A 144,179-nucleotide genomic window follows, 5' to 3' on the forward strand; every position below is an offset into this window, starting at 1 on the left:
GTCAACAGCCACTGCAGGCCCTGGGGCAAGGTGAGGGGCTCAGCTCTGCATCCCCGGAAGGGGTGGGGCCAAGGGCAGAAGGGGGTGGGGCCAAGGGCAGAATGGGGTGCGGCCAAGGGCAGTCAGCTCTTGGCACCACCTGGATTGTGCCATTCCCTTCCCACATCCCCCAGCTCAGAGCCACATGGAGTGGAGAAGCAGCTGCTATGGCACTTCAAAGGGGCCTGGACCTCCAGCTGCTGCCACTGCCAAGATGGCAGTACCAGTGGCCAGAGTTCTGGGTCCCTTTGAAACACCAGGCCCCTGTGCCACAGCCCCTATCATTGACGAGCCCACTCAGCAGGCAAACACGTCCCACTATCAAGAGGTACCAGCACATCCTGATATCGAGGATGGTACAAAACATTCCCCAAGGATAACAGGAACACACTGACCCTTCTAAGAGATTAGGTCAGAAAATGACAGCACATAATGAATCTTAGGGGTTGTGATGGATGAAAGGCTGGATATGAGTCATCAGCGTGACCTTGCAGCCAAAAAGGCCAATGGCATATTAAGGTCAAAACAGATGTAAGGAATGTGCCAGCAGGAACTCAACGCTGCTGAAGGCTGGGAGGAATGTGTCTCCCAGAGATCATTTGCATGAGAATGCAAAGGTGTGCATATGCGATACCTTGCAAACAAAGACTGATGGGTAGCAAGGAAGCAATGAGGTTTTGTCTATTGTAAACACATTGTTGTAAAATCACAATTTATGCTAACACTCAGTGTAAGAATTGTGAAATCTCACCCATGTGCCAAGTCATTGTAGGGGACAGGGCAGTTGATATAACTGCATGAGACATGGATTACACAGGGCTCTCTGGTTTAAAGCATTGTAAAGCAGATAGGAAGGGGTATACGTTGAATCATCTACCTGAGTACCTTAGCCCTGCCTATGCCTTGACCATATAGCTATAAACCTGGTTTGACTAGCCCTCTTCACCTGTTAAAAGATAGAGCTGGATACTAGTGTTTTATGAGACTCTACTTAGGTAGATACCAAGAGCTGAAGTCACAGGGTGGCAGCTGAGGCCACATAGAGCTGAAATCACAGGTTTTTGCCTCAGGCCAGACTCACAGTGGCAGACAGACAGTGTGACCGGCAGGCGGCATGACAGGCGGGTGGCCAGTAAGAGGAGCAGCGGACGGATGGACAGACAGTGTGACCGGCAGTTGGCTGGTAGGAGCAAGCAGAATGCCGGATGGGTGCAAAGGTGGCATTGTCTCAGGTTCCATGAAGGAATGCATCAGCGTGAGGTGTCAGGGCCCACACGGACTGGACCAAGTTGTAAGTAGGGCATTTGAATTGGGGGGTGCGGAGAAAGTTGGGTGTGTGGATTGGCTGTTTACAGTATTGGACTGGTGATCCTGAGAGGCCAAGGACATTGGTCAATGCATCTGAGCTGGGACAGTTACTGGAGGATTGGTTATGAACTCTGGGTGTGATAATTTTCCCACGCTTATGCTAATTGACTTTTCTGCCTCTTTTGTTAAAAGTTCTTTTCTACACTCAGACTCTGTGCTTGCGACTGGGGAAGCATCGCCTCTCCGAAGCGCCCAGGGGTGTGTGATGTTCCCAGGCTACTGGGTGGGGGCTTGAGCCGGTTCTGTGTGAGATGGATGAAAAGGAACCCCTAGATGTGGAACCCGGCCCTGGTTGCTGCCAACTCCTTCCGGCAGAAGGGTTACACAAACAAGGAATCATGCAGCACTTTAAAGACTAACAGAATAAAATATTAGGTAATGAGCTTTCGCGGGACAGACCCACTTCTTCAGATCGTAGCCTTTCCAGAACAGACTCAATATATAAAGCACAGAGGTCCAAAATTGTTATCAAGGTTGACAAATCAGAAAAACTGTTAAGAAAAAGAGAAGAATTACGATGCTTTATATATTGAGTCTCTTCTAGTAAGGCTATGATCTGAAGAAGCGGGTCTGACCCACAAAAACTCATCACCTAATAAATTATTCTGTTCGCCTTTAAAGTGCTACATGACTGCTTTTTTGTTTTGATAGACTACAGACTAACACGACTATGTCTCTGTCACTATTCAGCATATTAGGGTGCATTAGGAGCGTTTTGAGCAGATCTAGAGAAGTGGTTGTTCCCCTCTGTTTGGCACTGGTGAAGCCATATCTGGAGTATTGTGCCCAGCTTTGGGCCCCACAGTACAGAAAGGACGTGGATGTGCTGGAGCAGGTTCAGCAGAGGGCAATGAAAATGATTAAGGGGCTGGAGTACATGACCTATGAAGAGCAACTGAGGGATATGGGCTTGTTTAGTTTACAGAAGAGAAGACTGAGGGGCGATTTAATAGCAGCCTTCAACTTCCTGAGGGGGAGCTCTAAAGAGGATGGAGAGAAACTGCTCTCAGTAATGTCAGATGGCAGAACAAGCAGCAATGGTCTGAAGTTACAGGAGAGGTAGGTTGGATATTAGGAAAAACTGCTACACCAGGAGGGTGGTGAAGCACTGGAATGCGTCGCCTAGAGAGGTGGTGGAATCTCCATCCCTAGAGGTTTTTAAGTCCTGGCTTGACAAGGTCCTGGCTGGGATGACTTAGCTGGGCTTGATCCTGCTTGAAGCAGGGGGCTGGACTTGATTACCTCCTGAGGTCCCTTCCAGCTCTGTGATTCTATGAAGCAGTTTTAATCAAAACCACATACAAGGCTCCACATCAGGAGCAGCACCTGCAATAACCATGTCAGATACAGGACTCACGTTTTTGTATCAGTGTGTAAAAATTAATCTCAGAGGAAGTGTCCCAATTTTTCCAGCCTAGGGAGGAAGGGAAAGTCCTGCCATTGACTGAGCTAGTCCATTGTTACAGACATACACATATTAGCCACCCAGTAGAACCTGTAGAAAACAAGTCATAATTCATCAACAATAAATCTGAATGGATGTCATTGTTCCTTAAAGGTTCTTGTGGTCATTGGCTGGTATGCTTAAGGTCTGCCATGCCAGCTGTCTGCACAGGGCTGGGACAGCACAGAGAGAACACCCACACACAGCCAGACATCTGTCAACCTCTAGCCACAGAGCCCATTTACTAATCTTACCGCACCTAAATCAGTTACATGCACTCCTCCAGAACTGTTTCATGCCCATAGCTCATACATACTTCCTGAGCCTTCCCCTTTAAGATGGAAGACGAGTTTGCACCAATGCTCTGCTGGTTCCTGCACTGTTGTTTGCTCCCAGCCGGCTGGAAGCCAATTCTGGCTGAGAAAACGTGAATTAAGCTGAAAGTCACTCCATTGAAGGCTTTGCTTGCACCACCAGACCTGGCCATAAGCCCAGGCACCTCCTTAAAAGGCCCAAAAGCCACAGCTGGAGTGGGTAGTTGGCCAGGAAAGCACCTCATTGTATTACCATATCCCCAAATCATCTTGTGTCCACCAAACAACTTCAGAGGGAGAATCAAAGAGCAGAGCATTGGATGCTTCTCCTACCTCAGACTGATCCCTAGCTCTGAGGGAAAGAGGCTTTTAACATTTCTTATAAGACCAACCACCCTGCAACTGGATTTAAACTGCACGTAAATAAATTGCAATGTCTCCAGGGGTACATTGAGGCAAGATCCTTATGATCTGAATCTCATGGACGCAGACACCTAGGAGCACCAGTGAGAGGCAGAGCAGAACAAACAGGCGATTGCTGCCAGGGCGTCTGGGACTGCCTAGCAAGGTAGGAAGACCAAGCACATAGGGGTGGAAGACAAGAGTCCACCAGGAGGTGTGGGAGGGCATCTGTCCCAGAAGAGATCTGGAAGGAAGACACTCTGCAGGGGGTCACCAGCATTTTGCTGGAACTGGCTCTGTTTAGCTGTGTTTGCTGACAAATCTGGACTGACCACACAGAGCTGTCAGACTGGATGGCTGATCAACAGAGGCATTTCAAATATTGCTGGTCCCTTCCTGCAAGGGAAACCACCATAACCTGGGAATGAGATACTGCAACGTACCTCGGGTTGGGCGAGCGGACTCCATTGCTTGTTGTTATTAAGCATCTCATCCGTGCAGGACATTCTGCAGACCTCACCCTCTTTTTCCAGAGGGATCACCGGCATAGAGAAGGAATCCCATTTTCCTGGTTCACAGCTGCTTTGGGGTGGGAGCTGTTTCCGGCCCAGTCAGCAGCCAGTCAGATTCTCTAAGCATAAGCCTCAGGTTTGCCTGCACAATCACGTGTTCGAGCAAAGCCTGATCACTATCATCTGTGCGTGCCAGTGATGGAATCTACACTCATATGCAACTGTTCCCTCTGCCTAGAGTTGGAGGATCTGGGCAGGGAAATAGGGCAAGAGTGGGACCTCCCTCTGGCTGCTGTCCCACCTGCACTAGCCATGGTGTAGCTTAGACTGGGGAAAGTCCACAGCAAGCCTCAGAACAGGGGACTGGAAAGGTGTCGTAAATCCCCTCCCTCTCCAGAGAGGCACAGGACTACATAGAACCCCAGATGTCCGGCCACACAGCTGCTACGGGGCTTGGCTGTGTTGCATCTTGGCAATCAGCCAGTCCTTTTCACCTTCAAGCCTATCCTGATATTCCTCAAACATCTCTCTCCTGCTTCCTTCGGCGACACAGAAGGGTTGATCTAGATAAAGGAGCAGTCTGACCTTACTTGACTCATCGTGTCTCCTCCACACAGAGCAGCTGTAGTTAAGATCCCTGTCATAGCAGCCGTTTCCAGCTTGGGAATAAGGATTTTTGCAGACATGTAATAGGGGTGCAGAACAAAACAGCCATCTCACAGTACGCCAGAGCTGGGGAAATAAGGAAATAAGTAAAAAACAGAAGCCAAAGACAACTCACAAATTCCAGGGCGAGCCAACCCCAACCAACCAGCTCAGCAACAAAGCTCCTTCTTTCCTGATCGCTTCCACAAATGAGCTTTGCTAATTCACTGTGTTACTTTGTCAGTGCTGCACGTGAAATAGTCACTAACACCACAGTCCCCAAGCCTTGGCCACAGGTGGCCACTTCTGCCTCCGCCTTGATTGCCTTTCACCTACATGCAGCTCACCCAAGCAACTTTTCAACCTGGGTCCACCTTTGCTCCAGTCTCAGCTGCCTTCTGGCCTGTGCCCACATTCCCAAGCTCATGTTCTACTCACAACCATGCATGCTGCAGGCCTGATGGCCTTCCCCGTTAGGCCATGTCTCCCAGCCTTGACTTCCCTCCTGGGGCCTTTGCTATCTATGATCACATGTTCCCAGCCATGGCTGCCTAGCCTCCTACAGCCGCATGCACGGCAGTCTCGTGCTGCCATGACCAAAGCGCATCTGAATCTGGTTCCAAAGTCAGCTGCAGGTGAGGTTCTCTTCAGCATTCAGGAGGAGGAGAGTTGATTTTGCATAGGCTGACAGCTCCCTGGGCTGCCCGTTGGTCTCCTGTACTGCATCCCATTTGCTTTCCCAGTCAATCAGATGCCAGGACAATACCACAGCACTATGCAGCTTCCACAATGCAGTGAGCCACAGATGTCTGTGACCCTTGTAACAGCTGGTTACCAACTGAGAAAACAGACACTCATTTATCACTTCTCTCATACTGTTAAATGGGCAGAGCCCTGCCTTAAAGGAGAACTGTGCCGAACAATCAGACAAGGCCCTTACGATGAAAACTCTAACCTGCCTCTTCTCTTTTGCCTGCTTGACATTCAAACTGCGCACCCAGTGAAAATGAAGAGAGTCATGCAAAAAGCATCCGAGCCTTTGTCAATGTGCGTGCGGTGGTGTTTGTTGTGCTGTTGTAACGCTGGTGAAGGCGGCTCTGCACGTTTAGGCTGTGCATCATGTTTTGTTGCCATTTCCATACATTTTTGCTAAACACGGAACACAGTTAAGGAGCGGGGGAGGATTTTCGGAAAGGACAAGGAGATTTGGGCCAAGAACGCACAAATGAGTCTATTATTACATCTCTAATTGGACTGCTCTTGGGCATCTCCCTGTTGTCAAGGGAGGCGGTTCAAGTGTGCAGTTTGTTAATTAAGCAGAACAGCTAATTTTAGCCCTGACAAACTTTAGCTCCAGTAATGTAACATTTACAGTGAACTAATCGGACAGAAGTCATTCTCAGTGAAGGTTTCCGTCCTCAAATTAAGTAACAGCAATAATTATGATTAGTTACCATCAGTGGGAACAAAAATATTACACCATGATAAAAACAAAGCAATCATCCGTAAGTATCAGCTCCAGCTGTGACAACGTATTTTCTGCATTTCAATGAGGTGCTTGGGGAGAATGTGTAACCTCACTACAGTAGAGAAATAAACATCATTGCGCATTACATTTAGAATACAACATGCCTGTTTTGCCAGGGTGTATAAAGCACTGCCCGGTGGCAAATGGTGGCGGATAGCAGCGATGTAGCACAAACGCTTCCTTTTTGCTCCCCTCTTTTGCCTCTGCCCCCCAAAAGTCATTGGCTATCACAGCAGGTCTGCTGTCAGATTCAGAATTCATCTTCAGAGCTGTCAGCTAAGAGCATTACACGATCTTGCATGCTGTTGAACTCCCTCTGCTAAAGAAAAGAAACATTACACAGGTTCAATCACGGGGTAAAAACTCGGAATTCCTTCATCACCCGCCCACTCTAATTAATCTAAGCCAAAGCAGCATTTCTCAATCTTTTTTTTTTTTTACAAAGTACCCCTTTTAAAAAAATGAACAGTACCTACAGTTTTCAGACACTATTTTTTGTACCATTGCAACACATTTCTTCTACTGTATCAGAGCAAATTGTACTGCAGTGTAGAATTACTAGTAGATTTAGCGTTCTGGAACTTCTGAAAACATTTTCTGAATAATTGCCTGAATATTACAGAGAAGTGGTTCTCAGCCCTTCCAGATAAGGAGTCTGATGGGAGCAAGCAAGACCACAGTTTCACCTCACTTTTAAAAACTACTTGCTTCCAAAAAGCAGACCTTAAAATACAAAAGTGTTGCAACACATTATTACTGACAAATTGCTTTACCTTCTCATATTTACCATAAAATTGTAAAATAAATGAATCAGAATACAAATATTGCATTTAAATCTGGGTGTGTAAAACACAGAGCTGTGCAAACAAGTTATTGTATGAAATCTGTTTCTACCGACTTCGATAAGGCTTTTTATGTAAGCCTGTTGTAAAACTAGGCAAATAGCTAGATGAGTTAATGTACTGCCTGGAAGATCTCTAAGTACCCCAAGGCAGGGGTAGAGGTACCCCTGGTTGAGAACCACTAATCTAAAGCATTGGTCTGTTTCAACCTAAGCACAAAGGGCCTCCACAATTAACTTGTATTCACTGTCTGAACCAGAAATGGGAAGAGGCGAGTGGTCAAGAGAGCAGATCTGGGTTTTCTTTGCAGGTGCAGTACCTTTCTTTTGTGTCTTTTGGAGCCATTTCTCCTTCGGCGATTCATGATCTTAATGCTGTAAAGCGCTCCCAGAATAAACAGGGCTCCAGCTATCCCGACCCCCACAGGAACCAGCATCCCAGACATATATCCTGCCTACAAGAAACGGAGACAAGCACGGCAATACAAAAGAGACAAGCAGTTCACGGTTGTTCTTTTTCCAATATGGCTGCAATGTATTTTTGGGTTTATTTTACAGTATGTTCCGAAACACCCCTGAAAAAAGTGGGAAGGGCTCACAGGTCTTTATAACACCACCTACCTCTTGTCTCTTGGTTCTCCTCAGTAGCTCTCCAAGCGCTTTCTAGGGGAGGAATCAAGATCCCTTTTAAAATGTATGGAAACACAGTGATCTAAATGGGCAAATCTGAAGGACAGACAATTTATCAGTGTCAGGGTTTGCACAGGAACAAAGGAGCTGCCAGACTGGTTCAGAGCCGAGATCCATTTACTCCAGTGTCCTGGCTCCAAAAGAAACCAGAGCCAGCAGCTTCAGAGGAAGGTGTAAGAATGCTGCAGTCGGCAGATGCGGGATCAGTTTTAGTGAAAACAAGACAATTGGCTTTCTAGCCTAAGGTCACTCCTACACTTTGGGGAAGATTATCTCAGTCAGGGTCGATCTTCTGGGGTTTGATTTCACGCATCTGGTAGAGAAGCGCAAAATCAATCTGTCTGGGGTCTGCAGTCAACCCCGTACGCCTCAATATTGCGAGGAGTAAAGGAGGTCAACAGGAGAAACCCTCCCATCAACCTCCCTCAGTGAGGACAGAAAGGAAAGTCGATTGCAGATATGTCTACTCTAACTAGGCAATTGCCGTAGCTAGAATTACGTATCTGCAATCGACTGTAAGGTCGAGTGTAGACCAAGCGTAAGGAGAGACTCTTTGGACAATACCCAGCTGATTGAGGCGTTAGCACTGCGTTCGGCTTGGTGGGACCTGAAGATTGTGGCAGACTACATGAGTTTCCAACAATACCTGCACCTCATGTGTTTTAAATCCCTATGTGAGTCCAAGCTCTAAACGGTCAAGTTCCTTTAAAAATTCTGGGCTAAAGTCACCACCGGTGTATATGGCTCCGCCTCCACTGACATCACTAGCGTTACCTGAGTAACATGGTGTGAATTTGCCTCTTTGACTTTTTAAGGCTGGCGGGGCCTTAGGGCTAGAATGACTCTTCCCTCTCTCACGGGCTCTAACCAGCTATGCTCCGACGACTGAACAGGGACAGTTGTTGCAATTAAACACGTGGGATCAACAACAGTCACTGCAGTTCCATACACGTAAGAAAGGAAATAAACAAGGCACAGGATTGCAAATGCTGTGACGTGTTGCGACTGTTACCATCAGCCAGAGAGATGGTGTGGGGGACAGAAACCCCATGTTGTATGCCTGTAACTAAGTGGGTGTCTGGATGGGAATTTCCACAGTCCTATGACACGGTGCCCACCATGGCCCTGAAATGAGAATGTCCCAAAGCAATGTGTGCCTCAGTCAGAGCGCAGAATTAAGGAGCCTGGGCTCAACCAAGCTCCGGGCAAGGACAAATTATCCACAAGCTTTGGTTCCTCATTTGAGCCCATGGTTGTTCCTTTGTGCACCCTGGTGCGTGGTTAATTGCTCACTACTGCATGCATAAAATGCCTTCTTTGAAAGCGTAGTGCCCCTCAGCCAGGGTAACTTCACCTTCCACCCAAAAGGCCTCTGCCCCACTCATGCCAGGGTGGGACCACGCCTGTATGTGTGTGTAACCCACACACCTGCTGCATGTCCCACTTACTCACAGTCCCATGTAGTGGCACCTAGACCCCTTATACAGAGAGAGACCAAGGCTCCTCTACAGCCTTAGCTGAGAGCCAGCAGCCTTTTAGCTCAGCCTGTAGAGGCTCCTGCACTGAGCTCCAGAGGTCCCACCTTCACGTCTGCCTGTTGGTTGTTACACATGCACAGGCACGTTTGAGTGTGGGTGAGGAGCATCTTCTGTTCTAGTTTCAGACTGGCCAATGTGAACAGATGTGCTGTGGACGCAACAGAAGGGCGATGGGACCTAGGTTTAAACTGACCCAGTGGCCTAAGACTTCCAAGCCCAGAGGAAAGTTATTCCAGCCCAGCAGCTGAAACAGTGGCTGGAGAGGGGCTATGCTGCAGCCTGAGACTGGGGAAAGAGGGTAAATCCTCAGTTCCATCCCATTCCCACCTAAGACCTGGCACAAAACCAAGTTACTCTGCCTTTGTGTGGGGAGGGGGGAATTTCCTGCCGCATAATTAAAGTGGACAGTACTGTGCAAGTAATGGAATGCTGCTATGGCAGCTGAGATGCAACATGTCACCCAGCCAAGAAGCAAACACCTGCTGTGAAAAACGCAGCTTGGATAACCTAATTTAAATTCACTATTGATTATAAGCAAATTTACATTGCCTGGGAGTTTATAATGCAGGAAATGGCCAACAACTAAACCAAAAAAATATGAATCTTTTGGGAATAACTGCTAGATTAAAAACAAGTGTTTTAAAATTGCTCACTGTGTTATATTTTACTGTCTTAAATGAAAATTAGTTTATGTTTTTAGTGGTCCTGTGGTTTGGGTGCATGGAAAATTTTACATGCCTTGCACACACAGCTTAGGTTGTGAGGTGCACCAATGCTAGTGTAAGTATTCAAAACGGTTTTGACACAACTAGATGGATTCACGTGCAGTTCAGAGGCCTGCTGAAAATATAGGCCCTTCAGTCCTGGTCCTCATACATTTGCAATCACATACATTCAGCTGAGAGAGTCTTAAGCAAAAAGAACCTTGCACATGCTTCTGAACCATGATTGGTTTTGTGCCACAAACCACCAAGTGGAAAAAGCTATTCTGCAAGCATTAACTATGTATTTTAACCTGGAGAAGGAAAATCCAATACTTCCCCCCAAGAAAGAAGTTGTTGGTGAGAGTTGATTTATACATTGCCCACATCATAAAACCGTCTTTATATTATGTTTTACCAGGGCTGTTACAGGAATGTAGCCATGTTGGTCCCCAGATATTAAGCGACAAAATGAATGAAAGATGCTGCCTCACCTACCTTGTCTGCTACAGGAATAGCTTTTTCTCATACAGGTTGCACCTCTTAAAACCAGCATTCCCTTGTCCGGCAACATCCTTTGTCCAGCAGGGGGGCAGTGAGGCTGGGCTGGGGACAGCTTCCCCTGGCAGCTCCCCATGGGGGACTGGGGCCACAGTGCCAGCTACCTCTGGCAGCCCTGTGCAGGGCACCGGGGCCACAGCACCAGCTTCCTCCAGCAGTCCTGTGCGGGGAACTGGGGCCAGAGTGCTGGCTTCCCCCTGGCAGCCCCACACAGGGCTGGAGTGCTTGGGCTGGGGACAGGGGGCTGGCTGTGTTGGCCCACTGTGGTCGGACAGCCTCAGCAGGAAGGTCTGCAGGGGGAAAGGGGGCAGGTACCAGGGCATTAACCTTCCCTGGTCCAGCAAAATCCCTTGTTCGGGACCACTGATGTCCTGAGGGTGCCAGACCAGGGAGGTACAACCTGTCGTAACACCTTTACCCTTACATCCCACATCCCGAGGAGCGTGTTTGCTGGTTCTTGGCACTCCCGGTTGCTTGTTTAATGACACATTACCGCATACTGCACACACAACCTTTAAGAACAGCCCCCCTGCCAAAGAAAAGACAGCTGCCTGCCTTCACATTACTGCACAAGGAGGCCAGGAAGAATAACAGCTAAATGACAACCTTTCAGTGAGTTAAAGTGCCTCAACTCCGCGACCTCAGTAATACAGGATGGGCATTTCTATTCCCAGAACACTGCTGTGAGTGCAGACACTGAGGAGAACTTAAAACGCTTGTTTTTAGCATTGGCCCGGGTGCAGCTTCTACCCCAGAAATGAGCGTTTATTCTGTGTCAGAATTCGAGGGCCAGCCACTGCTCTAGCAAATCTGAGCTCCTAACCAGAGCTCCCTCATGCAGTTGTGACTCAGCTCTGTATCCAAACGTCTCAATCCTGGCCCCGTGCCATCCTTGCTGTTATACACAGTGAGAAAGCCCAGTGGAGGGCAACAAAAATGACTGGGGGGAGTGGAGGGGGGTTGGCACACATGACTCATGAGGAGACTGAGGGGTTTGGGATTGTTTAGTCTGCAGAAGACAAAAGTGTGTGTGTGTGGGGTGGGAGGGTTGATAGCAGCCTTCAACTACCTCTCCAAAGAAGGTGGAGAGAGGCTGTTCTCAGTGGGGACAGATGATAGAGTGAGGAGCAATGGTCTCGAGCTGATGTGGAGAATAGTCTAGGTTAGATGTTACATAAAAAAACAAACACTATTTCCCCAGGAGGGTGGTGAAGCTCTGCAGTGGATTACAGAGAGAGGCGACGGAATCGCCATCTGCAGAGGTCTTTCAGTCCTGGCTTGACAAACCCTGGCTGGGATGATTTAGCTAGGATTGGTCCTGCTTTTAGCAGGGGTTAGACTCAATGACCTCCTGAGGCCTCTTCCCGACCCTATGATTCTATGAAATCCCTCTTCGGGGCAGCTGAGTAGCCACTCCTTTGCCCCCAGCCCTGGAGGAGGCATCTGACTGCTCCCATGAAGGGGATGTTCTGCACATGGGCCTGCCTGACTCCACAGGGCTTTGAAGGATCAACAATGTAGGACCTTAAAGAGGCCACATACTCATCACCCTGCATGCTGGCTGCAAGTGGGATGGAGCTAGCTGAGGCAAAGGAATCCCTCAGGGCATGTGGAAGAGGGGAAGGCACCCCCATGAACTCTAATCACCCCAAAACCTAAGAGCAAGGGGGAGAGGAACGTCAGATTAGTGGCCCCTTATCTACCTGACCCCTGTGGCATTCCACAGCCTGTAAATGCCTCCCAAAGTGGTTCCACACAACCGTGGCATGCTCCCTTCAGCACAGGGCCTGAGCTGTCAGCTGTCTGCTGGGCAGGTGGAAAATGGGGAGAGGAGGCAATAAGGGGTTCACGTGGCCAGAATTTTGCCCCATCTCAGGATGAATGCAATCCTGAGCAGAGAAGAGCAAATATTAAGCCTAAATCTTATGAGAGGTCTCAACAGCAAAAAGGATAAAGGCAGGTAGGTGGTCTTATTTTTGGGTGGGGTTTTTTAGTTTTTTACTTGGAACAAACTGCAACTAAATAATATAACGTAGCAGAAAAAAAACTGTCACCGTGCAATTCCCATGTTCCGAGAGGTCTGTGAAAATAAGGCAAATCCCACCATAATATGGATGCCAATGGATGTATTTATTTTACGCACTGGAAAGACTATGGCAGTAAAACCAGGCTGGGGGCACAGTAATGAAATAGGGCAACCGGCTCAGTCGAGATCATAAAGAACAGAGCAATCCCAATCTGAAATTGCAAAGCAAGCCGGCCTCTGCAGCGGGGAATGGAAAAAGCTGGAGAGGGTGGGAGCTGCTGGGAGGAGAAAAATGAAAGCTGTACCCTGGGTGTGCAGAAAAAATGGTGCCAAGTCAGTGCAGTGTCCGGGGGTAGCTGTGGCATTGGCACGGACGTGCCACAGCCATTTGGGATGCTCGGTCTCTGTTTTCATCACGAAGAGGATTTGCTCCCTCCTCCCTTTCAGGCTCTGGGTATGCACTGGCTGAGTCCTAGGCTGAGATGCTTTGCTACAAAGCTGACACTGGACCCTGCTACCTGGTGCCAGCAGCCAGGCTCCTCAACATAGAGGGTTGGAAACTCACCTTAATCCCTGCACACACTCACTCTAGGAAAACAGCTCTCCCAACCTCTTCTGTCCCATTACATTGATGGGCTGGGGCTCTGACAGAGGGAGCTGGTGGGACTGGAGGATGAGTGTAAGTTTCCCCTTCTGCTCATTGGTCTAGGACCTGTGAGCATTCAGTCTGGTCTTGCCAAGGAGGTTTTAAGCCCTAATGAGTCATAACGTGTGTTTTAAAGAAGAGGGACCACTTGATTTACTCTTCTTTAGCTTCAGTTTCCTTGTCAACAAGGAAATAACATTTCAGTAGCTTCACAGCATTAAGGGACTTCTCCCTGGGCGGCATCTGAGAAGTTGTCTGAGTCCCACCCTGTACTCCTGGAGTCCATCAACAGCTGTCCAGGGAAGATAAAAGGTTCCATTGGCATTTTAGTTGCCCCTACAACCTCCTCTTGGCTTTGCCAGGTAATTGCAACTCCTCTTGAATGTGGAGACAGCAGCAGCTGCATGGTTCGCTCTCTCTCTTTCTCAGGGTGTGCCTGTATTGCCATTAGATCTCCAGCTGGCCTGTGCTAGCTGACTCAGGCCACAGAGCGGTTTCACTGCTGTGTAGATGTCCTGGAGACTGTGCTTTAGGGCCCTGGCTGCAGTCTAGGCCCACAAGTCCACACTGCAATGAAACAGCCACACAGCCACAGCAGGGGCCAGCCACGGGTGACCAACTGCAGCGTGGACAAGTAGAGACACATCCTCAGACTGTGCTAAGAGAGGGATTCACAGCTGTGGTCAGGCCTGAAAGGAGAGGAAGGGAGGGCAGCAACCAAGAGGATAAGGGTTTAGAACAGGCACCTGAGCAGTCCCAAGGGGGCGGAGGGGGAGCGCTGCACTGGGACAGATGAACACACAGCACTAATGTTGTGCCCTAGAACCATCATGCCACCCTGGTCTGTGCGTGAGAATGTATATGCTTCATGGAGGTACTTCCTCTCAGTCTCAGGTACAGCAACCAGAGCCCAAGGCACAGCACTCTCCCTGCCTGAGGGCAGTGTCACTGTCAGAACAGAGGGTCTGCAGTCCCCCCATCCCCAGCAGCCTGCCAGGGAGACAAAAAGGAGGGGTAGAAATCTCAGCCTTCCCAGCAGCCAAGAATGGAAAGAAAAATGTTCCCTTCCTCCGTCCCTCCCACAGTCTCTTACCACCCAGGTGCTGGAAGAAGGGGGAGAAGCTCTCCATTCACATCTCAGAGATTCACTCTTCTGCACGCAAGGGGCAGGGGAGTACATTACTTTGATCCCCAGGAGCAACTTAGAGCAGCGTCAGGTCTGTTCTACTCCACGTGGGCCTCAGGGGAGCGTTCCTGCAGCCAGGGATCACGAGAGCAGAAGAAGATGCTCCAATCATACTCCCTTTCTTCAGGCCATGCCTTTGGCAGCCCCCATGAACTGGGGCTGGGAAAGACGCTATGGTAGCTAGTGATGTCCCATACCAAGGAATTTCCCAGCTGATCAGTTACTTTCCACCTAGTTTGCAAGCATAATTACTTTGTTGTATGTGCATGTGTGAAAGAGAGAGAGAGAGAGAGAGAGCATCATCGTCTGCCAATGAAGCGCTAGATCAGGTTCTGCTCTCAGTTATACCTGGTGGTTTCAGTGAGTGTATTCCAGATTTACACTAGCGTAAAGAGCAGCAGAATCTGGTTGTTGTGCTTTCATGACAGAACATCCGTTATGACTAAAAACCATGACATCACAATACCGCATTGAATTGTTAGTCTACAGCTTTGTGCTTCTTTGTTCTACGCTGTTCAATGACAATGTCCCTTTGTTGGGTTCTATAATATGATGATAAAAATTCACTCAATCTTATTTCAACTTTCTATAGAAGTCTGCTTTCCTTTTCCATTGTTAGGATGAGGGAAAACCCTAAGCCCTTTCTTAATTTTTTTTTTTTTTTTTACAATCACAGAATCATAGAATGCTATGACAGGAAGGGACCTTGAGAGGTCATCAAGTCCAGCCTCATGCCCTCATAAGTACTGTCTAGACCATCCCTGAGAGACATTTATCTAACCTGTTCTTAAATATCTCCAGAGATGGAGGTTCCACAACCTCCTTAGGCAGCTTATTGCAGTGTTTCACCACCCTGACAGTCAGGAACTTTTTCCTAAGGTCCAGCCTAAACTTCCCTTGCTGCAGTTTAAGACCATTGCTTCTTGTTCTATCCTCAGAGGCCAAGAAGAACAAGTTTCTCTCTCTTCCTTATGACACTCTTTTAGATACCTGAAAACCCCTTAATGTCCCCCCTTAATCTTCTTTTCTCCAAACTAAACAAGCCCAATTCTTTCAGCCTTTCTTCTTACATCATGTTCTCTAGACCTTTGATCATTCTTGTTGCTCTTTTCTGGACCCTTTCCAATTTCTCCGCATCTTTCTTGAACTGCGGTGCCCAGAACTGGACACAATACTCCAACTGAGGCCTAACCAGTGCAGAGTAGAGCGGAAGAAGGACTTCTCATGTCTGGTTCACAACACACCAGTTAATGCATCCCAGAATCATGTTTGCTATTTGTGCAACAGCATCACATCATATTTAATTTTTGGTCCACTATAACCCCTAAATCCCTTTCTGCCATACTCCTTCCTAGACAGTCGCTTCCCATTCTGTATGTGTGAAACTGACTGTTCCTTCCTAAGGGGAGCACTTTGCATTTGTCTTTATTGAACTTCACCCTGTTTACTTCAGAACATTTCTCCAATTTGTCCAGATCATTTTGAATTATGACCCTATCCTCCAAAGCAGTTGCAACCCCTCCTAGCTTGGTATCATCTGCAAACTTAATAGGCATACTTTCCATGCCAATTATCTAAATCATTGATGAAGATATTGAACAGAACTGGTCCCAATACAGACCCCTGCAGAACCCCACTTGTTATACTTTTCCAGCAGGATTGAGAACCATTAAGAACTACTCTCTGAGTACGGTTATCCAGCCAGTTTTGTACTCACCCTATAGTAGCCCTGTCTAAGTTGTTTTGCCTAGTTTATTGATAAGAATATCATGTGAGACTGTATCAAATGCCTTAGTAAAATCTAGGTATACCACATCCACTGCTTCTCTCTTATTCACAAGGCTCGTTATCCTATCAAAGAAACCTATCAGATTGGTTTGATGTGATTTGTTCTTTGCAAATCCATGCTGGCTGTTCCCTATCAGCTTGCCACCTTCCAAGTGTTTGCAGATGATTTCCTTAATTACTTGTTCCATTACCTTTCCTGGCACAGAATTCAACTGACTGGTCTGTAGTTTCCTGCGTTGTTCTTATTTCCCTTTTTATAGATGGGCACTATATTTGCCCTTTTCCAGTCTTCTGGAATCTCTCCTGTCTCCCATGATTTTCCAAAGATGATAGCTAATGGCTCAGATACCTTCTCCATCAGGTTCTTGAGTATTCTAGGATGCATTTCATCAAGACCTGGCGACTTGCAGACATCTAACTTTTCTAAGTGATTTTTAACTTGTTCTTTTTATTTTATCTTCTAAACCTACCCCTTTCCCACTAGCATTCACTATGTTAGGCATTTCTTCTTCAGACTTTTCAGTGAAGATCGAAACAAAGAAGTCATTAAGCATCTCTGCTATTTCCAAGTTTCCTGTTATTGTTTCTCCCTCCTCACTGAACAATGGGCCTACCCTATCCTTGGTCTTCCTCTTGCTTTTAATGTATTTATAAAAAGTCTTCTTGTTTCCCTTTACATCCGTGGCTAATTTGAGCTCATTTTGTGCCTTTGTCTTTCCAATCTTGCCCCTGCATTCCTGTGTTGTTTGCCGATATTCATCCTTTGTAATTTGTCCTAGTTTCCATTTTTTATATGATTCCTTTTTTATTTTGAGATCATGCAAGATCTCCTGGTTAAGCCAAGGCGGTCTTTTGCCATAATGACCACAACTTCCAAAAGCAAGAAGTAACCACTGTGGTCACCTAATTTTGTCTGACCTCCCACACAACAGAAGCCATAAAACTTTCCCAAAATAACTGCACCAGCCTAGACTTCTTTTTTGCTGAAAGTCCTAATTAAGAACATAAGAACGGCCATTACTGGGTCAGACCAAAGGTCCATTTGGGTCAGACCAAAGGTCCGTCTAGTCCAGCATCCCAGCTGTCGATAGTGGCCAATGCCAGGTGCCCCAGAGCGGGTGGACAGAAGACAGTGATTAAGCAACTTGTCTTGAGCTTGACTTGACTTGTCTCCTGCCATCCATCTCCAACCTCTGACAAACAGAGGCCAGGGACACCATTCCTACCCCCTGGCCTTTTATGGACCTAATCTCCATGAATTTATCTAGCTCTTCTTTGAACTCTCTTATAGTCCTAGCCTTCACAGCCGCCTCTGGCAAGGAGTTCCACAGGTTGACTGTGCGCTGTGTCAAAAAGAACTTTCTTATATTAGTTTTAAATCTGCTGCTCATTAATTTCATTTGGTGTCCTCTAGTTCTTATATTGTGGGAACAAGTAAATAACTTTTATTTATTCACCCTCTCCACATCACTCATGATTTTATATACCACTATCATATGCCCCCTCACTCTCTTCTTTTCTAAACGGAAAAGTCCCAGTCTCTTTAACTTCTCCTCATATGGGACCCATGCCAAACCATTTTAGTCACCCTTTTCTGAACCTTTTCTAATGCCGAAATATCTTTTTTGAGATGAGGAGACCACATCTGTATGCAGCATTCAAGATGTGGGCGTACCATAGTTTTATAAAGGGGCAGTAAAATACTCTTTGTCTTATTTTCTATCACTTTTTAATAATTCCTAACACACTGTTTGCTTTTTTGACCACCACTGCACACTGAGTGGATGTTTTCAGAGAACTATCCACGCTAACTCCAAGATCTCTTTCCTGATTAGTTGTAGCTAAATTAGCCCCCAGCATATTGAATGTATACTTGGGGATACTTTTTCCAATGTGTATTACTTTACACTTAACCACATTAAACTTCATTTGCCATTTTGTTGCTCAGTCACTCAGTTTGGTGAGATCTTTTTTTTAAGTTCTTTACAGCTTGCTTTTGTCTTGACTATTGTGAAAAGTTTAGTATCACCCACAAACTTTACCACCTTGCTACTTACCCCTTTCTCTAGATCATTTGTGAATAAGTTGACTAGGATTGGTCCTAGGACTGACCATTGGGGAACACCACTTGTTCCCTTTGAATTGTCTTTAAAATAAATCAGGGAAATAAAGAGCTTCCTACCTTATCTTTTAGCTTTTCCATCCAGCTTCTCACTAAAAGAGGAAAGGGAAAAAAAACCAATTAGTGCTGCAATTCATATATCTAATTAATATAACAGATATAACAGTCTTGTTTGCAAACAGACACAATAAACTTGACAGATGGATAGCACATTCTTTGGGTTTTATGTTTTCCCAGTTATTAAACAGACACAATGCAGCAAATCACCCAGAAAACAAACGTTAAAAATTTCCGGTTGGCAGGAGATGAATCGGGACTGTTCTGCCCAATCCAGGCCTTGCTAGACTCAAGAACGAAAAAGAAAAGACGAGGGTTCTAAGTTTGGTTCCCTCTCCTCCCAGAACGCCTAGCGTTTGGAATGGGAGAAAACCGAGTGATGAGCAGTCGCTTGTAGATTCTCCCAGCAGTGTGGCTGGCTGCATCTGTTGAGCTCTCTCAAGCAGAAGGACTCTTTTCTGTCAAAGGTTAAGACTGAAAACTCCTCTTCTCCTTGGGTTGACAGATAGCTCTTATGCAGAGGGCTACATTCTGCTTGTTCGCAGGGGAAGTGCTAGGAGGGGACAGCATTTCAAGCCTCTTCTTATTCCAGCTGTGGGTGATCAAGGCAGGATGGTGACCTAGAACCCCTGAACACCATGCTCCAGGTCCACCTCCCTGAAGGGCCATATGCTGTGCCTTTCACCAGCATGCTTCATGAGCACTACTCAGCATGAGCCCTCAAACACCCCTGAGGCAGTCTGGCAGATGCCTCAGAGAAATCCACTCAGCCCCTTCAACTCCGCACACATCCATAAAAGGCAAAGGGACCGATTTGCCCCTTAGGCTGGAAAGGCTGCACATCAGGAGGTGTGCGCCTTGCCCTGCACCATTTGGTAAAGTGCTGGGTATGTCTGCAGAGCTACACAAATCTTTATTAAAAGTATTAATAAATAACAAAGTCGCTCCAAACCAGAGCCATGCCAGAGCCAGGGTTCTGGCCACCAAGGGCAAACAAAAGGGGCCCTGTCTTCTGGTCATGTTTGAAAAGCACATGTTGCAAACAGTTTCTGAAAGGTCTGTTATTCCTGCTGTCCACTAGTTTTATCCTTTAACACGCTCTCATCAGCTAGGCTCTATTCAAGGTCCCCGTTACAACAAAAGCAAATGCCCTCCAGTTTTTCAAAGGGACATTATTAAGGGCCCAAAAGCAAGCTATCCCGCTGTGTAGGAAAGATAGAAAATATGGAAAAAGACTGACTTGGCTTAACCAGGAGATCTTGCACGAGCTCAAAATAAAAAAGGAATTGTATAAAAAATGGAAACAGGGAAAAATTACAAAGGATGAATATAGGCAAACAACACAAGAATGCGGGAGAAAAATTAGAAAGGCTAAGGCACAAAATGAGCTCAAACTAGCTGCAGGCATAAAGGGAAACAAGAAGGCTTTTTATAAATATATTAGAAACAAGAGGAAGACCAGGGACAGGGTAGGGCCACTGCTCCGTGAGGAGGGAGAAACAGTAACAGGGAACTTGGAAATCGCAGAGATGCTCAATGACTTCTTTGTTTCGGTCTTCACTGAGAAGTCCGATGAAAGAGTGCCCAGCGTAGTGAATGCTAGTGGGAAAGGGGTAGGGTTAGAAGTTGAAATAAAAAAAGAACAAGTTAAAATCACTTAGGAAAATTAGATGTCTGCAAGTCACCAGGGCCTGATGAAATGCACCCTAGAATACTCAAGGAGCTGATAAAGGAGGTATCTGAGCCATTAGGTATCATCTTTAGAAAATCATGGGAGACAGGAGAGATTCCAGAAGACTGGAAACGGGCAAATATAGTGCCCATCTATAAAAAGGGAAATAAGAATAACCCAGGAAACTACAGGCCAGTCAGCTTAACTTCAGTGCCAGGAAAGATAATGGAGCAAGTAATTAAAGAAATCATCTGCAAGCACTTGGAAGGTGGTAAGGTGATAGGAAACAGCCAGCATGGGTTTGTAAAGAATAAATCTTGTCAAACTAATCTGATAGCTTTCTTTGATAGGATAACGAGCCTTGTGGATAGGGGAGAAGCGGTAGATGTGGTATATCTAGACTTCAGTAAAGCATTTGATACGGTCTTGCACGATATTCTTATAAAAAAACTAGGCAAATACAATTTAGATGAGGCTACTATAAGGTGGGTGCATAACTGGCTGGATAACCGTACCCAGAGAGTAGTTCTTAATGGTTCTCAATCCTGCTGGAAAAGTATAACAAGTGGGGTTCCACAGGGGTCTGTGTTAGGACCGGTTCTGGTCAATGATTTAGATATTGGCATAGAAAGTACGCTTATTAAGTTTGCACATGATATCAAGTTGGGAGGGGTTGCAACTACTTTGGAGGATAAGGTCATAATTCAAAATGATCTGGATAAATTGGTGAAATGGTCTGAGGTAAACAGGATGAAGTTTAATAAGGACAAATGCAAAGTGCTCCACTTAGGAAGGAACAATCAGTTTCACACATACAGAATGGGGAGAGACTGTCTACGAATGAATACGGCAGAAAGGGATCTACGGATTATAGTGGACCACAAGCTAAATATGAGTCAACAGTGTGATGCTGTTGCAAAAAAGGCGAACATGATTCTGGGATGCATTAACAGGTGTGTTGTGAACAAGACACGAGAAGTCATTCTTCTGCTCTACTCTGTGCTGGTTAGGCCTCAGCTGGAGTATTGTATCCAGTTCTGGGCACCGCAGTTCAAAAAAGATGTGGAGAAACTACAGAGGGTCCAGAAAAGAGCAACAAGAATGATTAAAGGTCTAGGGAATGTGACCTATGAAAAAAGGTTGAAAGAACTGGGCTTGTTTAATTTGGAAAAGAGAAGACTGAGGGGAGACATGATAGCGGTTTTCAGGTATCTAAAAGGGACTCATAAGGAGGAAGGAGAAAACTTGTGCTTCGTGGCCTCTGAGGATAAAACAAGAGGCAACGGGCTTAAACTGCAGCAAGGGAGGTTTAGGTTGGACATTAGGAAAAAGTTCCTAACTGTCAGGGCAGTCAAACAGAGGAATAAATTGCCAAGGGAGGTTGTGGAATCTCCATCGCTGGTGATATTTAAGAACAGGTTAGATAGACGTCTATCAGGGATGGTTTAGATAGTACTTGGTCCTGCCATTGGGGCAGGGGGATGGACTCGATGGCCTCTCGAGGTCCCTTCCAGTCCTAGCGTTCTATGATTCTATGATTCTATGAAAGGGTCTTCTGAGAAACTCATCGGTACTGCACAGTTGCCCTAGAAGGAATGTGTGAAAAGCACGAGAATTGCTGCTGATCCATCCCCTGGCTGCTACATTGGCCCTGTGATGGACTTAATTCACAACAACACGGAGGAGTCTTTGCAGATTTCTACTGCACTGATACTGTGCTCCCAGCAGAGGTTGCCATGCCCTCTTGTGACAAGAAACCTGCAAAGCAGATCAGGGTGCAGATGTTAGTGAGGTGAGTTAGTCAGAGAGCTACTGATTTCAGATTCTAATGCAATCGCAGCCCCAGGAAGGCTGAGTCCACCAAAGACCCACCTATCTCACTAAAGGGACTTATGCCTGAAATTATTTTCTGAGTCAGCTGGTCATGTTTGCAAATGCAAATGCACTAATAATTCCTTATTCTTACACACAATTACAGGAAGGTCATGCAGGGTTACTGGGACTATCAGAGGCACAGAGCTCATAAAAAGTGACCCAAAGGGATGGTGCTTTGCCTGGTCTCCTTCCCCCTCCCAAATATTTTCTGCTATTATACCTGTTGGTTCAATTCGATGGATCATAGGAATCATATGAGAATGAGTTGGGGACAAGCTACTCATGTAGTCAGCTCCATATATCTACCACTGCTCAAAGCCCAGATGTGGTGGTGAAAACGCCTGCGGTCACTCAACAAGCTACACTAGCCAGTTGGCTGTTGCTCCCACTGAAGGTGCTGAGCTAGCAGCTGTGACCAAGTTATAGAAGAAAGACCATGTGCTCATAGGAAGACTCAAGACTTTGCAGACAGGTTTTGTCCATTGCAGACATCGGTTTTGTCTACGCTAAACAGCTCAGCTTTTAGACCCCTGGTTGTGTCTCTACAGCCATGTCGCTGAAAGTCAGGCAGTGAAAGTCAGACTCTTTTGCCAATAAAATACTTCCACCTCCAGCGAGGGGCACTAGCTTTGTTGGCAGAAAAGTTCTCCTGCTGACAGAGCTGTTCACACCAGCACACATTGTCAGCAAAACTTTTGCCTTCCAGGGGGTGTCATCTGGAAGTTTTGTCATTCATGGATGCACAGCCATACTGTCCATTAGTTTTATCCTTCAACACACTCGCATCAGCTAGGATCTACTCAAGGTCCCCGATACAACAACAGCAAATCCCCTTCTATAAAGGGACTTCTGAGAAACTCATCGGTACTGCACAGTTGCTCTAGAAGGAATGTGTGAAAAGCACAAGAAGTGCTGCTGATCCATCCCCTGGCTGCTGCATTGGCCCTGTGAGACATAGCCTTATACTGGTGTGCAGCCAAGGGATATCCAAGGAGCTCTCCAGGGTGCTGCACCAAAACCAGTCTGTTTTTGGACTTAAACAAGCAGTCCCCATGCAGGCTCATTTCAGCTGGATTAGAGACTTTTATTACCCTTCCCCTTTGGGAAGGAATACATGCAGCCTCACTTGGAGCATTACACTAGTCGGGGCTTCGCTAGGTCAGTCAGGGAAGTTCCTGGAACTTGGTGTGTCCTCCTAAGTGATTTATTGTTTTAGTTACAAACACATTGCAGGTTTATGCTGTCACCACCTACAAGAGTTTGTTTCCTAGAGTTAAGATAACTCAGCCATACCAAAGAATTAAACCCTGCTCAGCGCCAGGCACTATGGAGTTAAACATCAAGCTAATTTCAAAGAACTGAACACAACCAGCAGTGGGTGCACCATTTATTAATTCTACTGGCAATGCCATATTCATCCACAGGGCACGGAAGACAAAATGCTTGGGCTTTGGGACATCTGCCATAATTTTAAATGAATATCTCTCATAGGTAAGAGGCACTGGATAGTGAAAAAAACAGTGTTTTCATCCAAGTACAATTAGAATGTTTTGAAGAGCCTTCAAGGGTCCACTTTTTCACTGAGGAAGAGATTGGACATGTTCATAATTTTGGATGTCTGGGTGTTCTTTCAGGTACCGCTTCCCCAAGCTACATTAGACTCCAAAAGTCATCTGGCACATTCTGTTGATAGACAAATACCTGATTTATAAAAGATACCTCTTTACAGGGCATCACTCCAAAGATTTCATTTGCAGCGTTAAGTCTGCCTATTGTCATATTTAAAGAGCACCAGTGAAGGAATGTGTTTACAAGACACCCCAAAGAGACATAAAGCATCAGAATGTTATGTATTATAGACCATGCATGAACAAAGAAAACAGGAGTATGAAAGAGAGATTAACAATGGACAAAACATGAATTCACAAGTGACCTTTTAAATAACATGCAGGTACAGGTTGAACCTCTCTTGTCTGGCACCATCTGGACCTGACCAGTGCCAGACAAGAAAATCTGCCAGATGAGGGGAAGTCAATATTTTCTAGCACATTACCAACACTTCCACTGCTTACTGGGCTCTTAGAAGACATTTAGAGGTAAATTGCAGCTAAATAGCAGCACAGAACACTGCGAACTGGGACTGGTGGCTGTAAACAAACTTTGTGGGATGAAGGCCACATCCATGATAAACGGTCATCCAGCTAACTAAAATCATGCCAGATTACGGATGTTGCTCGAAAAGAGAGTTCTGGATTAGAGAGGTTCAACCTGCAGTAGATAAAGAAATATTAAGAACATAATGTTTGATAACTTTGCAGCTGCAGCCTTGTTTACCAACAATTACTAGCATATGAATTCATGCTTTGTCTATTGTTAACTTCTGATTTGTTTCATTGTTTGTGTCAAGGCCTATGCAGATGGGGCAGGAGTGAATGACCATTAAGTCTATCAGTTAAAAACAGGGATAAACAAACTGGGTGGGAAGAAATAAGACCCAGCACAGACTTTGTTGTGATTATTAAATTAAACTAAGCCATTTTTAAAGGTTTGTCTCAATCTCAATAGTGTCCCTTTAATAATCAATATCTTATGTTAACATAGCACTTTCTGTACCAAAACAACTGTACAGCGTGTACAAAAATGTAGCCATGTAAGAAATGTGGAAATCTTCAGCAAAGAGGTTAATCTGGAGGAGGCAGATATCATATCCAAATAAACTGTTCTACTTTATGCCAGTGGGAGAGAGCAGGTGCAGATATTCCCTGTGACTCAGGAAGGTGTAATTTATACCTCCTTCCTCCCAAAAACACACACACACACACACACAGATGCCTCTGTCCCCACACTTTTTGTGGGTCTCAAAACCAGTATTTAAGGAGTACTTGCTTTGAATTGGATTCCCTTTAGAATATTATGTTAAGCAAGGGAAACATAGAAGAAAAAAGTCATGGCTACACACTCCCTGCACTGTATCACTACACTACAGGGTAACTTTCACTTATACTGAAAAGAAAATTCTTTGTTGCATCATATTTCATGGAGTGGAAAACGAAAGGTAAAGCAGGTGGTATCTGACAGACACAATCGCACGGGCAAGTTTTATTTAGAAAACAAATACATGAAAAAAAGCTGGCAAATTTTCAAATGAATTCTGCTAAAAGAGTTGCACAAAGTAATAAGAACTGATCTTAATTTGATAAGCTGTTTTACTAAACCTATTTTTATGCTAAATGCAGTTATTGACTAATGAACTCAAACTAGTATTGGAATAGGTCCAAAATAAAATTCAATGCACATTTTGAACCGATTTAGCTGGAAGGAGTAGGCATATATAAATACAGCTCATTACAGCTTTAATTACACTAACTTGCCTTAATGCAAATTAGGCACAAAATCCATTTGTTACCTGTTTTTCATAATAACTACATTGCAGTAAGAATCTCATGAATAGAATGACCTACTTTCTTGTAAAAGAACAACAGTTGAACATCTCTCAAGCAGCAATTAACGTAAGAGCATTTGTAGCAGTTCTTAGAGAGGAGTCTAATACTTCCATCAGGCAGCGGATTGTACAACATTCTAATCCCCACTTTCAAAGACTATTAAAGTTTTATTCTCTCACTCTTCAAAAAAAAAATACAAACATGTCTGCTGAGATACACGTAGGTTGAGATAGGCCCCAGCTCAGCAACGTACAGAAATAGGTGCTCAAGTACCTTGCTGAACTAGATAAATTCCTGGAGGTAGGTCCATCAATGACTATTAGCCAGGATGCGTGGGAATGGTATCCCTAGTCTCTGTGTCTCAGAGGCTGGAAATGGATGACAGGAGAGGGATCACTTGAGGATTACCTGTTCTGTTCATTCCATCTGGGACATCTGGCATTTGCCTCTGCCAGAAGACAGGATACTGTGCTAGGTGGGCCTTTGGTCTGACCAAATATGGCCATTCTTATGACCAGCGCTTGGGCTCTGTGCTGCCCATCCCACGTGGTAGGTCATAGAGAGCTCTCATATGGGTGGCACCTCCTGTTGCTATCCTAGGGATTAGCTCTGGGTAGGTGTTGCACCGTCCCTTGGCAGTGTTGTCGCCTGTCCTTGCTCACCCTGTGGCTGCTCTCACTCCCAGAGCTGCAGTGTCCTGTTTGTGGCTTGGTCCTCTGGCCAGGTCACAAATGTCCTCCCCCTCTGGGGAATCAAAGTCCTTCCAGACCAGCTCTCTAGCTGGTGTCTTTTATACTCTGTGCCACTTCCCACTGGCTGGTGTAAAGGCAGGGCCTGGGTTCTCCAACTAGGTTCCTGCCCCCGGACCTCCTAACAAGCTGCCAAGGTCTGTACAGTTCTATCCCTTTCTGCTGTTTCCCTGGACTTCTTCCCACTTATCTGAAACTCCGCTCTTTCTGGGTTTGCCCAAGCTCCCTCCTCTAGGGGAGTGACAGTAGATTACTTCGTTCCAGCCTCTTCCTGCCCACATCTCCGGGGCTTTATACCCCTCCTGGCCCCACCCAACTAAGCCCATTTCCAATCAGGGGCCTGCTCCCTATCTCCATCTTCAGGTGTGGCCTGGGCAGTTAATTGACCCATTTAACTACTTTAGCCCTGCCAGGCCTTGTACTGAATGAGCACTCCAACACAGGGTCTCCCAACACGGGCTTCAGTATCTGTGTCTACACGTGCACGCTACTTCGAAGTAGCGGCACTAACTTCGAAATAGCGCCCGTCGCAGCTACACACGTCGGGCGCTATTTCGAAGTTAACTTCGACGTTAGGCGGCGAGACGTCGAAGTCGCTAACCTCATGAGGGGATCGGAATAGCGCCCTACTTCGACGTTCAACGTCGAAGTAGGGACCGTGTAGACGACCCACGTCCCGCAACGTTGAAATTGCCGGGTCCTCCATGGCGGCCATCAGCTGGGGGGTTGAGAGATGCTCTGTCTCCAGCCCCTGCGGGGCTCTATGGTCACCGTGGGCAGCAGCCCTTAGCTCAGGGCTTCTGGCTGCTGCTGCTGCAGCTGGGGATCCATGCTGCATGCACAGGGTCTGCAACCAGTTGTCGGCTCTGTGGATCTTGTGTTGTTTAGTGCAACTGTGTCTGGGAGGGGCCCTTTAAGGGAGCGGCTTGCTGTAGAGTCCGCCCTGTGACCTTGTCTGCAGCTGTGCCTGGCACCCTTATTTCAATGTGTGCTACTTTGGCGTGTAGATGTACCCTCGCTGCGCCTATTTCGATGTGGTGCCGCGCAACGTCGAAGTTGAACATCGACGTTGCCAGCCCTGGAGGACGTGTAGACGTTATTCATCGAAATAGCCTATTTCGATGTTGGCTTCACGTATAGATGTAGCCAGTGTGAGCTAGTACATCCATGCTGCAATTCCACCACCCTTCCAGCCTGAGTCAGCTGACATGGGCCAGCCGCAGGTGTTTTATTGCAACATAATATGCCCCAAGAGGTCAGCCCCACATCCCTAGTGTTGAAAGAAAGCAAAGAAAGCTTAGAGCCATCTCTCCCCTCATCTCACAAGGTATGTTCAATGCATAAAGGTCAAACTCCAGCATCTGGACCATGTATTCCCAAGAATAACTGCTTTGGGTTGGTGTTTTCATTATTTTTTAAAATGTTATTTATTAGCTCTTCTAATTTCAAAGTTATGCATAAATGATAACGCACCCCTGCAATAAGCTCCTATGATCTGATGCAGTAGAGCAGACTTCCGATGCTGGATAGCCATCAACTGCATGCAGAGTTTTTGAATCGAACAGCATGTGAACATACAGCCATGCCCTAGGACAGTTTATTTGCTATTATATTAATAATACTTATGTTATTCTTGTCTTTTCACCAACTGGAACTTTCAGAGTGATTTCCTGCCTCATTACCTTGTAGATTACAGCGAAATACAAAGTATTGATTTTATCATGATCCCATAGACAAATCCAATTGTAGTTCTTCAGGGGGAAATGACAGAACTGTTAGATAATTAAAAAGCATGTTCTGTCCAATTACTTTGAGTATACAATTATAGAAAGTAAGACTGATAATTGGATAAGCTGTTCTTACCATTGGCACCATTTGTTTAGCTACCATCGATTACATATGCAAATATGACCTCTATTATACAGAATTATTGATAGAAATAAATATTAGTATTCTGTTCTGATCTTAAAAGAAGAACATCAAAAAATATGAAAATGAAATCTACCATCAGACCACTAGAGACTGCCAATTAGATCTGTTCAAGATCAGCACATAATGTTGGACAATTTACTAAACTAGCTTTGTCTTATTGATCACAGTAACACATGGAGTGAATTTACAAATTTCTGCATGGAACAATTCTTTGTGTTTGGATTACTCAGACTGGGAATACTCAAACTAAACATGCAAGTAAGGGATCCTTAGAAGCTCATGTAGTTGGCCTAACCCAGTGGAGAGTCTGAATCACTGACTTCGGTGGGAAAAAAGAGTTAGGCTGGCACTGAGATCTTCTGAAAAATCCCAGGTATAGTATATAATTTTCACAGCAATTTATATAAAGCATTTTTATGTAACTGTCATTTAATTTATATCTGTATCGTATGTGTAATGATCATAAATACCCAAGAAAGCATGGATTTCGACCTGCATGTATGATTGGGCAAATCAACAAAGCTACATTGACAGGAGCCCCCTCCTCTCAGAAGGGACATGGTAACGAGGGAATTTGGAATATTCTAATGAGGCTCTCCCATGAATATGCACCACCTCATTCGCATAATAACAGCCACATGCGATTCGAAAGTGCCACTTATGAAACTCATGCCACCCATGTAGATGGTGGCCTTTTGAAAGGACCCCGGGGACTTCAAAAGCCCCTTCTTCCTAAAATCAAATAAGAAGATGGGGCTTTCACAGGCTGGAGGGTCCTTTCGAAAGGACCCCATCTACACAGGCAGCAGATGGCTGGCATTATGCTAATGAGGCACTACATATTCATAGCAGTGCCTCATTAGCATCTGCCGAAGTATCTCATTAGCATTCCCCTTTCAAAAGGCAGGGGCGAGCGTAGACATAGCGTTCATAAGGAATAGAGCTTATTTCAAAATAGGTGCTGTTAAGAGAGGGAGAAGAGCCTGTTTAGAAATAAGCCACAGTAGCCGTGTCTACACGTGCATGCTACTTCGAAGTAGCGGCACTAACTTCGAAATAGCGCCCGTCACAGCTACCCGTGTTGGGCGCTATTTCGATGTTAACATCGACGTTAAGCGGCGAGACGTCGAAGCCGCTAACCCCATGAGGGGATAGGAATAGCGCCCTACTTCGACATTCAACGTCGAAGTAGGGACCGTGTAGTCGTTGCGCATCCCGCATCATCGAAATTGCGGGGTCCTCCATGGCGGCCATCAGCTGAGGGGTTGAGAGACGCTCTGTCTCCAGCCCCTGCGGGGCTCTATGGTCACCGTGTGCAGCAGCCCTTAGCCCAGGGCTTCTGGCTGCTGCTGCCGCAGCTGGGGATCCATGCTGCATGCACAGGGTCTGCAACCAGTTGTCGGCTCTGTGGATCTTGTGTTGTTTAGTGCAACTGTGTCTGGGAGGGGCCCTTTAAGGGAGCGGCTTGCTGTAGAGTCCGCCCTGTGACCCTGTCTGCAGCTGTGCCTGGCACCCTTATTTCTATGTGTGCTACTGTGGCGTGTAGATGTTCCCTCGCAGTGCCTATTTCGATGTGGTGCTGCGCAACGTCGATGTTGAACGTCGACGTTGCCAGCCCTGGAGGACGTGTAGACGTTATTCATCGAAATAGCCTATTTCGATGTAGCATTCACGTGTAGACATAGCCAGTGTCTCCAATGGCTGCTTTTCAAAATAAGATCCATGTATTTTTAGACAATGTAGTTCAAAATAGCTAAGTGCTGTTTCAAAATGCATTTTTGTGAGTAGCAGAATTATTTCAAAATAAGCTATTTCAGAATAGCTCTTCCAGAATAGTTTAGTTTGAAATAAGGCTGCTGCATAGACACACGCCTAGTCACTCTGTGATTTGGCTTCCTTCCCATATAATGGGGATGATAACACCGCCCTCATGGGTGGCAGTTGAAGGCCGAGCTGGGGATGGCAATCCCCAGCCCCACCTCTTCTGCACAATCCTCTCAGCAGCCGTCTCCCCCACTACATGGAGCCAAGCCCAGCCCGATCCTTCCTAGCCACCTGGAGGGCCAGAGTGCCACACAGTGGCCATAGCCTTCCCCAGGTGTCCAGAGACTCAGACTGCTGTGCTGTGGCCCCAGCATTCCCTGGCATCTGGGAAGTGTAGGCAGTTTTGGGAAGGCAATGCCTTCCCTTGCCTTACAGTACTCACCGCCCAAATTCACAGGACTGCTGCAAAGCTAAATACATTATAAATCGTGAAGTGCTCAGATTGATGGAGATAGGACGAGATAAGTACTGCAGATTGAAAGGCTTGTTCTGCTGAGTCTCATAAAAATGTAACAACCTTTGGGAAAGATCAGAGGCTTGGATAAATCCACTGAACCAGCCTTATCTCTGATAAAGCCTTCTCTGGTCTAACATCAAGGATATTTTAGTCACCTCCCTTTACAGACAGGTGAGATTGGATGTGATTTGCAACCCAGGAGAGAAAAGGAGTTTTGGAAGCTACCTCTGAGCTCGCTTTTGAAAAGCGTCTCTGGGCAACCTACTCCCACATAAATTATTCAATGATTCCAGTAGTGAAAGCTCTGCACAAATACATAGGTGACAACACTGTAGATTAGACTGTCTGCAAATGTGGTCAGGAGTTTAAACATCACTTTTCCTCCTAAGCCAGGGTGCATACTGCAGCAGAGACCTTACATGATTCAGTGATGCTAATGATCCAAGACTACTGACGTGATCCAGCTTAAACAGGCAGGGTCAGCTTTAAATTGTGCTGTGTGCCTGAAGAGATGCAGTTAATTCTATACCAGGGAACTGAGGCAGTCCTGTCCATTCTTTCATTCTAGAACAGATGTTCTAAAGATAATGGACCAGGTTCAGAAGTGTGGTGTTTGGTGACAGACGTTAGCTCCCCTTGCAAGCTCCCGTGGATGTAAGTACACTGGCTTGACTCCTGTGTTTATGCAGGTTGTAACCTGCAAATCAAGGAGTCAAAGGAAGGTGTAAGTTCCCGTTCCATGCTGTGCGAGTGTCACAAATAGACATCAGGGGAGCCGGTGTCAGTATGGCTTAGAGCAGAGGTGTGCAAAGTGGGAAGAGTGTGGGAGAGTGTGAAATTCTGTAAGCACAATCGGCTGCTGGGTCTTAGTCTCATCCATCCCATTAAAAATGTTGAAATGTTCCTGTTTTTGCGTCTGTGTATTCACATTTCGATACTGATTAATAAAGTTCTTACATTCTACAGACATTTTCTCACACGTGCCAAAAGGGTTTTTTGAACATAACTGAAATTCCATTGGTTTGGATTACACTAGACATGTGGGGGGCAGATCCTGCTAGTTACAGGGACCAAGAGTTGGGCTCCACATTAAAAGTTTGCTGACCCCTGGCTTAGAGTGCCTAATGGCCTGATCCATAGGACACTGAAGTTAATGAAAATTTTTCTATTAATCCAAATAGACTGTTTGGATCAGAGCCCAAGTTAGGGTACAGAGATTTAACTGAGGCAAACGCTTTTGTACTAGATAAAAAGGATGCCCCATTTACAAATCATTTCTCATCAATTCACCTCTGCCTTTCACTGGCACTACGATAGTGACTTCTGAGGTACTGCTCCTGGTTCACCGTGAAGTAAGTGAAAAGAGCCTCAGGCTCACAGGGGATTATACTTGACTGAAAATTCTTGCTTCCGAAGCACTACCAAACAACTTATATGGGATGTTGGGGAAGGGAGAACTGAGTCCCAGGCCTTGGGGAAAAAAAGCACTTGGAGTGCTTTGCATCAAGCAACAAATAATGACTTGCTATTTAGTCTTCCTAATCCCTTCAAACTCTGGATCACATCTGCAATCTCTGTGGGGCCCCCAGAATTTGGGGAAGGGGAATATAGAGCAGTTTTCCATTTTTTTTAAGTACATGCATTTAAACTGGACACATGGGCCGTTTCTACACAGGCCACTTCCTCCAGAAGTGGCATGCTAATACTCGGAGTGAAAGATGCTAATGTGGCGTGGATGCAAATTCCCCATGCCTCATTAGCATAATGTCACGTGATTTGGAGTCTGGAAGACCATTCTTCTGGACTCCAAAACGCTGTGTAGAAGTGCAGCCCTGGAGGGGGTGGAGCTTCCGGAAGGAAGTCCTTCTGGAGGCCCCTTCTTCCTGAAAATTTTTGGGAAGAAGGGGCCTCCGGAAGGAGGACTTCCTTCCGGAAGCCCCTCTGGGGCCGCACTTCTACACAGCATTTTGGAGTCTGGAAGAATGGTCTTCCGAACTCCAAATCACATGACGTTATCCTAATGAGGCACAGGGAATTTGCATCCGCACCTCGTTAGCATCTTTCGCTCCCTGTATTAGCATGCCACTTCCGAAGGAAGTGGTCTGTGTAGAAACGGCTATGGAGTGTCTATAAATATCCACTGTAAGAATGAAAGCAGGTAAATATTGTTCCCACACACACAGCGGCCGAATGCACGCCTGTATTCACATTTGACACACTACTGTAATAACCTTTGCACAAAATGTGCCTTGTGAGGAGGTATCATTTGAAAGTAGCTCAGTGGTCAAAAATGTGATGGTATGTGTGTAGCAATATTATATATAAAGTTATGAATGCCACTAAACGATGTTGGTAGTGCATGTTAAACCCCATTGGCCCTATTAGGCAAGACTGTCAGCCAGCATTTTAATGGAGTGGGCCATTCTGTTAATGACTTAAAAGTTTGCGTCTTACTGAAGAGGAATTTTCACAACAGTCTGGAAAGAGGCTGCTGCACTCTCTTTTATATTCATATTAACACGTGGTTTGAACTGGGATGGGAATTTTCTGGGTCATTATAGGGGCTTTTTTGCATACTTGGCTTAATCTAATTCTTGACTCCCTCCCCTCCCCTTCTGCCTCTCTACTCTCTGATTTGCTCACCTTGATCATTTTTTTCTTATTTGTCAACCTTGATTATTATTTTTCTGTGCCTTAAATATTGAGTCTGTTCTGGTCTGGCTATGGTCTGAAGAAGTGGATCTGTCCCATGAAAGCTCACCTAATATATTATTTTGTTAGTCTTTTAAAGTGCTACTTGACTGCTTTTTTGTTTTGATAGTATATAGACTTGCACAGCTTTCTCTCTGTTACAAAAAATAACAGACGTTGAGAGCAGCCCCTGACCTGGAATTTGGTCAGCCACGTTGCTAGAAGCGTGCAGGAAGAACCAAACCTGCTGTGGAGTGCTGGGTCACTGGTGTTCTCATGGCTCTGCAGGAGCATGGTGGGGCGGAGCTGACTACCCTGAGCCCTGCCCTTACCATCCTTGGCCCCACCCTTCTGGGATGCAGAGCCGGGTCCCCCTCTCACTTTGCCCTGGGGCGGCAGCTGTCAGGGCCACTGGCAAGAGCCACACTGGAAAGTCTAAATTTCAGCCCCAGAATCCATGTGATTTGCAGTCCACTTGACCCCCGCAGCTACAGAGAAGTAAGAGTGAGGAGGGAAACAGTCCCAAACCAAGGGCAGAAATTCAGGGCAGTTTTTATGTTGCTCAAATCCAGGAGCCCAGTCAAGCTGGCTGGATTTTGTTTTTGTCCTTAGGGCCCCAACCCTAGTTATAAGCCCCAGTGAGACAACCCAACTCCCACTGCCTTAACAGCCTGACTCCTTCCCTTCCTGTTTAAAATGAGTTCAAGTTTTCATTGCTCAGATATAAACTATAAATGAGCACAGTCTTTCTTCTGCCCTTTCTAGCAGCCTTCTAAGTTCTGATTTTCATCTCAATGATCCCCCTTCTGTAAGGTGTGGTGTGTCTTCTACTCTATTTGTTCAGCAAATCCTTTATCAGCTGTATGCTCTCTTATGCTGCGTCTACACCAGCAAGCTCTTTTGGAAAATCCAGCTCTTTTTCGAAAGAACATGTGGAACGTCTACACCCAAAATGTGCTCGAGATTAAATTGAAAGAATGCAGCTCTTCTTCCAGGAGCCCTCTTCCACTCCTGGTTCAGGAAGAGCACCTTCTTTCAAACGCGTCTTTCGAAAAAAATCACGTGTAGATGCTCCATGGGCCCTTTTTTAGAAAAAGCGGTCGTCATGGTGCCGGATTTTTTGATCCCTGGCCCATTCTTTTGAATGAGCGGGGGCTGTGCGGCCCCTCTCTATCGAAACAGCAGATTGATCTTTCAATCCACTTTTTTTGTGTGTGGACGAACAGATCTTCTGGAAGAACTTCTTTCGAAAGATCACTGTAGTGTAAACGTGGCTTTAGGGTTTGTCTATGCAGCAGCCTTATTCTGGAATGGCTATTCTGAAATAGCTGATTTTGAAATAACACAGCACTACACAAAAATACATTTCTAAATAACACTTAGCTATTTCTAAATACATCATCTACCTGCACAGAGCCTATTTTGGAATAAAGCCACTGGACGCAATATGCCTTATTTCAAAATAGGCACTATTTCTCGTGAAATGAGGCATACCAACTTTGAAATAAAACAGCTGTTATTTCAAATTTATTTTGAAATAGTGACTGAGTCATGTAGACGCTAGGTTAGTTACTTCAAAATAACAGCTGTTATTTCGAAATAACTTTGCTGTGTAGACCTACCCTTACTTTGTAAGAAATTGCATGATAAAAAAACAAAAAGGCTTCCTGTAATCCAGCAAAAGACCCTGAGGAGAAATTCTTAGCTGGTGCATAGATGCATAACTTAGTTCATACTGACGGATCTGAAAATGTGGCCCTCAGTCTTAAAGGCCCACATCCTCCATAGTGCTGAGTACTTAAATCAGTGTGGGAGTTAGGCTCCTAAAAACCTTAGCGGACCTGTACCTATCTCTCTGAATGGGTAGCAATCTACATAAGCTCTGGAAAACAGGTACTTTATATTAGTCAATTTCTATCACCCATTGAGGAAAATGACCATCTGAAAAGCCTCATTCTACCAGAAAAGATGAGAACAGCAATATATGGGCTTGAGGGTTTGGGGTTAAGCTGGGGTAAAGTAAGGCTCAGGGAAGGGCCTGAAGAACCCTCCCAAGGAAAATAAAAATAACCTACACCCATTAATTATAATTTTCTCCCCTGAATCCTCATACATGGCCCTGAATCATTTTCTCACCATTCCCGATGCTTTACAATGCCAAATGAACTCAGATTCCCTGGCCTACTTTCCTAAGCCCGCCCCTGTGTGATCCTAGATCTGAGCAGCAGAGCAATGGATACAATTCAGCCCCTCCGGTATAAACTCCATCCACAGCGATCTGTCAAGTCACTTTGCCAAAGGCTCTTCCCAGCTTCCCTTGCTGTTCCTTTCAGAATTCTGGATACTGATTCCTCTGGGCTGCCTGAGTTGCCAACTTTTAATACGAGTAATCACCGTAATTGCCTAATTATCCACTCCAACACAAGGATAAAAAGACTAATATTTCTGCTCACTTACTTTCCTCTTCTCCCCTCCCCATCTAAAAAATGCATTTTACATCCTAGGATGTTACCTTCTGGTGAAGAGTATTAAATAATTGATTCAGGCACTCACAGCAATAGGAGTCTCCTCCGTCATTCGCATGCCCCTGATGCTTGAGATAAACCAAGCAGACTGTCCCTGTGCTATCGTTTTTAATTTTTTACAAAAAACAGTCAAGTAGCACTTTAAAGACTCGCAAAATAGTTTATTAGGTGAGCTTTCGTGGGACAGACCCACTTCTTCAGACCATAGCCAGACCAGAACAGACTCAATATTTAAGACACAGAGAACCAAAAACAGTAAGCAAGGAGGACAAATCAGAAAAAGATAATCAAGGTGAGCAAATCAGAGAGTGGAGGGGTGGGGGGGAAGATCAAGAATTAGAAGTATGCATACTTGACTAAATCTAACTCTTGATCTTCCCCCCCACCCCTCCCCTCTCTGATTTGCTCACCTTGATTATCTTTTTCTGATTTGTCCTCCTTGTTTACTGTTTTTGGTTCTCTGTGTCTTAAATATTGAGTCTGTTCTGGTCTGGCTATGGTCTGAAGAAGTGGGTCTGTCCCACGAAAGCTCACCTAATAAACTATTTTGCGAGTCTTTAAAGTGCTAGTTGACTGTTTTTTGTTTTGATAGTGTATAGACTAGCACGGCTTACTCTCTGTTAATTTTTTACGTTTGCCATCTCCCAATAGCTATGTCTTACAGTAGCACGACAGACAAGTTATATCCCTGGTCTGGTTATATCCCATGGTATAAACATGGCCACAATTTCAGAAAAACCCAGATCTGAACTTCTTCCCTCAAGCTTTTCATTGACAATTAAACATGAATGCAGCCATCAAACTTCAGTAACATTCAGCCATAATCTCAAAAGCTAGTTTTGAAAGTCTAGCATCAAAACTTCAGGTATATACCCCCGAATACGTAATAGCAGATAGTGTCCAAAACCAAAAGTTCTGAAAGACTCCGTACAGCTATGATGCCTGGACAGGCTACTACCCCAGCATTCAGCAACCCCTGGCATGGGCGCCATGAGTAGCACGCCAGCTGACTTTCATCGTCATGTGTAGCAGGAGCTCAGCCCCACACCTCCTGCCCCATGCAGCTGGGAGCTTGCACAAAGCCAGGCCACCTGTGGATTAACAAAAGACCAGCTAATGCTACCAACCACCACCTACCTGGAAAAACTACAGCTTAAAGCTGTTGTACATAGGACTCTTAGTGGTTTTAAAAAGTATAGCTAGCACTCGGACCATACATAGAGGTCAAAAGGTCAAATTTCAGCACTCTACCTCGGAAAGGTTGCTGACCCCTATACTGCCCCTTTTCCAGACATTCCAGTACTCAGGTAACTAAATTGCCTGTAAAAGGTTAAACCCAGAAAAAGTGAGTCCTGAAAAATCTCTAGAAGTGTTGGAAAATAAGCTATTCCGGACTAGCTTATTTCAGAATAAGGCTGCTGTGTAGACACACCCTTAGGTTATGCTTACTCTTGTGGAAGTATAACATTGTATAAGTATAACGTTGTATAAGGGGACATGCTGGATACATTGTATATGAGAGGGCATGCCAAAACATGTTACAAAGTATCTGAGGAAGCACAGGTAGGGACAGTTAGCTTTTGAATGGAGAAGCAATTAAGATGGAGCCAGCACGTCTAAGAAGCAGGCATCAGAATGGAAGGTGTGAAGGGCAATTAGTTAAGTTAACTGGAAGCTGTTAAAGGAGATTGTTAAGGGTGGCAGGTAATTGAAGATATGTAACTGGTCTCAGGGATCTCGAAGGGTGGTGACTAAAATCTTTTTCTTCTTTTGTCTGTAACTTCTCTGTAACTTGTTCTCCAAAAAACTGTATAAATTAAGAGACACAAGCCCCACTCGGGGGGGCTCACTTCTAAATGTATTAGCAGAGCGGCTTTGCTAATAAAACAGAGTGGTCTGATAAATTGTGAGTCTGAGTCAAACTTTGACACACTGCAGAGCTATTCAGGATAATTGTGTCTAGGAAACACTCCTGGTATTTTGAAATATTTTTGAAACACCTGGTGCGCTATTTCAACATCCCTTTACCCCTCATTGCAAGAGGGGTAAGAGATGCCTCAAAATAACCCTGTATTTTGAAATGTGGTGCGGGGTAGAGAGCAGCAAAATTGACTTGAAATAGGGTATGCAATTTGCACAGTACAAATTGTGTGTCTTACTTCAAGTAAGGGGCACCATGTAGACGTAGCCTTAGAGACTGACAAAATGTGTTAGTCTCTAAGGTGCCACAGGACTGCTTGTTGTTTTTGAAGTTACACACTTACACAGCTACCCCTCTGAGACACACAACTGTGTAATTTACAAGAGTGGTTTCTTCCACCCCAACCTTCCACTCGTATATACAGAGCCATGCACAAATCTCAAAGTGTTATTTGCTCCCATCAAAACAGGAACATTTAAAGGGTGAAAACTGAAAAAAAGAGGAAAAGATTACTTTAAACTAATCCAGAGACACAAACGCATCTATACTATGACATTATCAATATCACCTCTGAGGCAAATGATTTGTTTTTATGAGACTGCAGAGGACAATTTTACAAAAAGGGTCCTCTTCATCTGCTCAATTCTGACAAGTTAATGGCAAGATGCTGTGTCAAATCAATTTCCTTCAAAAAATGAAAATGTACTTAATCACACAAATAAAAAACAGAGAAAATGCTATTTGGCTAGGAGGCAGCATGTTTTAAAACATGCACTCTGATTTTTTTTTTATTTTATAATTATGTTTATTTCCCCCATACCGAATTAAACTGGAACTGAATGGTTTGATGAACAGACAAATGTCAAGTTTATGGTTATCATTTAAATTTTCAGGCAAATGTCTGCACTGTGAGTGTCCAATTAACCAAACTAATATTTACAGACATCTGATCAATGCTACAAGATGAACCTCTCCAATCCGGAACTCTCTCATACAGCAACATATGTAATTCGGCATGATTTTAGTTTGCCAGACAACCACTTATCATGGGTGTGGCTAGTCTCCTATGGTCCATAAAGTTTGTTTACATCCACCAGTCCTGGCTCTCAGTGTTCTGTGCTGTTATTTAGATGTAATTGACCCCTAAATGTCTTCTAAGAGCCCAGTAAGCAGTGGAAGTGTTGGTGATGTGCTAGACAATATTGACCTCCTATCAGCAGGCTAATTCTCTTGTCCAGCACTGGTCAGGTCCCTTGGGTGCAGGACGGAAGAGATTCAACCTGTATATTGAGCAGTCTGAACAAGTCATTGTCTGTGTGAAACTTCACGTATGTACTGATTTTGCTAGCTTGCTTGTTATGTTGCTGGTTGTAAAACAGAAACATACGTGGATGAGCGGATGTACCCTAGAGGAATCCTGCAATTCTGAGAACCATTGATATCAAGGGTTTGAATCCAGGTGAATTTCAGGGCATCCAAAACCAGCGCTCATCCAAACCTGATACCACACAACAAGATCAGGTATTCACTATGGCTATGTTTTTCAAAGAATCCTAGGAATTTGGACTGAAATTCAAGGGGGGCTAGAGGTCTATTAGAGATTTTTTTTTTTTGCTATCTATCCACCTGCAAAGTCACCCTTGGTAACATGAGTCCTACATAACCAGGTGAAGGAAGAAGAGAGGTTTTTTTAAATGCCCTAAAATACAGAAGCTCTGCAACCCATAAACATGCCATCAACAGGGTCAACAGCCACAGTGGGCATGAGGGCAAGGTGGTGGTGAGGCCCCAGCGCCATGGCCCCAGAAGGGGTCGGGCCAAGGGCAGAAGGGGTGGGGTCTATGGCAGTTAGACCATGGCGCTGCCCCACCCACAACTGTGGGGAGTGGCAGAGCAACACTGCAAAGGGGCTTGGAGATCTTGTCGCTGCTGTTGCCAAAGTAGCAGCGGCAGTGGCTGGAGATCCAGGCCCCTTTGAAATGCTGGGCCCCAGGGCAACTGCTGCCTTTGCAGCTCCCCACACCCCCTCCGTGGGTGGTCCTGCACGTCACACCAGTCTTCGAACTTCCAGAGCTAAAAGCGAGCAGCTTGTGTCCCACCAGGAAACTGTGACGATCTCCAGTCCCGTGGCAGCAAGCTCCTGTTTCTAGCCCTGCCGGATTGTGACATGTTGGATTTGAAATGGCACATTAACTCAGCAGTGAATTCTGGCCATTCTCCATTGCACGTCACTGGGACTGGGAGGAGAGGGGTATGAAAAAGGAGAGGGAATTTCACATTTTGGGGAACGAAAACATTCCTGTGGTGTGGGCTTGAGGATTTTTCGAATGGTGCTAGCTGCAGCTGCTCAGGGGTTTGGAATTTTAGTGTGAGTTCCCTGAAAGACGGATTAGTGAACAGAATGATAGTCAAAAAGTAGGTGATATGTTCAGTTTATCGCATGGCTCTTCCATTTGTTACTTGTCTATTACGTAGGCCTGCCAGGAGGGGGAAGCAAAGAGGGCAGCTGCCCCAGGGCCTGGCAATTCAAAACAGCTTGATGCTCCTGGCCATCGCCGCCACTGCTGCAGGAGTGGTGGCACCTGGAGCCCCAGGACTGATAAATCACCGCCAGAGCCACAGGTGGCTCCCAGGGCTGGCTGGGGGCTGGAGGGTCAGTGCAGCATGATCTGGGCAGTACTGAGGCTTGGCTGCCTCCCTGCTGCCCCTTCCACCCAAGGCCCTGTCTCTTCCAGTCTCATGGGGCTGACACCCCCTTCCCCTCACACACACACACACACACAACTTCCCCAACGGCACAGCAAGTCAGTCAGCTCCCTTGCCATTACAACTGTATTATACACACAACCCTGTGTTGTAAGAACATTCAAGTCACACAGCAAGCCTCACTCATAAAAAGCTCCCTTGCGTACATGTATTACGAGGCTCTTTAGGGTGTACACTATAAAGCCAGCTGGGATCACGGTGGGTTCATCTGATCTCCTGTATAACAGAGCACAGGCCTTTCCCCAACTAATTCCTGTCAAAACTAGAGCAGATCATCCAGAAAAATATCCAGTCCTGATTGCTAATTTGCCACAAAGGGAGAATCTGCCACAGCTGGTGGGGAATTATTCCAGTGGCGAACGCCACGCCATTAAAAGAGTGCATCTGATTGCTAGCTGCAACTTCCGGGTATTAGACTGTTACACCGGTGCGCACTACACTGAAGAGCCCACCATCATGGGAATTTCTGTTCCTCTGGCCGTGCAAGCAAGCCATCCTTTCACCTTCTCCGTCAGACTCCAGAAACTCAAGCTACTGAGCTTCACTCCATCAGGCCTGCCGACGGGGGGGTGCAAAGGGGGCGGCTGCTTGGGGGCCCCTTTGAAGTGCTGCAGCAGTGCTCCGGTGCCGCCCCACGTGGCTCTGATGGGAGGGCCCAGTGCTGTGATACGAGCAGCGCTAAGGGCTAGCTGGCCTAAGCCGCACCCCTTCCACCCACGGCCCCGTCCCTTCCAGGATGCGGAGCCAGGTCCCCCTCCCGCTTCGCCCAGGGGCCCTGAGTGGGTGTTGGGTGCGCTGCACCGTATGGAAGATGAATAAGGAAAAGGTTGTTTGCTTGTTCCCATAACACAAGAACTAGGGCCCATTATAGGAAATGGATAAGTAGCAGGTTTAAAACAAACGGGAAGTATATTTTCATGCAACTCACAGTCACTCCCTGTGGAACTCCCTGCCATAGGATGTTGTGAAGACCAGGACTTTAACAGTGTTCAAAAAGAGCTAGATACAGTCACAGAGGCTAGGTCCATCGATAGCTATTAGCCAGGATGAGCAGGAATGGTGTCCCTAACCTCTGTTGTCAGAAGCAAAGAGTGGGCCAAAGGGGAGGGACTGCCTGATGATTACCCCGTCCGTACAATTACTTCTGGGGCACCTGGTATTGGCCATTGTTGGAAGACAGGGTACTGGGCTAGAGGGGCCTTTAGTCCAAAGCAGTGTGACTTATGTTCTTATAAGAATTTTTCCAGTCCTTGTGTAATGCCAACTGACCTGGGCTGCTGGCCCCCTGGATAGAACCTGTGAGCGTAGAGGCTAAAGCCCTGCACTCTACCACATGAGCTAAAGGCCAGCTGGTTCTCAGCTGAGGCTGTAGAGCAGAGACTTCACTCATCCCAGATGAGGTCTCAGTGCCTCTAGGTACTACACTTGGATCATCCTTGTGGTCCTTCTGAATGCTTTAGGACACGGGTAGGCAATAATTTTTCATGTGCAGGGGGCACTCCAAGGTTCTGGTGAGTGGCCAAGGGCTGCACTTTTCTAAAGAGAGGTTGTGGAGTGGGGGACGGAGGTTGGGTGCACTCAGAAGCTCAGGATATGGGGCTGGGGTGCGAGAGAGGATGTGGGGTGGGAGATGGTGTTTGGATGAAGGAGGGGATGGGCTTGGGAAGCAGGTACTGGGAGGGTGTTTGGGTACAGGAGAGGATTCAGGCCTAGGGGAAGGGTGTAGGAGGGGGTGCAGGATCTGGAAGGGAATTGTAACCTGGAAGAGGGGGGTGCAGAGGATTTGGGTGGTGACATGGGGTAGGGAGGGGCTGGCATATCAGAAGCAGGCACTGGCCAGGAGGCACTTATCTAGGTGGCTCCTGGCCAGCAGCCCTGCAGGACCCTGAGGGCAGGCTCCCTGCCTGCTGCAGCCCCAGATGGCTGGAAACTGCTGCCTGCAGCTTTGCTCTGAATGCTGGGGTGAGGAGGAGGCTTTGCACACTGCTCCTACCCTTCTCCCCTCACCCCAAAAAAATCACTCAGCTCCTATTGGGCAGAAACCAGCCAAGGGGCACTGAAAGGGGGCAGGGGCAGCATGCGAAACCTCCCCCTGGCCTCCAGAGCAGAGCTACGTGGAGCAGGAAGCCACGCAAGGTGGCGGGGCTGTTTTGACGCACCTGGCTGCTTTGTGCTTGAGGGTCCCAGTGGGCCCATGTGCGAGCCGGATTAGGGGGCTTGGCAGGCCAGATCTAACCCACAGACTGTATTTTGCCCACCCCTGCTTTCGGGCTCACCACCTTTGTCCTTGAATCATTGTAGAATTACAGGATCCCATGTTTCCCTCTGCACACAGGTCTCCTGCATAGGTCACTAGAGATTCTCACTGATGGGGCTTTGCAAGATTTTTTTTTTTTTTTTTAATATGACCAAATGCATTTTCCCTTCCCCTTGTTCTCGGAAACAGATGAACTTTTTTTGTCTGCAACTTTCCCAAAAAAGATTCTGCCTGAAACCAACAGCAAGCATGGAAAATTTCAGCCTTGAAGGTTAAAGTCTGGCAAAGTTATAAGCAATTGTAAACAGGAATTTGTCATGTACTTACAATGGGAAGTGACAGGCAACTCAGCAGTAGTCAGCTCCACTTACACTAATGCACGTGCTCTTGCGTGTGTTGCATTATATCTGTGCTTCCTAAACTCTGTTCCGCAGAACACTGGTGTTCTGTGAACAACTCGCAGGGGCGCCCTGAGCGTTTGGAAAAATAATTCAAAGTTTTACAGTAAGACTATATTTTCTCTTACTAACACCAGATACAGGGTTACCTCATTGCTAAGATACCTAATTAAACTACTTTATTTGATTATTACTGTATATGTTGATATTGGGGAGGTCTGGGGGTGTTTTTGGTCTGACACATTTTTTTGAAGAAAATTTTCATGGGTGTTCTGCATAAACAATATTATTGTTTGGTGTTCCAGGGTCTCAAAAAATTTAAGAAACACTGCATTATAGGACAGCAACGGTCAACCTCTGCTAGTAAGTGGGCCGCATTAGCAGCCCTCCCTTCATCTCAGTGGGCTGCAAGGCTGTCATAGCTGAGATGTTCTCCCAGGACAGGGTAGTTTTGCTCAGTGGGCTTGCACACCTAGAAATCGTGGAGTGTGCCAAGTGAACTGCAGCAATGCTTGGGCTGCATGCAAAGGGAGCATATGGCAACCAGCACACACCTCACTTGACCTGTCCTTGCTTCACAGGCAGGTCGCTTTAGGAATGCAGGTAGGAAAAAAATGCTATATGGATGGAAACCAGCAGAATCTGGGAATGATAAGCAAAAAGTCTCATGGGCCATGTACAGAACTCTGATGGGCCACAGGTAGCCCACCACTACTGCAGGAGGAGGTATTAATTGAAGTCTGAGACAGTTAGTTAGTAGTAGTAGGCATCCTTCAGTCTGCATAGACTATGGATCGCGCCCTTTATAGTTTCAATTGAGGACTTCATTTACAGTGTTTACTGTGACTATGAAGACCCACACGAGTGTGACAGTCCTTGCTGCATCTCTTGCAGATGTGGTGGGTGTCTGGCAAGTCCTTAGTGTGCTTTCTGTGCGCTCGCTTCTCCTCTGCTAGCTGTCTGATCCTCATCTCGCCCTTCTGAAGGCCCTTGTGTAACCCCTGCCTCCATCTGCTGCGGTCGTCTGCTAGTTCTTCCCAGTTGTCCAGCTCGATGTCTACCTCTCGAGGTTTCTCTTGCAGACATCTTTGTAGTGCAACTGGGGGCGTCTGGGAGGTCTTTTGCCAGAGGCTAGCTCACCATACAGGATGTCTTTTGGAATCCTTCCATCATTCATCCTGTGGACGTGGCCAAGCCAGAGGACCCGACACTGCCTGAGGAGGGTGTGCATGGTTGGGATTCCAGCTTGCTCGAGGACAGCGGTGTTGGTCACTCTGTCCTTCCATGATATTCCAAGGATGCGCCTGAGGCAGCGCAAGTGAAAGGCGTTTAGCCTCTTTTCCTGGTGGACATACAGGGTCCAAGTCTCGCTGCCATAAAGGAGGGTGCTGAGGATGCAGGCTCTGTAGACTTGCATTTTGGTGTGAGTCTGAGACAAGCTTATTGTTTAACACGCTGTTTTTCTAAGTGCTCTTACCTAGGCCCTGAACTGCAGCTTGTATACCCTGATCTACACCAGGTAAGGACTTGACCCCTGCTCAGTTCTTTGATGGAAGAGACCAGATCTTCTTTTGTGTTTGTGTCATGCCTGCGTCCTTATGGGAGCTGCTGGAAACAAATTAAATTAATAATTATCACAATAAGGAGGGCACTTAGCAACTAACTGCAGTATTTAGACATGCCACGTAGCCTGTCGCTGTCATGCAGGGAACCTTTATGCTGAGAATACACTCAAATCTATCAGCATTATCACAGAAGACCTTTGTGCTGCTATAATCCAACCTGCCGTCCTTCCCGAAGCCAAACTCCAACTCATATTACTACAAATTTTGTCTAAGTAAAGGCTGTAGGATTGGCCCTTTTGTAGAAAAGAAGAGCATGACACTGACGACAGTTTGTGAAGCATATTTAAATGCCCGTTTTTCCCAACGAGCTTGTTTTCTGCTCCATAACCCAGCACGGCTCTCTTCAGCTGGGGAAGGCCAACACAGTTTTGCAAATTAAAACAGACGTCACATAGCTGCTTTGGGGGAGAAGAAAATGACAGCAGCAGCAGCTGGAGCGTACCTGATGCATCTTCCCTCCGCTCTGACAGCATCTTGTTTCAGCTGCAGGTTAACCACAAAGTAATGACTCCTCTTATTTGACTAAATGAATATGTGCAAAATCTCCAGCTGAGACCACAGAGAGGAGAGGCAATTTCTCCATGTACATGTTCTGATGTTTCTGTACAGTTCTGCTACGCTCATTTCAACATTGTCTACACGCGAACTGCATAAGCTTCCAGCAGTTTCTGAAAGTCAATACCCTGATGTGTTCTCAAGGATCTGCAGCCAAACTATGAAATTCCTTCCTATAATTTAGTTTACATTGTAATAAATTAGGCTCTGAAAATGTCCTCAGGGTTCTTCCTTCCATAAGGAGGAACTGCTTTTGTCAAAATTACTTTTTTCTGGGGACACTCTATAAAACATATTTGCCTCCAACAAGCCATGTTGAAGTAAAAAAGGCGCACTTAATGATGGGTCGTAACTGAGATGCTTTCCGTGCAGATATTTTAATGTAATTTTCTATTCAAGATTCAGCTTCTGCTGTCTTTAATTTAGTTGGGAAGATCAAGCAGTAGTTGAGAAATGCCATAAAGATCAAGAAAAATATCTGAATTCTTGAAGATAATGATGAAGGAGGCTGATTTTTAAAGGAAAGGAAAGGGAGGGAGAGAGACTGACCTGTTTTCAGTAAACACTTCTAGTAATTAAACCCCCATACCCTGAACATCAATTAGGAAATGTAGTTTGATTATCCAGAGACTCATTTCCATGCACACAATAATGAGCATCAGCAAACAGATCATGGTCCAGAATTAGCAGCACATGAAAATGTATTTGTTTACATTTACTAACCAAACAAGGGCCTGCATTCCTTGGGCACCTAAACTACACAGTGGTTTCACTGCAGAGAAGCGGAGGAATGGTCTTATGATTAAAGTAAGGGGCTGGGACTTAGGAGATACAAGGTCAATTCCTAGCTCTGCCACAGGCTAAGTGAATTGCGTATAGACATATTCTCTCTGCACTTTATTTCCCCATCTATAACATGGGCATGACAAATAGACCAAGAATAGGAGAAGCTAGATGCTTTTAATGGGTAAGGTACTGTCCCTTCCTCTGCATTTTCACTGCACTTAGCACAATGGTTGGCGCATCTCGGGCCACTGTAATTCAAATATTAAGTCCTGATAATTAGTCTGAAAAGTTGGGGTAGGAGTTAACACTGAAACAGTGCCTCTGTTATTTATGAAAATGAACCTTATTCTCCTCTTGGCTGTACATAGGTAGTTTCCATCATCACACAGAGGAGATATAAACTTCATCTATTTTCAGATATACAAAGTGTGCAGATAAGCCTGTGCCTTATGCCTGAAGTTAAAAGGTCAATATAAGACAGCAGAAAGAGAAGTGGCTGCTATACAGTTCATTGATCTAACCAAGAGCTACTCAGAAATTCAGCAACAGTCATATCATACTATCCAACAAAGAAATGGACTGGGGAACAGTCTTGCACACACAGAAGCAATAATTAAACATCAACACAACTGGGCCCAATGCAGACGTCTTATAAGCGGATGAAACGCCACTGCATTAATCACGTTGCATCGGGGATGTCAAATCCCGTTTAATTAGTTAACTGGTCAAACATTAAGTTCAAACTGTTAACTGATTAACGTGGGGAGGGCGGCTGGGGGCTGCCCCAGCTGGGCTGGAAAGTCCCAGCCACCGTGTTCCAGGCCTTCAGTGGATAAGGTGGGGGCCTGCTCCGACCCCTACTGGTTATCCGTAACCAGTACGGCTCATCCATGTAGGGTGAGGGTTACCGGTTAACCCTTAACATCCCTACATTGCATCCACTTCCACAGGGGCCACGGGGCACTTGACAGGGGCCAAGGATCAGACTTGATGTTCTGAGCTGGGGAGTTCCAGCAATCTCCACTGATATCTGCCATAAACCAAATGTGGCCAAGGGCTCTGTATAGCCAGAGTGGCAGTCCAGCTTGGGCAGAGAAGGGAAAGACACTTGATTCCCCCATTCGGCCTGCACTAGCCTGAATTCCATGTGCTCCAGCCCTTAATCATTTTCGTTGTCCTCAGCTGAACCCTCTCTAATGTGTACACATCGTTTCTACACTAGCGGGCCTTGAACTGGACGCAATACTCCAGATGTGACTTCACCAGTGCTGAGTAGAGGGGAATAATAACTTCTCTAAATCTGCTGGCAATGCTTCTTCTAATGCACCCCAATATGCCATTAGCCTGTTCGGCTACAAGGGCACACTGCTGACTCTTATCCAGCCTGTCATCCACTATAGTCCCCAGGTCCTTTTCTGCAGCACTGCTACTTCGCCAGTCAGTCCCCAGCCTATAGCGATGCTTGAGAGTCTTCCATCCCAAGTGCAGGACTCTGCATTTCTCCTTGTTGAGTCTCAAATTTCCTTTGGCCCAATCCTCCGATTTGTCTAGGTCACTCTGGAACCTATCCTTACCTTCCAATATATCTGCCTCTCCCCCTAGCTTAGTGTCGTCTGCAAATTCGCTGAGGGCGTAATCCATCCCCTCATCCAGGTCATTAACAAAGATGTTGAACAGTACTGACCCTAGAACCAGTCCTTGGGGCATGCCATTTGAAACAGACCACCAACCAGACATCGAGCCATTGACCACTACCCACTGGGCTCGTCCGTCAAGCCAGCTTTAAATCCATCTTACAGTCTGTGTATCCAAACCTTACTTCCTTGACTTATGGGCAAGAACGTTGTGGGAGACTATCAAAAGCTTTGCTAAACTCAAGGTCCTTGCCCATGTCCACAGAGCCAGTTACCTCATCATAGAAGCTACTCAGATTGGTCAGGCACAACTTGCCCTTGGTAAATCCATGTTGGCTACTTTTGATCATGTTCCCCTCTTCCAAATGCTCCAAAATGGGTTCCTTGAGGATTGCCACCAAGCTTTTCCCCAGGGATTGACGTAAGGCTGACCAATCTATAGTTCCCTGGACTGTCCTTTCCTTTTTTAAAGACAGGCGCTATATTTGCCTTTTTCCAGTCATCCAGGATCTCTCCTGATCTCCATGAGTTTTCAGAGATAATGGCCAAAAGTTTGCCAATGACATCTGCCGATTCCCTCAATCACTTTGGATGCATTAAATCCAGACCCACGAATTTGTGTAGCACTAGCTTCTCTAAGTAGCTCTTAACCTGTTCTTTCCCCACCGAGGGTTACCCACCTCCTTCCCATACTGCATTGCCTAGTGACATAGGTTGGGGACTGACCTTGTCCATGAAGACTGAGGCAAAAAAAGTGTGGAGTACTTCAGCTTTGCCTGCATCATCTGTCACTAGGCTACCCACCTCATCCAGTAACGCCCCCACCCTCTCTGATCGCCCTCCTATTGTTAACACGCCTGTAGAGGTGTCAGGGCTGGGCTGTGTAAGACACCAGCACTGGTAGGGATGGCCCTGCCCAGGTCTGTATATTTCTCCGCTTACAGGTGAACACACAGGTGCGCAGATTAATGGTCCCTTCAGCAGAGCTGTTTTACCCAGGGATGGGAGAAAGGACACTAGAGCCGCAGTGTCAAATATTCTCGCCACTCGGCGCCTGCGGTGAACTGGACACCGCAGTGTGGCAAAATGCAGGTCGAGCGCCTTCCGCCCGCTCCGCGCACACTCCCCACCACTTGGAGGCACAGGCATGTAGTGGGTAGTGGCTGTGGCTCCTCCTGTGACTGTTGCCCTGGTGCAGCTCCTGCGGCCTCAGAAGGTGAGGCCTGGCTCACGTGGGCCCAGCCCTGATGCAGCCTGGCAGGAGCTCTGGTGAGCAGGGGGCAGTTTGCGCGGGGGGAGGTACCCGATTCTGGGGAAAGGGGAAGGCGTTCGTTTTGAGGGGGGTGGGGGCGCGGGCTGTGGTGATCCTTGAATTTCTATTGGACACCACTGCACTAGAGGCGGCACCGGGCTGATTTCATTCACTAGGGAAGGGACGAGGGCTTCACCCAGTGTCTGGCAAAGTCAAGGGAAAGGCCCCCACTGACATCAAGAGAAATCAAAACACATTCCATAGACAGGGCTACTCCGGGGAGCCCCAAGACAGCAAGTGTGAAGTGAGCAGCAGAAATAGCTCACTCAGTGGCCTCCAGGGCCTTACTCTTGAAAAGAACAAGACACAGACTTTGGTTGTGGAACATTTGGAACTAGTCTTCACATATATTTATCAGGTAAGGCTGCTACTGCCATCAGGAGATAGATACACATAATAACCTGTGTCACTCAGGGGACTACACCCCCACAAACTGGCAAGGCCAGGCTCCTAACTGCACCCACAAAAAGGCACTCACAACATCATATGATAGCCAAGGGGACTGCCTGCAACATGACTGGGATCTCCAGGACAGGTACAGCCTGAAGAGAGTCCATGCCTGGAAGTGAAGCATCAGCCCAAGGTAGCATATATGATGTCTTCCATGTACTGCGGTGCATTTAGAATTAACACTATTCCGAGCCTAAATTTATAGCGCGTTGAAAAGGTGGGTGGGGGAGGAATCTCCAGATACATCAAATTAAGTCACATAATGTCAGGTTAAATCAAATGCCCACTAACAGGATCTGATATGTCAAAGTGCACTATTACAACCCTGACTAAAATGCGCCACTCTTCAAAAAGCATCTTCCGTTAGTTCTGAAGCTGTCTGCTTGCCCACAGGTGCTGTTTGGTGTTTGACAGCCTGCTTTTTTCTTGTGATGGATATTCATCCAGCAATAGACCAAAGCAGCAACTGCAGAGTTTCTATATATAGCTTTCTGTGTACTCTTACCTGAGTACCTCATAGAATTAGGGAACTAAAAACTGCTAGAAAGATAAAAAATGCCCATTTTGCAGATGGGGAAACTAAGGCACGGGGAAACTAAGGCCATGTCTACACTACTGAGCTTACAGCAGCACAGCTATATTGACACAGCTGCACCACTGCAACATTGCTTGCGTAGCCTCTCTCCACCAGTGGGAGACGGCTCTCCCATCAACATAATAAAAGTACCTCAACACGCAGTGGTAGTGGTGTTGGTAGGAGCAGTTTTCTATCACTTATGAGACTGAAACTTATGTCACTCGGTAGTGTTTTTTTCACACCTTGAGGAACATAGGCTTTGCTGAGTGGCCTAAGTGACTTGCTAAAGGACATACAGGTATTCTGTGGCAGAGCAGAGAATGGGGACCTTAAATGCCTTAGCTATAAGTCCATCCTAGCCTCTGTACAAAGGAAATTGCTACAGAGCAGCAGTGACATAGCTAGTTAGGGCAGGGAGGGAAACAATTATCCTGCATCTAGGGGCCGGGCTGCCATGGTAAGGTGAAATATAAGCACTCAATCACAGGAAAAATCAGACCCCTTTGTAGAACAGCCTTGACATCTCCCCATCCCTGAGCAGAGCTGTCAAACTGTCTCAGATGAGGTGTGATGAAGGGCCTGTTCCCCAGGGAGTGCACTAAGGCTGCAGAAGTCATTCCCTTCCTGAATGGAGCCATCATCCCAGAGGTGACAGACTTGTGCTTCCTCATCCAAGTCGATGGAACAGTCTCTGCTTTTTGCCTACAGCCTCTGGCAGCGAAGCTGCACTGGAAGAAAGTCAGCAGTCCAAAGCCCTGGTTCTGTGACATTTTGTAGCGGACTGCCTCTGAGCTACAACTTGTCATTGCCGCGGGATGCTACACCCGTCATGTCAGGTCCTTCAAATGAACTCAGACGCACGCCAGTTGGAAGTCAGCAGCCTCTGTCCTTTGATTTGCTGGTCCAACCCTTTCCAAGGCATGCAAGGGAAACTGCAGCTCCCCGACATACATGCTGTGGCCTTGATGGGCAGACACGGCAAACCTCAGCATGACAAGGGACATTATATTCCCATTCTGGCCACCGGGCAACATAAAACAACGGTTATGGGAAAGCAAAGAGGGTCGGCCGAGTTGTCCTTCAACACCCACGAAAGCCCAACCCAACAATGGAAGCTTGAGTCATTACTGTAACGTTGTCTACCTGTAGAGGTGTCGGCCAGGGGAGGGCACCCCCTCTGTGGTGGTGTGGGTGGCAAAACCTCTCCAAAGTCTAGGTGCTGCCTGGTTCTGGGCAGACAACAGTCTCTATGGGGCCTGATCCCCATTAACAGGGCTGCAGGTGGGCAGTAGATGCACCCAGGCCCTGAGGCAGGGTCGGCCACGGCCCAGACAGACAGCCTAGGTATAAGCCCCAGCCCTACGTCAGGGCGGGGCAGCAATTAGTCACCTCAGCCCCTACGGCAGGGCAGAGCACACACAGCCACCGTAGGGGCCCTGGCCCTGGGGTGGGGCAGGGCAGGGCCGGGCCACCCTTAAGGCTCAGTACCTTGTTAGCAGGGCTGAGCAGTTATACAAGCCCTGACGGTGGGACAGGGCAGCAATTAATAGGCTCAGTGCCTTAAGTCTGGGCTGAGCAACCACAGCTTATATTAACAGTATAGCTGCGTCTACACGTGCACGCTACTTCGAAGTAGCGGCACCAACTTCAACGTTAGGCGGCGAGACGTCGAAGTCGCTAACCTCATGAGGAGATAGGAATAGTGCCCTACTTCGACGTTCAACGTCGAAGTAGGGACTGTGTAGACGATCCGCGTCCCGCAACGTCGAAATTGCTGGGTCCTCCATGGCGGCCATCAGCTGGGGGGTTGAGAGATGCTCTCTCTCCAGCCCCTGCGGGGCTCTATGGTCACCGTGGGCAGCAGCCCTTAGCCCAGGGCTTCTGGCTGCTTCTGCGGCAGCTGGGGATCTATGCTGCAGGCACAGGGTCTGCAACCAGTTGTCAGCTCTGTGGATCTTGTGTTGTTTAGTGCAACTGTGTCTGGGAGGGGCCCTTTAAGGGAGCGGCTTGCTGTTGAGTCCGCTCTCTGACCCTGTCTGCAGCTGTGCCTGGCATCCCTATTTCGATGTGTGCTACTTTGACGTGTAGACGTTCCCTCGCAGCGCCTATTTCGATGTGGTGCCGCGCAACGTCGAAGTTGAACATCGATGTTGCTGGCCCTGGAGGACGTGTAGACGTTATTCATCGAAATACACTATTTCGATGTCGCAACATCGAAATAAGCTATTTTGATATTGGCTGCACGTGTAGACGTAGCCTATATGAGCCCTGGCCCTGGGGCAGGGCAGCAGTTGAGGAAGTTCAGCCCCTTTCAGCAGAGCTGAGCAATCCAGACGGTGTGCTGATGGTATCCCTGAAGTGGGGTAAAGCAGCGAGCACACTGAGGCGGTGTGGGTTGGGAGAGGCGAGGAACTACCTCTCCAGGCTGAAAAACATCGACGTGGGCTCTTGGCGGAGCATGGTCCGGGCTGCTTCCCACCTCCACCGGTGCTGGGCCCCACTCCGGGTTGTCTGGGAGGTTAGGCAGCTCCGTGGCCTCCAGGTAGGTAGCCACCAGCAGGTCAGGAAGCTCGGGCATATTCCCATCATTAGGGTAGTGGACGAGTGGCAGGTCTGTGAGCTCAGACCGACCCAGGGCCCCTGGGTAACTGGCAGCCGGCAGGTTCGCCGGCTCCAGCAGGTCGGGTGCCTTTGGTAGTGGGCAGCCGGTCGGTTTGCAGGGTCGGGCGGGTCAGGTCCTTCCTAGCAGCGAGTCTGCAGCAGGGCAGAGGGCCCATATAGATCTGGGACCACTGGGTAGCAGGCACACGGAAGATTCGACCACATCTCTGGGGTCTGGTCAGGGCAGCTGGTGCGCCCATCTGGCCAGTCAGCCAGGTTCAGGCCCCAGGGCCCTCTGCTCAGCCTAGAGGCTGCCCTTGCAATGAGCCCTCGGCCCCAGCCACTTCCTGTGTCAATCTGGGGCGGGGCGGGGCACAGGTGATCTAGGCCCTCCCGCAAAGGCCTCCGGGCCCCACCCCAACCACCTCACTACACTATTGCTTTGTAGATATTTGTCACTGTGTTCCAACACATTGTGTCCTGGCTTGGCAACAAATAGCCTGAGCCAGAGCCCAATGAAGTCAATGGAAAGACAGGGCAACCTTTAGGCCCCACAGCACTAGATGACTTTAAGTACAAGCAAGTTCTTGTTAACTTGCTTAGGCACTCCCAGTTCAAAACCCCTATCTCCCAAACAGCTGGACAAGAAGAAGGGACCACAAGTCTGATGCCTTGGGGGACTTACAAATTATAAAGCTGATCCACTAGCAACCAATCCCCACAACATAAAGCAGGATGAGGTTTCAAGTCAGCCAAATATTGTGACAAAAGTCTTCATGTTCACTTAAACCTCAAAATGACACCAGTTTTCTGGGGATGGGTGTTCACCACAAAGAAATGCTGTTGGGAATCTTTTAGGAATCCAAGCAAAAGACCCATGAGCCAGAGCTGTGATGTCAAATTACTCCATGCACTGAACACTTTCCAGGGGTGGGAGCATCTATTCTGCATATTAATCTATGCCACCTTGTCCATTTCTCCGTCCAGCAGGGTGGAGAAGTGAAGAGTGGTTTTCTAAACTGGCCCTCAGGGCACAAACTGACTTTGCTCTGGGGTAAGCCAGAGTACAATTTCACTGAGGTCTTCAGAAACCACGAGAGCTCAGCACTTTCTGAAAACCAAGCCACAGTTGTCTGATGCCAGACACCCAAAAGTAAGTCAACTTTTTCAAACCTGTGTCTCTATTTCTCCACCTGAAAATGGTGAAACACTTACCTATCTCACAGGGCCATCGCGAGGATGCAGTTTCAAATTATCCTAAGGAAATTAAGCTACCAGTTCCCAGTGAGATTCCCAATTCCCTGATACATGTTTAATGGAGCATCAGTCTAAATTAAGGTTCACACAGCACCTTACGTAAAACAGATTCCAAGTCTGGACCCCAAATTGTTTATCCCAGAGAGCAGAAAATAGTGGTGAATTTACCTCCAGCTACGCAAACAATTAATCTCTCTTGTCCGAGTCTAGGTCATGCAAAGGGCTACAGATCTCAACACACCTTCATTCCAGGAAGGTACCACTTGGGTCCATTATATACTGTTGAAAGCCTTTTTATAATATAAAACAAAAAGCAACAGATTCCATCACACATTACCTACAGGATATTTAACCCCATCAACTCTTCATGCCCATCATTCGCTTGGTCATCACGGAAAATCAGCACTAGACCAGAAAAGTCCAATGTCAGCTGAGGTGCTGAAAATGGCATTGTCTGAAATCTTCAGAGGTGTGTGCTGCTAGAAACAGGGAAATAATCGGGGAAAGGAAAGACTGATTTGTTTACCATTTCTTCTTGAAGCCCTAATGGGAGACTTATTCTTTCAGAAAATTACAAGACATAATTACAAGGACATTTTTTTGAAATGGAGATGGAAAAGAGATGAAAAGGTGAGTAATTTATCACCCTAGAGCTCATCCGTTCAATAAGAATTACAAAGCTCCTAATCTGAATCACAGACCTCATAAAAAACAAATTAAGGACTGAGTAATTTGTTATTTCCAGATCTGAAGAAGTGGGTCTACCCCATGAAAGCTCATCACCTAATAAATTATTTTGTTAGTCTTTAAAGTGCTTTTTCAATTTATTTATTAGTCTACATTTGTGACAAGGAGATGAGGGATACCTTTCCAGACTTCTCGATGTTCCCAACCAAGTGTTCACTTTGGTCCTAAATCTCTTTTCTGGACCCAAAAACTCTAATAATATTGATCCCTTGGCTCTTGCCTCTGAGATGAAACCTCTAGCAACTCAGCATGTGGATCACACAGATTGAAGAGCTTCACTGAAGGATGACAGTGAACTAATGAAACTTTATCTCTTTGACCGCAAAGAAAACAACGAATTATCTATTTAAATTGCGCCTTCCCAGTTGGGAAAGCAAATCACAGTCCTACATAGCTTCAGCACCCCAGAACAGACCAAGCTGGAGAGCAGACACTGCAGGGTTTGAGACGTTAACCAGTAGCATAGCATCACCATAATTCTTTGGCATTGCCCTCTAGGGATGTAGCTGCAGCAAAAGAGAAAGGGAGTCGACTGGTTTAACCAATGCAATGCAGTAATCACACAACATCTGCTGCTTGCAATTCTTGGCCATGATAAACTTTGCTGCATATATATGAAAGCTCGGAACTGTACCATTGGTGCAGAAAGACAGCTGAAGGGGGTAGGAAACAGTAACGGGGCACACTGCTTTGTATTAAAGGAAGAATGGGACAGTTTCTGTCCCATGTGCTTGCACAGGAATTGGAGGCATGGAGTATATGGGCCTTTCCTGCCAATGCAGGAGTGAGTCCTACAATACATTGAAAAAAACGACACACATACACATCAGACAGGAGCAAAATCCTGACCGTACAGCACCTTTTCTGAAAGCAAAATGCATCATCTTCCTGAATGACACAGAAATCCAGCCCAGAACCAAGGCAACATGCTTCTATGCAGAGGATGCAGCTCAGTTCTTTTCTGTTCCAGGTCAGGAATCCCAGAGAGATCATTGGCTACCCTCACTGGTTGTTTGTTTTGCATTAGCACCCTCTTGTGCAGGTGTGATGGTGGCTCTGCTCCTGGCCCCGGTGCAGTATGTTCGGGAGGACCAGGTTGGTGGGAGTAGGCAGGCACTGCTGTTGTCGGCTGCAGAAGGGTTCCAAAGGGGCAGATCCAGAGCCTGTCCAAATCAATGGCAGACTTTCCACGCACTGGCAGCGCTTTAGGCAGGCGCCTCCCTTGTCCACGGTGGGGAAGGAAGAGGAGAAGTCAGTGGCTTCTCAAAGACCAGCAGCTAGAGACAGCCCTCCAATGCCAGGCTGGCCCACATTTAAACACAGAAGCTGAAAGCAGCAGCCACAGAAGTTGCCTCAGATACTGCAGCATTGGTGTGGGGGCCCAGCCTTGTGCACCCTTCCCCTACATTCAGCAGCCCTAGGGGTCATGTGGGACCACATCTCCATTCTGAGAGTCTGGGGAAGACAAAAGGACATAGGAATGGCCATCCTAAGTCAGGGCAAAAGTCCATCCAGCCCAGTGTCCTGTCTTCCAACAAAGGCCAATGCCTGATGCCCCGGGGGAGAGAACAGAACAGGTAATCGAGTGATCCCTCTTCTGTCATCCATTGCCAGCCTCTGACAAATGGAGGTGAGGGACACCGTTCCTACCCAGCCTGGCTAATAGCTACTGATGGACCTAACCTCCACGAATTTATCTAGTTCTTTCTTGAACGCTGTTCAAGTCCTGGTCTTCACAGCTTCCTCTGGCAGGGCGTTCCACAGACCGACTCTGCCCGGCATGAAGGGAAACATCCTTTTGTCAGTTTTAAACCTGCTACCCATTGATTTCATTGGGTGACCCCCGGTTCTTATGTTATGGGGCCAAAGAGTCCGTCCTTGGCGGACTCTGCAGCAGAGACTGATGGACACCCGGAAGGTCATTTGCTGTTGTGACTCTGAGTAGATCTCTGTATAGTCTGAGCACAGCAAGGCCCCCTTTTCAGCTGGTCTCTGCGTGCTGCTGCAAAAGTTCATCATAACATCGCTCTGCTCACCTCCAGGCTAGGCTGGCTGCGGGGAGGCTCCCTTCTGTAGTCTAGTCCATGCAGAGTTCACAGGCAGGTAAGGCTGTGCTCTGACGGCAAAGCCAGATTAAAAGGGCCTAACAAAAGATTAGCCACACAGGTCAGAGAGGGCCAGGCCCATTAAATCCGGCCACAAATGAGAGATGAGCATCAGGAATAATGCTTTTGGGCCTGAGTCACTTGTACCCTACAGGACGTGCAGCCACAAACATCAGGGCAAATCAAGCCCTCAATGTTACCACATCAGAACAGCTGCAGTTTGCACTGGCACGTGGTGATGCCAGATGACAATTGATCAGGCCCCTTCTGTGTGGGGACGTCACTTCTGTGGACTAATTAATTTTGATTGTTTCAATGCATGCGGCGGTGACAGACAACGAAAAGGGAGGGCACTGTATATAGCTCTCTACATATTGAACCTCACGTCACTTTAGAAACCACAGAAAAGTACAGCACACTCTTCTGCAACACCTTTCTGTGGATCATTTAACTGTTAATTAAAAAAACCCCACAGCATTCCATGAAGGAGAGACTTACTGTTTTCCTCATTTTTCCTATAGTGAACCTGACACACACAGAGAGGTTAAGTGACTATCCCAAGGGCACAAAACCAGACAATCGCAGAGCTGGGCATAAACCCAGCTCTCCTGTCTCCCAGTCTAGGAGTTTGCTTGCCAAGTCATGAATCATTTGCAAAATGGGAGCAATTTTACCTTTGCTTCAGTTTGTTGCCCTGAATTCTATTTTCACACCCTTGCTGTGTCTACACTTGCATTCCTCTTTTGAAAGAGGCATGCAAATGAGGAGATTGAAAATGCAAATGAGGTGCTGATTTACATATCTGACATCTCATTTGCATTTTCTTATTTCTAAAGAGCTTCTTTTGAAAGAAGAAAAGCAGTGGAGATACGGCTCCTTCAAAAGTAAACCCCATCTTCAAAAGAACCCTTCTTCCCATTTCTTTTTAGGAAGACCGATTCTTTCGAAGATGGGGTTTATTTTTGAAAGAGTTGCATCTGCACTGCTTTTCTTATTTTGAAAGAAGAATATGCAAATGAGGTGCTGGATATGTAAATCTGTGCCTCATTTGCATTTTCAATTTCCCTCATTTGATGCCTCTTTCAAAAGAGGAATGCTAGCGTACATGTAGCCATGGAGTCAAGCAAGCATATAAATTCCAGTGAAGAGGGAGCTGAGGAAGACAGAGAAGGTATGATCTCCATGATCTACTACAGCATGAAGTATTTAAGCAGGCTGAAACTAATACTTGGGTCCACTTCAGCTCTTACAAAAACATAGGTACCCATAACCTCTTTGTTTTGAATGGAAAGTCCAGTCAGTCATCCCAGTCTGGCAAGAAAAACCCTTCCTTCCAGTTAGAGTTCTAGTACCGGCTTAACACACAGGGGCTGTGTCTACACCAGCATTGCACTTTCAAAAAAAGCATGCAAATGAAGAAATCAAAAATGCAAATGAAGTGCAGGTTTACATATCTGATACCTCATTTGCATATCCTTTAAAAAGAAGAAAAGCAGTGGAGACATGGCTCTTTCAAAAGTAAACCCCGTCTTCGAAAGAACCCTTCTTCCCCCCAAAAATACCCGAATAAATTTCTTAGTCTTTAAAGTCCCCCAGGACTCCTCATTTCTTGCTTTATCTGAAACTAACTACTACCTCTCTGAAACTCCTTTTCACTGAAACACCCTGGCCTAATCTGAAATCAGGAAAGTTAGAGGTGCCAGTGATAACAGCTTGGGCAGGATTTCTGTTCATTGCACAAGTGACACTGATTCCTGTCCTGTTGCGCAACCACCATAGTTACTGTCAGACCTTGTTAGCCAGCCAGACTGGCATGGGGAGAATCCCAGGGGGTGGAGGGAATTAGAAGTGGGGAGGGATTAAAAATGAGAACCTGCAGGTTTCTTAAATTTCACATGCAGTCTGTGCAAGCTCCCAGCTCCTGCTTAGCACATGCCTTTGAAAATGCTTGGGATGTTCATCTTCCCAAGGCCTTACCTCCGCAAGGAAAGGAACGCTCCAATTGTACAGAGCATGCACTTTTTGCAGGTCATATGTAATCTCCCTACCACAGCAGGATAAGCTGCACCCACCCAGCACGCAGGGAAGCAAATGTACAGTTGTGTTTTGTAACACAGGTAGTTCTCAGAACAAATATCTCTTCCACTTGCCAAACGGTGTGGGCACACTCAGTTGCAAGGAAAAGTGGGGCGTCACTCTTACTGAACTGCCTCGTTTTCAGGCCTGTAGACAGGGGTCGGCGGGGAAGGGGGCAGTTGCCCCTGAGCCTGATGATTCAAAGGGACCCAATGCTCTGGCGGCCACAGCTGCTACTTTGGATCCAGGCCCCTTTGCAATGCTGTAGCAACGCTGCTCCACTGCTGGACGTGAATCTGAGGGAGTGGGTGGTGGGCCCAGTGCCGCTGCCTGGGTGATGCTGAGGGCTGACTGCCCTAACACCTGCCCCTTCCAGTCTTGGCTCCACCGGGCCACACTCGCACCTTGCCTCAAGCCCCACAACAGCTGTCAGGTCCACCAAAAAGGAAGAAAGCCCAGGCCCCACTTCCAGGACCTGCCAACAGCAGTTGGGGATTCCATTCTCTTCACAGGTTTCTAGGAGCAGCTGACCTATAGCACGACTTACTGCATCTAGACCTATCCAAGTCCCATTAAACTGATGGACGCCCACCACCACCTTCCATGTTCCCAGCTAGCGGAGTGCTTGCGAGGCAATTCAGGGCAGATTCAAATGCCACCCAACTGATTAGCAGAGCACCTGCAACCAGCAGCTTGTGTTTCTACTGGTGATGCACACCCCCACATGCCTGGGTGCACATAAAAATTATTCCATACCTAGATGGAAAAAATTAGAGGGAACCTTAGTTGTGACTGTTGGAGAGGTAGCAAGGCATATTGTAATAGCGCACTGGGAGTGAAGACCTGGTCTGTACTCTTGGCTCTGTCCTTGGCCTGCTGAGTGACCTGGCACAAGTCACTTCACTGCTCTGTGCCTCAGTTTCCCCACCAGTGAAACAGGATTAATGATACTTACCTCCTTTATAAAACATTTCGAGATCCAGGGAGGAAAGGCTCTGCCTAAGAGGTGGGTATTCGTTCTAGTCCTTCACAGAGCTGTGCGATAGTGCTAATTAGTCAGCTTTTATATTTATAGACAGCCAGCACTTTACAAACAGCAGAAGATGCTAATGCGTTGTTTTCCATAACTGCAGTAATTAGAACTAAAACTGTTCATTAGCATTCAAATGACAAATAATGAACCAGAATTAAGCGTATACAATTAAACAACATCAACTCATCATTCTTTGCAGGACTCCATACTTCACGCTAGTTACTGTGAACTGGGGCTCATTACTTAATACTTAGCACCTCCATTCTTTTTCAGCCTGGCAGAAATACGAATGGGTCTCATGACATTCCTGCAAGATAGGTCAGGGGTGTGCAAAGTGGGGGGTATTTCATAAGGGGGTGCAGCACAATTGGCTGCTGGGTCTCAGGCTCATGCATCTAATTAGAAATGCTGAAATATGTTACTGTGTTTATATCTGTGTATTCATACTTACATGCCGATTAGTAAAGATTTTACGTTCTACGCACTTATTTTCTCACACTTGCCAAAAGTGGTTTTTTTTTAATATGAACATAAGCGAAATTTCCATCGGTTTGCATTACATTAGACAAGTTGTGGGGCTTGCTAACTTCAAGGATGAAAAGTGGGCCCTCAAATAAAAAGTTTGCTCATCCCTGAGACAGGTAATCCGTGTCATCCCCATGTTATAGATCAGGAAATAGACAAAAAGGGGCTGGTTGAGTTCTTCATGGGAGAACAGTGGTAGTCAAGGTGAGAGCCAGGTTTAGAAAGTCGAAAGTGGGATTTTCAAAAGTTTTCAGCCCAGGCCTAACTCTGCTCCTTCTAAATCTATGGATGCTGATGTCAAGGGAATCAGCATTAGGTCCATGCTTAGTGGGTTTGTGAGTTTCTCCCAGCCAAACTGTCCCAAGATTAAAACAAAAAAAAACCCGTCAACTAGCACTTTAAAGACTAACAAAATAATTTATTAGTTGATAAGCTTTCGTGAGACAGACCCACTTCTTCAGATCAGTGGCTCCCTCCCACAAAAGCTCATCACCTAACAAATTATTTTGTTAATCTCTGAAGCGCTACTGGACAGCTTTTTTGTTTTGATAGAATACAGACTAACACGGCTATCTCTCTGCCACTGTCCCAAGGTTAGTCTTCCCTCCCATGCGCCTTACTTACTGAATAAAGCTCTTTTGTAAGAGCACAGCTATCTCACCATACACATTCCAACCCAGTATTTATTTCTTTGTGGTTATGGTCTAGACAACTAATGACAAGCAAAATCAAATGAGCCCACTGAGACTCTACTAAATAGAAAAGGAAGCAACGTGGACCACTGAAAACTTTCTTCCAAGCGTCATGTGTGCATTTGTCCTTCTGTTGAGCAGAAGTGAAGATGCCCCGATACACTCAGTATGTGCTCTGGTATGATTGAATGGGGGGGTTGGTCCATTTTTAGCTTGTATTTGGTGGAAGTGTTTTGCCTCTCACGCTCGCTGTGGCACCACAACTGCCCAGCTGGCACAGCTTCAAGGCAGATGTCAGAGTGCAGAGGGGGCTGAGACTTTGGTCTGTTTGACTAAAACACAGGGCCAAATCCAGCCTGGGGGTAGGCAGTTGTGACTCTCGTTGGTGGAGCTACGCACTGGAGGGACATGTACCCCTGTGCCAAGCTAGTATATGGCCCAGGCTGGACTTGGGAATCTCCTACACAAGGAAGAATTTCACCCTCACTGCCCTACAACACATACCAGGGACAGAGAGGGTGAACTCGGGTCGAAATGTTGACCAGAACTCAGACTTCCTGTGCCTTTGTGACGAGCCCCTATAATGTCACATTTGTAGAGCGCCCTTGTCAGCGGCCGTTCAGGAACGCCACCTGTAGCAACCACACCTGCAAGACCCTGGGAACAGACACACAGGTTCTAAAACTCACCGAAGCTGAGCACAGCAAACCCACGTCATTCATTCTCTGCACCCACGCTGCATGGGCCACTCACTTACTGGCATTCCAGGGTTTAATTGATACCGGGACTATATCCGTCATCTACTTTTTAGTTTTATTTCCCCAAAGGCACAGAATGTGCTGCTCCCAGGCAGTGAGACAACAGGATTAATGTCTGTGTGATTTCAGTCCAATGGCTGTTGCAGATGCCCTAGAGCAGTACCAACATCCCAGGCCAGATTGCACCAGTGCATACATTAATGAGATTCCCTCTGCACCAAAAGGTAGCAATGGAAGAATGATACTCCAGGAAGTGCTGAGAGGGAAAATCATTCAGCTAGGGATCCAACATGCTAGCAATGCAGCTTCTACCAAGAGCATTCTCCCGGAGAACGCAGCTAACAGGATTGCGTCTGGTTGATTAATGATAAAACAACAGAGGTTATGATCCTGATCTACTTGATTTATAGCTTTAAATACCCTATGTTATTAGGACAGCCATTTTAAAAAGCAACTACATCTGTTCCCAAACCTGCCGTCTTCCTCCCTTCCCCATTATTACATTTAAGCAAGCAAATTCTGCAAAGGGAAACTGAACAGGAGTGAAGCATTTACCATGTACACACATTTGAAAGATGCAATCAAATAATTTCTTCTGTCTCCAAGTGCCCTGAGGAAACTCCAAAGGAAATAAGCCATCCAGCCCTGCCATTTAACTCTATATATACCAGCGGCACAGCTGTTCAAGATGCAGGAGGAAACATTTGCACTATCATCCATAACAGTAAGTCCATCTGATAAAGTGGGTTTTACCCACAAAAGCTCTTGACCTAATAAACTTGTTAGCCTCTAAAGTGCCACAGGATTGCTGGCTATTTGTGAAGTTACAGACTAAGAAGGCTGCAACTCTGCTTGGAAGAACTGGTGGGGCAGAAAGGGGAGTTTTTTAAATCTAAATACAAACTAAATGCTCTTACAAAGAACTTAGACTAGTGGGGCATTACAGTGATTTGAACTGATCAAGGGCCACTTTCAGATTGGGATGGTGATTAAATGCTATTCTGATACAGTGTCTTAGACTAGAAGCGTATCTAAATAGGTTTGTGACATCACAAATGTCTGTGCAAAACAGTAACACTAACACCGAGAGACATGTCCAAAATACATGAACAAGCTCTGCTTTACTGTTGGACCTGTCTTCGGATCACCATCTTTACTGCAGTGATCAGGAAAGACAGCACCTGCATCCCCAGGCAGTGAGTGCTTAGCAATCTTAGAGCACTAAGTTGTGCTCTTGTGTGGCTGTTATGTTGGATTTGATCAGGAGCCTGGTAGACATTTCAGCCCTGCCTGTGTACTGGAATTATCCATTGCAGTGTCCCAAAAAACTAAATCTTTGCGTTTCTGTAAGTATTACACTATTGTTTGTTCAGGGCTGACCATGTGTTCAGTACACCTCCAAAAGTATGCGAGCCACTGCCCACTGAAGGTATAGGACAACTCCCACTGATTGCAGTGAACAGTGGCTGCAAGTAACATGAAAACAAACCCTGCCATGAAGAGCTTTCAGTACAGACAAGATTCACTGACAAGCTCAGAGCAAGGACTAACTGGCAGGAATTTTTAGCTGTATATTATTAACCATCACTACTGGCTCACGTCTTACAGATCTCTCCGAATCCACAAGTCTTTAGTGGGGATTTGAATGCACAGAGGCGAATTGGAAAGAGGCACCACAACTTGTAAACTTTGTAGGTTTCAGCACCCAATGAAGACTGGTTTGAGAAGCTGAACACAATGAAGAAGTGAAGTTCTTTCAGGATTTCCCATTTTGAAAAGTTAGTGGTAACCGATGGGTTGAGAACTGGCTGGGGTGCGTGACAAAGTCAGTCTTGCTCCTGGGCTTCTGGCCTCTATTCGGTTCACTGGACCCACTGAAAGGCCCAGTTGCCCTCGTTGGGGTGAGGGGTGGTCTGGGTGGAACTTGGCCCCCGCCCGCTCGTGCCGGGTTCGGGCCCAGGGACCTTATGCTGCTGCTACTGGGGAAGGCTGACGCCCTGAGCCCTCGGCACAGCAGCTCTTCTCCCTGGGCCACTTCCCCAGCTGATTCCCCCGGTACCTTCTCCAGGCTGTGCAGTAGCAAGTCCTCCCTCTTCATCCGTTCCCACTGGGTGGCCAGTTCTTCCCAGCCTGAGGTTGAGGCTGGGGTTAACAGGGCGAGGAAGCCCACGCACTGGCTGCTGAAGCACCTCTCAAACCTGCTCTCTTCCACCACTCTGGTCTCCTCACCTCTCCCCTTGCCTCTCACACTCTCTTCCTGCCCTTCCCCCTGCGAAGGCTTTTTAGAGGCCTCTTATTATGCCAGTCATGGAGTCAGCTGGCCCCGGTTAGGCTGAGCCATCTCCCACCCAGCTGCCTGTGACTGCTCCCCAGGCTCTTCTGCTTGTTTGGGCTCCCTCTGAAGGGGCCCTCTGCCTTGGCCCTGTTACAGGTGTAAAACGAAATAATCCCTCTGGTGCAGAAAGGAGCTGGGCCAGCAGCAGAACCAAGCACTGGGAAGGTTCAGCTTACCACCAAAACCCATAAGCAAGACAATCACCAGCGCAAACCTCCTCTCCACCCGCCACTACCACGGAGCCTCCGATTCTGAGAGTCGGCTCACCCCTCTACAGAGCCCGGACTGGATTTCTAAATTGCCCAGTCCTAGGGTGAATCGCCCAGTCCCAGCACATCGGTGCTCCTCACCAGCATTGGGCTGCAGACAAGATGGGAGTGAATCTGACCTCCCATCTGCAAGGCCTACAGCAGGGTTGGGAATACCCAGTCTACTGTCCAGATCTGGCCTATGGTTTGCCGGCATCTGGCCCCCGAGGCTCAGGGCTCCCTTACCCAGCATCTGGCCCGCTGCAGGATGAGAGGTGCGTAGCCGAGAGCCTCATGAGCTGGAGTCAGGCAAGCTGGAGACGATTCTGGCCCACATGCTCTGCCTGGCGGGAGCAGGAAGTGGCTCTGGGCACCACCACGGTGCCTCCTCCCACTCCCACAGCTGGGGGGGACATCAGTGCAGTGCCGCATGGAGAGGCTTTTCCCCCACCACCCCGAGTGGTCATAATTCTAGTCAACCAGAGCAGTGGGCAGTGCCTGGCAGTGGTGAAGGAAAAGCTTCTCAAGGGTGCGCTGCTCCTCACTGCCCTTCCCCCAGCTGGTGACAGCGGCACATGGGGGTAAGTACCTCCCCATCGTCCAGATCCCACCACCACCTTCACCCTGCTCCTGCACCCCAGCTCTTCCAGACCTCCCTCCCACACCCTGCTGTGGCACCCTCCCACCCACTCAGTCTGCCCACCCTCAGCCTCTTCCTGTACCCTCTCTCCCACCCAGTTCCCAAACACCCAGCCCACTCCTACACTCTCCTTCCCTCCCAGACCCCACACCTCCTCCCCATTTTGGTCCCACCCTGGGCCCCCAGAAGAGTCAACCTGGCCTGAGGGAAGCCCCGTCTTCACCCAGGCGGCTGTAACGTGAGGTGTCTCAGTCAGGGGCCACATCAACAAGGGCTGTGAGGTTTTATATTTTGTTTGTTTTTTTGCTTCTTAATTTTATGTGGTTCCCATCCCACAACTGACTTCTCTGTGTCAGTGGCCACTAACCTAAAAAGGTTCCCACCCTTGGCCTGTAGGATGTGAGGTTCCCATCAAGAGGAGAGGTAACAAAGGTCAAGACAGACAGCAGCAGCGAGTGCTAGGAAATATTTAAACCCCAGATGCAGTCTTTCATAACGCTCCAAGCGCAGGCAAATCTGAAAGCTCTGCACAAAGAAAGCAGGCAGGAGGCCTGCACAGGGACACTTCTGCCAGACTGCAAGCAGGGCAGGCGGACTCTCTTCCTGCAAGATTTTGTGAGCGCTCTTAACAATCAGCAAATGAGCTCTAATCTCAAGCAGAAAACTGCTTTCCAGTTGCAGATTCCAATTAAAAAAATGAATTTGGGAGTCACACATTTCCATCTCCTGGTTCAAGAGAATCACATGCTCTGATTCAGGAAAGCCCTTAGCGATGAACTTAAATTTAGGGATATGCTTAAGCCATAGTGACTTCATCTGGGATGCAGAACATCCCTAAAATTTAGCACTTCCTTAAATGTTGTCCTGAGAAGAGCAGCTTTCCTCACTAGGATGCTGAAAGACGGTGTCTAGTAGGTTAAGTCTGTAGAACAGCCATATGCAGACTACCCAGAACAGAATTGCCTGTTGACAAAAACCCGTATGCCTGACAAAGTTTCATTTTCACTTTACGACAGCAATGGTGTCTCTGTAGTGGGCATTCCTTGGGGCAAACACCTCAATTTTTCACAGCATGGACCACATCTAGATAAACATACTGTCTCATTGAACGCCTCCTGCTCCCTAATATCCTCATGGTTTCCACAGCGGTTGCTTATGTGGAACAGTCACATTTAGAAAAGTGTATTTTGCTTTCTTCATGTGATGTAGCAGCTGATAGGTAGAAAGCCAACACCTTGTTAATGCTCCACGGACCTAGCTGGTCACACGTACTCATACATCGCGGTTTGGGAACAGGTGCATGAGAAATTAAAAACCAGCTGGTGTCAACAGCGGCCAACTGTGCCTTTAATAGTTGTCACCCCCAATACCTCCTATTTGGTCATCAATCCATAGGAATGATCTGCACTCCCAACATTCTCATTTCATGGTGAAGCTATGGGACCTTACATAATGTACAGCACCCTAATAGCTGTATAAGCTATTAGATCTGTAAGGCTGCATGTATCATGGCCTGACCAGCTTTTAGGCAGGCTGAAGGGTTCAATAACAGCGCTGTCTGATTATTCTACAACAATCATGGTAACTGAGGCATAGGGGTAGCATATTTCCAGTCTGTGGTCGCATCCATGGTTCAAACAGAACAATGGCTTGGTAGAATGAAAGCTCACCAATATGTCTCTGCCAAATCACTTATTCAGTGACACATAGAGGACTAGACCCAGTCGTACTCAGTGGCATTGTGCTTCAGCGTCCCAGTTCAAAGTTAACCTTAGCCCAAACCCTAGTGGATTCAGTCCCATGAGGACCCTCTTGTGGTACAGAGCAACTCAAGCCACAGCAGAGTGGCATGGCCAAAGCATCCTTATGCTCCAGCAGTTCCGGGAGGCTCTCTCAGGTCTTTTAACCAGCATACAATACTACCATCGGCTTTCATGAATTGATGCTGGCGACCCAGCTAATATCATGATGGCCTTGGGATCAGGGGTACAAATATAACTCCCTAGCTGGTGTGCGTTATGCATGCCTCGCCATGCCTGACCCTCAGAGAGTGAACTGGGTTTAGCTACGGAGTCTACGTTTTTAGCTCCAGGGCTATCAGCACTGGCTTTTAGCTGTGGGGGCTCCAGTTCAGTCCCCTGGGCGTCAGCCAAGATCACGCAGCCGGAGATCACAGATCTGTGTTGCAAGCCCCACAATACCTCTTAGAATACAGTTCCAACAGCATGGCATGTCCTATTTATTTTAAATATTAAACCCTTTTCTTTAAGCTGCATTTCAGGGCGTGGATTTCTGCTGGCCTTTGGCATTCTACTATTTCTTTCCCACATATGGCAGTATGGGGTTGTGTAATCTGTCCCTTATGCCTTCTAAACACAGGAGCAACTGTTAGGAACCATCCTTCTATAGGGCCTGCCATGCACAAATACACTTTCCCTGCATTTACATAGTGTCCTGTGCTCGCCCGTCTGCTTGACATGGGAACAGTGCATTCTTGGTCCTACATGCCCACTCGCTGGATAGGCATAAGTCTTTCATAAAGCCAAAAGTTGCAGAGTACTTGGAAAGTTGAGTGCAGAGTCTGAAAGAGATTGTCAAATTATGTCACTAATCAGTTACGTGATAAATTTTGCCCATTCATGGACAGATTCTGGTTAGAGGTCACCATTAATGGATTTACTGTTCAGAACGATTAGTTGAATAGTTCATGCCCTCCCACTTACTGCTTGGAGGTTGTTAGGCAAACTGGTCAAAGACTGTCTGAGGATTGCTACTGATCCTCTTAGTCACATTTCCAAAAAGTGCCTAAGTCACGTAGGAGCCAAAGTCTCATTGAAAAGTCCATTCCATAAATGGTAAAAAAGAAAATTTCTCATATGAGTTTTCAGACAATAATCCAGGCAATCACAAATAAAGCAGCCACTTCCATCTAAAAGTCAGAGAACAGTGAATAATAATAAGGCCCTTTGGCTAAGAGCAGAGCAAATGTCAGACATGCAGTAGTGAAAATATTTGCCTATTACTTTTTAAAGAATCTCACCAGCTGCAAAATTTGCAGATGAAGACTTCAGCAGGACCAGGTAGGCCATAAAGGCTCAATTCACAAATAATAACTGCGAAAACGAAACTGCCAATCTTCAACACAAATGTGACGAGTGTGCTCTTGGATGGATGTGAGACCTGGCGGACTAAAAAGTCTTCAAATCACAAGCTACAGACATTCATAAACAGATGCCTAAGGTATGTCCTTCGCATCAAATAGCAAGACTTGGTCATAAATGAGGAGCTTGGAACAGAGCAGGAGTAGAACCACTTGACATTCAAATTCAGAGAAGAAAGTGGGGATGACTAGGCCACGCTCTCAGAAAACCACCACCCAGCACAGTCCGTCATACTCTCAAATGGAACCTGCAAGGTAAATGCTAAAGAGGGAGCTCTCAGACAAGGCGGAGAAAATCTACTGAGATGGAAGGGACAACAACTGGAATACTTCTGGACTCAGCTAGAAGTTTTGTTCTGAGAGACAGACTGAAGTGGAGGAGATTTGGAGATGACCTATGCTCCACTTGGAGTACAAAGGAGTACTTGTGCAAAGTACAAGTAAGTCAAAAATCAGTGTCCAAGAAGGCACATCCACACACTGAGCCATCTCTCTGCCACGGGCAATTCCACAGTAGCAAAAACAGCACTGAGTCCTGTAAGAGGCCTAGAGGCTGCTGGTGTGAAGGGGCTGATATGTGGATTCTGTGTCCTTTGACCAAGCTTTGTGGGACTGGGGGCATGAACGTGTGCCGAAAGAAGAGATGTTGGCAGCAACAGCACAAGACAGCCCCATGTCAGAACTCAATGCCCAGGGCTCTGCCCAACATTAAGAATGCACGGAAAGCTCAGGAACACTACGGGGCTCCAAACAACTATTTATGAACTCTTCTCTCATGGCAGTCACTCGATAACAAGTCAGATGTCTTCCTGGCTCACCATCCTGGAGCCGCAGGTCTTATCACAGAAGTGGGGGGCGGGGGCAGGTTAGCCGTTGGAGAGGCATGAGGCAGCTTTTGCTTCTCTTTTCTCCTTCTCCACCTCTCCTCCTCTGCTCTGCGGCCAGGGGGGACATCTCAAATTGCGCCACCCCCTCTCAGGTTACCATTCTCCACTGGGGATGGTCCTGGGCAAGGTTCTCCCAAGTGTTGACAGCAATGCAGCACTTTTTCACATATGTCTTCAGCTTGTCCTTAAATTGCTTCCTCTGGCCCCCAGTGCTCCTCCATCCTTCCTTCAACTTGGAAAACAGAATCTGTTTTGGGAGGTGCTGATCAGATATCCGGACCACACGACCAATCCAACGAAGTTGTTAGTAAATGATAACGGCTTCAATGCTGGTCATGTTTGACTCTTCCAGGATGCTAGTGTTCGGGCATCTATCCTCCCAAACCATATTTAGGATTCCCTTGAGGCAGTGTTGATGACTTTGTTCAAATGCCTTCAAAGGACTCTTGTATGTTGTCCAGGTTTCACATGTGTACAGTAGTGTTGGAACCACTGAAGGGTACACAAGGAGATTTCTCTTGGCACAGACATCCTGGTTCTTGAAGACCCTTTAACCCAGGCAGGCAAAAGAAGAGCTTGCACAGCTCAGACGATTCTGAATTTACACATCAATGTCAACTTGAGCGGAAAGATGACTTCCATGGTATGGGAAATTCTCCACATTTTCCAGCAGTTCTTCATTGACTTCAATAGAGGGTATATAAGATTGTCCCACTGTCCAGTGTTGGTGGAGCACGTGGGTCTTTTTGATGTTCAGTGTGATGCCAAGATCCTCGTACACTTTTGGTGAAGGCACTTAAGATGGTCTGAAAGGCTACAGGAGAAAAAGAAGCAACCGTGTTGTCATCCATGTACTGGAGCTCCATGACCGAGGTTGTGGAGGTCTTGCTTTTAGCCTGCCATCTCCTAAGATTGCAAAGCTTCCCATTCATGCTATAGACCATCTTCATGCCATCTGGGAGTTTGCCATCAATGAAGTGAAGGGTCATGGTGATGAAGATATAGAACAGCACTGGGGCAATGATGCAACCTTGGTAGGCTCTGGTTTTGACCTCAAAAGGGTCGCTTTGGGATCCATTCTTGCTCAGCATGGCGATTATAAGCAAACATACAGGCCAAGGTCCATTGCAACACTGCTGATCTGACAGACTTTGGATGACTTTCTGCAAGACAAGGGCTCCCACCTGTTTAAAGGGCTAGTACATAATTCCCATGTGCTTCAGCTTCCTCCTGCCGTTGTTATTTAAAAGCTGTCAAGACTTTTACAAACAGCTTGTGTACTTTAGTTCTGTCAATGCCGAACTCAGACCCAGGCTGGCTACCACACGGTTGCTGCTAGCAAGTTTCTTTCTAGCAAAGCTCACCTAACTAGGTGTGCTCTCCTGTGGAGAAGAAAGGGGTTAAGCTATTCACCATGGGAGAGGAAGCACTGGCTTGTGACTTGTAAGAACTGACTTTAGTTCCTGGCTCGGCTGCCACTTATTTCCTGGCTGACCTTGGACAAGTCATTTAATCCCTGTGACACAATTCCCCATCTGTACCATCAGGATAACAATGCTTCCTGTGTGGGCTATGTCTATTTACACTCTTCAGGGCAGAGACTCTCAGAATTTACAACACAATCTCAGATGGACGTCTCGGTACAGTAATATACATAGTTAATAACACAACCCTGAAATCCTAGGTCAGTGGGCTCTTAATTCACAAATAAATAACAATTGCTGTCCAAACCTGAGTTTCCCTTCAAACTCACCTCCTTTCTGCAGCCTGACTCTATTGGCAACACCAAAAACAAACACCGCAACTACAGGCAGCGGGTATCGTAGGCAGGGGAAGGCAAGGCCTTCCCAGAATGCCTTACGTGGCGCTGACCATGTTCCACCACAAGTCTCCAGGCTCCTTCCCCCAGCCTGCTCCTGCAGTGGTAGAGCCTAGGGCAGGCAGGCTAGGGGCTGTGCTGCACCACCAGTCCTCCCAGCACTGGGACTGGTGGCTCAGCTGGGGAAGTGGGGCCAGGGGAAGCTGCAGCTGTGCTCGTGGCCGGCTCCCTGGAGCTTTGGAGCACGCTATGCCAGGCTGGGAGCCAGTGGCCCTTTTGTGTGGGGGGGTGCTGGGCAGAGGCTAGTGGCCACAGGATGGGTGGAATGTTGGGCAGGAGGGGCGGAGCTGAGAGTGCTTCCTCCTCAAGCCATGGGGGTCACCCACCACTCAGGAGCAAAACATCGAATTCGACCTCCCAGAGCTCAACCGTTCCCAGTGATTTCCTCCACAAAGTCTGGCCCACAGAGACACACCTGTCACCTTTCTATTCTGGCTTGGACTAATGAGATTTGCCGGCTGGCATGAGTGAGCAATAATCATTGCCCCAGCTATTCAAGCTGGGGTTTTGCTCCTGAGCTTAGGGTGCCTCAAAAGAAGAGCTCTGCAGCACTGCATAGGGCCCACCAGCAGGTGACAGCCCAGTTTAATGTACCTGTCTGGCTAGCAGAGAGCTCAGAGCTTAAAATTTTACAAAAAAAGGTACATTTTCCAATGCATCTTACTCTGGGATCTGTCCCTACAGCCCTGGCACAGTGTGGAAAACGTGTCTCTTACAAGTTTTACAGCATTAACTTCATGCATTGTGGTAGCCTGACAAGAAATAAACAATAGGTAAACTGCTCTAAACTGACTAGCCAGACAGGTAGCTATTCAGATTCAACCAAATGAGCAAAAGAAATTATTCCAAGGGTTAACCGTCCGGGGAAGGGGGAAAGGAGGAAGAATAATTAGAAAGAGCGGGATAATGCAATCACATCTGTCACTTCTGCATCACTTCAGGGAGACCGCCGCTCGCTTCTGGGGTCACCCAGGGAGGGGAAGAAGGATGGGAGCTGCTAATTGCATGGATGAAAATTGGGGCCCAACATAAAAAGTTTGCTCACCCTTGGTGTAGACTCTGTAAAAAAAGGCACAAAAACACTTCCTTGGCTCACAGGTGTGCTGAGGATAATACAAAAAAGATTGTAACGTGCTTTGAGATCTGACGAAAGGCGCCGTATAAAAGATAGGTGTTATCGTCAGTGGCAAAAGTACACGGCCTACATATACCTGCATACATAGTCAAGCAATAAGTGCCCTCAGGATAACTCTAATTGCTATTTTAATTAGATACTCTGCTAGATTCTCATAAACAGATTCAAAATCATAGAATCATAGAATACTAGGACTGGAAGGGACCTTGAGAGATCATCGAGTTCAGCCCCCTGCCCTCATGGCAGGACCAAGTACTGTCTAGATCCTCCCTGATGGACATTTATCTAACCTGTTTTTAAATATCTCCAGAGATGGAGATTCCACAACCTCCCTAGGCAATTTATTCCAGTGTTTCACCACCCTCACAGTTAAGAACTTTTTCCTAATGTCCAACCTAAACCTCCCTTGCTGCAGTTTAACCCCATTGCTTCTTGTTCTAGCCTCAGATGCCAAGGACAGGTTTTCTCCCTCCTTCCTATGACACCCTTTTAGATACTTGAAAACTGCTATCCTGTCCCTCCCCAATCTTTTTTCCAAACTAAACGAGGCCAATTTTTTCAGCCTTTCTTCATGGGTCATGTTCTCTAGACCTTTGATCATTCTTGTTGCTCTTTTCTGGACCCTTTCCAATTTCTCCACATCTTTCTTGAAAATGCAGTGCCCAGAACTGGACACAATACTCCAACTGAGGCCCAACCAGCATGGAGTAGAGTGGAAGATGTACATACTGCTTTTTTTCTTTACCTTTAAAGCTCACTGGTCCTTATGCTGTTACTGGTGTTTGTTTTCAGAGCCCACAGATTAGGGACTGATCATCACCAAAGACGTGACTTTCTAATTCTTATTGGTGCACGATACATTTACAAGTGTCTTGCCAAAGGCGAGTCAGATTTGCGAATCCAAGTCCCATTGCCTATGCTTAAAACCTTCTCTAGCAGTTCCAGGTGACAGCAGCGACACCTACTGTCGAGAACAAAAAGAGATCATCTGCAGTTTGCCAGTAACTGAAGACAGTTTGCAAGTCGTTTGAGGCTCCACATGTTACTACACTTTGTGCCAATCCAGAGTTAAATTCTTAGAGGCTGTGAACTGATGCATCTCCAAAAAGAGCCAGGTCTGTTCACTCCTGCTGATGATCTGGTCTCAGAACTTCAGTTTTCTCCCTCTTTGCCCACTTTCCTACCTCACCCCAACACAAAGGGCTCTTATTTGATCATGTAAGACCCAGCCAACCCATCTGAGTCTTTCATATCCCTCCACCCATCCCTCAATACCTGGTGTCAGAAGCCCTGGTGGGGATGGGCAGGCCCAGTGGTCAGGCACTGAATCAGAGAGTCCAGAATGGTGTCAGAACAACACCAGAACAAGGGCAAAGCTAGAGCAGGACTCGGACCAGGCCTGGAGCAGAACAGCACACATACAGTCTGTTATCACTACCCGGAGGAGACAATCCTAAGCCACCAAACAACACAGCACAGTACTAAGCTGCCATTTCCCCTGGGAGACTTATATACCTCCCCGTGAGCCACTGGGCGCGCTCCTGGCTTCTTGATTGGCCGGCAGCTAGCACAGGAATGACTCATCACTGCGGGTGGCCTAACCAAACTCTTCCGGGGTGGGATGAGCCCTTATGTGGCAACTGAAGAGAGACTACAACTGCGTATATCCAATTGACAAAGGGGAGGGAGGAAGACAAGGACTGCACCAAGCATGCGGCTCCATTGATTTGCCTGGCTTAACCCTCGTATTCATTACCAGCTCCCAGGCATCTATGAGCTGCCTGGAAAAGGGGCTCCTCTTTGAACTGATCCTTATTTCTTCACAGTCTAGCAGGGAATAAGCCAGACCTATCTGGAAACAAATCTGCCATGCAGTGAGCCAGACTCATTTTTAAACAGCAGGATGTTTGCCGGCTGGCGAGTTGACATCAGCAGGCCGCCTAGCTTTGCCCCACAGTCAGTAACAAACACCTGCTCCACTGCCCTGCTTATGCAAGATATTACATGTGGAAGCCATCCACATGACCTCTGGCCTGATCTTCAGGCATTTTGTGCTTCCACCTGGGTCTACTGCAGAAGATGCTGTTACCCGGGAGGGCTGGTGAGCATAGGGATTCAGATCCTGTGATTTCAAAAGATCTCAGCACTGCAGGGATAGCTAGGAACAGAATGTGGAATTACAGCAGCTTTTGGGAAGGCCATAGACCCTCCTACCTTTACACTGTATCACTGGGCCTTGCTAACCTGTGTCCTTGTGTGATTTGAAACTGCTCTCGGTCCATAAGATCTGAGCCAGAACCTGTTCCACACATAGTACTGAACACCAATGGTGGTGGCATCTCCCTTTTGTCCCATTGAACTGGCAAAGGAATTCACTGCTGCTTCTAAAACTCAAGGCTGAAATGGCAGGGGCAGGAGAATAAAGCAAAAGGTTCTGCTGGTCAGTCCCTGATAACTTGATTGTCAGTGTTAGTGACTGACCTTAGCACAGGATCAAGAGTGACAAAGATCTTTTTGACTGCTGCTCTTAATGGGAAGCACGAAGGCCTAGCCCGATGTGGCTTTTTGTATGAGGAAATATTTCTAAGGGCAGCTGTACCCTAGGGGAGAAAGTCAGCCTAAGATACGCAACTCCTGCTACGAGAACAGCACAGCTGGAGCTGATGTACCTTAAGTTCACTTTCTCCAGCATCCCCAGAGTGGGAGGTTGACAGGAGAAACTCTCCCATTGACTCCCCTTACTCTTTGTGACTGAAAGAGGTACTCAGGTTGGCAGGGATGTATTGATACTACAGCAGATTACCAAAGCTGTGCCCAAAGAAATTTGGAGAACAGGCTGAGGCTGTTCTTGAAGCTCCCTGTTTTGCCCTCTGCCACAGAGCTCGCCAAACAGCTGGTGACTTTACGTACTGTGCAAGCTGCAACAATCAGACCCAGGAGACTGACCTACAGCATAGCTCTTCTACATTGGTGGCTTTCCCAACTGGGGATACCTGGTCTGATCATGCAATCCAAGGCCAGAGGTAAGCCTGGCATAGACTGAAGACAGCTTCATGTGGCCTTGCTTTGAAACCTTCACCAGTAGTGCCATGAACACATTGCCTCCAAGGCTGAGCCATGGACCTAGAATAGACATTGCTCATAAAATCCCAGGAAACTGGCACTGAAAAAATGCAGCAACAGATGACTGCTGAAGTAGCAAATGCCTCGCGTTGCTGCACCTTGCTTCCAGGGGCAGGAGCCCCAATTTTCCCCAGAAGTCCCGTTTGTAGGGCTAGTGTGTCAGTCAGCAAACTGATAGGCTTTGCGGGCAAAAAAGAGCTAGAACTGGTATAGTGAGTGGGTTCTCCATTAAATGGGACGTTATTTGATCTGGCACACAGGGCCACATTCTGATCCGGTTACACAGGGGTCAATCTGGCGTACAGAATGTCCTCGACTTACTGGTGTCTGACAAAGGATGAAAGACACTTATGAGTTTGCTAAATTGGCATCCAGATTTGACTCACAACCTTGCATTTGACTTTACGATGCTCGGTCCTGCGGTGGAGTGGGTTGTGGTTCCCAATTATGACATTTTGACTTATGACACCATGTTCAAGAACTAGTTGCGTTGTAAGTCCAAGGACTGACTGTACTTGCACCGACTACAGTGCAGGGTGTAGAGAATGAGGTTAAGTACACAGCCCAGGGGGTTTCTGAGCAAAAAAATGCAAAACAAGGCACACTTGCTCTTAAAGAAAGAAGAGTTGCTCTTACCCAGGCCCTGGTTTTGCTGTTCCCATTCAATAGTATCTGGAACTTGGTAAGATACCCCAGCCAGCTGTGCTGCAGAATCTCCTAGGCCAGCTAAGGGCTCCTGGGAAGTTTCTCCAGGGAGAGTGAAACCTGGCAAGTCAGTGTCACCCTCCAAGCTTTCCTCCATTGAATCTGTATCTCTGTCTTCCTCCTCTTCCTCTTCTTCATCCTCCTCTTCCTCTTCCTCCTCCTCCTCCTCGCCCTCTGGACAAACAGAAACCAAGACAAAAGCAAACACTGAGAAAGATCCTGCAACATTGAAGATTTATACATTTATACATTTAAACGTTGATTTGTTATCAGACTCGACTAACTGTGTTTTCTACCGAAGGGGTTTCATGGCATTCATTCAAAAAGACAGATTAATTACTTGAACCAGGTTGTATCAGTTTTAGAGGGTGCGTGACACCAAGAATGGGTTAATTTGCAAAAGCTATTGGCTTTGTGGAGTTGCTAAGTAACAGTGTTCTGTTTTCAGGTTTTTCTCAACCAGCTAGATTTGCTCTAAGGGCATCTGGTGTCAGTGGTGGAGTTATTAAATATAAATATATATTAATATATAAATGTGCATTGCCATTCAGTATCCAGTCTAGGTGTGTATTTGTGCGTGTCCATGTGCCAAATAAACATTTGCCTGTCCTGACAATTTTCAATTAAAATGAGAAATATTTTCCCACTTTCCAATCTTTACAACGGCAACAATTTGCTTCTGTTTCTTATCATTAATATTTCCACAGCACCCAAATAAATACTTATTTCCCAGCACAGTTAGATGCAGTCATGGCTCAAAAGAGCTTACATTCTGAAGCCTTGATCTTGCAATCAGATCTGCTAAGGCAGACGCATGGGCCCATGAGATGCCCCATTGGTTTGTGCTGGCCCGTCTGTTTGTTAATATATGAAGATCAGAGCAGGGATGGGATGGGACAAGGACGAACAAGGGTTAGAGCAGTGTCACATGGTTACTCAGCTGAGGTAAGTGTGCTTTTAGGTGGCTCCTGTAATTAGGTGGTTTTACTGCCATGGTGTCCTTATGGGTCTTTGGTTCCAATGATGAGGACAGCCAGGAGGCTGCTAGCATGTGTGTTCAAGGACATGGGCCCAATGACCACAGCAAGAGAGCCCCCAAAGACCACAGGCCAGATAAGGATCGAAGGTGCCCGGCCAGGTTTACTGTAAAGCAAACTACAGTGACAGTTGTCAGCAGACTCTACTGAACCACTGCATATATGTACCCACCAAAATGGAATGACACAATCAGTGGGAAATTTCCACTGCCCCTTAGGTCATACCAATACTGTCCCCCCCAGACACAACTTTATATACAGATACAAACAAATCACCCCTCACTGCTGAAGTACCAGGTTGCCACCCTCTGATGTTGTCAGGTCACCACCCATCACCCTGTACCTTGGAGTTTGATTACATCATCTCTATCCCTCATGCTGTCATTTTAAACCCTTCCCTGAATCTGGGTCTGTATCTGAGAGGAGTGGGTACCACGGTCTCTTTTAATGAGCTGGTGGTACCTTGTGATTTCAACTTATACCAATTATTGTTCTGCACCTGGGCCAAGTCCCAGTTAGCGCTTTTCACTCTCAGCCCTGTTTGTGCCAAGTTCTGTCAGCAGGAGCCTGCCTCTTGCTCACAGCTTAGCCTTGCGTTAGGTCAGCCATGTTTTTGCCATTGTTAGCTCGGCCTCAGGCCTCAGACCAGACGTGTGCTGCACGCACTTAGGCCTTCATCTTACTACAGCTCCGTTTTAAAAAAGAGCCACTGTTGCAAAAATAATGGGCCACATCCTCAGCTGGTGTAAACTGGCATAGCCCTCTCAGCTACATTGATTTACTCCAGCTGAAAATTTAACCCACTGTGTCTTCAGAAGATCTTTGAAAGCATCCGGAAGATTTAAGACGGTGTGTGACCCTCTTTCACCTGAGCATTGGTGGCTAGAGCACTGGACATCTGAAGAGGCACCAAGCTGATCAGTAAGGACCAGAAATAGCTCTGCCAGCCGGCCCACGCAGACGTAATATCATTTGGTGAAAGATCTGTTAGAAAGTGTTCTATAGAGGTAATCAAAGTGGAAGTCACTGTTGCTGCACACCTGGAGAAATGCTGTCAGCCTTGCTGATAGGGGAGGGCAAAAGGAGCACTTGCCCCCGGCCGAAGTAGCACCAGGCCCCTTTGAAACATGGTGGAGCACTGTGCCACTGCTCCACATGCAGCTCTGAGGGAGCGGCGGGGGTGGGCTCACTGCCGTAAGCCCCGCGCTTTCTGCCCTGGACCCCACCTCTTCCAGGGTGGGAAGCCAAGCGCACTTTCCACCTTGCCCCCTGGCCTGTGGTGGCTGTTCTCCGCTGCGAGAAATGCTGCCATAAAGGAAGGCAGCAGCTTTGGATTTCTAAGCTTTAATGATGATCACAGAAGGGTGGGGGGAACCAGCAGAAACTTGACTGTTAGCAGAACTCTCTCCCCGCAGCTCTGAGGAAGCACGGGGAGAGCTGGGCAGCAGGTAAAAGAGTTACAGGTTGTGGGGAGGTCAAATCTCAAAGAGATTTGAGGCCAGGATTTTCCTCACTGGCTACCGATTTTTGGAAGCTCGACCTGAGACACCTGTCAAAGGGCCAGTAACTCAGCACGCTGAAAATCACACCTTGGCAGAGCATCTGAAGTGGCTGGCATCACTAATCGTTTCTGAAAATCTTGGCCTTCGGGCTGTTACAGAGAAGGATGTGGCCACTCAGCTGTGACGACCACATCGTGATCTTGCCACAAAGATCAAGGGGATACAACCCTTCTGGTAAACCACCCCGACTGGACAAATGGCCTTTGAACACTGCATCCTCTTTCTCCATCCTTCACCAAAAGTTCCTGGTCTGAAAAAGGCCTTTAAAATCTCCCTGCCCTGTAGCCAGCTGTCCTCTCTTCCTTAGTGAACCTGATCAGCACCCGTGAGAACGGTGAAGAGTGCCATCTGCCAGCCACCACCAGGAAATGCTGCCTCCAAACCAGCACGTTTCACAAATGCTGGGACAGAAGAAGGCACAAGGAAGTAAGAGGAGATGGACAGAGAGACAGGCAATAAACACAGCAGACCTGCACCCAGGGGCAAAGGTCACGCAGCCTGACCCCAGTATAGGCCAGTGAGTGAACCTCACCATAGGCCTTCTGCACAGCATGATGCGTCTCTGCACTCGTGTACCTCATTGGGCACCCCAGGGCTCCGGCAGCAAAAGAAAAGAAACAGAAGAGATTTCCAGTGCTTAGGATGGAAACCACAATGACCAACAGGCTAACGTGTGCCAGATCTGCCCATACACCAGTGGTTCATGAGAAATTTCGCAGTGCACTGACATATGGAAAACCAGTGAATTTTGGCCTCAGATCGTTTTCAGATTCTGCTTGCAGCATGGAAGAATTACTCTGAAGGGAAGGATAAGCCAGTGGTTAGGACACTAGCTTAGCCCTGCATAGATGGAGAGTCAATTCACTGCTCTGCTACAGATGTTCTGTGTGACCCTGGGCTAGTCACTCAGCCTCTGTGGAGCTCAGTTCCTCATCTGTAACATGAGATATTCGCCCTGCCTCACTTGGGTGTTGTGAGGATAAATACTGACTATCTGATGCCCAGATGCTACCGTAACAGAAACCATAAGAGAGATGTCCAACAGTGGGACTATATTTTTGCTTATATCTACTCTGGGCTGCTATGTTTTCATTCCATGTATACACATATTTACAGAATTGGTGCTCTGATTTTACACTCCCTGGGTCAAATAATGCCTCTTAATTCATTGGTTTGTTATTTGCATTGTAGGAGCTCTTTGCAGCTCTGATCAAGGATTCCCACCCCATTTTGCTGGGCACTGTACACACTCATAATGCAAAGATGGTCTCTGCCCCAAGGGGCTTACAGTTGCATTATGCCTTTCCAGTCTCCATTGAAATAAACAGAAGAAATGCATATGAACAGGAGGGCAGAATATGGCCTTGTGTGCATTTATATAACCCTGGGAAAATAAAATCTCTGCCCTTCTCAGATGTCAAAGGAAACTTTGTCTCTCAGGAGGCAGCTGGCTCAGTGAGGAACAGCAGGATTTGATCTATAAAATAGGTTATTTTTAGAAGGGTTTAAAACAGGTAGCAAAAAACCCTTAAGGAACTTAATTGGCTATTGCGAATTGCAGGTTGGAGTGGTGTACAGGACTGCTGAGAGCAGGAGGATGTGATACATCACTGCTCATGTCCCCATGGACTTTTATTCTCGTAAGCTCCTGACAGCTCTTAGAACTTTTACAAAATTTGAGATTAAAATCAGTGATGGAAGAATGTCTGGGCACGGAGAGGTCTAGATCAACCTCAAAACACTTTTCTGAGCACTAGGACCTCCTGTTTCATTACCAACCGTCAGAAAATCTAACTTGACACAGGTAGGTCTATTAGCAAAGTTGGAGTAAATTTACCAGGGACTTTTCTGATTTCTAGTGGTAAGCGGCCTTCATGTTGAGGTTAACAACACAGCAAGGATAATTTTATGGCACGACACTGCACAAAACTATGCACCAGGGTGTAGCACAGCAAAAAAGCAAGAGCCCCTCTCCTTTCCTTTCCAAAGAATTTTCTGTGGCACATGTGAAGGATGCATCTCTGCATTCAACAGTTAGCTACACACAGATAAAAGATCTCAGTTGTGTTTGTGCTGGACAGCCAAAGGAACACAAAGGGAGGTCCCGGAGGGAACTGACAGTTTTGTTCTGTGGAACAGCTAATGCTGCCATCAGGAAGTAGGTGGGACCACTTATTCCATCACTCACAAGAATGGCTGTGGCCAGTTCCCCAGATTGGCTTAATGTTCATACATGTTTCTTATCCACTTCCCTTTTGATTCCTATGGATTTTAGGTCATTGCAAAAGTCAGGCAGATTCCAAACAGAAGCAAACCTGAATTGTTATTAATTAGCTGTGGCACTACCCAGAAGGCCTAGTCAAGGACTGAGGACTCATTGTGCTAGGCATTGAGTCAGATTTCCCACCTCCCTGCTGTCACCACCCTGACAGAGACAAAAATGAGATGGAAGGAACTGACAAAAGGTTCCTCGATGAACCTTCTATATCCAACCCTTGGACCGCCTTCAACCTTGCTGTAACTGTGATAACATCAATGGAGTTACACCAGGGTGAATTTGCCCCTTCCTGGGAGAAGAATTCACTCTGCACAACTTGGCCATCACCATTTGCTAGCGTTCTCATTAGCCAGAAGATTTAAGAAACAGCCATTAGTCTGATTTATAGCAAAGGAGAAACGTCTTGTTCTACCCCAAGCAGTAAGGGCCTTTTATTAGCAGAAGAGACAATATTTCGCCTAAATCATGAATTAAAATTAATGTAAAGAAAGACTGGTACATGTCATCATTATGCCTATGATCTCTCCAGTGGGTGTCTTCATATTATGCCCATCACCATGGTATCAGAACACCTAAACCAGGGGTGAGCAATAATTTTTGCAGAGGGGCCCTTCAACAAATTTTGATACCGGTTGTAGCGTGGCTCTGGGCCCCCCAAAAGGGATGGAGCCTCAGGCAGAGGAGAGGAGCTGCGGGCTACAGAGAGACAAAGAGAATATGTGAGTGAAAGAAAAACACTTTGTCAGTGGGAGTCAGACTTTGTAACACAGATCGAGTGTGTGCTCCAGTGCATATGTGACAGTGATATGGGTGGTGTACAGAAAGTGTGACAGGCACACGGAGCGTCTGTGCTGGCTGCTGCAGGGTAACTTTCTATACGAAACAACCCTCTGTCCCTTTAAGGAAAATCTGTCCTGCTTTATGGTCTCCCCACTCTCCTGCTCTGCACTCCTGAGTCACCACCCACGCTTCAGACTGGAGCAGCTCTGCTGTGCCTCCCTCCCCCTGATCCTGGCTCTGCAGAGATGGAGTACAGGGGCAGGGGAACACGCTGACTCCAGTACTGTCCTCTCCCCGCCACCCCCGCTGCATAGCTGGCAGGAGAATCCTAGGAGCAGCTTGGCTGCAGATGGAACAAGGTCGGGGAAGGGCAGAACAAGACATGCTGCTGGCTGTAAGTATGCACGCTCTGCTAATCAGCGGGGCAGGCTGGAGAGAAATGCTTCATGAGCCAGATTTGGCCCCTGGGCATGATTTTGCACACCCATGATCTAAACGAATATGATGTATGTACAAGTACTCTCTGATTAATCAGTATCCTCATACTTCTGCCAAGTGCATCGCGGTTTTATTTTCACTTATTGGATGTACTGACAAAGTATCCCACTGGGCAGTAGTTCTCCATATTTCAGATCTCTTTTCAGGGTGGTCATGTCAGTTTGAAGGCTGCTTAGCAGAATGTGCAGTGTAGGATAGTACTCTGGCTTGGGCCACATTTTCTTAAAATGGGGGTTTTCCAACTTCATTGCACCGCAACCCCCTTCTGACAACAAAAATTTCCACATAGCCCCACAAAAGGGTTGTGGGGCCGAGCGTACACAAACCCTGTCACCTGGGAGTTGGTGGAGAGGGGGACCAAGCCCTGCTGCCCAAGGCAGCAGGCCCAAAGCAGAAGCCCAGAGCAGAGGACCTGTAACCTGAGCCCTACTGCCCAGGGCCAAAGCCGGAGCCCCTGGCTCCTTCTGCCCTGGACTCCATAGTCACGTAGGGAGCTCCCATTAACAGGATGGTGAAAATGACGATAGAATTTGGCTCACAGAGTCCCATTCCACATTCTATTTTCAGGGGAACCAGCTGAATGAGAAGCCACCTTCTGTCTCTTTAAGGGAAATTTGTCCTGCTCTATTGTCTTCCCACTCCCCTTCTCTGCACTCCTGAATCACCATCCATCCTTCAGTCTGGAACAGCTCTGCTGCGTCTCCCTCTCCCCAGTCCTATTTCTGTTTCTATCCTCTGCCAAACTTTTCTTTAAGCCAAACCCAGGTTTAATTGCATGGCCTTTGCCATCACTGCAGATTACAAAGATGTCAGGGTCCTTTTCAGATCATTCTTTTATTATTTATCTGCTGCTCCTGTACGAGTCACTTGGTAACGTCACTGGCTGACACTTCCAAAAAGCTATGCTTATGACTGTGGGCAGCGTCAAGCAGGAAGGGAACTGGCAGGAAAGGAGATAGTTTCAGATACAAATGTATAGCGTAAAGTCCAGCCCAGAAAGGGACCATGGGGGCCTAGTGAGCGCAGCATTGTAGAGATAACATGAATGGCCACGTCAGTGCGAAGATTCCATCAGGATGCCAGACGAGACATCACTGCTTTACACATCAGTGTATTACAGACGACATATCACTGCTTTACACATCGGTGTTGACGACTGCACTTGTCAAAAGACTTGTTGTTTATAGATAAAATGTTCTGTAAACTGTGGAGGGAAACTCTCTGTTACTCCCAGATTGTATGTTAATTCACCTGGATTGCTCATTTTTTGTTCAGTGATTATACTCATTTCCTTACTGTCTGCTCCTATTCTTTACTCTGCCTGTCAGCTCTCTATATAACCAATCATAACTTGATGCCTGTCAGTGCATTCTGAAATTCAACCAAGTTCAGAATCACTCCACCAGCTGGTTGTAATAAACTGTTGTCCGCCGCTCCTCCGACCGGCTGCCCGCCGGTCACTGTTGTCCACCGCTCCTCCTACCGGCCGCCTGCCAGTCACCATCGTCCGCCTCCACTCCTACCGGCCGCCCACCGGTCGCCCACCGGTCGCCGTCGTCCACTGCTCCTCCTACCGGCCGCCGGCCAGTCACCGTCATCACTCCCAACCCCACTGCTTGGGGTCGCCCTGAGGCAGAGCCCTGTGATTTCAGCTCTGCGTGGCCTCAGCTGCCACTCTGTGATTTCAGCTCTTGGTGTCTCTACAGTGGGGCTTCACAACCATCCTAGTATCCAGCTCTATCACATACAGTACCCAGACTTTATTCCAACAGCATTTCTCAGGTACCTTTTAGCACCTGGTCCATTACAGGGGGCAATAGCATGAAATGGAAAATACAGAGAGTGCATGTCAATCATATGGGACAAAATTATGTGGTCTTTATTTTAAACGTCCCCAAGGACACAGTGTTCCCAAGCCTTCTCCTATCACTGAGTGGTTGGTCCTGCTTTGAGGTGGGGGGTTGAACTAGATGACCTCCTGCCAGCTCTCCCAACCCTAATCTTCTGTGATTGGTTTAAAACAGTGGTGGGCAGCCTGCAGCTTGCGGTCCACCTGCAGCCTCCACATCCCACTTTTGCACCTTCCCCATGTGTCTCTCACACACTTGGACACTGGAGCCCTGCACTTCCTGTGCCTCCCGTCCATCTTAGCACTTTCGGAGCACTATGAACAACTGATTCGTGGCATTCAAGCTCTGGCAGAGAAACGGAGGAGCAGGGACTGAGTGTGAATCAGTGGATTCTTGGTGCTCCGGAAGTGCTGCGAGGGAGAGGAAGGAGCAGGTAATGCAGGGCTCTGGTGCCCCACTGCATGAGAGGCATGGGGGGAGAGAGGGAAGACAGGAAGTGCACAGGCTGCAGGTGGCGCCTCAGTGGGCACAAGCCGCAAGCTGTCCACCACTGCCAGTCATGCAGCCCACTGCAGAAATGGAGGGCCACTCATCCAGCCCACTCCATAGTCTCTGTTGCCCTTCTCTGGGGTAAAACAAGGAAGCTTACAGGACTGCAGACAGGAACTCAGAAGCCCCTGCAGGCAGGGATTCAGTGCCAGGATCAGTTACAATATAAACAGGCGTTACTTGAGCAAATGGTTTTTCCACAGAAAGATCACATATGGAGAGTTTATTTTTCCAGGTCCACTACATTGGAGTTCAATGTTACACAGCCTCCAGGATCAAATAAAGAAAAAAACAGCCAATGAGTTTTAGAAAGTCTTCAGTCTCTGTTTACAAAGAACAAATCTGAATCTATACAGTAGAGACACTCAGGGTGTGTCTTCACGACCCAGAAGAATCACGCAGCCAGGGTCGATCTTCCAAGGTTCAGTTTTGCATGCCTAGTGGGGACATGCAAAATCCAACAATGAAGAGACAGCAGTTGACCCCTGTACTCCTCAATATCATGAGAAGTAAGAGAGGTCAATGGGAGAGTTCCTCCCATTGACCTCACTCAGCGAGGAAGGCCAGATAAGTCGACTGTAGATAAGTCATTTCCAGCTACACAACTGCTGTAACTGGAATTGCGTATCTACAATTGACTTCAAGGGCTAGTGTAGACCTGGCGTTAAAGACACAGATTTTCTGAGCTGATTTAAAACACACAAGTAACTCTCCAGCAGAGGGCTGTAAGAGACCAGCAATACAGATGTACTGAAAGGACATACTGGGATTCTGATCCCAATCCACATCCTAAAAGTCTGAAGGGATGCAGACTGGTTGTTCCAATCCTTGTTCTTCTCCAGTCGGAAGAGACTAATGCAATAAAGGTCTTTTTTGAAACAGCTGCAACAAAATGAGAGCAACAAGAAATAATTCAACCAGAGGAGAACAGGTTTGCTTTGTATTATGATGAAGAAGAGCTCGAAATCTTGTGTCTCTCTCTCCCTCCAACAGCAGCCGCTGGTCCAATAAGGGATATTACCTTATCCACCTTGTCATCCTAATGAGCAGCATTTCCAGCAGCATTATCCAAACTGCCTGCACACTGAGCAGCACCAAGGAGACACAGTGCGTGAGGGAACAGCTTTGATTGCACCAGCTTCTGTTTTTGAGAGAGAAAGCTTTAGAGCTTACACGGAGCTCTCCTTCAGGTCTGGGCAACTGACCCGGAGTGTCACAGCTAACCACAAGGGGAAACAGATTGCTTAGAATAAGTAGTTAATATATATTTCAAGGGGCTGTTCGAGGTGTGGGAGGATGGGCTTAATAGAAAAAACTGACCACAGACAAAAAGTGGGGGGGCACAAGGGGTCACATGACCCCAATACCATGGGTACAAGGGGTCATCCAGCAGCTGGCAGGGGGATGATCTGGTGCCCGCAGCAGAGTTCCATCCCCCTCCCTTTGCACTCACTGACAGCGGCAGAGCAAGCAAAGCAACAGGCCCAGCTCCCTGCGCTCTGCTGTCCACGTCACTCGGGGGAGGGGGCGGGACCTCCCCAGAGTCACCCTCAGAAAATTATAGAATCATAGAACACTGGGACTGGAAGGGACCTTGAGAGGTCACCGAGTCCAGCCCCCGCCCTCATGGCAGGACCAAGTACTGTCTAGACCATCCCTGATAGACAGGTAACCCTTCTATTAATGCCAGATGCCTGCCAGAAGGGCCGGGTTCAACTCCTGTGGGGTTTTCCTGTCAAGGATACAACCAACCGGCTCGAGCCCCTACCCAGTGGCCTGGGACAATTTCACCCCCGTGCTGGTGCCTGTAAGGTGGTTCTCCCCCCGCCACAAGCACAGAGTCTGAGATAGAAATGGCTTGTTTAATGACCATAACCTACCCCAAGGTTACAGTGACAGATGCAGTATATCTAAGCAAAGAAGAGACAAACCCCCTTTACCAAGATACCATCCCCATATGCAGTAGAACAAAGTCGCTTGCTGGGGCTCTTGGCCCTTCACCCCACACACAGTTCCAGGGTGTACCTGCTGCGGTGCAGTCCCAAACCCAGAGCCCACAGATACATCACCAGGGCAGTACTAGCTGTCCACTTGTCTGCAGCATCCCCTTGCTGCCACCGGCCGCCCACCAGTCGCGTTGTTCGCCACTCCTCCTACCGGCCGCCCACCAGTCGCCATCATCCGCCACCACTCCTACCGGCTGCCCACCAGTCGCCATCATCCGCCACCACTCCTACCGGCCACCAGCCATCGTCTGCTGCTCCTCTTACCACCTGCCCACCGGTTGCTGTCATCCACTGCCACTCCTACTGGCCACCTGCCAGTTACCATCATCACTCCCAACCCCACTGCTTGTGATCGCCCTGAGATTTCAGGTCTGCATGGCCTCAGCTGCCACTCTGTGATTTCAGCTCTGGGAAGGGCTTCAACAACCACCCTAGTATCCAGCTCTACCTTTCAACATGGGGGGAGGGTTAATCAAGCCAGTCTTATAGCTATATGGCCAAGGCACTCAACAAACTGGCTCAACCACTACCCCTCCCCTCCTCTCTTACAATGCTTTAAACCAGGGAGCCCTGTGTAATCAATGTCTTATGCAGCTATGGCGACTGCTCTGGCCCCCACAACAACCCAGAGCATTGGTGAGATCTCACAACTCCCACACTAAGTGTCAGCTTAAATTGTGATTTTACAACTACATGTTTACAACTGACCAAATATCATGGCTTACTTGCTCCCCATTAGGCTTTTCCTGAAAAGGTATCACACATGCACACCTTTGCATTCTCATGCAAATGATCTCTGGGAGACACATTCCTCCCAGCCCCAGTATCACACCTGCAGCCCTTTGCATTCTCATGCAGATGACCTCTGGGAGACACATTCCTCCCAGCCTTCAGCAGCATTGCGTTCCTTCTGCCACATTCCCTACAGACATCTATCTAACCTGTTCTTAAATATCTCCAGAGATGGAGATTTCACAACCTCCCTTGGCAATTTATTCCACTGTTTGACCACCCTGACAGTTAAGAACTTTTTCCTAAGGTCCAGCCTAAACCTCCCTTGCTGCAGTTTAAGCCTGTTGCCTCTTGTTCTATCCTCAGAGGCCAAGAAGAACAAGTTTTCTCCCTCCTCCTTATGACACCCTTTTAGATACCTGAAAACTGCTATCATGTCTCCCTTCAGTCATCTTTTTTCCAAACTACACAAGCCCAAATCTTTGAGCCTTTCTTCATAAGTCATGTTCTCTTGACCTTTGATCATTCTTGTTGCTCTTTTCTGGACCCTTTCCAATTTTTCCACGTCTTTCTTGAAATGCGGTGCCCAGAACTGGACACAATACTCCAACTGAGGCCTAACCAGCGCAGAGTAGAGCAGTTAGGAGCCTTGCCACTGAATGGAACAGCTGGTTCGTGGCATTCAAATTCAAATGGAGCGTTGCCAGTGAGTGTAGGGAGCCAGACCCTGCTGCTGGCCCTAGCGCCTGTCCCCACTCGTCCCCTGGGCCACATTGCTCGGGGGAGGGGAAAGAGGCAGGGTCGTACAGGAAGGGGCAGAGCAGGGGCAGGACCTGAGGTGGAAGGGGACTGCTCCAGTCCTTCCCCAGGTTGGGGGGAGGTCAGGTGGCTGACGACCCCTCTTACCTGCCTTCAGCAGTCACCTCAGACGCTGACAGAACCTTAGATCCCCTACTTAAGCCAAGCTTTTCGTTGAGCCAGAAGAGTGATCTGGAAAGGTGAGGGACTCCCCTACAAAGAAAGAGAGTTCCCTTTGACTATTTCACAGAGGACATGAAAAGGAAGGAGGGGTGGACATGAGAACATTGTCCAGACAGGGGGAACAACAACCTTGGAGATGCCGGAACAGGTATGAACAGGAAACTAGTAGGTCACTGAAGCAGGCAAAATATGCAGTGACAGATGAATGACACAGTGCAGTTCCACCTGCTCCTCACAATTGGGGTTGGATGTCAAAACACGATCTCTCGGGCAGCAAAATACAAACAGCAGAGTGTTAGAGCAAGAACAAACAGCTGGGTCTGAGGAGCTATACCTAACGATACACTTGGACCTGTTAAAAAAACAGGACTGGGACGAAGCTACAAAGAAAAACAATTCAGTGACTCTTCCTTACTGTTGCAAGGACCTAACGACTTGTAACCTGGAGAGAATAAAAAAGTAAAGTTTTCCCTTCTGAAAAACAAGACACGTCTCGAATAAAGGCTCATCACCCTACAGGTCTAACACTCAGCCTTGGTACATTCTGAAAGGAAGTGTGAACTGGTCCAGGCAACTCAGGGATGTTATTTTGCACTGCATGAAAACAGGATGTTGGATTTCTCCTCTCCTAAGAAGAAGATAAAGGTGGTGTTCTGATACTGGTGTCAGAGGTAAAGCTGCACACACCAATGAAATCATGGTCTTCATCATCCAAAACCTGGTCAGGATCGATCTTCCAGTGTTCGATTTTGCACCTCTTGTACAGACGTGTGAAATTCAAGTATCTTGGGTCAGCAGTTGACCTGTGTAGTCCTCAATATCGTGAGGAGTAAGGGAGGTCAACAGGAGAGTTTCTCCCGTCACCCTCCCTCTGTGGGGATGGCCAGGTTAAGTCGATGGTAAATAAGTCAATTCTAGCTATGCAATTGCCACAGCTAGAATTGAGTGTCTGCAATCAACTTTTATGTTTACTGTAGACCTGGCCAAACTGAACACTTGGTATCCCCTCACATCCTGCACAGCTCACTAGCAAAAATGAAGCACAGGTGGGTTTACCTTGGCAGAGATGTTGTCTTCAGTTAAATTTGTGCATGCAAAAATAAAAAAAAAAACCCACCCCCACTACTTTGGTTTGTGAAAAATACAAACTTTTCTTCTGATGCAACATCTGTAAACCCATTTCTCTCATTTTCAATTGCAAGATCTGGGAACAAGGTACAGCAACAGAGCAGAAATATCTGAGAGGTATTGCCATCTGCTGATAAAAGCCGAAACGGATCCAGAGACCAAGCAGGTATCAGAAAGACTGCAGTTTCCACTTTTAAGTGGCATTAATAAATAGGGAGCAAAGAAAAATCTGTATCAACAGCCTTTTAATAATTAATCCCTTTGTCGGTTTTGATTTAAGTCATTTGGATCTTGCCATTTTTTTGAGACTTCTAAATAACTAGTTATCCACACTGGACCAAATCCCCTTCCTATTTACACCCTCAGAACCACATTTAAATTTGTAATGAGTGTGCAGGGCTGCAAAGGAGCAAATATTTGTCCATTATAGCCAGGGCTGAGCAATTTCACTGCAACCCTCTATTTTTCAATAATTTATATTCTTCTCTCTCAAATGAAATGACCTTTGGGGGAGAAACTTCTCATGCTTAGTCACAGCTCAGAACCCAATTATTCTGGGGAAGATCTGAAGAAGACGCAGTCCCTTGAATCCCCAGAGTGTCAAATACAGAGGGTGGTTTGGGAGGGCTGAGCTGAGGGGTGGGAGTAAAACAGAAATCTCAAGCACTTCTTGCACATTAAGGCAGACGAGATCTGAAACATTACACACAGCATTTGTGTCGTCCTCACAGACAGTCACGCCCTTCGCTCAGCTTGAAAACTACCGGCTAAAGAACAGAGACGGCAGGAACAAGGGAAACAGAACAGCATGCCCTTCTCTACAGATGCACTCCATTAGAATTCTGCACAGCCCTGCATACCGCCCTGCTCTGGGGAGCCCGGGCAGGAGTCTGGGGAAAACCACGTGCCTCCTGTGTCCACTGGCAGCCAGTCTGCATACAGCGCTGCAGCTCTGAGGACATGCACCCTCGGCAAAAGGGGGGGTGGGAAGATTCGCACATTAGCAACTATGCCAGTCCCACTCCAGTAAACTCCACCCATACTCTCCTTGTGCTGGCATGCAGGGAGGTCTCTAGGGAGCTGAGCAGTACCAGGACCTCAGGATTCTCTCCCCTCTTGCACAGTGGAACTGTATCTGTTTTCCTGCCTGGGGAGCCCCCATGGCCACAGGGGCACTATTTGCATGTTACTGGAGCTACTAAAGATGCTTATACTTTGTGGGGGCTTCAGTCCCCCCTATGCTCCCTAAATGGCACCCTGGCCCTCCCACCCTCCTCCTCACACTCCAACCCTCTGCTCTGAGCTCTTCTGCACCCCCACCCTTACACCTGCAACCCCTACACCCCAATGCCCTGCCATAAGCACTTCCTCACCCCTCCAACCCTGACTACTGCACCCCCTCACACACCAGAACCCCCTTACCTGACTCCTGAACCCCCAGCTCCCTTCCCTGAAGACTCTCTCCACCCCCAGCCCCGCTGGGGTGGGCAATACAACCATACTGGTAAGAAATGTAAGTTACTTTCACTCTGAGCTAGACAAAAGCATCTACATTGCTGACCAACACTGACTGGCTGAGAACAGCCGAAGTGCAGCTACCCTTACCTACTGGAGCAATTTTTGAGGGCTGATTGACTCTTTTGTGAGAGACAAAGGCAGTACCCCAGCTGCCCTGTTGCTCTTATCCCCTGGGACCAACATGGCTACAATAACATTCCAGTTAGGTCAGTTACTGTACACCAATGACATCTGGTTCGCCAGGTTTTCTCTTCTTTTGCAGGTCTTATTTTCATTGAGGCTTAATCCCAGTTTTAATTTATGAGATCACAGTATTACTGATGCAATCGCCTGTTTGGGAATTTTGAATACAGACTGAACCTCTGTCATCTGACATCCTTGGAACCTGACTGGTGCTGGACAAGAGAATTGGTTGGACCATAGGACGTCAATATTCTCTAGCACATTACCAACACTTCCACGGCTTACTGAGCTCTTAGAATCGGAAGGGTAGCCGTGTTAGTCTGGATCTGTAACAGCAATGAAGGGTCCTGTGGCACCTTATAGACTAACAGAAAAGTTTTGAGCATGAGCTTTCGTGAGCACAGACTCACTTCACCCAGCATCTGAAGAAGTGAGTCTGTGCTCACGAATGCTCATGCTCAAAACTTTTCTGTTAGTCTATAAGGTGCCACAGGACCCTTCGTTGCTGTTTGAGCTCTTAGAAGACATTTAGGGGCAAATTACAGCTAAATAACAGCACAGAATGCTGAGAGCCAGGGCTGGTGGCTGTACACAAACTTAATGGGACCACAGGAAACTTGGCAATGCCCATAATAAGTGGTCATCTGGATAACTGAAATCATGCTGGATTATAGATGTTACAATACAAGAGAGTTCCAGATTAGACATGTTCAGCCTGTACTGCCACTTCTGTGCCGACTTCCACTCTGCATGTGTGACCAAGTAACGTTGCGTACACAGTTGCAACACACTCAGTGACCAATATTTTATCATTTGGGTTGAGGTTTTCAAAGCCGCCTCAGTAATCTGCTTATTGCATCTGTTACGAAAGCAGAAGAAAATGGCTTGTGCCCTGTCACCTCTTCCCTTACAAACCAGGCCCTGAAGGGCAGAATTTCCTCTTTGAGAGTTAACAAATTTCTCCTTACATCAGTAGGGATCTGTTTAACCAGTCCTCCTCCCTGAACTGTGAGGCACCCAGCATTCCCAACGTCTCTTCCCTTATGTGATTCAGGAGCATTAACAGTACCTCTTTGAGGCACAAATCAGGGTTTCAGTGGCGGGGGAGGGGCTCTCAAATTGTTTAAATATATTTTTATTGTCCTCGTGAGCCTTTATGCCACCGGTTGCCATTACCATAACCGATTACTCCTGGGATGTAGTGGAATGTGCCTCCTCCCGCACGCCTCATGGTTTTTCCAGCCTTCGGTTCTGTCAGAAATTGGCAGTTATGACCAGTGGCACAATGCACAGTCTATAGACTAACCGACATTTTGGAGCACAAGCTTTCGTGGGCAAAGACCCGCTTTGTCAGACGCGCGAAGCAGGCCTTTGCCCACGAAAGCTCACGCTCCAAAATATCTGTTAGTCTATAAGGTGCCACAGGACTTCTTGTTGTTTTTGAAGATGCAGGCTAACACAGCTACCTCTCTGATACAATGCACAGTGTTCATTGTCCACTGTGTCCCCCTGAAAAGGGATCACATGCTCCTGGGTTTTTTTATTTGCACTGGTAAGCAATGTAAATGGAACCCTCTCCAGGTCTGCTAAACCCAGAGCTGTGAGCTCAATCCTTGAGGAAGCCATTTAGGGGTCTGGGGCAAATAGATTAAAAAAAAAAAAATGTCAGGGATGGTGCTTGGTCTCCCACTTCTATGAGATGTCAAACTTACAAAAGCTGCAAAAAATAAGAAGCACATCTTAATGCCGGGGCACCTGCCCCGGCCACACCAGCCTGCCTCCTAGCCTTCCCACACCCCGTACCTTCCGACTCCAGCCGGTCCAGTCCGTAGGTGACAGCTGTGCTAATCCGCCTCACAGATGGAACAACGGTTCTCCTTACAGATGATGCCATCAGAGCTGGAGTTGCCAGGGTTGCAGCTCTGCTGGTCAGCTCCCCCACATGCATTCTCATTCCAGCGAGGGTCTCGGAGGCTTCGGGAAGTGCCGTGACTGATTCCTCCTCTGAGACAGTGACCAGGTCTGTGAAGACTACCGAAAACAGGAAGCATAAATGGCCACCACCGTAATGACCGCAAACCAACCCTGAAGCTTTAATGTCAGTAATTATTAAAGAATTCATTCTTAAAGGAGAGCTATCTTTAAATAAAAGGGAATTATTAAACACCATTATCACTGATTCACAAAGCTCTCTCTGTGAGATGGGGCCAGGAATGACACCGCCTCCCCACCCCGAGGGGGGTCTCTCTGAGCATGGGAGATCTCCTATAGTGAGCCTGCTCTTAGTTCTACTTTTTATTGCTTCTGGGGGGACACCAGTCACTACACTGGGGTGGGAAGATATGGCCTGGGGGCTGGATCTGGCCTGTCAAGCCATTTCACCCAGCCTGTGGCCAGCCCTGCAGCTGCAGAGCGGGGAAGAGCTTTGGATGCTGCTCCCTCCCCCAGGAAAATCTTTCAACTCCTATTGGCTGGAAAAGGCCAATGGGAGCTGAGAGATTTTGCTGATGGTGGGGCAGTGCTGGATGCCCCTCCCCCCAACATACACAGTCCAGAGAGCTACATGGAACAGCCAGTGGGATGGGGCTGCTGGCAGGCAGAGAAACCTGCATGAGAGTGCTGCCAGCCATGAGCTGCTTAGGTAGTATCAGGTCCCACACCCTAGTCTCCCACTCCAGCTCCCCTTCTGCACCCAGCCTCCATCCCAGACCCACCTCTCTCCACACTCCCTCCATAGAACTCCACCCTTGACCAGAATCTTGGTGTGGCCCCACATCAAAGATTATTGCTCACCCCTGCACTACACAGAGGCAAAAGGGAAGCACGTCAGAGGCATAAATGAAGCTATGAACCAAAAGGAAGATCAAATTGTTCATTGCGCAGACAAATATTAGGGATGACGAATTTATATTTAAACTCAACCAGGAAATTAATTACCATGGGACTCTTAGACAATCGATGTTTTTTTTTTTCTCGTGGGATCATCTCATTCTACATGATCCAACCCAAATGGCAGTTTTCATACTGGAAAACACCAAAGCAAAAAGGAAACTTACGGCTAGATTTGCCATTGGTGGAGTTGCACTGGATGTGGGTTCTACTGTATCAAGGCCTTGGCAGGATGGTTAGTTGGCTAGTTTTGTAATGCTAGCTTGGTGTGAAAGGGAACATCGATGCAAGGGTGATGGAGTTTCTGCTGCCTGGGTGATACCAAGGTGAACTCTGGCTTAGCTAGCAAGAATTTCTCCAGCTCTATACCATCCTTTGGGCGTGGTTCTGGGGGAACCAGAACGCAGCCCTAAAGGCTTTAGAAAGTCTATCAGGAAACTAGTTACATAGTGTAAAGCAAATCCATCAAATGCTTGCCAGAGACAGGGATCTTTCATTAATTCCACACAACAGAGGTAATGAGTTTCACATTAGCTTGGGTTCCATTCCCAGGAATCATAGAGCTGGAAGAGACCTTTTTGGTTCTCTGTGCCTTAAATATTGAGTCTATTCTGGTCTGGCTATGGTCTGAAGAAGTGGGTCTGTCCCACGAAAGCTCACCCAATAAACTATTTTGCTAGTCTTTAAAGTGCTACTTGACTGCTTTTTGTTTTGATAGTGTATAGACTAGCACCTCTCTGTTACAGTTCTGTTAAAGAACAGGGTTTTATCTACCAAGGCTGAAACCTAGTTCTCTAAGATGATTATGAACAGACATTTTCTTTGCCTCGTCACCATGGCAAGACAACACAGCTTGGCCTTAGCCAAAGTACACAGTGGTTTTGTTACATAAACAGAACTCCCAGAATAGCAGAACCAATCCATGGAGAGGAGGACAATACAATGAAGGTTGAACCTCTCTAGTCTGGCACTCTCTCCTCCAGCAAAATTCATAATCCAGCATGATTTCAGTTAGCTGGACAATCACTTATCATGGGTGTGGCCAAGTTTCCTGTGGTCCCATAAAGTTTGTTTACAGCCACCAGTCCTGGCTCTCAGTGTTCTGTGGTGTTATTTAGCTGTAATTTACCCTCAAATGTCTTCTAAGAGCTCAGTAAGCAGTGGGAGTGTTGGTAACACTGTTAGAAAATACTGACCTCCCATTGTCTGAGGGTGCTGGACTAGAGAAGTTCAACCTGTACAAATATTCTAGCAAAGCAAGCTTGTCTGGAAATAAAAATAGTGAGCTGATAATGTGCATCAGAAGGCAGCTCAATTAAAGTTGTTTCTGGCACAGGAACAAGAGGACCAGTAATATTTTATTTATCCTAAAAAAAAAAAGTAAAGTTTGTAGAGACAGGAAAGCACAAAGCCCTACCTTCAGCATCTGGGGGTTTTGCAACAGACAGATGGGTGGCAGTAAAGGAGATAGTGGCATCAGGGTGCTCTGACTTGTTTGACAGCTGGGCTACACTAGAAACAGATGGTATCGGGGTCACCCCTTTTCTTTCTTCCTTTGTCATGCTCACTTCACTTGTGCTCTCACGTACATCAACACCTGCTGGTGTCATGACTGGCATGGTGGCATCCGTTTCTTGACCGGCCGTCATCGTCTCTGGAGTCACCCCTATGACAATAACATTTTGCAGCTTTGATTTAGAAAATTACCAACGTACTTCAAGAGGTTATGATCACTAGCATGCAAAAGTAGGAACACATACTTGAAGCAATGGGGTAACTCAGTGCCTTAACATCTCTGAAACCCAGACATCAATTGTGGGGCTTCCTATCAAAAAATATTATATGAAATTTAAAGCCAAAAGGAAGCTGAGAAGGAAATACTGAACGGGAGCAACTAAGGATTTTGGTTTTGTTTTCTACTCTATAAGAGTCCAATTCTGCCATCTTTACTCTTCAAAGAATGCCCTTCAGATAAATGGAACTAATAACTAAATAAACCTTTGAGACTGTAATAAGCTCTGAAGGGACCCAGAGCAGGACTGGAACCCAAAACTCCCATCAGCGTGACTGAGGTTGGCAGAATCATGTCCTAAGTGATTACTAAAAGATCAATGATCAGCTGTCAAAAATGTACAAGACCCTCCCAGCCCGGAAGAAGTATCTTAAAACAGAACAAAATACACTACCCGGGTATTAATTTCACCCATGATGAGCTCTATTATTTGAGATAAGCCACAGAGCAGTAAACAAAAGGAACCGATTGTAGACTACAGAAAAAAAAAACCTGATTAACAAAGTCACGTAAAAGCAGGCTCAAAACATGACACTTTTCTTTCTTCTGTTTTTCCAGGGGTGGAGAGAGGGTGGAGAGGATTTTTATACATGTTGGGATAAGGAGGCTGAGTTTGTACAGGACTTAGCGCGATGTGGCCCTGGCTCACGCCTAGGGCCCCTAGATGCCATGTTAATACTTATAAATAAATCAGTAATAACACTGAAGAAATAATAGCAGCAGCATATGCTGTTTGCTGCATGAAAAAGCACCACTGCACTGTCCCATGGAAGGAATCTTTTTTCTCTCTTGGTCTTGGCTCAGTGATTGTTCTGTTTAGTTCCTCTGGAATATAAATACCAGGGCTGTGAGGGACTGCTATGCACAGAGCCAGGGGAGGCACAGACTACCTCTGTGCAACCTTCACCCATGCAGTTTTCCCAGCATGACTGAATTCTAACCTATAAAACCAGTGCCGGGGGCTCTCTGCAACCTCACTAAAACTGCTAACGAATCTGGGCCAGACCACAGAATTTTGAGCTGTCTACAAACATCCTGAACGGCCACAATTGCTCCACGATAAGGAGGCTGAAGGCCAACAACTCTTCTGTTTCCACATCATCAGAGACAGCGTAAGTGTTTCCAAGCCATCAGTTACCTGCTCTCCTGCTCCACTGGAATCACTGCACTGAATCTTCAGACTCTCCAAACTCACCGGCTATGGATAAAACTCAAGACGGAAACAGCTGTACCTGGCTTGACGATAGTTCTCTCTGCTCACACCCACAGCACTAGAGTTTAAGTTCACTGCCATCTCACAGTTTAAAACAGGTACGACCCAGAAGCCAACTGGAGTTGCACCTGCTTATGCGCTGGCTCCCTTTGGCCCATAGACTGACTTCCTCCAATAGACTAACCGATATTTTGGAGCATAAGCTTCTGTGGGCAAAGACCCGCTTCAGACCACAAAAGCTTTTGCTCCGAAATATCAGTTAGTCTATAAGGTGCCACAGGACTTCTAGTTTTTGAAGATACAGACTGACACGGCTACCTCTCTGATACTTGCTCCAATAGCAGCTCTGACGTTTCTACCTTTTGGAACAGTGAATGCACGAAAACACAAAACCCACACGAATAGTCGACAATTCAGGTCGACACTGCCCCTAACAACTCCCTCCCATATGTTTGATAGTATGTAAGTGGTACTCTAAAAACTGAAATTTTTAGAAGTCTCTGTGATGGACTGCCCCTGCCTCCAGGTTTTATGGAAAGTGGGTTCTGAATACAAATATGCATAACTCAGGAATGTGTCTTGTGACGTATCAGTTTCAGTGGCATAACCTACTGAATCTGCAAATCCTATCGTTGTGCGTGCAGTTGAAGTTATAAGTATTGGCTATTTGTGTTCCAAATGTTTGTCTCTATGACAACCTCAACATGAGGTGTGGCTGCTCTATGGTGAAAGTACTGCTTGTGAGGGGACAGCAGTGCTTAGCCAGTAAAAGGGCCTTTAATGAGGGGGAGGCAATCCACTTCTGAAGAACTTTGCTGTCTAGGTTCAAACTAGTCATTAGGCAATGACTGATTACCTAAAAAGGAAAGGGACAGGTGATTTCATTCAGGTGACAATCGCCATCTTGGACTATAATGTTACCCAAAGAGAACAATGGAATTCCCTCCATGGGGAAAGGTATAAAGAGGCTCTGGGGTTCCTCCATCTTTTGTCTTTGGCCTCCCTTGGAAATTACCAGACACACCCTAAGACAAACAGAGAAACTTTACTGGAGACCCAGGTCAGGATAAAATCATTTCTGACCTGAAGATTCTACCTGATATAGAGACAGCTATTCAGGGTAAGAACTCACAAGTACAGAATTATCTATGTGTTTTCTCTTTTATTTGATTTGGTAACTCACTTTGATCTGCCTGCTTTCTTAGAACCACTTAAATCCTACTGTTTTGCTTAATAAAAGTTATTTTGTTTATAATCAAGCCCAGTGTAAATTGTTATTATGTGGGGAGGGCTACCACTGTACATGTCTCCCTTTCATTGATAAAGGGGCTTACCTAACGAGACCCCTCCTTTGCAAATCTTTTGCACAGAGAGAGATAGGTTTATCTGGGGTTTTGCTCCCTTCTGGGGATTGATTTTCCTGGGTGCTGTGCCCTAGAACTGCATCCACCCACAGCTGTGGTTAAACAGTGTCTGCACTGCTCTGCAGAGGGGCAGTAACGCTTTGTCTGTGCTTTGGGTGGGGGAGATCAGAGGACCAGGATAGGATTGTGGGAAGCCCAAGAGTACAAGAAGGCGTGTGTCAGTGGCCTGATCAGCGGGGAACATCCCAAAGAGTCTTCTGTGACCACACTGGCACCCTGCCACAGTCTCCTTAAAACAGTTTTTATGTTTCTTCTTTCTTTCTTCTCCCCAGTGATGGTCACAGAAAGAGGAAGTTCATCAGACACTCAGATACAGCCCTTCTCCCCATGTGCCCATTGGCTTTTGCCTTTTCAGTTTCAGCTTTGCTGCTTCTGTTACCAAACATTTTCTCCACAGGCATACAAAACTGCTCCAGGTATGTGCATGATCCTTCTTCATCACTCTGATCATCAACAAAAGAGTGAAAGTGGTTGGAGATCAGGAAAAACCTCCTAACTGTCAGGTGGGGATAAGCACTGCAATGAACTGCAGAGGGAGTCTGTGGAATTTACATCACTGGAGATTGTTAGGGGCAGGTTAGACAAACACCTGTCATGGATAGTTTAGATCAGCATTTCCCAAACTGTGTTCGGTGGAACGCTGGTGTTCCGTGCAATGTGAATAGGTGTTCCATAAAAAAATTTTGATGCTATCAATATTTTTCCTTCTAAAATATTAAATATGAAATTACATGTGTCTCAAAAATATTAAGATATTACAATATTATTTAGATTATAGGTACAGTAAGGTCTCAGAGTACTTGAGGGTTCTGTTCCATGCACCCTCGCGTAACCCGGATTTCACGTAAGTGGCGGTCTGGCATTTTCCCCAGCAGAACACATGTTCTGCAGCTGGGGAAGCAGCGGAAAGGTAACCCCTGAGGTGGGGGGGCAGCTGGGTAGGATTAAGCCTGGTGGTGGGTTGGGGTCATCGGAGGTGGGAGGGGATAAGGCTGGGGTGGGTTAGAGCTGCAGGGGGGAGAGAGGTGGAGTTAAGCTAGAGCTGTGGGCGGGGTGGTGAGTCAGAGTCCTTCTCGGGTGGTAAGCCAGGACGTGGTGGGAGGCTGAACCAGAGCCAGAGCCAGAGCCAGAGCCAGGCGCAGGTGGTGAGATGGCGGGCGGGAGAGTGAACTGGGGGTGGGTGGGTTTGAATTGGAGCCACACGTGGGAGTTTAAACCGGTGCGGGAGGATGGAAACGGGGCTGCATGCGAGAGGTTTGAATTGGAGCCGCGCTAAAATGGGGGCAGGGGGTGGAGGGTGAACCGGAGCACGCGTGAGGGGTGGTGAGCCAGAGCCAGAGGTGGGGGTGGCAGGTGAGCCAGAGCTGCGCGGGGGTGGTAAGCCGGCAGGACATGTTGAACAGGGACCAGGGAGGTTGAGTCGGAGTCACGTCTGAGGGGTAGTAAGCTAGAGCCAGAAGCAGGGGTGGGGGGTGAGCAGGACCTATGTGCAGGTGGTGAATGGAGCTGTGTGGGGCTGAGCCCAGGCCATGCAGAGCCAGTGGGGTTGAGCCAGGGCAGGAGGAACGAGTTAAGCGCAACTGGAAATCGCGCTACAGGGTTTACTATAGGAATCAGGGTCAGACACGTAAGAGCGGGGTCGCGTACTCTGAGTTTGCGTACTCTGAGACCTTACTGTATATTAATATTTATGACACATTCATAATAGAATAGCTGTTATATGACTCGCGCCAAAACAAACAGATTCGGATTGTTTCAGAACAAGTCGTGTTCTAAGAAGTCACATGATATTGTACCTGAAAGTAGGAGCCAGCTCTCGAGCATCATTCCTAATATTAAGTGGATTTGTGACCAAAAGATGTAAAAACACTCTTCCCATTAAAAAAACTGTCAAATGTTACTTACTTTTATTTTCCAGTAATTTTCTTTAAAAATAACAACTGTATAAAAATGCAAAATTTAAAAATATTTCCATACCTAATTTGTTTTGCATTTTTTTTCCAAAAAAAAATGTGTTTTAAGCTTTAAGGAAGGATAGTCCTTTTTGGAACAATATTGTCTTTTCTATTTTTGTACGAAAACAACATTAGCCATCCTTTCAGCTGTTATATTGATGTTTTGTTTTGGATTTGTACTGAATTTTTTATTTTTATACTTGATGATAGGACACGTAGAAACCCTATCAGAAGGATATTAGTTGTTCATTCAGATGATTTTTCTTGTCATTTCTTGTTCTCTGTAAAGTTAAAGACAACTAAAAAACTAACTCTTTTAAATCAATTTTTGAGTGTTACATGTGGCAATTTTTCAGTATGACACCCACCCACCCACTCCCCCAACCAGCATGTATGTGTTCCATCAATATATTCCAAGCCCAAAAGTGTTCTGCGGCCAAATAAGTTCGAAAAATGCTGGTTTAGATAATGCTCCATAATGCCATGAATGCAGGGGACTGAATTAGATCACCTCTCAATGACCTGCTCTACACAAGGAAAAAAGGGTCATCCCAGATACACAATTCTAGTTACGCCATTACCACAGCTAGAATCGATGTATCAGAATCAACTTTGTTCCATGGTGTAGATCAGGGCTCTTTGGGCTCGGGCCAACGTCCCTTACTCCACACAATAGCGTGGAATACCAGGGTCTACGGATGAGCCCAGAGAGACTGATTTTGCCACGTCTTGGGGATGCTAGGGCCACACTCTCAGAAAACCATCATCCAGCATAGTCCGTCAAGCTCTCAAATGGAACCCGTGAGGAAAATGTAAAAGAGGAAGACCTCAGACAACATGGAGAAGATCTACTGAGACTGAAGGACAACAACCGGAGTACTCCTGGAGTCAGCTAGAAGTTTTGTCCAGAGACAAAGTGAAGTGCTGGAGACTTGTGGATGACCTATGGCTCCACCTGGAGTACAAGAGTTAAGTAGTAGTGGTCACAGATGTGGCAAAATTGAACTCTAGAGGATTGATCACGGTGTTTCAAACACACAGAAAGTATAGACGTATCGGAGGTCTCTTTCAGTTCTACAATTCTGTGATTCTGTGACTATAGATGAGGTGCTGTCAACAGCTCAAAATGCACAGAAAAGCACATTTAGTCATTTCATTCATTTCTAGCCATCTTAACTGTTATTCATAGCTACAGCACGTAACAAGCATCCCTTTAAATATTTATATTGCAGAGGCAGGTTAGCCTCTAGCCATAAATCAAAGCCATCTCTGTTCATCTTTGTTCTTCAATTTTCAGAAGACAAACCAATAACAAAGGTGCTTCTCCCAATACCCATACCAGAAAGCAAACACAGGTTTTATTTTGATACAGGTAGGCACGTTACCTTTTAATGTATTCCCTGGGGTGAGGAAGACATTGGATTTTGTGTCCATCATGGTAACAGTCTCTGGCAATGACAAGGAGACACTTATCCTATCATCCATTGTGACTGGTTCTGTATTTGTAATGATGTTTACGGTAGTCACTTCAGCTTCTGCCAAGGGATTCGTGAGATAAACAGAAGTTTGGTCAGCAGACAATGTTGGCATCAGCTCCCTCTGCCCTGGCAACTGTGCTGGCCCAGGGGACATGTTTTTTTCTAGTTTCATGGTAGTTGCATATGCAGAAGCTGCAGATGGCATGGCTCTTTTCACGTCATCCTCATCCTCATCTCCTACCATTGTCCAAGGAGGTTCCGCTACTACATAGTTCTGTTTTATCTCCTCCTGCTTTGAGCCCCTTGCCTGATTTATAGTCCCTAATTTCGTATCATCCCAATCATCACTCAGCAGAGGGACAGCTGGGGCCACAGGGATCACACTAGCTGTGACGTGCAAGCTTCCTGGCCTGGTGTCAGGTTTTGTTTCCAAATTTAAGGAGGCAGTCGTAGGTACAAATGTCTGTTTCACAGTGAGTGCGTAGGTACGGGCATCTGCAGCTGTCAACTGCACCAGGCTGTCTGTGTTGGGCCCCAGTGTTTCATGCTCAGAATCAGCTGTTTGATCGGCCAGAAGTAAAGGGCTTGTGGGGGAGTCACTCGCCCCTTCCAAGTTCTGGGATCTGGGGTGTAGAGTGGGCAAGTTTTCGTTGCTCAGCGGGGGTGTAGCTGAGAGATCAGAACTACCGGGTGCCTTCTTCCGTCCTTCTATCGCCTCCGTCCTAAAAAAGCCATTATCCGGGTAGCTAGTAAAACTAAACCCTGTCTCTGTGCTGCCCCCTTCCATCATCTTGAGCACAGTACTGCTGAGCACATCAGCCTCAGCATCTGGACTGAGAGTTGTCAGGGCTGTAGTCAGCATGGTCTTCAAGACCCCATTTTCATTCAGTTCCTTGCTTGGCCCAGTGGGACTAAACTCGCTTTCATCTGCGGCAACCATTGACTCCGTAGGGAGGTAAACATTCAGGCTTTTACTGCCTCTGGTAAGGTTGTCACTGAGACTTGTGTGTTGCACTCCTCCCTTAACAGTGAAGATCTTGTTTAATGAAGTCCCAGATGGCTCTGCTGACACTCCAGATGGCTCTTCTGCAACAGCAACACTGGTTATTTGCTCAGAAGGGCCCTGGTTATTTTCCAAGCTTTGCATGCTCATCCTCTTGTCTTCTAGCCCGTTCCAGGTCAATGCAGTTTGCTGGACCTGTACTGTGTCTCTCTTTGGCTTCGGAAGGCTCAGACATTGCAGGCTGGTGGAGCTGAGCAGGACGCTGCACATGATGAGGGAAATGTGAAATCCTGGTGAGCTGCTCATGTCGGAAGAAAGATGTGCACAGAACTTTGCAGAGTTTACAATTCTGGAAAGCGAGTCCTGGGAAAAGAAAAACACAGTATACAAATGGGTCGCTTTTATGTACTTCAGCTTAATGCTTTGTACTAAGATAAATGCAGGTAAATGGGTAACTTTGCCAACAGGCCAGGTTAATAGTTTTTAAGGCTTTGTTTCCCATATGGTTCTGTGGAACCTCAGGGTTCCGCGAAGTCAAAATAAGAGTTCTGCAAGAAAAGTCCGTTACAATAGCTGACTCCTCTGCAGCTCCTTGCCTTGCCACTGATGAAATAGTAGAACTAAAATGAATTGGTTTAACGTCCAACAGGACGGATCCAGCCGTTAAACCACCTGAATTTAGTTCCATTATTTCAGTGGTGGTTGGGCAGGGAGCCACAGAGAGCCCCTCACTCGCCCTGCTACCCGAGCAGCCACACCCCTCCGGAGGGCGTGGCTCAGCTCACTCCCACCAGCAGAACACCTCCACACCAGCCTTCCTTCTGCTGGGCACACATGGCCACCAGAATAGGCTCCCCATCCAACTCCACAGATGGGTTAGCCGCAGGGGCCAATTTGGGGCTGAGGGGGGATAAGCCTGGGGATGTAGGGTATGGGTTTGCAGGATGGGGGGGGTAAAGCTTGTGGACAGAGGGGCAAATGTGGGGGCTGAGGCTGGTAAAGCCTGGAGATGGGGAACAGGTTTGGGGACCAAAGGGGGTGGAACCTGGCAACAGGTTTCTGCAAAAAATTATTTTGAGTTTAATTAATTATTTATTTCAGGGGGAGGGATAGCTCGGTGGTTTGAGCATTGGCCTGCTAAATCCAGCATTCTGAGCTCAATCCTTGAGGAGGCCATTTAGGGATTGGGGCAAACAGATGTCAGGGATGGTGCCTGGGCCTGCCAAGAGGGCAGGGGGCTGAATTAGATGACCTCCCAAGGTCCCTGCCAGTTCTAGGAGATGGGTATCTCCAATTATTTAATTAATTTAATTTAAAGGGTTTAGTGGCCAAATCAAATTGGGAAACACTGTCCTGAGGTCATTTGTGGTTAAGAACCAGCACTCCTCTTTTTCCATCCCTGCTACAAACACTGCCTATTTCAGTCATTCCAGCTGCATTCCAGGGTTCATTTTACTTCTGTGTGCTCCAGTGTCCGATGCTCCTGAGTTCTCAGACAGCTTTGACATTGACACACTCAGGATACTTTTTTCATGAGGTGAAATGAAAATTAACCAGCTGGGTCCTGATCCAACAAAAAACGCAAATACCTGTGTGATACTACGCAAGTCACTAACTCCAGGGGAACGGTTTCCAGGCTTAAAATTATGCACATACTTCTGCGCTCTGCTTCATGGGGCCTTAGTGTGTCACAACCACTTGGCACACATAAAATGTTACCTACATGCTAAGTACCATTGTTTTCCCAGAAGCAGGACGCAGTGGTAGAACACACTCTGAACACGTGATTATAGAATGTCCTGTGGAAGGGTCTGGCAGAATGTCTATGTATGCAGACACATGCATGATAGCACATAAATGCTAATGCAGGGATGGGCAAAACCAGCCCACCAGCATTTTATCCAGCCCTCAGGGTTGCCCTGGGGAGTGGGGTCTGGGGCTTGCCCTGTTCTAGGTGACTCCTAGAAGCAGCAGTATGTCCCACTTCCAGCCAAGTCCTATGTGTAGGGGCAACATGTGGGCTCCAGGTGCTGCTCCCACTGCAAACACTGCCTCTGCAGCTCCCATTGGCTAGCAAATGCTGCCCATGGGAGCGGCAGGGGTAGAGCCTGCGGACCGGGGAACAACGCACAGAATCACCTGGGTGCACTTCCATACAGGAGCCATGGGGGCTGTGCCATTGTTTCTGTGAGTTGCTTGGATAGGTAAGCACAGCCCAGAGCCTCCTCCACTGAGCCTCCTCCCCATCACATCCCAACCCCCTGCCTCAGCCCTTATCCCCCTCCCACCCTCCTAAACCCTCTGTCCCAATCCGGAGACTCCCCCCAGGTCCCTCATTCCCTGCCCCACCCCAGATCTCACTCCCCCAGCAAGCACCTTCAAGCCTCTTCACATCCCAACTCCTTCCTGCACCCTAACTCCCCTCCAATTCTCCGAAACCCTTGGTCCCAGCCTAGAGCACCCACCTATACCCCAAGCTTCTCATCCCCAGCCCCACCCAGAGCCCACACCCCAGCCCGAGCCCTCACACCACTACCTCTGCCCTCCCTCTCCTTGCCCTGGCCCTGATTCCTCCTGCTATCCTCTGAGCTCCTTGGTCCCCACTCTGAGGTCCCCCCGAACCCAAAAGACCTCACCGCCAGCCCCACCCCAAAGCCCTCACTCCCCTTCCACACCCCAACCCCAATTTTGTGAGCATTCATCATACAGTTTCCACACCCTTAGGTCAAAAAGCTCTCCCACCCCGTCCTAACATAACCTATGGAAAAGTTCTGTATACAAAATACGGAGAGCTAGTAGTGATCCTATTCTGAAGGCTGCCTGACACTTTCTTTTATCAGATCTGTTTTCAGTCGCATAAAACTCTGACAAGTTTTAACTGTTTTGGCTGAAATTTTTTGTGCCAGGTCTCTGCCTCAAGTTGAATTTTTGGGTGGAAAACGTCAGTCAAGATGGTTACATGCTTTCTCAGAATGAGGAGAAAATGCATTGGTTTGCCCACGTACAGAATGTTCCATAGGCTTTTTTCCTTGCGAAGGGTTAGCATCCCAAAGCTTTGGAGAAGGGATGTGAACTACAGCAGGACGTGGCCTTTGTCTCAGTGATGTGCATTTTGCTGGCCCCACAAAAATCCATCCCATTTTGGCCAAGCTATTAGCCTTTGAAGAAAACCTGCCATTTGTATAAACTCATTAGAGACAGTTTGTATTTGAGCTTCTATAACCTCTAAAAGACTTGGCTCAGCTCGGCTCCCAGGATTCACCTGACAGTGCATCAGCAAAGGGAAACCTAGGCTAGTGAGCAGGCCACACGAGTGGCCCTCCTTCCTCTCAGTGGGCCGCAAGACTGCTGTAACCAATACGGTCTCCCAAGATAGGGTAGCGTCGCTAACTGCACTTGGTAACCAAGAACGTGCAGTCTGAACTGTAGCAGAGCTTTCATAGGATGCAGAGGGAGCGTCTGGCTCTCACAGTCAATGTTGTGTGCAATCAGCACGCACCTCACTTCGCCTGTCCCTGCATTACGTCAAGTGCGTGTCACTTTAGTAATACCGGTAGAGGGAAAAAAAGCCTATGTGGATGGAAACCAGTGTGATTTGGCAAACCTGCGCTGGGCAAAAGTAAACAAAATGTTTCACGGGCCAAATGTAGAACCTTGACGGGCCACAGGTTATCCTCCACTGCTGTACATGGTTGCACGTCCCCTTAGAATAATTTACCAAGTTCCCACCAGCCTGAAGCTACAGGGCAAGGCTGAATTTCCCCTGCAATGGGTGATTCCAGCAGCACCAGGCCGAGATGGGGCCAAACACTGGAACCGAAAGCAAGGAACCTCTCTCTCCAGAGTCCTCAGTGTGTCTCCGCTGGCACTCAGGTAGCACAGCAGAGAAAGGTTCCTGATTCGCATGCAGTGCTTTGCGTTTTTATAGGTTTTAACAATGCAATTGCACTTGTATACATGTATATAAAATGACTAGGTAGTTGCTGGCTGTGCTGATAACTGTCTAATCGAATACAATAAGAAGCTATCTTTTCTTCACACCTCTCTGTTGCATCCATCCTTTGCATACCATCACATGCTAAGCTGTTGGGGCAGGGGCCATATTTTGGTTTAGTATCCAGCATCCAGTACAACAGAGCAGTGAGCGGGGCTGATAGGTGCTATCACAATACAAATAAATAACAGTGTTCATAGACCACCAAGGGGAACAGAAAAAAAAAAAACATTAAAAATTAGGTACGGTTCTCAAGTGCATAGACCACTAGTACAACTATACAAAGCCAGGAAGTTCCTACAGGTTAACCCTCTCTAATCCGGAACTCTCTCATCCAGCAAATTCTGTAAGCGAGCATGATTTTAGTTAGCTGGCTGGTCACTTAGCATGGGTCTAGCCAAGTTTCCTGTGGTCCCATAAAGTTTGTTGACAGCCACCAATACTGACTCTCAGCATTCTGTGCTGTTATTTAGCTGTAATTTGCCCCTAAAAGTCTTCTAAGAGCCCAGCAAGCAGCGGAAGTGTTAGCAATGTGCTAGACAATTGACTTCCTGTCCTCTGGTAAATTCTCTTGTCCAGCACTGGTCAGGACCTGAGAGAGCCATATGAGAGAGGATCAACCTGTAGTTAAATTCTCAGTTTACCTTTGCAGTCTACAACCATGGTGATCTCCTTTTCTGTATGTCACTGACATCTACTACAACACGTGCCACCCCCTTCTTCCCCCAACACTCTTAGAAGGATGTTTAAAACAATCAAGGAAAATGAAATGATTCTAAGGTCTGAAATATTCCTTGAACAAGCCAAGTCCGACACTTACACACAAGTGCATTTACAGATGTTATGGTATTCTCAACTGTGCTTTTTTTATTTTAAATATGATTATACAACTCCAATATAGCCAACCCCAAATATCCAAAGATCATGAGATGACCTTATAATTCACGATGGCATTTTTAATATATGTGGAAATCTTTCTCTTTCCCTTCTGGTTTTTGAGCCTTGCTGATGCACTTACATCCCATTTTAAAGCTTTTCTTCGCATACTTGAGGGCTAGAAGTGTTTTTTGTAAATGAAACAACTATGTTGCGGTTCTTACATATTCACGTCTCAGGAGTTGGTGTTTTAAGTGAATCATCAAATATGATGAGTCCTGTGATAAAAATCATAAGAGTAGACAACTCTTCTCTTCTCCTATCCTGCACCTTTCCTCAATGTATCAGAGGGGCAGCTGTATTAGTCTATATCTGCAAAAACAAAGAGAAGTCCTGTGGCACCGTATAGACTAACAGATATTTTGAAGCATAAACTTTCAGGGGCAAAGACCAACTTCACAGATTCACAGAATCACAGAACACTAGGACTGGAAGGGACCTTGAGAGGTCATCGAGTTCAGCCCCCTGCCCTCATGGCAGGACCAAGTACTGTCTAGACCACCCCTGAAGACATTTATCTAACCTATTCTTAAATATCTCCAGAGATGGAGATTTCACAACCTCCCTAGGCAATTTATTCCAGTGTTTGACCACCCTGACAGTTAGGAACTTTTTCCTAATGTTCAACCTAAACCTCCCTTGCTACAGTTTAAGCCCATTGCTTCTTGTTCTATCCTCAGATGCCAAGAACAACAGGTTTTCTCCCTCCTTCTTATGACACCCTTTTAGATACCTGAAAACTGCTATCATGTCCTCCCTCAGCCTTCTTTTTTCCAAACTAAACAAGCCCAATTCTTTCAGCCTTTCTTCATAGGTCATGTTCTCTAGACCTTTGATCATTCTTGTTGCTCTTTTCTGGACGCTTTCCAATTTCTCCACACCTTTCTCATCAGATGTCACAGGACTTCTCATTGTTTCTATCATTGCAAAACATTATTCCTGTTCAAAATCTGAGGTGAGGAATGTTTCAGTAATTTAGCAATCTACTCCCTTAATGCTTTCCAATGATTAATTTATATTATATGGTTTTAAAAAAATCGATCATGCCCAATGGCTGGTGTATGCCTTTTGTAGAAATATGGATTATTTTCACCTCGTTTCCCTTCCTGAGGACTGACCAGCTAAAATTACTTGGCAGTTGTAAAACAGCCTTTCCAAAAGATTTTTAAAAGGAAATTCGACTCAAAATGTAAGGTTTGCAAATAAACACAGAAATAAGAGATAGAAACATTTCAACAGACTATAACAAAGTTCATGCCCCAACCCCCTCCCAGACCCTGCCCCCCTCCTGTACTCCTCCTCCAGGCCAGACATCTCTTGTGCACTGCGCTCATATGCCTCCAAGAACCTGCACCCCAGTCCCAGGTCCCAAGACATCAACCAAACCCTCTATACCCTCCCCACCCCCACCCCAGGTCACAACTTCCCCTCAGACCCTGCACCCACTCCTACATCCCCCCCTGCACTCATACTGCCTCCCAGGCCCTGCACCCCCACACCCCGTCCCAGGTCACAGCCCATTCCTTCATCCAAACTCCATCTCCGACTCCATAAGCTGTCCTGTGCCCCAGTTCCCTACCCTGAGCTCCCTTCTGCACCCAACCTCTGTCCCAGACTCAGCACCCTCGCCCCCCTGAAAAGTGCAGACCTTGACCATTTACCAAAATCCTGCAGTACCCACGCCCCCATCAACAACTACTGCCCACCCTCGCTCTAACCTTATGGCTACAACTCTGAGCTGGGGGTGTGCATCCTCAATGAGGTACACGCACTCAGACAAGAACAACAAGAAGTCCTGTGGCACCTAAAAGACTAACAGATATTTTGGAGCATAAGCTTCCGTGGGCAAAGACCCGCTTCATCCGATTTGCCCACAAAAGCTTATGCTCCAAAATATCTGTTAGTCTATAAGGTGCCGCAGGACTTCTTGTTGTTCTTGAAGATACAGACTAACACGGCTACCTCTCTGGTACTTGTCACCATGCTCAGACTCGCTCTCATCTGTTAGCGGGAGTAAAAATAGCAATGTAGTCATGACAGCACCGGTATCCTGGCAGTGGCCCAGCTTGAGCTGTGCTGAGTACAAACCTGCGGAGGGAGAGGTTTGCCTCAGCCATGCTTCTGCTGTTGGTACCCTGGCTTCCAGCTACAGCTGGGTGTACTCACCCGAATTTCACAAATAGGTATCTACAAGCAGGAAAATGACACTCCTTGTACAACAGGTACGGGAAGGCTTGGGGATGGGTGAGAGCTATGCCTTTCAATCTGTGCCCGTCAAGTTAATTATATTGTTTTTACACTTTTTAAAAAAAATGTATTAACATATTTGTTCACTTAAGAACATAAGAACGGCAAGACTGAGTCAGACCAGGTGTCCCACTAGCCCAGCATCCCGTCTTCCAGCAGCAGCTTATGCCAGGTGCTTCAGAGGGAATGAACAGAGCAGGCAATCACTGAGCAATCCCTTCCCCGTCGCTCACTCCCAGCAAGCGGGAATAATAAAGTGGGTTTTTTTTCTGCTCTTTCTTTCTACCACCAGTGTTCCCTATAAGCTGAGCACTTGTGCAGCTACTCAGGAGAGATTCAAATGCTGCCCAGCTGCTGGCAGAGTGCCCACAGCTCATTTTTTGTTTCCGTTGGTGGTGCACATTTACACCTGCCTTGGCACACATAAAATTTATACTGCACAGGGATGGAAAAGATTAGCAGAAACACTGACCCCCAATAATAGCAGATAACTGGTTGATATGGCTTGCTGGCCTACTATTATCCTCATTTGCATTATAGTAGTATGGGGGAAGAGTGATAGCTTAGTGGTTTGAGCATCAGCCTGCTAAACCTGAAGTTGTGAGCTCAATCCTTGAGGAGGCCATTTAGGGATTGTGGCAAATAGATAGCAGGGGTGGTGCTTGGTCCTACAGAAAGGGCAGGGGACTGGACTAGATGACCTCCTGAGGTCCTTTCCAGCTCTAGGAGACATTATCTCCAGTTGTACCATATTATAGAGGTCCCAAGTGAGATCAGAGGATTGCTGTTCTGGATCTTGTGCATACACAGGGTGGGTTGGTCTATACTAGATCTTACAGTCAACTGCAGATATGCAATTCTAGCTAGGGCAATTGAGTAGCTAGAATTGAAATATCTGTAGTCAACTCTAAGGTCTGTCCTCACTGAGGGAGGTCAACAGGAATGTTTCTCCTATCCCTTACTCCTCACAAGAGCAGAAGTACAGGGGGTCAACTTTGTGCATCTTTACCAGACCTGTGAAATGAAACTCCAGAAAATTGACCCTGAATGGGTCGATCTTCCCACAAGTGTAGACAAGCCCTGAGAGACAGGCCCCTCACCCAGAAAAGCTCAGAATCTCCTTAGCGAAGGCAGACAAAAGGTAGAAAACAAAAAGTATTATCATCACCTCTTCACAAATGGCAACAGAGACACAGAAGCTAGGTCTACACTACAGAGATCTGCCGACAGAAGTTACCATTGGAAGATGCCTTCCGACAATACGTCTGTTGACGGAGTGTGGCCAGACAGCAAAGCGGATTGAAAAAGTGATCTGCTCTGTCGACAGAGAGCAGCCAGACCGCCTGCTGCTCCCTCAACAGAACAGCCAACTGGAAGCACAGCAGACAGGGCTGCCCGCTGCCTGTCGACAGAGGGCCCCCTGAAGCATCCGCATGGCTTTTTTGTTGACAAATTCTGTTGAGAAATGTGTTCTGCCTCACGGGGGAGAGGCAGACGGCTGTCGACAAAAGTGCCACATTCTGTCGATTTACTGCCAACAGAACAGGTTTTTAGTTTGGACGCTCCACGAGTTTTGTCAACATTGTCAAGGGCTGCCCAAGTCACATTTCACATCTATGACAGCCAGGAATTCAACTTAGAGCTCTTGAACACTGTTGTAGGCACAGTGGCATAGAGCTCTTTGCAGGATTGGGGCCTAAGAATTTAACAATGATGGCAAGGACCCATTTCAAAAAAGCTTAAGCAAAGCTTAAGGCCTGATAGTCATTTCTTTTTTTTCTTTTTAAAAAGGCTGGATTGGATTTTGTGTCTAAGGAGCATCACCAGTATCCCCCGTTCTCTTAAATAAGATAAGGTAATGCATTAAATTAACAGTAGAAAGCCTAAAGCAAAGCAGATTCAGTTTAAAACTGGTAATCAACTGCAATGCAGTTCGTTATTTGTGCTGCACTGAGCCATGGATCTACAGACTAAGGCGGGGGAAGAGGTGACCATTAATGCCGAAAGTCCATTAAATCCGAATGGTTCTACTTACGACAATTCACTGACCTCCCCAGCCCATCACTCACTCCTGTTCTCTGCCCCCTCTTCCCTTCCTCCCTCCTGCCTCATTCTTCCCCTCACATAGCCATCTCCCAGTTACCAGGAGATGAGCTACATGCCGGCCTGAGCTGCATACTGGCCTGGCTCCTTCCACCTCCCATGATTCTCGGCATGCTCAGCACTGCAGCTCTTCCAGCCCCCAGCTGCCCGTGCGAAAGCAGAGTGCAGCTGCCTCTCCACCAGCAGGCAGCAGCCTCTGACACCGCGGCTGCTGCTCAGAGCCATTGCAGGCAGGGGTGGCTGGGTGCTGACATGCTCCAGGCGCGTGGGACAAGGAAAGGAGAGCTCATGCACCCCACCTCAGCCCCACATCCCATGCAGCTCCTCCAGCCCCAGCAGCTCCAGTGGCAGCAGCAGCTCTGGTGAATTGCTGGCATCTATTTAGGGGTTGCGGGGTGGCGGACAGCATCCGTTATTTCTGAAGGCCGTTAAATCGGGATCCGTTAAATCAAGGGTTTACTGTATTTGCAAATCTCTGTTCTCTTGGTGGCTGATGTAGGGTTTGTCTGTCCTACAGACGTGAGTCAGGGAACCCAGGGACAAATTTGCAGTTGTGATTAGGACCTAACCATGTCCCCAGAACCAAACTTAAAGTCGAGGCTTTCTTTTCACAGGACAGAACACACTAGAAAAATTTTTCCAAGTCCCATAAATACTTTGCATGTCCTCAAGTCTTGCCAAAAGTATCCCCTTCAGGCTGACACTTCCCAGGAGAAAGGAATTTAGAGAGGGAGACAAAATCAGACTCCTTGTGCGAAGCTAATTACCGCCTTGACTAGGGAGCCACTGCTGTTGTTTCCTGTGTGCTACAGGAATCAGGGGATTAAAACAGCCTCAAACGTTTCTCCAGCACTGCTGAGCAACACTGGTAGTGTGAAGAGAAAACACAGCTCTTCCCTTTTAAGAGACACTGGTGGCCCATCATTACGGACACAAATCACTCTTGGAGGCAGCTGGGCAGCTTTAAACTTTCACGGTGTGAAATTAAAGGTTTAAATCAGTTGAGCCGGCAGAGAGAGGTAAGAAAGCAGGAGGGTCGGGGGCTGAATGTAGCAAGGGAAATGAACTGTAAGAGGGGTGCACTCCAATGGCCTAGGGATACAGTTAGAAGCCAGGAACTTTCAAGATCTGATCCTGGCACTACCTTCATCTCTTGCCTTGGGTGAGAGAACTATATATGGAGATACACATTTCACAGAGCTGGAAGGGACCTTAGGAGGTCATCAGATCCAGTCTCCTGCCTTCTTGGCAGGACCAAGCACCATCCCTTTTTTTGTTTGTTTTAAATTTATTTGCCCCAGATCTCTAATAGCCCCCTCAAGGGTTGAGCTCACAACCCCAGGTTTAGCAAGCCAATGCACAAAACACTGAGCTATCCCAGTGAGTCATTAAACTGAAGCATAAGCCAGGTCAGGAGCCCTAGTATACACAGGCCACTAGCTGAGGCACTGTTTTAAGAGCAGCGTTGATTAGGATTTCTCTGAGCCAGGCTACGGCCCTGTAGCATGAAGGCATTTATCACAGCTGATGGAATGGATTTGTTCTCATAAATGACTCAATACATGCAAGTCAATGATGTTTTTGTTTGTTCGTTCAAGAGCGATGGCAGGTTCAGAGTGGCCATTCTTGGGACGTTCTTATTTTATATTGAGAGTCAGCCTGGAAAAAGTCCTATCCCTCAGGTTTGGGGATGGCAGGTGGAGAATGAAGATCACAGATAAATTCTCCATTCAGGAAAGTCACCCGCTGCTTAGCCAAGGAAGTGGTGGATCTGTGTGACAAAAAGCAAATAGCTGCCAGAGAATCACAGTAGCTAATGACAGAAAAGACCAATTAGGGGATCCAATCTTATCCCCTGCTACTGCATAATTATTCCCAACCATATATTTTGTAGCACTTACTTCAGTCCAATTTTAAATATCTCAGCTGATGAAGTTTCCATGGAAAACCACTCTCTCCACTATTTTCTGGCCTTTGGTAAGTTCTGACTGCATCTTCCAATTGCAAACACTCCAACGGGGATGAGCATAAAGCTTTAGACACATGAATAAATACAACTGCCCTGATGGTCACTCTTCCCTGTCTCAAGCTTATGCTGGCAAGCTCTGAAGTTACTGTACGTATCTTGCAGAAAAAAAAAGTATCAAGAGAGGATGAACAGATCATCTGCTTCTGACAAATCACTGGATGACCTCTGTCAAAACACTGGAGGACTAACGCACCCTGCTTCCAAAACCTCACCCATTATGATGAACAAGAAAAAAGCCCAGGGATTGTACATATCAGTGTCCTGACATTTTACGGACAAATGCCTGTATATCTCATACACTATATTATTACCAGTTCAGTCTTCCAATACAGCACATCTCTGGAGACCTTCCCTTCCCAGTTAGTTCAGACAAACAAACCTCAACCAGCTAGAACTATCTGGCCTGTTCTCACAGCTGACAGCTTCCAGCCAAATCCCAAGAGGTAAAATGGCTTCAAAAAAAGAATTCAATAATAAACGTATCCATCGTATTCATCAAGAGGCTGGAACAGGACTCCATCTTTTACTATTACTTCCTTGTTTGTACAACTTCACTATAGTATCAAAGACGCATCACAGACAAGCCAAAATATGCTTAGTTTTCCAAGAAACAAAACAACTTAACTTACCAGCTTTATACACGCATCTGCCCTAAAAAGGCTGAAAGACTAAGCAAAACAGAATCCCCATATCAGTCACCTATCTACACTATTATGGTCCAGGCTGGACAGGCTTCAACCCTCTCTTCTAATATTACCTAGAGTTATTTCTAGTTTTAAAAGTATATTTTATTGTAGTTTGTCTTTTTTTTTTTAAAAAAAAAAGGAAAAAATAAAAGGAAAGCTGCATAGCATGTCTCGTGGTATCATTCTCAAACAGCACACTGTTTCATCAGTGACTACATATGGTGTTTAGATATTTATATAAATCCTTAGTTATTTCTGTATAGCTATAGAAGACAGATATGCAGTGCAACTTCCACATCTCTTCCTGCAGCTACACTCTAACATAGGTACTCCCAACCTATGGGCTGTGACCCATGTATTAGATTTGGTAAGGGTCACCGGCTGGGCGGCTCCAAGCTGCATGTGGCTCTCAAAGGAGCCATATGCAGCTCTGCTGTCACTCACTCCTCCAGCTCCCAGTCCCTGTGCTGCCTTGGGGTGCTGAAATGGAACTCATGTTAATTGGCTGAATGGCCAGCAGGAGGGATCCTGCAATTAAAACAATTGAAATTGAGTCCTGTTTCAGCACAGCAGGGCAGGGAACTGCCCGTGCTGCAGGTTGGAGAAGGGAATAGGAGGGCTGGGTGTAGCCACGCAGAGCAAGAAGAGGCAGCAGCCCAGTAGAGGAGCAGTGGGCGGCAGCAGTGGCAGTGGGAGGAATCTGTGTGAGGTAGGTGGGGCACGGGACTGAAAGGGGTTTAAGCCTAGGGACAGGAGGGTAGGGAAGGTGACGGCTGAGAGTCAGCCAGGGCTCCGTGCCCGAGCCAGCTCCCAGATTCAGGACTGCAGGGTACCCCTGCCCCCCCGGTTTGGGGATCCTGTGGCTGGTGAAGCCAGCCAGGGCTCCATGCCCCAGCCAGCTCCCAGTTGCAGAGCTACTCCCCCACCCCAGTTTTTGGAAATCTTGTGCATGACAGGCAGCCCTGGTTGGAGATCCTGAAGGTGGGGCTGTCTGTCCCACAAAAGTTTTCCAAAAAATCTGGAAATAATCATTATAATATAACAATACTATATTAGATAATTATTATTATTATGATATAATAATATATAATACCATTATTATTAACTGCATTACTGATAATGCAGGATAACATCTATGTTTGACCATGATAGTAAAAAGCTCAGCATCTCCATTTGCTTTCTACACCTTTCATGTTGATGCTCACACCACATCACAACTGAACTGACTGGAGTGCTCTTCTGTTTTCATGTTCTTTAGACTCTAGTGATTCAAGTGGGGAGGAGAGGATATGGGAAAAGCTAGAGCATATAGGTGTTAAATTACCATTGAGCTAGAGAGTGGCAGGCTGGCTGGACATGGCTGGCAAAATATCAGCCGGTGTTTCATGCTGAGGAAATCTATCATTATAAAAGCAATCTTAAAAGCTTACCTGCCACATAAAACATAAATCTGTTTCCTTCACACATTTTTTCTTTGTTTTCCTTACTCATGAGCAGTGAAAACTGGAACCTTTTATCCAACAAAACCGTGCTGGACTACAATAAATTTAAATAAAATATAATTGGGATTCAAAACACCTCTGCTCTTACAAAAACAAAGTCTGTTTTTCTCCACTCATCTCTGCAAATTACCACAGCCATTTGTATTGAAACAAAGAGTTCCCTCCTCACAGTTTATATTATTTTCTCACTTGACCCTGTGATGGTCTTAGAGACAAATCTGCTTCAGGAAGCAGTGCCTGGTGTCAGATTATCAAATTAATAATACGCAGCATTTATAGAGCATTTTACATTTTCAATTTACTGTATAAAGTACAAGCTCATTTTCAAAACATGCTGTAAATTAGGTGAATGTTACTATCCCATTTAATAGTCAGGGAAACTGCAAAACACAAAGGGTAAGTACCATCCCCAAGGACACACAGTGAGTCAGTCACAGAGCCAGAACTAATGCTTTCTGTCCTTTTTTAACAATGCTTTTGCAGCATTAATCTGTGCTCTTCACATTTTTCTACTCAAACAGCCAACTTTCCGCATCTGTCCCATAAAAATGCTTGGGTGACCCAGAGGACCAGACTGTGTCGTCATCAGCCAAGGGTTACGATTTCAAACAGGCTAACAGCAAAGCATGGCTCTGAGGAGACAAACACCACCGCCTCCCCCAACACAAGGATGAAGGGAACAAAGGAAAAGACCAGCCATGTCCATTTCTTTTCCCAGCATCCTCTTTCCCCCAAGTCTGCTGCTCTGCAAAACCCCTCCTGCAACAGCCTAACATCCTGCTGAGATGGAAAGGCGCTCTGATCACCAAAGGTGAGCCACAGGCCTGGCCTGCGGGGCCAGGCTGCCCTGACGACAGCCACCCCAAGGTGGGCAAGAAGGGTGCAAAAATAAAAACCTATTTGGGCCACCTCCAAGTGCCAACTCCTTCCTCTCCGCTGCTCACCTCCAGCTCTGGGCAGTCCAAGCCACAGCCCTTCGGACAACAGCTACACCCCACCGGCTGAGAAGAAGCAGGGAAGCTGCCCACTTTCCTGGCCTGGCCGGGTCACTCCTTAAGTGAACAACAGCCTTGTTTTCCTGCGCAGTGGCGGAGGGAAGGAGGCACCCGGTGCAGCCACTCCAGAGCATCCCTGAGTCCGAAAGTCCCAGGACCACAGCTGTGCCTGGAGCCCACCGGAGAGGCCGGGCGGGCAGGGGATCTCCCAGGAGAGCCGGGCGAAGGCCAAAGGTGCGGCTGGCTCTGGGGAGGAGCGGTGCCCGTGCGACGCGGGGAGGAGGGCTGGAGGGAGGGAGCCCCGCACCACAGGAGGCCAGAGGCAGCAGCATCCGTCGGCCGCGGAGGACAAAGGGGGCTCGGCCGCGCCCCGCTGTCACACGGCCAGGCCTGCTGCCTTGCACCGACCGGGTGCAGAGCGAAGACTCCGCTGCACCATCGCCCCCGCCATGGCTCTCCCCCAGCCCCGCCTCACCTGCGCCCCGCTGGCCCCTTCAGCCGGGCAGCACCGCCGAGGCACGTGGGGAGCGCGGCGGGCCAGCGCTCAGCATCCTTCCCGGCCAGTGCGGCGGGGCGGGCAGCGCCAGCAGCGGGGGAGCCCGGCCTGATCCCTTATTCATGAACCGGCCGGCCCCGCTCCCGGATTGGCCAGGAGGCGGCGGCCGGACACGCCCCTGCACGGGGGGCGGCGGGAGGAGCCGCCCGCCGGCGGTGCCCGAGCTCTGGCCCGGCTCCCCCTGCGGCCGCCGGCGGTGCCTGGTGCGCGGCTCCCGCCGCTGGGTGGCAATGGGGGAAGGAGCTGGCGGCCGCCCCCTGGCGAGCGGAGCAGGGGCACACTCGTGCAAACTCACCGGCGTGCCTGGAGATCGAGGGGGGCTGCCCGTGGTGGGGGGTCGCTGAGGAGAGTAAGTCGGGGTGCTGCCGGATTGGGGTGCAGTCCTCATGTCTCCTAGGCCAGTGGTTCTCAGCCAGGGGCATGTGTACCGTGGAGGTAGGCAGAGCTCTTCCGGGGGGCACATTAACTCAGTGGTTCTCCACCTTCTTATGAATAAAAACTTATTTTATGTTCTCATTTTTTTATTTATCCTTTTTTGCATAATCATAAGTACCCTGGTAAGTTTATTGCCTACAGGCAATTTCTTCCAACTACCCAATTACACTTACGTTGTTTAAACAAATGTATTGCAATGGTAGGAAAAAATGTCTGAAAATTGTAGGTACTGGGGATACTTGCAATTTTTAAAGGGGTACTTTATTTTAAAAAGGTTGAGGAATAGTAGGCTGGGGGGGTTGCTGGTATAACAGCCTGTGCGGCCTGGACAATTCAATGAGACCTCAACAACCTGAGAGGTTGCTGGCAAAGTCTGAGTAACAGAGCTCTTGCGAATCAGATGAGTGGATTGCAGCCCTTTGCCCCAGTCCTCTGACCCTGGGTAAGGTGCAGGTGCTTGGGAGTCAGCATCCTGGCCCTGGGCATTGATTAAAGAGGAAGTCAACGTTCAGATTTCTTGGTCAATGTCTTAGTCAAAGCCCAGACTCCAGAGAAAATAATAAAAAATAACAAGCAAATAAAAAGATTTTAGGCTCCATTCAAAGCATCTGACCATCTAGATTTGACCAGTGGCCTGTCTGCTGACAACTCCTGAAGTAGGGTGTACAATGGGAAGAGGAGCTCTGATGTTACAAGAGGGGAGTGATAGGAAAGGGAAGGATTGTTAACCCAAGCCAAGGAAAGGAGAAGTAATGCTTCCCCCCAGTTTTCCCCCACCTTTATATTAACCCTGTGGGTCTACCTTTGTGACATCATAAATCATGGATTAGGGCTGGAAAAGACCACCTGAGGTCATCACACCTGACCCCCTACTCAAAGCCTAATCAATCAAAACAACCAGTTCAGCCAGGCTTTTCTCAAGTCTGGCCTTAAAAACCTCTAAGGATGAAGATTCCACCACCTCCCTAGACAACCCATTTCAGTGCTTCACCACTCTCCTAGAAACATAGTTTTTCCTAATAACCAACCTAGACCTCCTCCTTGAGACTATTACATCTTATTTTCATCTGCCACCACTGAAAATAGCCTTGTTCCATCCTCTCTGGACCCCACCCACCCAAGATAGTTGAAGGCTGCGACCAAAACCCCCCTCATTCTTCAGGCTAAATAAGCCTAATTCTCTCAGCCTTTCCTCATCAGTCATGTGCTCTAACCCCCTAATCATTTTCATTGCCCTCCGCTGGACTCTCTCAAATTTGTCCATGTCCTTTCTGTAGTCAGGGGCCCAAACTGTACACAATACACCAAATGCAGACTCACCCGCGCCAAATAGAGGGGAATAATCTCTTCCCTCAATCTACTGGCAATGCTCTTACTCAGGCAGCTGAATATTCTTGGCAACAAGGGCACATTATTGGCTCATGTTCTTGTCCACTGTAATCCCCAGGTCCTTTTCTGCACGACCACCATTTAGCCAGTCACTTCCCAGCCTGTGGCAGTACAGTACATGGGATTCTTCCGTCCCAAGTGCAGGACTCTGCACTTGTCTTTGCTGAACATCATCAGACTTCTTTTGGCCCAATACTCCAATTTGTGAAGGGCACTCTGGCCCCTAACCCTACCCTCCAGCATATCTACCACTCCCCACATCTTAGTGTCATTATTGGGCTTTAAATCAGAACATTGCTAAAAAATTCCTTAACCATACGATTCACTGATGGTCAGTTTCTCTCCTGTCCTGTTTCTTTAAACTTTCATTAGCATTCAAGTCATTGTTAGAAGGAAAATAATTTTGAATGTACTGAAGGCAAGTTAATGTCACATAATAGTACCGTGTGGTCAGCAGTAGGCAACGGCAGTCAAAGTGATATCTGTGGTTTGAGGAAGCAGCCAAAGCAGCTGTGAGGGGCTAAGGAAACACTTTTCACAGAGAGAATTACTCTTACACACAAACCTTGGAATATGATAGCTTTTGTTAGAATAAAAAGTAGAGTGCAATTGCGGGCAACGAAAAGTAATTTGTCTTACAATGTCAATATTCTGGGCCCCAACCACAAAAAAAAAAAAAAAAAGAATGCAACATGAAATTTGTATTGCCCAACTACAATTAATTCAAAGCTACAGTATTTAATAAATCTATTCTGTTTAACACAGCAATGCTAATCCTAATCTGTGCAGACACTAGATTTTGAGTTCCTTCTACACATAGTTCAATGGCAAACATCTAATTAGTCCTTTCCCAATCATAAAATGAATAGTCATCCTTCAGAGCTCACACATGGTATGTCTTTCCGTTTTGGTGCATTCTTGTTTTTAAGACTTCTTAAACTGAGTTTACAGAACTGAGTCACGCCACCTTTTTCCTCCTAAACATGCTCATGTGCATAGTCAGGACCGTTTTAAGCAGGACAAGGGATTGCTTGATGCATACCCCTTTGCAACTCCCAGAACTCTGGGAATTATTTTCCAAGCTACTCCTAGTTCAGGGAGGAGGGGAGAAAATGTGTACACAAGGCCCAATTCTCATTTTTAGCCACACAGCTAGAAAACTGCCACTTTTTGGGGTACCCCAAGTGGTAAGACTCGTTCAACCTCATATTACATGAATCTAGTTCTGTTTAATCCCTAAAGCAGAGCTGTCCTGTCCATAGAATGCAGTGGGGTGGCTGTCCCTGGCCCCAGACCACAGTGGCTGCCCTAGCCACCTTATGAATGGGTTGGGGGGAGAATTACCTGGGGCTGGAGCCGGGAGATTCTGAGACTGGAGGTTGTGCTCAGCAGCAGTAGCAGCAGCAGGGGGTCGCCTCCCCTGCCCCACTCACCACATGGGTGGCAGGAGTGGAGCAGGCTGCCACTCAAATCGCCAGCATGGTGAGTGTGGGAGAAAGGCAACCCCCTGCTGCTGCTGCAGTGGGCAGCCCCAGCCCCAGGTAATCCTCTGACCCCATTGCTGTCAGAGGGGGTAAGAAGGTGTGGGTGGAGCAGGGGAAGGACATAGGGAGTTGCTCTGGGCCTCGCCCCCACCTTGGGACAACACTGCCACAAAAGAATCTTGGTTCTTAACCCTTCTGCTCATAAACCCCCTAAAAGGCTGTCTACCTTGAGGTAACAATGCAAAGATAGACTAGCGTCAGAACATTAATTTACCCTCAATCACATGTCAAAAGACAAAGACTTGGCCTTGTAGCCTATTGCTAGCAATGCCAGAGACATCTGTTCAGTCTTGGAATCACATACATTCAGCCAGTGAGCACTGGGAATGGTGAACAGAAAGGCTGTACTAGCTCAGTGAGATGTTAATATACTTTGTGTGCTTCAGTAGCCACTAAGAGTGAAATTGTCAGGCTTTCATAGGGGTCCCATCCAGTCCCCCTTAGCATAGCGAAGGTGGGGACTCAGCTGTGAGGCCTGGACATAGGATCTGAAGTACCCCTACTTCAAAACAAAAAATTCTGGTGGGAGTCGTGAGCAGTGTTCCCTGTACGCTGAGTGCCTGGGTGGCTGTCCAGGAGAGAGTCAGGTGCTGCTCAGGTGATTAGCAGACCCCCCACAGACAGCAGCATGTGTTTCTATTGGTGCACATCCACACAGGCCTTGGTGCACATAACAAAATTTCTTCCAACGATGGATGGGAAAAAAAAATTAGAGAGAACACTAAGCATGAGTGCACAGCTCCTTTGAAAGCTGGACTGCTTTTATTTATATCTTGGTGGCTTGAGGTGTGTGATTTCAGGCACCCAGTTTTGAAATACTGGGAGTAAGTTTCCAAGCTCTCTCTGTAGATTCAACAGTGCCAGCATCCATTTAACATTAACAGGAGTCCCACAGCTAAACCCCAATGCACCCCTAAGAAATTAAACTTAACTTGCTTTGACATGGTGTGTCATTTTCTTTTTCCTATTGTATGATTAGTCTTTTGAAGCATGGCATGTGGGATGTGCGGGGAGAGGGGTGGGAATATCCAAGTGCTACAGGAAATTGACAGATGTTTTATATTCAGCTGAGTTCAAGGGGTTTTTTCAGCATTTTATTTCTGAAGAAGAATAAATATGTAACGTGTTTTTAGCATTCACTGCATTGATTTGCTACCTTTTAATAGCCATATGAAAGGGAATGAATATCATACAGAGCTCCGAGTGAGTCCCTGTGAGTCAGAACTCCTGAGCTTTGTTCCTTGCTCTGCGACTGATATGTGTGACCTTGGGCAAACCCGCTAAAGCGTAGCTCTGTTCTGGAAAGTGACTAAGAAAAAATGGCACCTTCTTACTCAGCAGATTTGCTCTCTGTGTGCATTCCCAGTCATAGCCACTTTAGTGACAAAAATAGGGTTTTACTGCTTTCTCACGCCCGTGAGCATTGCAGACAAGTGAACTGAGTCAGGGTAAGCTGGAGTCTATTTCTTCTTGAGGAACTAATCGCTAAGTTGCAATCACCAGCAGGGGTACCCGGGCATAATGTAGCCTGGCTACCCCTTTAATTATGGTTAGGGACTATGAACAAGAAGAGAAGAATCCAGATAGATTCTCTTGACTGTGATATCAGACTGAGTTTACAGGGCTGGCAGTTAGACAAAACTCCCACATCTATTTACTTGTAAGATGAGCACATTTGAAACAGACTGTGTATTCCATGATAACAGCGTGGGCCCACACTTTAAACTCTCTCTTCCCATCTGTAAAATGGAAATAATAGGCTCTTTCCCAAAGAACCAGTTTAAACTTAATGTTACATAATAGTAATGACAGCCATCTAATGGGAAGAATAATTCCACTTAAAGGAAATGGGTCAAGTGATTTAAGATGAACTGCAAAGCATCCAAACTGAGTTGTGCTGAGATTTCTGTGCTGAACATCATCAGTAACTTAATCTGTCAGTCATTCAACACAGAAATAAACACTAACTATTTAAATGTTGCCTTTACCCTCTGTGCATTCTTGTTGGTATTTCCTGACTCACTTAAAATATCCAAGCTTGCTATATCACAGATGCCAGAAGCCTCATTGTTATATATGTGATGTCAGATAATGGTGAGAACATTTTATTTTAACTATTTTCAGAAGTTTCTTTATGTCCACTACTCTGTTTACTGGCACCTCTTTTTAATCTGCGCATAGGCTGACAACTGGAGTATTACACTTTAAATAATTCTACTACGTTATCACACTTATGTCATACACTGCAATTCTCCATTAGCTGCCACTGTTGAAGAATGAAACAATCCACGTCTCTTTAGGGTTTGCTAGTGGGCTGTGGTAAATCTTGGAAGTATAAGATCCATAAAGGGAGATACTCAGATATTTCAAACCTGAGTTCCAGGGAGGAGGATGCTAAGAGAATGCAGACTTATAAACTTCAGAAGGGTTGAATGGCAAACCTCCAGTAGGAAGCTGCAGAAATAGCCCCAGGTACTCTGCAGAAAAAGCAGTAGCTTCAGATAAATTTAAAAAATAACATTTTCTGTTAACTAATTATGAACATGAATAACAGTCTGCACAGTGACTGCACTGAATCAAATTTGGTTCATTTGACCGTTATCTGCTCACTGTCAATTTTTATTAATTTACAGATTTTGGTCTTGATCAGGTAAAAGCAAAGGGCTGTGACAGTTCATCTTTGACACTCTTTTCCCCCCAGCTAGGCTAACTAATGACAGACAAATCAAGTCCTTACTCTTTAATTAATTAAAGGAATTGTGTCACAGTACCAGAAATACTAAGTCATGAACAGTTAATAGACTTTATGATTCATAGGTTTTTAAGGCCAGAAAGGACCTTTCTGATTCTCTAGTCTGACCTCTTCCTCAGTACAGAGCATAAAGCTTGACTCTAAAGTTATTTTTGGAGTCTGATATTGCAGTGCTTATTTTTGTGCTGATATACTCACTTTTATTTATTTATTTTCAGGTAATGCAGAGGATACCAATGTTACTCTGAACAGAAATGGGTGTGACCTACAACAAAATGGTCTTTTAATTGTTTACTATTAAAGAGAGTAACAACAAAAGGAATTGAGTTAGGTCTGGGTTAGTTGTTTTTCAGTAGGAAATAATCCTTTCTGCATTTAGAGGACAGTTTCTTATATATATAGTTTGCTGTACAAGTTCCATTTCCAGTGTGCTACTATAAGAAACACTGGGGTAAAAGTAGTAACAGAGAGTAAGCCATGCTAGTCTATACACTATCAAAACAAAAAGCAGTCAAGTAGCACTTTAAAGACTAGCAAAATAATTTATTAGGTGAGCTTTCGTGGGACAGACCCACTTCTTCAGACCATAGCCAGACCAGAACAGACTCAATATTTAAGACACAGAGAACCAAAAACAGTAAGCAAGGAGGACAAATCAGAAAAAGATAATCAAGGTGAGCAAATCAGAGAGTGGAGGGGTGGGGGGGAAGGTTGAGAATTAGATTGAGCCAAGTATGCAGACGAGCCCCTATAGTGGAATCTTTCCCTGCAACAAAGCCCGCTGCCAGCTTTGTCCACATATCTTCTCTGGGAATACCATCACTGGACCTAACCAGGTTACTCACAGAATCACGGGCACTTTCTCATGCTCCTCTACTAACATCATATATGCCCTCATGTGCCAACAATGCCCAGATGATTTGTATATTGGGCAGACTTCTAACTCCCTTGGACAAAGGGTCAACGGGCACAAAACAGACATCAAAACACTCCAGATCCACAAACCAGTTAGTCAACATTTTAATGGAATGGGGCATTCTGTCAATGACCTAAAGGTATGTGTGTTACTGAAGAGGAATTATCGCACTGTTTTGGAAAGAGAAGTGGACGAGCTGACTTTTACATTCAAATTCAGCACATTAACACGTTTTAAATCGTGATGGGAACTTTCTGAGTCACTATAAGGGCTTGTCTGCATACTTGGCTCAATCTAATTCTCGACCTTCCCCCCCACCCCTCCACTCTCTGATTTGCTCACCTTGATTATCTTTTTCTGATTTATCCTCCTTGCTTACTGTTTTTGGTTCTCTGTGTCTTAAATATTGAGTCTGTTCTGGTCTGGCTATGGTCTGAAGAAGTGGGTCTGTCCCACGAAAGCTCACCTAATAAACTATTTTGCTAGTCTTTAAAGTGCTGCTTGACTGCTTTTTGTTTTGATGGGGTAAAAGTAGAATGAAACATTTCTTGATGAAAAAAATCTCGTTTATTTTTAGGCTTTTTTATGGTTATCACCATTAAAGTATATGAGTGCCTCACAAATTTTACTGAATTAACCCTCACAATCTCTTGATGAGGGAAGGATAGGTTGTCCTCCTTTTTACAGTTGATAAAAATTGAAGGCATAGAGAGATTAAGTGATTTGCCCAATGTTTCAATGTGCAACCACGGCTGAGGCAAGATTTTGTCATCCTTCTTCTTCCCAAAGCACCGCTCCCTGTTAACATCCCCTTACCTCTTCCTGCATGATTTCTTCTTTTGAAAGAGAAGCTTTGAATCTGCTCATCGGGGCCCCCAAGGTCCAGACATATTCCAAAATGTACCCTAACCCTTTGTGCCAGCTGCTTAAAAAGAAAAGACACCCAAAAAAACCATCAGCAGTGCCCCAAAAGTACCAGCGTTTCTGGGATGCAGATGAGATGCGAAGATGCCTTGTATTCACAACTGAAAAGAAAGAAACATAACATCTTCTTTGGAACGAGCTACAGGGTAGGTATCCAGTTCCTGTTGTGGGGAATTGTTGGTCATTACACCAAACTGGGTTGAAATGAAACTCCTCAGCGAAAGGTTGTAAAATGCTACTACGAACCTCTTGAAATTTCCTGTCAGAGAATGGGAAAGACATGAGAGGGAAAAGAAAAGAAAAGAAAAGAAAGCCAGGGAAATAAAAAGTTGTGAAGACAGAGGAGGTGGGGAAAGAGGAATTTCTCAAATTGAAGAAGGGGAAAGCCCCATAAGAACAATAAATGTGATGAGATAGGAGAGATGAATTAAATGAAAGAGGAGATATTCTAAAAACTTGAAGTATTAAAGGCCTCAGGGAAAAATAAGTAATGGAGAAAAAGAGTCATAATAATAGCACTGCAGGCTGTGCATCTTCAAAGGATTTTATAGTATCTACACACGGCAACCTCACAAGATGTAAAATCAGCAACCAGTTATTTCCAGAAAACTTAGAAATAAGCACTCTCCAAAGAACTCCTCTAAAGACATCCCATATTTCATGAACATAGTAAAGAGAACTAGCTGTGAACAATGCTATTTCCCTGGAGAATTCAAAGGCAGGGACAAAGAGATAACTGTTACCAAGGAACGGCCAATACTGCCAAGCCTCATTACAGCAGTACCAACATGTTTAGCATGGGAAATGATTATAGCCAAGAGCTGGCAAGTTGAGATCAATGCGATGATCAGAGTTCAGAGCGCATTCTTCAGAGGGCTTTGATAGAGCGAAAATTTTAATTCTCTAAATTTTTGTTACTATCTAATTTAATCGTCCTACCTTCTGAGACCATGAATAATTATCTTAATTTATATTGTCATCCTGAAGGTATTTATAATCTGAGTCTTATGGTTCAGCACAGCCATCTGTTTCTTAATCAGTTACATATCTGGTAAAACAGGACTACATTTCACATTTTAAGAGCAGCCTCCTTGATTAAACCAGCACACTCTAGACAGAATTTGTTATGAAACACTGGCATACTTTTAAGCTATATTTGGCTTCCATTATCAATAATTCCAATACCCACTGAAAACCATCCATTATAAGCACACTGTTAGCTGTTACTTGCATTTGAGAACTCGTATTAACTGTGATTGATTAACACTGCATAAGAAAAGAATTCAAAGGGCATTCAGGGCAATAATGTGATCTGATTTAAACTCTGATCTCTTCTAACACCGCAATAATGTGTTTGGGAGACAATTTTTCAAAAGACATATAATATATTCCACGTATACCTTGTGATGCGTTTAAAAAAGCACATTTAAGTAATTATTTTTCATTATTAATTATCTAAATCAAGCCAAGGAATCCTAAATAAGAAAGGATTTTGGAAGAAGCAGGTAATAAAGAATTCAGATTTAGACATTACAGCATTATAAACACATATTAGCCAAATGATTCCTTCATCCAGGTTTTAGATTTCAAATTAATTATTTCAGCAACCACAAGGTCAAATATACTATCTCCAGTCTTCATGAAGTCCCTATCTTGGGGTATCTAGGAATGCTTTATAAAAATTAGGATAAGACCAAACTATATGGGGAGTGTATACTCCATAATCAATGATGTCAACCAAATGCCTTGACATGACCAAAGACGACAGATAGCAGTTAAAGTCATGGGATTTTAGAATCTACTGATGGTAGAATGCCTGGACAAAGAAAAGCATCTTGGCTTTGGTTTCTAACATGGGTAGGCATAGATTCAGGTGTATTTCCAGGTGGCGCAAATCCAGATTTGAGAGCCTGACAACGTAGACAATCAGCCATTTTTCAGGCTCTGATGTTCAGATCGGCGCATGGGTTTCCATCAGCCTAAAAAACGTCTCCAAACCACTTTTTGGAATACATTTTCTTTCCTTGTTACAAAGAAATAAAAACGTTACAAGGAAAATGTCCATAAAATGTAAAGGCACGAGCAGACAATAGGTAGTCCATGGGCCAAATCTGGACTGCCAGATGCTTTAAGTGTAGAATAAGGAAATTCAGATTTAAGCGCCTTGCCAACTTAAAAGCTAAACCAAAACAACCTTAATTCTGCCACTATGTGGACGCAATTTTCAGTATGACTGCACTTCACTCAAAAAAAGCAGCCATTCTGCATAGCACACTACTGCCCACAATAGGGATGGTGCTTGGTCCTGCCAAGAGGGCGGGGGACTGGGCTAGATGATCTCCCAAGGTCCCTTCCAGTTCTAGGAGATGTGTATCTCCAATGAGACATACATATTCTGTTTTCTTCTGTACTGCTTCTGAAGTGAGACTGATTGTTTGTCCTGTTTTTCTTTTCCATTCCACCATTTGTATAAACTGTCTACTGGACTTATTCAATCCATCAGCCTCAAAGACCTCTAGACTCTGGGCTTTCAAGATTCCCATGAATATCAAGTCAACAATAGTCAATACCAATGAATAGCAAGTCCATTGTAGTCATCTGTTCTCTAACGGCTTGTTGCATCTGTATCAGTCCTGTTTAGATTGCAAACTCTGTGATGCAACAGCAATATCTGACTTGTGTCTTATACTGTGCCATGCACGCTATCAATGCTTAAGTAAATGCATATTAAATCCCCAAATCCTTGCATTAGTACAGAGTTAAGAATACCTGTCACTGCCTTGTGCCCATCTAGAACTGCGGCAAGTGGTTATATTTAAAGCTTTGAAAAACTGGAAGTACCAAATTAAGATACCTGCCAGATACATCCTTAACTCTGCCATGTGGAGCAGGCCCTGGGAATGGCTCAGCAAAGAGGGAGCCATAAGAGGTAGACATGAGGAAGTTCTGAGACAATTTTCTGTTATTTGTGTTGCGGTTCATAGATTTGAATGCCAGCATCTCTACGTGCGCTCCAGTTGCAGTCATTGTGGTAGGTGGAGGTGTGGTGTAGTTAGGTCCAGCACAGCTCTCCCTGCCCACTTCCTTTGGCTCCTGATTAACAGGCTGATCACCTCAACCACAGAATGAACTGGCTCCACTGCTCCCGAAATTCTTTGCCTCCTGTCGCTGCCAGTACAGCACAGCTCACTCCTCCCTTGCCAGTCCTCCTCCCTATGGAGATAGTGTCAACATGGGACCCCTAGGCTGAGGAGCCAGGAAGAGGATCCTGGAAGGGAGCATATTGAAGGCTTTTGGGAGAGACAGCACTGGAGCCCCCCAACAGTCCCACTGCACAGGTCTCACCCCCTTTTCCACCCCACAAGTCAGTGCACTGTCCCATCAGACCCCACATTTTTCCTTGCTGCTCCAATGCCTCCTGCTCCCTTTGACTGCTCAGACACCTTCACAGTGCTCCTCCGCTGCTTCAGCTCCTCCAGCGTTCCTTCCATTACACCCACCAGTGCTCCGCCCACCCCCATACATCCTCTGCTGCTACCTCCCTGCTGCTCCACATTCCTCTCGCCATATACACATAAACCCACTGCTCCAAATCCCTCTTCCCCACCCAGCTCCATGCCTCTGGTAAATTTGGAGGGGCTATGAGGAAGGGGAGAGTGTAGTGCTGGGAGGAGTGGATGTACCAGATGGATGTAGGATGGGACAGGAGCATGGAGATGCAGATCCTACCTCAAATCTGGGCCTAGCGTGTGCAGAATGGCCTCTACACATTCATCTGCTGCATGTGGCCCATTTATCTCAGCTGAATAAGGCCACCTCCTGGAGATGAATAGGGTCTGAAAGAATAAATCTGGAAGGTATGAAGCATACTATTCATCAGCTGGTGTTCCCACCTGCCACTCCTTCAGGCAGTTATAAAGGGGAAGGGACCTTTGGATCCTGGGTCACACTCAAGGGTGGCAAGGATTCTCCAGAGGGGCAGAGTCCCTCAGATCCCAGCATACACATAGCAGGTAGGGAGTGGGGCTTAGACCGGCCCCTCCCATGCTCCCCCACCACTCCCATGGTCCCTCTAATCACCTCAGATAGGCCCAAACTCCCCTCAATCTCTTCTCACCAACCCCCTACTTCAGACCCCGCTTTCTTGGCCACAGCTCCAACCATTTCACCCAATATTCCCTTCTGATCTCTCTACCCTCCAGTCTCTACACCACTCCACCACCACCCCACAGTCTGTCTCAAAGCTCCAACCCCCCATATTCTCTCATTCTGCACCAGAAGTTACAAACATCTGAAAATACTAAGAAGAGCTCCTGTCAGAGAGTGCATGTTGACCAAACAACTGGAAAATTGCTTTCCTTTGATCACACTCGGTGCCATCATTCTGGAAACATGACTACATTATCCTGTCTGTCATCTTCCCCCTAATTTCTTCAGCTAAACTTCTGAAGCAAAACCAGAGCCTGCCTGCACATTTTAAAACATTACCCAAATCATATCTTTTGACAGCAGGGCAACATTTCCAAAAAGCTTGCTGAAAACTGCAAGGAATATTCACATAAGGTGACCAGATAGCAAGTGTGACAAATCAGGACATTTGGGGAGGGGGGCAACAGGGGGCTTGGTTGCATAAATAAGACTAATCCCCTAAAATCGGGATGCTCCAATAATATCAGGGTGTCTAGTCAGTCTATGTGCACAAGACACAATTTCAGAAAGTTGCCATGAACTCACAGTGCATGGGTGCAAAACAAAAAGCAGTCAAGTAGCACTTTAAAGACTAGCAAAATAGTTTATTAGGTGAGCTTTCGTGGGACAGACCCACTTCTTCAGACCATGGCCAGGTTCAATGGTCACTGGATGTAATCTTGAGATGTCCAGTTAAAGTAACAATAGTCTGTCTAGAAACCCCCTCTTCTTTGGAAGATCCCTAGTCTTTCTTCATAGGAATACTTCAGTCTCTTTGGCTTGGCCATTGACCATGAGCTGGACTCTAAGGTTAACAATGTTTTCAATATTGCTTCTGCTGAATGTCAATGGACTGAGATCATCTGGGGAACGGTCAGAGCCATAGTCTGAACTCCAGAAAGTCTTTCTCTCGAGTGCACGCACGCGCGCACACACACATTAATAGATTCTGAACAACGCTGATTTTACGGGGTTTGTGTCTCAGGAAAAACTGACTTCAAATATGGACCATTACTTTTGCCCAGCAATTGCAGAAAGCATCGCAAATTTCAAGACAATTAAAGTAAGCATGCAGATTTTAGAGTCTTAGAATAAACCACCTTTATAAGGAATGTGATGCTCAAACTTAATTATAGCAGTCTTGGCATTCTGCTATGTGAAAGAGAACAAATTAAGACTGCTGAGGGAGACTTTGAATTTCCTTTGATGTAGTTAAAATCTCAACCTTAATATCTAAAAGCCTTTTGTTACACTGTATGCACAAACATCATTTTGTTTGCATTAACTGTTATATAAAGTTTCAATATTTCATGATTTTGCAAGGTTCTGACATTCCACGGTCTATCTGCAAACTCTGGAAGCTTTTGGTGGTGACTCTGTGACAAATCAACCTAATCGGGGGAAGATCTGTCCTCCTATGGAAAGCAAAAAACTCTGTTGAGAAATCAAGTTAAATCAAACCTCAAGAACTATTTTTGTGAAGCTAAAAAGGGCACTTCGTTAAAAGATCTCCCTGCCACTCACACTCTTCTCCTGACAACTGCCAAGATACTTCACCTCCCATCCTTGGCCTATGAAAATAAAGAAATAGCCATAGATGCACATGTGGGCAGGACAGCCTGTCCCACTTGGGCTTTCAGAGTATCTGTGAGTCTTCCTCTCCCAATATGCTTGGGTTTTGTGAAAGAAAGGGAAAAAATTATTCTTTGGCCAGAAAAGCTATACTATTTCTCTTCTGGTAAGGGCAATTAATCTGTTACCTATGAGACTCAGCATACGTTTAGGCCAAAATTATTTTTGGTTTTCTATCTCACCTACATTCAGATAGAAACATCGCTAGATTTGTGAAAAGTTATTTGGCTATCTGTGGCTACATCTACAATAGTAGATAGACTCAATTTTATTAAATTTGATTTTGAGTATCCTCACTTCCCCACAAAGTCGAGTTAGTGTTGCCACACTGAATGGCCGAACATTGACTGTTGCAGCAGTGCACTGTGGGAACCTATCCCACAGTTCCCTCAGCCCCACATTCTGTGCCCACCCCCCTGAGTCCTTCTGCACCCATGTCACCGACAGCGCTCACCCTGCTGCCCGGTTCCTGGGTTCCCGCAGCTGGTGGGAGCTGGAAAACTGACCAGCATTCCTGTGCCTGGCTCACTGGAAACTGCCACTCGCAATTTCCCGGCTACCACAAGTAGTGGGGGAGCCAAGAGCCAGGTGCAACAGTATCACTCAGCCTCTGGAGGCTAATGAATTTGATTTGAAGACATGTCACTTCCACATCAGGTTTCAGTCCAACTGTTAAATTCAAACTTGACAATACACCCAGCCGGTTTCAACAATGTTATGATATTGATATTAGTGCTCCCTAAATTGAGCTACTGTTATTTACAGTGAAGACAGTCACTTGGTACAATTAAGCTAACTGCCTTAAATTCGACATAGCCTATACGGTCCTTTATACCATAGTGCATGAGGCACCTCAGAATCTTTAGTGTATTTATCCTCACATCTATTGCGAGGTAGAACAGTGCTTTCAATGCCATTTAAAAAAAATGAGTAAAGGCACGAAGATAAAGTGATAATCCCAAGGACACACATAATATCTGCAGCATAAAAGGAACTTGAACCCAAATATTGCAGTTCCTCAATTAGTGGCCTACCCATTGTGCCACCTTCCTTTCTGTCAGTCTACTATTTGTACAAAATGAACAGTCCCGAGTCAAACACTCCACCCAAAAAGACTGAAGTACTACTATTTGGGTGCTAAAGACAGGTATAGTCACCACACACAATAGTGAGCAGTTTCCTTAGCAGCTGTGACCAGAAAGTTTGACAGTTCAGTGCATTAGCTGCCATATTTTATTTCAGTTGTTTTGAATGTACATTGCCAGCATAATTTTCTGTATCACCCAATTACATAATCAATGGTAAAAAATGATTTACTATGACTGCCACACTGACATAAATCCTAGCCAAAACATACATAAATAAATCTATTCTCTGACATTGTATTAGTATATTACTGATCTTACTGAATCCTAAGAACATGAAACAATATTCTAGCATGGCCAACCCCAAACATTCAAAAATCACGTCAGATACCAAAATAAATCATGAGATTTTCCTACCAATCATAAGTTCTGAGTTTGCAGCGTTTAAGAGTCACATTTTCTTGATTTTCTTTGTAACTGGGAGTGTCTGAAAGTTGTTACTTTTTTTTTCCCATGAAAGCTGAAAAGTATCATATGATACATGATCCCAGGAGTTGGAAAATAACAAACAGCACAAGACTGATGATGAAATTGGGAGAGCTGGCAACAACCTTTGTATTTTCACTGTATAAAACTGAAATGGGAGCTGCATTTGCAAATATACAGTTCTTTGTAGGGACATAGCACATTTTACCAGAGATTTCAAAACATGCTGAATACTTGAATGAAATTCAACTACTCCCCTGAGTAAGAACTGTTAGAGAGGGGAAAGGAACATTCATAAGATCACTGAGTGAGGGCCAGGAATAACAGTGCTCAGGAGTCCCGACTTCCAGTCCTATGTTCTTGACTGCTAGCACACAGAGTCCCCTACTACCTTTATTACTATCAAAGCTCTTCACAGCATGGTCACCCCTCTCTGGCCTCTCTCTATCCCACCTTGGGGCAGGGACACAGACGTTCTACAGGACCCTGTGCTCCACGCACCAAACACAATCGCTCATCCCCATAAATGACCTCATCGCCCCCACTCTTTCTCCTGCTTGGGCCTCAATCCGCAAAACAGCCACCCTCCACCGCTCTCCCGAGCGCTCTCTCCCCTTCACCCCACCATCCTCCCTACACCGCCCTCGCTGTCTGGCGGCCGCTCCCCAGCCCCACACACAATCCCTCTTCAGGAGGGGACCGCTGCGTGCCTGAAAACACCTATGGTCGGAGCCATACAGTTTCTAGCGCAAGAAAGGAGGAAGAGGAGGAGCAAGATCTCCTCCTCTCCCTCTGGAAACGTGCACCGCCCCGTTCCCGAAAAAGGGATCAAATAACTAAAACAGGCATCGTAAAGAACAGCCCTGACCTGCGACTGACGGTGTAGAAGGTCCCTCTCCCCGGCCGCGAGGGCTGCGCCGTTCAGTGAAGAAGGCCCCTTTTGTTGTGGGGAAGCCGGGCGGTGGCTCCTGCGGTCGGGGGCGATGCCGCTATACGAGGGCCTGGGCAGCGGTGGTGAGAAGACAGCGGTGGTGATAGACCTGGGAGAATCCTTCACCAAGTGAGTGGCCTGGCTGACTCCGGTGTCGGCCCTTTTCGTGGGCTCAGTCCCCTCCCCACCCCCATGGCCATGTAGGGAGTGTGGGGGATGATTCCCCGACATCTCCGCCCTATCGCGACATGAGGTAGCCTGTGCCAATTCTCTGCCTTCTGAATGTCGTGTCACGATACGTCAAGCTGGGGCCAACTTCTATCGGTGGTTGGCGCGTCCGCGATGCCCGACGGGTCTGTCTCTGTCCCAGTCTGGACCACGCCAAGGAGGCGCAGCAGCCCTGCCCTCCGCCATGTGTGGGCTTGGCAGTCGCTACCGTGGCGATGAACAGCCTGACTTTGCGTTAAGGCTGGTTGTCTCTCAGAGAGACGCTCTAGCAGCACAAACCCCACTTGTGGGTTCGAGGAGGACATTGATGGGAGAGGTTCTTTGGCCTGTGTTATGTCGGTGATCAGACTAGATGATCCTCGTGGTCCTTTCTGGCTTTAAAATAGTTGAAACTGTGAATGGACCTTGAAAGAACTTTCTGTAAATTGGAAAGCTTGTTTTTTTCACCGACATAGGTTGGTCCAATGAAAGGTCCTACTTCATTAGGGCTGCCATTTTGCCAGCCACCTGGACTGCCTGGAAGTCTCCTGGGACTGGCATCAATCTCATGTTTGCTATTGAAGGAGACTTTAACTAGGCCAAAAGTCCAGTTGGTGGTGCAGCAGGGCTAAGGCAGACCCCCCCACCCCCGCCAAATGTCCTGGTTCTGTATGGCTCCCAGAAGGAGCTGGCATGTCTGGTTGTTTGGCATGGGGTAGTCAAAGGGTCCCGGCCCGCTATCTTCATGCTCCACTCCAAGTGCCAAGTCTGCAGCTCCCATTTTCTAGGAATGTGCTATCCCTGAACCTAGGATCTGTACGTACTGCAGTTTCCAGGAGATGCATGGATCTAGCATAGGAAAGGAGCCTACCCGAGCCTCACTATTCTGCCAAGACCTGGCCCTAGATAAATTATATACAAAGCACTTCTATAGAATTTAAAAAATGGCATTCAGATTAAAATGTTTTGTCAAATTCATTTCTCCTATGTGAAATACCTGTTTTAAATACTGCATTCTTGGCCATTCTTAAATGTGAAATATGTGTATAAAACTAGTTAACTTTAATTTTTTTCTTTAGATGTGGTTTTGCAGGAGAAACAGGGCCAAGATGCATCATTCCTAGTGAAATAAAGAAACCGGATGTTCCTAAGGTAACATTTTTTTAAAATGTACTGTCAGGAAAGATTGATGAGTTCAAAAGTTATTTGTGTTCAAGTACTTCTTAAAAGTAAAAATTTAAGTGTATATGATCAGACATCACAGAAATTTTTTTGTCATTTCATTCAAGTAGAATAATTTGTAAGATAATTTTTGTGATGTACATTGATAAAAATGGCAAAGTGATATTCCTTAAAATCAATAAAATCATCTTCTGAATTGTATGGTGACTACAGATAATATTTTAATGTATATTTATATTTTTGCAGCCTATCAAAGTTGTTCAGTATAACATTAACACAGAAGAGCTGTATTCTTATCTGAAGGAATTTATACACATGCTGTATTTCAGGTAACAGGCAATGAATATTTTTCTACCATTTACAGCACGCTCAGGCAAAAGCAGCTGAAGTTGTCTGTTTCGATAGGGGTTTTGAGGGTGGGTGAAGTTATGTTCCCTTGATGATGGGAAGGAGATGGCTAGCTATCTGAGGTCTTGCTGAAACGGTTATTTAGGCTGCGTCTACACTACAAAAATAACTTCGAAGTTGCTTACTTCAAAGTAGAGTGTCTACACACACCTACTTCAATGTTAAACTTTGAAGTAGGGCACTACTCCATTCTGAGGAATGGAGTAATGACTTCGAAGTTAGGCTGTCTACTTCAGAGTTAATTTGAAGTAAGGGAAACATGCATGTGGACTCTCTGCTGGCTACTTCGATGTAGTGCCCAACTTCGAAGTTAGTTCCTAGTGTAGACGCACCCATAATGGTGCTGAAACTGAATTGTGTTGTTAATGTGTCATAAGCACTTAAAACCTTGGATATGCATCTCAGTAAATAAAACAACTCTTAACTGTGACATGGTCATAATTAGCTCGAGACTTCACATTGTTACTTTATGTGAGGGTACACTGATTTCAATAGGGCTGTTCATAGGACAACTTCAGAGCCCATTGAAGAAAATGGAAAAACAGGCCTGATGTGAGAAAGGATTTGTAAGTCACGATCCAGATATTTAAAGTCTGAGATTTGTAAATGTGCCTGATTGGATCACTGAATTTGGTAGGTCTATTTATTTACTTATTTAACTTGAATAGAACATATCTTCAGGTTCATGGAAATAAACTATAAAGTTTTTTTTTCCTTTTGTTCTAAATCCCCTCCTGAACTTAGATTTGCTACACTCACACCCATATACAGAATGACTTGACGTCTCTTGAGGACAAATGTTACTTTTGTTATTGGACTTCACTGCATGGCTCCCTTGAGGATCTTTGGTTTTCTTCCTGTCCTTTCCCAAAGCTGTTCTGTTTCTGACTCAAAGACTCTGACATGCTTGGGACACTTCCTTCTGCAACTAGAAGATGTTTTTGTCATTATTTTGAGAAAACATTAATTATTCCCCTTTTTGTTTTAACTTTGTGATGGCTGATGGGCTTACAGGGTGAAGCACAGGACTATGGGTTGGGAGATCTGGGTCATATTCTTAGGTCTTCCACAATAGTCTGTGGCATTGGACAAGTCACCAAGAGCTGGTTTGCACGTGGTCCAATATACTTAGAGGTACATAATCTGTAGACAAGACTATAACCCAGGGATGAGCAAATTTTTGGCTTGAGTGCCACATGTTATGTAAATTATATTGAGAGCCATGAATGCGCACAGCATGGTGGGGTTGGGATGGTGGAGATGGTGAGGCCTCCAGCTGGGATACAGGCTCTGGGGTAGTGCCAGAACTGAGGAGTTCAGGGTGTGGGAGTGTGCTCTGGGCTGGGGCCGAGGGGTTTGGAGGGTAGTAGCAGGCTCTCAGATGGGGCAAGTGATTAGGATGTGAGGGCTCCAGCTGGGAGTGCAAGCTCTGGTGTTGGATTAGGGAGGAAATGTTTGTGGCGCAAGAGGATGCGCTGGACTAGGATTGAGGAATTTGGAGGTGGATGGGAGACCGAGAGTTGGGGTTGTGGGGTGGGGGGGGTCACAATTGTGGGATTCAGATGGTGCTTACCTAGAGTGACTCCTAGAAGCAGTCCCCCCCTGCCTCTAATTGCCATGTAGCTGCAAGGCCACACAGCTCTGTACATATCCCTATCCACAGGGTCCACTTGCACCACTCCTATTGGCCGTGATTTCTGGCCAATGGGAGCTGTAGAGCTAGTGCTCAGGGCAGTGTGCAGAGCCTCCTGGCTGTCCCTGTTTCCAGGACACATGCAGAGCAGGCCAAGCCAAGTCCTTGGCTTGAGCACCAGAGCAGGGCATGTACTCCACCCTGGTCCCTGGCAGGAGCTTGAGGTCTGGATTAAAAGGTCAGATGGACTGTAGTTTTCCCACCCCTGCTGTAACCTCTGACTACATCTCTGTTTCCTGATGTGTATATCTGGCATCATGCCCACCTCCTTGAGTGTTGTGAAGCTTCATTGTTAGATGCACTGAGATGTGGAGTAGAAGGGGTTAGCTAAGTGCATGGTATTTATTACGATTTAAACTGAATGAAATGTCAAAATAAGTGGTTACAAAATTTGAAAGAACATCTCAAGTCCCATACGAAACAGTTAAATTTAACATAATAGTCTCCTTTACAAATATATGTGCTTGTTTCCAGACATCTGCTGGTGAATCCCCGAGACCGCCGTGTTGTGATAGTGGAATCTGTGCTGTGCCCATCACACTTCCGAGAGACACTCACGAGAGTTCTTTTCAAGTATTTTGAGGTATGTGTATTGCATAACTATTCAGTCATTCTCCTAACTAATTACATAAGAACGGGCAAACCATGTCACACCAGTGCTTCATCTAGTTCAATATCCTATCTTCTGCCAATGGCCAATGCCAGATGTTTTAGAAGGAGTGAAGGGGACAGGGGACTTTATCAATTAATCCATCCCTGGTCATTCAGTCCTTGCTTTCGGCAGTCAGGGATTTAAGAATGCTCAGAGCATGGGATTGCGTGCCTGACTCTCTTGGTTAATAGCCATGGATGGCCTATCCTCCGTTAACTTACCTTTTTCATGTTTGATCCCATATATGCTCTTTTTGGTGTTCAGAATATTCCCTACCAATCACTTCAGTCAGGTTGACCGCATGTTGTTTGAAGAAGTACTTCCTTGAACTGGTTTTAAAACTGCTGCCTATTAATTTCATTGGGTGACACACCCCAACCTCCCATCCCCAGCATTTGCATTATGGGGAAAGGTAAACTATGTTGTCCTACTCACTTTCTCTATTGTCATTCATGATTTTGTAGCTTTCTGTCCTATCCACGTTAGTCATCTTTTTCACAAGCTGAAAAGTATCAGTCTCTTTTCGTCGTATGGAAGCAGCTTCGTGCTCCTTGCCCAAGTTGCCTTTCTTCGTACCTTTTTGAGTTCTCAGACAGTATATCTTTTTTGACTAGAACTGTTTGGTGTACCGTGGATTTATATAATGGCATTAAGGTATTTTCTGTCTTATTGCCTGTCCCTTTCCTAATGATTCCTAACATTCTGTTAGCTTTTTTTACTGCTGCTGCACAGTGAGTAGATGTTTTCCGAGAACTATCTACAATTACTCCTAAGGTCTTTTTCTTGAGTGGTAGCAGCTAACTTAGACCTCATTGTTTTGTATGTATAGTTGGGATTATGTTTTCCAGTGTGACTTACTTTGCATTTATCCACATTAAGCTTAATCTGCCATTTTGTTGTCCAGTCACTCCATATAGTGAGATCCCTTTGTGACTCTTTGCAGTCTCCTTTGGGCTTAGCTGTCTTGATTAATTTTGTGTCATCTGCAAACTTTGCCACATCACTGTTTACTACCTTTTCCAGATCACTTCCCAGTATGTTGAGTAACTGTCCCAGTACAAGCCTTAGGGTACCCTGCTATTTACCTCTCTACAGCTATGTCTACATTGGCCATTTCGAAGTTTACTAATGAAGCGCTGAAATACATATTCAGCGTCTCATTAGCATGAGGGCGGCTGCGGCACTTTGAAATTGACGCGGCTCGTCCCGACGGGGCTCCTTTTCGAAAGGACCCCACCTACTTCGAAGTCCCCTTATTCCCATCTGCTCATAGGAATAAGGGGACTTCGAAGAAGGCAGAGTCCTTTCGAAAAGGAGCCCCGTTGGGACGAGCCGCGCAACGGTGAGCCACATCAATTTCAAAGTGCTGCGGCCGCCTGCATGCTAATGAGGCGCTGAATATGTATTTCAGCTCTTCATTAGTAAACTTCTAAATGGCCATTTGCATGGCCATTTCGAAGTTTTTGGCTAGTGTAGATGTAGCCTACATGCTAAAAATATTTATTCCTACATTTTGTTTCCTGTCCTTAAACCAGTCACTGGTCCATGAGGGGACCTTTCCTCTTATCCCATGACTGCCTACTTTGCTTAAGAGCCTATGGTGAGGGATCTTGTCAATGCCTTTCTGAAAGTCCAAATACACTGTATCCACCAGTCTTGTCCAAAAATTTGACCCCTATTAAAGAATTCTAATAGATTGGTGAACCATGATTTCCTATACAAAGCCATGTTGACTCTTCTCCAGCATATCATATTCATCTATATGTCTGATAATTCTGCTATTTACTGTAGCTTCAGCCAGTTTGCCTGGTACTGAAGTTAGGCTTACTGGCCTATGCTTGCTAGGATCACTTCTGGAGCTTTTTACGTTGACTGTCCAGAAGTCATCTGGTACAGAGGCTGATTTAAGCAATAGGTTACATACCATTGCTGTTAGTTCTGCAGTTTCATATTTCAGCTGCTTCAGAACTCGTGGGTGAATACCACTGGGCAAATACATTTGTCATGTATGGCGTGTAGAATAATCAAACAGGATATTAGCAACACTTCTAGTGACCATTGCTATACTTTGGCATGTGTGGAAAGGAGTGGAGGTGAAGATAAGACTGAAAGTCAAAAGAAGAGGGAAGAGAGGTGGAGGTCAGTGGGATTTTTTCCTGACTTATCTAAGTAGCGGTTATCTAGATAGTGTATGTTAGCAAGAATTACCTGACTTTGCTTGGTTAAAAAATAGCTCACATAATTTCATTTTTGATAGAGCCAATAATCCCCATTGAGCATTGCCAGAAACTTAAATCTCTGTTTAAACATTCCGTAGTGCACTCTCTCAGCACAAGTCTTGATTTTTCTTTTTTTTAACCATAAGCCAGCATCTTTGCCTTGCATGTAACCTAAACTCTGGCTGTACTCACGTAGATAAGAACTTATCCGATAGATATGTCCTTCACATAATGTTTTTGTTAGATTAGCCTCTTCCTTAAATCAAATTCTAATCCATTTGTCAATGGAAAATACCTTGAAGGTGATTCCAAAATCTTTCAGTTCATATAGGTGAGGCAGCTATGATTTTCTATTAAAATGTGCATATATAGAGTCTGCTTCCCGAGCCTAATTTTATAACTAATTTCAAACTGTCACAGGTTACATTTTTATATAATTCCTTTTTGATTATACTTAATCCTTTTTTGCACCTTAAATTTGATGAGCGGTGTGAGTGGATTTCTAATCCATTTGCAGAAAGTTAAAAAAGAGAAGTGCCTTTCATTTTGATTATTTTGCAGCGTGAGAATGACAGATAGTGAATTTAGCACAGAGCTGCTTTAATAAACATTACCTAGAATGCCCAGTAACAGAGGGGGCGGGTGTTCATAATTTGGTTTTGAGACTTGGTTCACTATGCTAACAAACCAGCTGGTGGCCATGAGAAGTGAGACTTGTGTGTAGGGCCACCATGTGCTGGTGTTACAAATAAATGTGATGCAGGGTCAAGATTTTTAAATAGTTCTCCTGTGATCTAACTATATAACACTGTTGCCAGTAAGTAAAAATTTATGGAATTACTTTTAATTTTCCCCCACAGTCCGGCGAGGGTATTCACCAGTGGGGTTATCACCATCCTAAGAGTGTTATTTCTAGGACAAAGCTAGGGCTGTTATCTAGCTATATCATCGGAGCTGCTGCTTTCCCTTTAAAGTTCCATTTCTTACCTGTATCAGTGTGATCCTTGTAGCTGAGAGAGATTGATTTGCTGCAAACCTGTAGCACTTCCTGGTTTTTAGTCATTATTTGTACAGAGGAGAACACGATTAGCCCAGTGGACGCACATCAAAACTTGTATAGGCTTTTGTCTCCTTTGTTTATCTCTTCATGTCTTTGCAGCATGTTACGAAGGGCTATGTTAGCCCTTCAGCAGTCAACTGTGACTTGACCTAAGCTATGTTCCGTACGCAGTAGCTGCACCAACAGCTGCCATGGGCAAGGTGGGAGTAGCAGCTGGTGTGGGGCTTAGGACAGTTAACCCTGCCTCCCTCCCTCCCCATGCCCCTCAGAACTACTCGTGGAGCATCTGGAGCTATACACCCCTTTGAAATGTGAGCCCAGGGGCAACTGCCCTCTTTTCCCCATGACCCACCCTCCCCTGATACACAGTACTTGTTTTTTCTTAACAACACTGTTACTGTTCAGTATACATAGACAGGTGTGTAATGATAAACATATTGGCCATGTCTACACTAGCCCAAAATTTCGAAATGGCCATGCAAGTGGCCATTTCAAAGTTTACTGATGAAGTGCTGAGATACATATTCAGCGCCTCATTAGAATGCCGGCAGCCATGGCACTTCGAAATTGCCATGCGGCTCGTCCAGACGGGGCTCCTTTTCTAAAGGACCCCAGCAACTTCAAAATCCCCTTATTCCTATCTGGCAGTTCTCTGTCGACAGAGCAAGTTGTGTGTAGATGCAATGTGTCGACAGAGGTTCTGTCGCTATTTCCCTGTCGACAGTGACGTCTATTGACAGCCGCTTCTAGTGTAGATACAGCCCTTGGGAATTAATTTGAGTATGCTGCTTTATTTACTTGGTCATCATCACATTAGATTAAATCCTGAATTAAGTCCAGGCAGTTAAGTACATGATTGTTTTTTATATGATGTTGGGGAGCAGTGAAAATTATGAAACTACAGGTTTTGTTCCACTGAATTTATTTAATCATTTTGATCTCATTACAGGTTCCTTCTGTGTTGTTCGCCCCAAGTCACCTGATGTCTCTTCTGACACTTGGGATTAATTCTGCTATGGTTTTAGACTGTGGATATGCTGAAAGTCTGGTGCTGCCTGTATCCTTGAATAGTAATCCAGAAATCAAATCTTAGCAACAAAACTGTAACCAGAAGTAGCTAGTTTTATTGTAGACTTTGAAGTATAGTAGACAGAGCGGCAGTTTAGCTTTGATCATTGTATCCTGACTTGCTGTTTTAGACTGGGGACTATCACAATATCCTGACTTGGTCCATGAGAATCCCAAGACCTGTGGCCTTTGGAAAGGACAGAATAAGAACAGATGTAATCTGTGCTCCAGTGCTTGACAGTTCTGTATTTGTCCCTCACATACTATAAATGAATGAGCTTTCTGGACAGAATTGACTATTGGAAATATTTATAACTGATGCAGGGAAAGGAAAAAGAAAAATGCCTTCACACCCAGTGTCTTCAGATGGAAAACACATTATACTATAGTGAGATTTCCTGAGCTGCTTGTAGATATACGAGGGCATCCCAGTTTTGAGTTGCTGGGGTGCCCTTCCTCTGGGAGGAAAGGCAATTCACAAGTAAGTTTTCAATTATACAAGTATACAATTATACAATTGTCCAAGATGATTCTATCAATTGATGCCACTTGATTATGAAAATTAATTTTTAATTAAATTGGATCGTGTTACAATCCCATTCTAAAGATGTAAACATGTAGTGACCATGCAGATGTGATGGGAACGGCGGAAAAAATGGTTTTAGAAATTGGATTTGATTCAGTCTTTATTTAAGCGACAGTGTTACCGAAGGAGGTAAAAACGGTAGTGCTGGCCTGATGCAAATACATAAGATTAATAGCAGTGGTACTTATTCTTTGTGATAAACATTTTGCATTTATAACATTTTAGAGAGCTTGCGAATCAGTTGTTGGAGCAATGCACTGTTGACACAGGAGTAGCTAAAGGACAAAGACTCCCATCTGTGATGGGTAAGGTATACTTCTTCTGTAACACAAATCAGTTCCTTTTTGGGTAATCATACAGGAGCAGGTGGGTTAATTCCACTTCCTTCAGTGCTTCCTTTCATGATGCTAAACATCAGAAAACATTAACATTTCTCTACCAAGTTTAACATGTTCCTTCTTCCACATTTCTTCACTCAGCATAAAATTAATCAGTGTGTTGCTTTCATGACAAATTGCTCTTAAAAGCTGTTTTGAAATGAAGTTGGTGCAACATTTATTGTCAACAGTATTACATTTTGAATGTAGGAGAAGCATATTACATTGTTTATAAATGCAAGACAGTCTCTCTCTTTCATGTAAATTTTTAACTTGGGAGTAAGGTTACTGATTTCTAGAACATCTTTTAAAGTTATTGCTGTACAATTTCTGTACTGAGTTCAAAGTTCTGCAGTTATTGGTTGGATTTTGCAAGTTCTGTTTTTACTTGATGAAGATCTGTACTAAACTATTAACTCTTTGTAGGCTCAGTTCCAGAAGACATTGTAGAGGATATAAAAGGTAAAACTCTTTTCTTCAATAAATCCTAGTTTGTGCTTTCCCCCAGGGTGTGTCTACACAGCAAACTTGTTTTGGAACAACGTCCAATATTCCAGAATAACTTTGAGGGTCTACAGAGCAAAACCACTATTTTGAAATAATAGCGGATACCTTTAGAATTCAGTGAACCTCATTCGAAAAGGAATAGCAAGGAATAGGTAGCGTGTGGGTTACATTATATTAAATACATAAATGGAGTCTTGCTCTTAAACACCTTCCAGAGTTTTGGAGGACAGGAGATATATGCCACTAACATCACCACATAATAGCAGACCGT

At 46.3% G+C, this 144,179-nt stretch overlaps 2 protein-coding genes across 2 annotated transcripts in view; one reads left to right on the plus strand and one right to left on the minus strand.

Moving 5' to 3' along the window:
* Positions 1-6,299: 6,299 nt before the first annotated feature.
* Positions 6,300-104,293, minus strand: ARMH4 (armadillo like helical domain containing 4). The gene is made up of 8 exons (XM_074997383.1): positions 104,276-104,293; positions 101,524-102,982; positions 95,172-95,420; positions 92,669-92,896; positions 75,695-75,937; positions 18,412-18,443; positions 7,414-7,548; positions 6,300-6,571 (listed from the first exon to the last, which is right to left on the minus strand). Exons 1-8 carry the CDS (start codon positions 104,291-104,293, stop codon positions 6,503-6,505), a joined length of 2,433 nt encoding a protein of 810 aa, XP_074853484.1. The 3' UTR covers positions 6,300-6,502.
* A 29,635-nt stretch (positions 104,294-133,928) lies between these two features.
* ACTR10 (actin related protein 10) overlaps positions 133,929-144,179 on the plus strand; it is a 15,944-nt gene continuing 5,693 nt past the window's right edge. The window contains exons 1-8 of the mRNA XM_074996266.1: positions 133,929-134,078; positions 135,236-135,308; positions 135,585-135,667; positions 137,914-138,022; positions 142,320-142,427; positions 142,852-142,919; positions 143,250-143,329; positions 143,828-143,863. Of these exons, the coding sequence (XP_074852367.1) occupies positions 134,002-134,078; positions 135,236-135,308; positions 135,585-135,667; positions 137,914-138,022; positions 142,320-142,427; positions 142,852-142,919; positions 143,250-143,329; positions 143,828-143,863 (634 nt within the window). The 5' untranslated portion in view covers positions 133,929-134,001. The remainder of the gene's footprint in view (positions 134,079-135,235; positions 135,309-135,584; positions 135,668-137,913; positions 138,023-142,319; positions 142,428-142,851; positions 142,920-143,249; positions 143,330-143,827; positions 143,864-144,179) is intronic.

Source organism: Carettochelys insculpta, chromosome 6 (assembly GCF_033958435.1).
Source record: "Carettochelys insculpta isolate YL-2023 chromosome 6, ASM3395843v1, whole genome shotgun sequence".
NCBI classification, from domain to species: Eukaryota; Metazoa; Chordata; order Testudines; family Carettochelyidae; genus Carettochelys; species Carettochelys insculpta.

Excerpts from the sequence above, each read along its gene's own strand:
- ARMH4 (XM_074997383.1), bottom strand. Across the intron at positions 95,421-101,523 it reads CCCAGGGAATACATTAAAAG|GGGTGACTCCAGAGACGATG; the intron begins GTAACGTGCCTA and ends TTATTGTCATAG. Across the intron at positions 6,572-7,413 it reads CCAAAAGACACAAAAGAAAG|CAGAGGGAGTTCAACAGCAT; the intron begins GTACTGCACCTG and ends TCTTTTCTTTAG.